This window comes from Varanus komodoensis, unplaced genomic scaffold, assembly GCF_004798865.1.
Source record: "Varanus komodoensis strain SLA01 unplaced genomic scaffold, ASM479886v1 scaffold30, whole genome shotgun sequence".
Lineage (NCBI taxonomy): Eukaryota > Metazoa > Chordata > Lepidosauria > Squamata > Varanidae > Varanus > Varanus komodoensis.
The window spans coordinates 13,035,984-13,179,742 of NW_025335762.1; the positions used below are offsets into that span (position 1 = coordinate 13,035,984).

At 45.5% G+C, this 143,759-nt stretch overlaps 2 protein-coding genes and 1 pseudogene across 16 annotated transcripts in view; 1 reads left to right on the forward strand and 2 right to left on the reverse strand.

The window, feature by feature from the left end:
* Positions 1-2,044: 2,044 nt before the first annotated feature.
* ST3GAL4 (ST3 beta-galactoside alpha-2,3-sialyltransferase 4) lies at positions 2,045-118,244 on the forward strand. Of its 15 annotated transcripts, XR_006415460.1 has the most exons (15): positions 44,536-45,873; positions 59,769-59,838; positions 67,007-67,092; positions 85,987-86,065; positions 87,924-88,005; positions 89,941-90,021; positions 90,234-90,331; positions 94,540-94,600; positions 98,384-98,479; positions 100,448-100,637; positions 101,352-101,495; positions 103,106-103,249; positions 104,781-105,015; positions 110,505-110,639; positions 110,768-112,527. XR_006415460.1 is itself a non-coding variant. In XM_044437632.1 (14 exons), the coding sequence occupies exons 4-14, from the start codon at positions 67,057-67,059 to the stop codon at positions 104,865-104,867; spliced, it is 1,098 nt and encodes a 365-aa protein (XP_044293567.1). In that variant the 5' UTR covers positions 2,045-2,270; positions 25,502-25,687; positions 59,769-59,838; positions 67,007-67,056; the 3' UTR covers positions 104,868-106,993. The 15 variants fall into 15 exon arrangements, 11 of the variants coding, with proteins under 11 accessions (XP_044293567.1, XP_044293574.1, XP_044293566.1 ...); XM_044437632.1 differs by lacking the exons at positions 44,536-45,873; positions 110,505-110,639; positions 110,768-112,527 and adding exons at positions 2,045-2,270; positions 25,502-25,687 and having other exon boundaries at positions 104,781-106,993; XR_006415457.1 differs by lacking the exons at positions 110,505-110,639; positions 110,768-112,527 and adding an exon at positions 117,021-118,244 and having other exon boundaries at positions 104,781-105,128.
* A 4,873-nt stretch (positions 118,245-123,117) lies between these two features.
* KIRREL3 (kirre like nephrin family adhesion molecule 3) overlaps positions 123,118-143,759 on the reverse strand; it is a gene marked incomplete at its 5' end in the record, with an annotated part of 170,871 nt that continues 150,229 nt past the window's right edge. The window contains 3 exons of the mRNA XM_044437402.1: positions 123,118-123,563; positions 129,595-129,681; positions 143,648-143,757. Of these exons, the coding sequence (XP_044293337.1) occupies positions 123,120-123,563; positions 129,595-129,681; positions 143,648-143,757 (641 nt within the window). The remainder of the gene's footprint in view (positions 123,564-129,594; positions 129,682-143,647; positions 143,758-143,759) is intronic.
* On the reverse strand, positions 139,985-140,083 carry LOC123027190 (annotated as a pseudogene).

Below are 143,759 nucleotides of genomic sequence, written 5' to 3' on the forward strand. Positions count from 1 at the left end.
TGACAAAAGCCCTCATCTGGAAGTTGGTGGGCAGCCAGACTGTGTGAGTGAGCCTGTTCAGGTCATTCTGTGTCGAGAGCAGCAGAGCAAGGGCAGGTCACACCCCTCCCTGATCCAAACCAGCAAGCAAGGGCTGAGCGGCCTTCACCTGCTCAGGCCCCTGATGGTTTATAGTCAATATCCTGGACTGTGAGATTGGTATGGGACGAGGGAGGAGAGGATTCCTGAGGTTTCGCCCTTCCTTTCGACAGGATTGGCTCCATCTCCATCCCTTCCAATATCGATAATCAAATACTCAGGTCTGGGCATGGGAGATTTTTCATGTGTTACCACTGCACCAATTCGTGCACACACATGTACATGCACACACACACTGGGGGGATCATTTTTTCGTCCCTCCCTCACCCGAAATCCATCCCTGCTGCTCCAGGACAGGTGCAAAGAGGGGTTCTCTTCTAGGCATGCACTGTCGCAAACCCAGTTTTCACCTTACTCTGTTTCTAACTCATAAGGATGGGCAGAACAAGCAGAAATCGGACTCCATTAGTTCTAGCAACTTGTCTGCAAATTCAGAAAAGAGGAAACCCCTTTGGGATCTGGATGGGGGGGGGGGGCATTCTCAGGCCAAGGCAGCCACCCACTTCCCTAGGAGAAACTGCCACTGAACACAGTGGGGCTTCCTTTCGCATAAATGCAGGTTGGGGTGTGCTGAAAACCACAAAGGCAGGTCCTGATTTCGGCTGTGCTGCGTGAGCTGCTCTAGACTGCAGTGATCAAACCAGGACAAGAGAGAGATGACATTAATTTTAAACGAAAGAGAGAACGCAAGTCCGCCGGGGGTGTACAATCAAAATAAAATTGCAGTTTATTCAGACGTGCAGTGGGTGCATATGGCCAGGACATCTCCAGTTACATTGTATTGTTTTATATTGTTATTTATTTATTGTTGTAAGCCGCCCCGAGGCTTCGGCAAATGGGGCTGCATAGAAGCTTTCTAAATAAATAGATAAATAATAATAGCCCAGACAGGGAATACAAAGACGGGGTCTGCACTGGATGCTCGCCTAAGCTAGTAGTTACCTAGGTGGTTTGGAGGAGGGTTCAGGCAGGCCCTTAAAAGAGGCAGGTGAGCGTGGAAACGGAAGCGTTGGATGGATGAAGACAAGGGGCGAAAGCAACCCAGAATTTCACATCAGCACATCTAAACCTGAGGGAATCGACGGACAACAGGAGCTTCCTGGCCAGGTGAGGATGCCCATCTTGGCCGTTCTTGTCCATTTCAGGCTTTCTGTGGCCATTTAGTTCTGACACGTGAAACTCCTACCGAAGAAAGAGCGAGCTTCTAGATAAGCTTATATTCATCGGCATGCCCTGAAATATTCACGTGCATGCAAATTTCCTTTTCCTCGATTTTACTGTGTTGGCATATCACAAAAGAAATGACCACGATTGAAGGAGCAGCAGCACGAAGGAGGCTGCTCTCGGGACCGGGTCACGCTAGCCCTTGTCGCTCCAGCAACCGGCCTCCTTTGTCTCCGTGCAGCGCCCAATCAGCCCTCGCCACAGGGCGGTCGTGTGAATGCGCATGGAGACACGCGTTGCAGACCCGCGCCTGGCCAGCAGAAGCAGACGCAGGGGCGGAAGAGACGGCGCGCCGGAGCCGGGCCGGGGGGCGTGGGGAGCAGGGGGCCGGCTGCGCAGCGCCCCTGCCCCGATTCCGCCCGCACCGCAGGAGGGCCAGCTGACCGACCCGCCGCCTGTGCGCGTGCGCGAGCGCGGCCGAGCAGGGGCGGGCCGCCTCCGCCCGCCCGCCGCCCGCCCACCGGGTCGCCCCGTCCTCCCGCTCGCCTCCTCCGCCAGCCCGTGCGAACTTCAGCCCGCCAGCCAGGCAGCCCGCCCGCCCGCCAGGCAGCCCGCCCGCCCGCCGGCGCGGCGCACTTCTGCGGCCGCCCCTCGCCGATGCGCCGCCGCTGCAGAAGCCCGCCCGGGCCATTCCGGCTGGGCGCTCGCCGAGGCTGCCCTTCCCCTCCGCGGCAGGACGGGGGCGAGCGAGCCGCCTAGCCCTCGCGCTGCCCCTGCCTCCCGCCGGCTCCCGCGGGGTCCCCGTCGCTCGCCGCCGCCGCCGGCATCCCCAGGCGCCCCCGCTTCGCGCCGCGCCGCGCCAGCAGCCCGGCTCGGATCTTGCTTATGCCGCTCACTGCGCTCGGCCGTGCGAGGTCGGCGGCACGAGCGCACGGCGTCCTCCCCGACACGCAGATGGCCGGCTGATGGTGAGTGATTTGGCGCCCCCCCGCCCGCCGGCCGGCCGTTCCCACGCACCCCCTCCCCCTCGGCTCAGCCTGGAGGCTCCTGGCTTGGGGGATGATGCGTGTCTCGGGATGGCTTCGCACCGAGCCGTCTGGATGGATCCCTTCTCCGGGGCTGGCCGGTTCTGCAAGGGAAGGTGTGTGTGTGTGCCCGTGTGCGTGGGCCGGGCTGGCGGGATGGGGCACACACGCGCGCGCGCACACACACACACCTCTCGATCGGGTATTAAGTTGCCTGCCTTGCTTTTCTCCCACCCGCTTAGCTGGCAAGCAGCTGCAGAATTGTTCTCTGTGTGTGGAACTGGTTGCTTTCTATTTTGGTTTCATCCTTTGCTCACCACCGGGCTAATAATAATAGCAATAATGAAGCACCCAAGTGGATGTTGAGGCTGCAAAAAGCGTGGGGAGCTTGGCTCCTCTCTGGGTCCCTCCATTCTCCTCTTGCCGAGCACATCTGTACCCAGCAGCCTGTTGTGTGTCAAATGTGTTTCGACTTGCAGCTCTGCCCGCCTTTCTCTGGCGTTCTGCTCTGGGTCCATCTGCCTGACTGCACTCAGGCTTTACAGTCTCGATTAGAAATAGACCTGGTGAGAGGAGCTTTCTGATGCCACCCGATAGGGCAGGTGGTACGTTCTTGCTGTTCGCTCTCTCCTTCTCAAGGCAAACCAGCTCAGCAGAAGGAAAATAGGGAACAAAAAGCTTCGCGCTTGGCATCGCTTTGAGACAGAGAGGAGGCGGCGGCTGCATCCTCGTAATTTCCACGTGTGCGGCATAACTTGTTTTTTGGGTTGGGATGGGGAATGCCAGAAGCTGCCTTTTGTCAGATCCAACCACTGGACACGGAAAACTGTCTTGTGCTGAACCAGACCGTGGGCCCATCTAACCTGCTGCTGTCGGCACGGACTGGCAGCTGTGGCTCTCCAGAGTTTTGGGCAGGAATCATTTCAACCCTGGTTGGAGATTCCAGGCATCGAGGCTGGGACATTGTGCCTGGAAAGCATAAACTCAGTCACTGTGCCGTAGCCCCTCCAGACGGATCTACTGGGTCCGTCTAGACTGGGTCCAGGCATCAACTTACCAGGGCTTTGGATGAGAGCCTTTCCCAACACAATTTTCTCAACACAAGGATTAACTTGAGCTGCACAGCCTGTATGCCTGCCTGCCACAGATAAAAGAACTTCAAGCAATCACGAAGTGAGAGCTGAAGTACCCTGGATTACCTGAAGTGCTTGCAGCGACTATAGCTTGTTGGCTTTTGAATTGCAAGGATGGGTTTCAGTATAAATATGTTCAAACAAATGTATTTATGTGTAAAAATATATGGATATAGTAATTTGCAAAACAGAACAAAATTGTGGTGCTTTGACCAAGGGTCACTGGGAGTCAACAGGTTAAAATTGCTGAAGCCGCCCTGGTTTGTTCAAATACATCAAAAGATTTTTGTGCATTTGTTTTCAAAGTAGGTCACCTTCTGGTAAATTAAAAGGATTAATAAACCAGCTCCAATAATTAGCTGGGAGACAAGTTATGGTGCATGTTTCTTACTGGAGCTTGGAGGAAGAAGCCTTCCCTTCTGATTGGTGCCTTGAGGCTTTTGACAAGGAAGGGCTTAAGGATCCATGCAAAGGGGATGCCGGTTGAACACCCCACAACTCCAGGCAGGCGTCCATGCCCAAAACCCTAAAGAGTAAGTTCAGACGGCACAATAGCCCACACTCAAGGGTTGAGTATGGGTTGGGTATGGATTTTTGTTGAACTCTGGGCTGCCTTGGAAGTAGGCAAGTTGCCTTGCCTTTTACTGTGGTCTGAACCCAGATCGGAGAACAGACCTCGGTGAGCAACCCACCGTTCACAACACAGTAATAAACCATGGGCTTTCTTCATGGGTTTTGCATGGTTAACAGTGCAGACAAAAATGACAGTTCGTAGTCCAGTGACAACCCACACTCAGCCCTCAGGGGTGAGATATTGCATTGTCTGAATCCAGTCAGTCTGGACAATACAGAGCTAGATGGAGCCATGATGCAGCTCCATGAAAGGGAGCTTCCTACCATGTCAGGTGTTTCTTGTTATCAGGTCCTGGCTGGGAATTGCCCTTCAGCTTCTTCGCTGTTCTCCCAGTTGGCACTCCCGTCATGCCGCACATGCCTGATCCCTGAGCGCTCTGAGTTGGCTTTGGGATGGTGTGCTTACAGGCTACCCTCATGCGCTGAAGCCGGAGCCGTGGCCATTGTTTCCCACAGCGGACAAATCGGCCCCAGTGCAGAAACCTTTTCTGCATGTCGGCAGCGTGGTGTGTCGTCATTTCCTTGCTGAGCCAAGACTGTATGATCCTGGAAAATGTGTGTATTTCTCTTTTCCCTTTCATACACAGTATTAATATTTTCAGTTGTATTTATGCAAGGAAGGGAAATGATGTCTACACAGGCTGAACATGGAGGGGAATTCAGTGGAGAGGAGGAATCCCTAATACAGTAGCACATATATCCCTGTCATCTGGGGGCTGAGATGGGTTATGCGCTCATGGGAGGAATCCATTGTTACCATTCTTCCCTAATGCATACCTCAGGCACCTTAGAGTTGTTTCCATCCCTTCTCTTGGGACTGGAGCTTACATTCCCGTTTCCCTGGACTGAAGCCTTCTTTTCCCAGAAGTTTTATGGTCCGTCTTGTCTGTGTTAAGGAGAATGAAGGGATGGCATTGGATTAGGATTGCGGTGGGCATGCATATGGCTATAGCGATCGTGCAATGGAGACTTGGGAAGGACCTGGCCTGCTTGGTGGCTCCTGGAACCCATTTTTACTGTCAATGCTGAGCTGTGAAGCCTCTGAAGGTGCCTTGCAGCCTCTAACGAGTGTATTGTGCTCACCTGCAGCTAACCACAGCCTTCACTTCACAAATGAGGGCCACACTAAACTTTATGTTAAGTGCATGATCCCACTGAAGGGGTCTGATTGCTGTGTGGGGAAGACAATCAGATGAGGAACCATAGCAAGCAAGAGTCGATGCCACCTTTCTTCCTGATCGCGCATCCCAAAGCAAATCTTCCATGTCCCCTTGCTTGAATCTGGTTGTGGCTGCAGGGGGGAAGATGCTTTTACAGGCTTTGCATGGTGACGGAAGTGGCTTTTCAGATGGTTTTCTTCAAACCGTCCTCTTTTCCTGTCAAAATAAATGCATAACATCAACCAGAGGAGCAATAGTGGCTTAATTATATGGGGTAGTTAGTCTTATGCGTTGGAATCACTGCTTTAGAAAAATCAGGAGAGAAACAGATGGGCAGTCCTTTGTTTTTCTTATACCTTGGGTAGAGCAACTTAAAAAAAAAACGGTCCAGATGGCAACAGATAGTTGAACACCATTTTAACATGTTCTAATTTGCTTTTTGAATTGGCAAAATAATAGTAAGTTAAATGGGCATGTTAGGGGAAGGGAAAGGAGGACGCCTTGAGGGCCAGCATCCTTTCTCGGTCTGGCACTTCAGGCTGATCTGCACCATTACAACTCTCGCTTTCTTCTAACTTCTCTTCTGTCGGGTGGTGACAGTTTCAGGGGTGCAGGGAGAACTTCATGTGAAGTGTACAGATGGATAAGAATAGCAGGGCTCAGCAAGGGTAGCCACGTGTTCTGCTTTACAGAGCTGGCCCTTCACTTGAGTGCTCTGTTTTAAAGGTATCCTCTGTTTGAAGGGCTGTCCAGTGCATGTACATTTTAAAGATAAAGACTCATGAGGGACTCCGCAGCAGGGATCCTGATGTTGCCATTCAGTATTTGGCACCTGGACGGCAGGCTGAGCGGTTCACCTGGCCACAGTTTCCCCTGTTCTGGTGGGACAAATTCTGTTAGACTATAGCTATAATTTCATATTTGGATGTATTATATTTTAATTTTATGTTGTGAGCTGCCCCGAGGCTTCGGCGAATGGGGCGGCATAGAAATGTTTTAAATAAATAAATAAATAAATAAATAAAATAATTTCTAAATGGGCACCTGTCTGTGTAAATTAGCACATGCACTTATGTGTTGTCTTTCTCTTCCTTGTTTGGGAAAGCCTGAATGGGCATCCTAGCTTCGGGGTGGGGGGCACGACTTAATGCAAAATGTCCCAGGTTTGATTTCTGGCCGGTGTTAGAACCAGAGAGTTCCCCAGTGGAGAACCCAGGAAGCAGGATGGTGCAGATCCCCAGCCAGGTGCCCTCTAGATGTTTTGGTCTTCAGCTCCCACTAGCCTCAGCCGGGAGTGCTGGGAGTTACAGTCCAGAACACTTGAGGGGAACCAGGTGGGGGGACTAGGGGTTGGGGTGGCTTGAGGCCACCTGCATCCAGGCACTGGCCTCAGCTGTACCACATATTACCCAGAACGCTGAATTCCAAGCCATGGGCAAGTCGTCCCAGAGAATCAAAGACAAGATGTACAGGTTGCAGAGATCATGGAGCAGGGTGGCAACATTCTGTGTTAGGGGTTGAAGTGAGCGGTAGCAGCCTGGCTTTGCATTCAGATGGTCCCAGGTAGGGCAAAAGTTACCTGTCTGAATGCCTGGAGAACCAACACCCCCAGTCGTGGGCTTGCTAGACCAAAATTCTGACTCAGCATCAAGTGGATTCCTATGTTCCTGTGATATGCTATTTCCTGAGCTCAAGTCCCCAACTTTGGTGGACTTACTGTGCACCACAAGACATTCCTCTCTCCTACTCTGCCTTCCAAGGTGGTGCAGTCCAACATTCTCTGCTCATTCCATGCCCAGCATAGATTTTAATTTGGCACATGCCTTTTGGAGAGGCAAATGGGAGAACCTGTGATTCATCTAGGGCTGGCGAGGGCAATGTTTTTTTTGTATTTGATTAATTGTTGTGAACTTCTCAGAAAGATTCATCTATTGGTGGTAGGTAAATGAAATGAAATGAAATAAATAAATAAATAAATGAAGGCTACGCTGGTGGCTTTTGGGTGGTTAGGGTCATGAAAGAAAATGAATGTACGAGCAAGGGAGCTGATGTCTTGGTGGCTTTGTTTAGCTGGTGATAAGGATAGGATTTATGTCTCGTTAACAGATCTGTGCTCTGGGCAGCTCGTTGCAAGAAGTGATTTATCGCATGCTTTTCGCATTCCATGTGCCTAGCGAGTGTTTTTAGGAACAGTGTCCAAGATGACCTTCATCCCGGATGGCCACATACATCCTCTTTTAGAAAGGACTCTCCACTATTTGAAGGTCCTCTGCTCAACAGTGGACACTCACTGCTCGAAAGGCTGTCCTGTGCAATCGCAGTTTGAAGATGACCCAAAGAACTGTGGCTTGTCGCCAGTTGACATCCAGGCAGCAGACGGAACAGTGGCCTGTATCTTTCCAGATGGGTTATTTGGGACAGAAACTGACACGGAGTTTCACTTACCTAGATTATTTCTCTTTGACTTGTATTATGGGCATCCACGAGTCTAGATTATCCATTTGCTATGTTCCATTATCATCCATGATTTTATACATTCAGGTGACCTTTACTGATGATGCGCCATTGATCCTTCCATGTTAGGAAATTATCTGGTAATGGGAGCCAAGCTGGGAGGCGATAACCGTATCGCAGCCTGATTGCACTGCAGCCATAAATTGGTCTATCACAGGGATGGCTTTGAGGAGATCTTTGGAGAGAAGAGCTACCCTCGCTTCACTGTAATCAAGTCCAGGATTCAAACTTGGCAGATGGAATTAAACAAGCCATTTTTGTTGCTTGTTTCAATATTGAGTCCTTGGCTCACTTAAAAATAAGGGCAGTCTTTTTCCTCTGGAGTTAGTATTCCCATTACCAGCACAGGTAATCAGCCTATCACAAACTGGGTATCTCATCGCAGATTCACTCCTGTTTTGGGGGTAATTGCCCAATATACTTTACATGAGTTTGGCCCAATGTGTCATCAAGTGTGCCTGTACCACCCCTTGCCAGTTTTTTACTCTTTCAGACCTTGAAAGAAAAAAGCACTTTCTCCAAAGCTGTGGAATGAAACTCAGGTGCCTATGAGCACCCTTCAGATAAGACAGGAATGTGACACAGCCTTTCTGCTCATGTTACAGGCAACTGTTATTTAGAGACACATTCAGAGAACCTGCTAAGCCACCTTCAAGAGTTCAGTATTGGTTAAGTGTGGACTGTTGTTGAAGTATGGGTTATTGGGTTGTCTGAACCCAGCTACACTAACAACCCATGGCTTAAGAGAACTCATGGTTTGTTGCTGGGTTGAGAACTGGATTGTTCACCATGTTTTGTTATTTCAGCTGGGTTCAGATGACAAAATGACCCGCATCTCAATAACTAGCCATGGCTCAAGAGCTACCCATCCCCTTCAACTCTTGGGTTGTCTAAACCCAGTCTCTGCCACTCATACTGGAGGTAATATATAGCCATCATGACTAGTAGCCCTTGGTAGCCCTAGCCTTCATTCGGCATCCTCAGAACAGGAATGCAGGAAGCTGAGCACTGTTCACACTGACTGGCAGCAGTGGCTTTCTGGGGTTTAAGCCAACATTCTTTCCCAGCCTACCTGGAGATTGACCCTGCCACCTTCTCCATGCAAAACATAGAAACAGAGCAAGTCAGAAGGGGCCTCCCGGGCCATCTAGTCTGACCCCCGGCTCCAGCCGGCTCCGCTCATGACATGCCCACCATGTGCATGTCCAGGCTATCCTGCTGCTGTGCTGCATTTGGCAGTCAAGATATTTTGGGAAGGATGATCAGGGTAGGCAAGCAATGATGATTTGGATCTTCCTTCCAACAACCGGTATTGCACCTGATCCGATCTGTTCTGATCATGCTTTCTTGAGTTGGCTCATTGGACTTTTAGTGCCAGTACACTGACATCATTATTCTTCCATGCTGTGCCTTCTTTATATTTGGCTGAGACATGTGCAAATGTTGCCATATTGCAACCTCTTTGTAGATGTGGGGCCTCAAATAGAGGATATGATTCATCACCTGTTCTCCTCTGAATTGTACTTCAGTCCCAGAAAAAGATCTCATGCAGCTTTGTTGCAAGAACCGTTAGATAAAACATTGGCTGAGCTAACTGTGTAAGCTGTCGGCTGATGCAGAACTTCATGCACCAACCGAGTAGCTTTATTCACTGTGAGTGCTAAAAATGTTAGTACAAATGCAATAATTGTAAGTTGTGTACAAAAGGAATCGAACCGATGTTTCTTGTTGAACTGAATTGTTTCTTCTTTTGTAGCTGTTTCTTTCCAGTAAAATGGGAAGAATCTGTGATTATAGGCAATAAAATTGACCAGTTGATGAATGCCTAGTGACATCCACATTTAACAAGTTTCAAAGCTTATTTATGTGAATTGACAGGGTTTATTAATAACACAAGCTATCTGAGGTGGTTAGGCTTCTGTCCATCAGCCTAAAAAGGCTTAGTTAAAACAGAAGCAGCTCAAAATGCAAGAGAGGAGGTTGGAGAGCCTAGAAAAGCCTCTGTTGTTCTCCCATCCCAGTTCTTGCCAAGGGCTTAGGACAAATGTATAAGGAACACACATTTTAAAATGCATTTGCATACTGAAAAATGAGCTGAAAACTGTATCAGAGCATTCAAGAAATGTGGAAGCCAGTGACTGACTAAATTCCACTCGGCACTTTAGTTTTGGTGATATAAACCAGACCAATTTGTTGTTAGAACTTGAAAGACTGGGAAGGAGCAGAGCTTCAGAAGGCCCCAGGTTTGATCTCTGGACTTGACACCCTGGAGAGCTGCTGCTGCCATTCAGTATCGACAATACTGGGCTAGATGGACCCAGGGGCCAATTCAGTAAATGGCAACTCTCCATCTTACCAAAACTATGTTCCTTGGTCATTCCTATACCTGACCCACTGCTAATATAGGTCCTGCAAATTTGCAATCAGGTAGAGTAGCCTTCTCCAATCTGGTGCCCTCCACTAACTGTAGACTTCAAGCCCTAGGATTCCTGATGGTTAGCCCTGCAGCGTTGGCAGGGGCTAATGGGAACTGAAGTCCAAAACATCTGGAAGGCCCAGGTTGGGAAAGCTGGCTTAGGCTCCATAGTGCACCAAGAATTCCAGTGCAGGATGTTCAAACATTCGTACTTTGACAAGCCCTTCCTGCAGACAAAGTAATGCAACATCTTTGCTTCCTTCCTGTGTGCAGTATGTACTTCCTTTTCAGAAGTAACTATCCATTTTATAGACAAGCAAATGATCTGATAAAGAAACAATGCTCTAAGTTGAGTCAGCTAGAAACTCAAGTTGTTCACAAGGGCTACCCCCCACCTTCCCTCTCACAGAAATAAATTATTCCTTTTCCCCACCAGCCATAATGTACAATAAGTATTCTCTCTCTTCAAAGTTTCATGTAGGTTACCATGTCATAAATTCAAAGCAAGAAAGAGCACCACTAAAACCCAGTAGAGAAAAGCTCTCTCACTCCTTATCTAAGCACCCAAAGCATAATTTCTCACTTTTTCCTATCCAATAAAATGCACACAAAAACACACCCACATCCCCTCAGCACGTCCAAGAAACCAGGAAGCATGCTCACCCTTACCACATTCAGAAAGGTTGAAATGCCTTTCTGAAGACTTCATGACTGTTTTAAGCAAAAATAAGCTGGCATTTGGGGTATTTTGGCCCTCTTCCTTTTGCCTTCTGTCCTATCCACCATGAAAGTGTGGCTCCCAGGTACTGCACCAAAATGGTATTTGTCATTGGGCTGAACGAGTTCTCTCCCATAAGGGGGGTTTATCTTGAGCCAGGCTTCTCTGCAGGCTGAGCGCCAGAACAGACCTGACAGGTACAAAAAAAAGCTACTCCCAAGGTAAGCCTTAGGATTTCCATGATCAGTGACTGACCAGTCCAATTCCAGTAATACTGAATTGTTGTTGTTAGTTGCGAAGCCGCATCTGACCCATTGTGGCCCCATGACAACATTCCTCCAGGCCTTCCTGTCCTCCATCATCCCCTGGAGCCCACTTAATTAGGGAATAAGATTTCCCAGTCACAAGGGTATGAATTCTACCAAGCATGTAATAGGTTCTTTAACTTGTTGATTTTATCCCAGTGTTGTGTTCCTTTGTCCCCCCCCCCCCCCCCCGGTTTATTCTCTCTGTGATGGGAAATGTGTTTTATTTTGTCATGATAACACTTTTCCTGCTAGCCTGGTAAATTTTACAATATTCAACATGGCCAAAGGTTTAGGAACTGAGTGGCTCTTTCAGCTTTTAGGCTGGGCACTGATTATTTGCAAGGATGTTTAGAAAAGTTCCTGACCTGGGACATTTCCAGGAATTGATTGCAGTGGTTCCTGCTTAAAAATAATTCCAAGCATCCACTCCCATTCTCTGGAAGTGCAGAGCACAATGGACATGTGTCGGGCTTATTTCTATGCACAGTTCAGTAACCATGTTCTGATAAAGACTGCAGATGAATGGACTGCTTCTGGTTCCTTTTCCTCACCCATTCTCTCGGCAGGCTTCACTTCCCCAGGAAGTATTTCTTTCAGTGAGAACGTGAACTGCTCTCAGCAGCATTCCTCAAGTTTTGCTCAATGAAGAAGTGGCATGACGGATGGTAGCAGGCAGGTTCCCATGGCATGCCGAGCCATGAGCTCGCGCTGCATGGATGCGCCACAACAGGCGCAAGCAAAGTGTCTGGCTTGCCACACTCCCCCCTTTGCTCTCCTCCCACATGGCTAGGAGAAGCACTTCAACAGAGTTTAGTTTCACTTTCAGCAAAAGCTGACTTTTCATTATGTGCAAACCAGAGTTCTACATATTGCTAAACTGGTTATGTGCAAGCCAACCAGGCATTTGCAAAAAAGTATATTTTCCATTTTATTTAAATTCCTATGGAAAATACTCATTCCTACAGGATGTGGTGGATTGCATAGCGGCCCTCCCTGGTTCAGTACTACGTTTGGGTGATGGGCAAACTAATTTTCTGGAGCGCTTTTCAGTGGCTCGCAGCCTAGGCATTTGAAAATCTTTTGTCATTAGTGGGGAAATAAATTGTAGTTTTTCTTTGGCTTGAGAGAGTTTGAGAGGCTTCTGGTTGAATGATCCCAAAACCACAAACCCAATAATAATAACAACCTACAGCTTTTATATTATTTTTGAATCTCAGAATTTCCAAATTCATATGTGATTCAAAAATTATATTTCACGATTCTGTAGTAATGCAGAATCCAGCAAGTGGCTGGAATGTACTGTGGTGTGAAATGGAAACCTTTTCTAACAGGATGGGAATTTCTTCAAGAAAATAAATTTATTTAAAGTTTTTATTTAAAATTTTTCTATGCCGTCCCATTACTAAAAATACCTCTGGGTGGTTTAAATAAATGCCAATTATTACATATGGTGGCCTCTTCCAGATTGCTGGAAAGGTAAAAATGCTTCATTCATACCCATCTAACTGCATTTTGCTCCTTTTGACTGCTGAAACATATCAGCTGGGCAACAATACATACAATGGTTAACCATAACTGCACACTTCTGCACTTCCATCACCAGCAACAATGTTAACAGAAAGATAATTGCGTACATTTCTGTGGCCTGATAACAAGTATTATTATGATAAAGAAAATAGCTACATTTTTGAGGCTCTCAAAGAAAGCCGGTAACAAAAGTAAAGGGAAAACTGGTAACAAAAGTAAAGGCTTAGCAACTGAAGTGGGAAGAGGGAGACAAGATGGGTTCTGTTGTGAAGGACATTGGGGTACTGGTTGGAGGACAGAGGGGAAAGGAGAGTAAGAACAACACGTTGTGAGCCTTATCATCTGTAGGTGCACCGTGGGTTGTTCAACAAATAACCAACGCTCACAGAATGGCTTAGCATGTTGTGCGAACCCACCCACCCAGGAAGGAGGAAAAGGAGCTCCAGCTCTGAAGCAGTCACCTTGTAAAAATCAGAAAGTTTTAAGCAAGAGTTTGGTTAACTAAATGGTATGTTGTTCATCTACTCAGATGCTTTGCACACCTTCCAGAAACTGATCAGCAAAAATCAAACCAAACTAGACCAAACCAAACCAAGATGTAGGACAAAATTCAACAAGGAAATTATACATTTCAAGATACTTTTCATCTACAGTGTCAGCCCAGCACCCTTTATGGGTAATGCAAAACAGGCACTTTTTTAAATGAGCAGAGCTGGCCATAAGCTTGGAAAGGAGTCAGTTTGGTCAGGTTAGCCAGTCGCTGGAAAATTTGTCCTATATGGAGTCAAGCCATCAGTCCTTCCAGCATGCTGCTGTTCAAAGATGGGTAGCAATTTTCTAGGGTTTCAGAAAGGAGTCCTTCCCAGCCTTGCCTGGAGGTTCCAGGGACCAAAGCTAGGACTGCTTTATAGTTCTAGTAGCTCTTCTTCTTGTATTCATGTCTTGGCAGGGCAGAAAAATATCCTATTCCTCAAGGTTGCGTGTAGTCTCCATGATGCTGCTGTGTTTGGGGAGATTGAAAATCTTTTGCTGTCCACAACAAAGATAGTCAGAGCAACTATTAAAGTATAAACCTATGCACCTTTGCTTCCTTAGCATGAATGGAATACATGGCAAATAACGTTTTATAATATTGGTACATAGAGTGCTATCCATGGGTTATTTCTTATGGGTACCTGAGTGATTCCTTGAATCTGTGGTCTTGATGCATTTTTAGAGCCGGTGCTAAAATCTAAAAACTCTGCTGGTACTGTGAAAACAGCAGCTAAGGAAGGGGAAAGATCTTAACACAGTATTGTAAACAGAAGGTTCTAATGGGAAAGATCAGTGATTAGACAACACATCACTTGCATTCTGCAGCTAGTTCTGGACTTTCCTGCAATGAGCAACTTAGGAGGGGTCCTTACAAGGCATATTCTCAAACAGTTTGAACTATCAAATGGGCTAAACCTGTCTCCAAATCCTTTGCAATGCGCAGTTCAGCAGGGTTCTTCCGCAGATAACTCAGTACCCAGCCTTCAGTGTCAAAACATGTTTCCAGGAAATTATGCCCAGACATAACTGCCTCTTCTTTTGTATGCTGTAATGGAAAATGTTTGAGGCTTATTCAATCATCATTTCCCATTATATCAGAACTGGGAAGCTGCTGTTTGATACATGAATCACTGACTGCAAGCCAGGATATCTGTCATGCTTGGTTCAGGCTGAGTCCAGGACTTCTCTGCAGAGATGTTATCTGGCATTGCTGAGAGTGAGGATCCCCTTGATGCTAGTGCATCCTTAGGCTGATCCAGCGATGGTCGAGACATTATACTGGGCCCTGCAAGAGTGGTGGACCCTGAGGGACCCATGGCCCGGAGCCTCGAGGCATGTGGCTCACCCATGGTGTTGGAGGAGGAAACTGAGCAGCACCCCAGCCTGAGAGAGTGTCAGAGCCAGAGGGGCAGGCACAGGCTGTTCCTGGGAGGCAAAGCACATGCCTCCAGGCCAAAACAACCAGGTTCCTCTTGAGCAAAGGTCTCCTTAGAAGAAGGAAGGCTCTGAAGCCTAACTGACAACTTGCAGCTGGGTATGGGCTAGGAGACCTGACTATATAGGCACTCCGTTTAGCTCTTTCAGCTGCTGGTACAACATCTTGCTTCAGCTCCTCTTACTTTGCCCTTTTGCTTCTTCAGCTGATCTCTTACCTAGCTGACCACTGGTCCCCAAGAGGGGCCTCCTTTTCGACTGGTAATACTGTGCTCCTAACCTTTGGTCTGCCTGCTGACTTTGTGAAATGGATTTGCTGCATCCTTGGCCCCAGAGCTGAGCCTGGCCCAGCCATAGCCAGATGGTATCAGAGAATAGTTTTGGCCCTAGTTTGTAGCTGGAAATGAAATCATGCATATAATGGGAATTTGGGTTGATAATGAAGGTTTTCTCCCTGCCTCCCACCCCATTACAGTGTGTGAGAGAAGGGAGCAGGAAGTGTGTAGACACAATGTTCATTCCCAGACCAAGAAACTATGGTTTGTGGAACCAGGTTAATTTAATTTGATCTGGGCCAATGTGGGAAGGAATTTCTGAAAGTAGAAAACTGGGGGCGGTGGGGTTCATTTACAGATTCTTTGCCTTTCTTGTAGAAGGGAACTGGGAGTTTGGAAATGTTTTGCAAACCTTCTCTCACTAGGCTTGGTAGGCATGTCATGAATGGAGCTGGCTGGAGCCGGGGGTCAGACTAGATGGCCCAGGAGGACCCTTCTGACTTGCTCTGTTTCTGTGTTTCTGTGGGCGTGTACCTGTCTAAATCGGGAGCAGACTACTTGTGTCCCCCCAGATGTATTGTCTGACATCTCCCATCATCTCACTGGCCCTGCTGGAGGCTTCTCCCACAGCTCATCCTTCCTCCCTTTTCACCACCTCTCCTTTTCCATGTCATGTCTTTTAGCTCATAAGCCAGTGGGCAGGGACTGTCTTTTCTCATTGATTATGTATAGGCTGCCTTGGGAGCCTTTTGGCAGGAGAGTGGGACAAGCATGTCCCTAGAGGGCTGGTGGGGATTGCCAGTTAAAACATGCTGAGAACCACAAGTCACCCACCCCTGGTGTAACTAGTATCAGATTGTCCTGCTGTTTCCAGTCCTGTAAGATTTATCTGCCACCTGGGGCTTATGAGGCTTGCAATGCATTTGAAGTACTTAGACAGAAAGTGCTGTTTGAAGAACAAATGACTGAGTTGCCCAGATTCCCAGGAGGCCAAGCCTGGGAAGTGTTTCCTGTCTAATACTCCTGACCACAAAGTACTCTTCATCAAAGTGACCTCATCCAAGATTGCTTTTAGATGACCTGGTCATCAACAGCATTGTTTGTTTGTTTGTTTGAGGGCTTTTGGGCCATTTGAGCTTTAACTGCTTCTATCTTGCAGTTAGTTCTGAAATGGAATGCACATTGATTCATCAATGTGCCCAGTCTTGGTGTCTGAAAACTCTTCACTTGTCTTGGTGTACTTTTGCTGTACTTTTAAAAGTGCAGCTGTACTTTTGCTCCCCCGACCCATGATAATTGTGATATTTAAAACTGTGCCTGTTCCTCTTTCTCTCTCTCTCTTCCATGCAGGGGGTGGGGAGGCTGGGAAAGCTGAATAAACCTACTTTTACCTGCAATTCTGACATTTGTGTTGGCAAATATGCTTACTTTTCTACTGGTGGAGTATGAACTATTTTGCCCAGTTGGCAGAGGCTGCTTAGCAAACTAACAACTGATGTGTTGTTGATGCTGATCAGCTCGCAGGGCAGTTTTGTGCTGTCCAGGCGACACCTCGGAGCGCCAGGAACACCACCTATCAGCTATTACATCTGCTGTGAGCTTGGTAGCCTGGGCAGCCGCTCAGAGGCAAAATGAGGGTGATGAGCATGGAGAGAAGAGAGGAACAGCACTGGGGGAAAAGTGAGCAGCAGGCTCAAGCTGGTTCTCAACAGACGCGATTCATGACAGTGCAGCCTGACCTGTTTTGGTCAGCAGCCTTCCATGGGCACAATCTCAGGTGTCCCGTTCTTCTGCATCAGTTAAAAGCAACTCACCCAGAAACACAGACTGTATCTTCATATAATAAATTACTGCTATTAAGTACCAGCTTGAAGTCTGCATCTCCCAGCCCACTCCTGATAACAATTATGACCTGCAGGCATATCCTGCCAACTTATACCCAGGCCTTGATGATGTCTGAAGATCTTGCTGTATGATGATGGGGATCACCACTGTTTCGTATTCTGGCTGAGGCTGCTTTCGGCACTTGTATCGTAAGAGTGCCCCCGATGAAGGTACTTTTCATCTTTGAAATTTCTTTTGCATCAAAGAAAGATGTTTCCCTGTGACATCTTTCACAACACATTCTCCTGTTGAATGTTGCTTGCTTGGGTGCCTCCCCTCTGGTGTTTGCTTGGTTGTGCTCAGTTGTGGTCACTGTTGATGGCTGCTTTGGAGAACTGTGGGGCCCCTGTTCCCATGGTGGGTGGGGCTACAGGAAAGGGACAAGCTGAAGGCAGAAGGCAGGACCAAAATACTAACATATGTATTGCAGCTTAATGCTCTTGCTGGCAGTTTAATCGTTGGGAGAAACACTGCAGCCTTTTGGAATGGGGAAAACTGTACAGAGGATGAGTGCAAATGATGGGAAGCTGGAGAAAGGGCATGAGAGCAAGGGGAGTGGAGTAGTTTTCCGGGAATCCCAGAGCTGGAGATAGTTGTATAGCCTGAGGCTCTGAATTCCTGGCTTAGAGCATTGGTTCATCCGCACAGTGCTGCAGCTTCTATTGGATGGTGTTCTCCAAGGTCTAAAGTGCTGTGAACCACCCAGAGAGCTTCTGCTATTGGGCAGTACAGAAATTCATAATACCTTTGTTGGAATTGTCCTAATAAAAGTTATAGTTTTATATTTTGAATTAAGGAAATATTTGCCTCCTTTCCTACACCCTTCAAATGTCCAGGATATTTTTCCCCCATCCAGGCTCTGTCTGTTCAAATGAAGACAGAGCCTCAGAATATGTGAATGTGTCACAAGCCCTGGCTAATCAATTCTTCAGTTGATTAGCTGGTGGGGGAAGTTACAGTGTAATCCGTTCAGATCCACAAAATACTTAGTATGCCCAACTGCCTGGTATGTGGCATACAGCAATGCATCCTGTTGCAACCATAATCATGCCACAGCGTCATCAATAGCTGCCAGCTGCTTGCTATCTAAATACTAAACTGGTTTACTCTTTGTCTTTATGGAAGGACTGCCTGTACTCATATTTGCTTGCCCAAGCGTTAATATTGGCATGTGAGGGCCTGCTGGCTTGACCATCAGCAAGGACTTCTCCTTGGTGACCTCGTATCCATTCAATACCCTCTGCAAGGAAATACATTCTGCTTCCTCTTGTTGGCCCTCAAGATAATTTTATTCCTGCTGGTTTGGTTTCTGAAGGACTGAACCCCGCATGATAGGCATGCTAAGTGCACGCTGCCCTGTGGCGCTCCATTGGGAGGGTCCCATCATGACCAACATCATGGGTAGGCATGGCTGGGTACCTGCCCAGCAGGAGTCCAATGGCAGGACTTGTTTCTCCTCCCATCATGGCAACCTCCATGTCCAACTGCTTCTTACTGGCTCTGGTGGGGAGGAAGAGGAGGATGAGCAGCAGATGCCGCCATCAACGGGCTTACTGGCTCTGTGCCTGCTGAGCAAGCAAGTGGTGCTGAGGATGAGGGGCAAGAGCCAGCTGGTGACAGTGGGGTGAGCAGGTCGGATCTTGGTGAGAGAGGGCCCACTGTCTTGTCCAAGGGCCCTCGAAAGCCCGGGACTCGCCCGGCATTGGTTCCTGGGACCCAGCCTGAGATCGGCTGACTTAACAGCACTGTCATTGCATAGGCTTTGGATGTGGTCAGAAGGGGCTGGATAAGGGGCATAAAAGGGGGCAGCTTCTGCATGCCAACTGTCTTGGGCCAGGAGGGAGGGTCTCGTGTGGGATTCAGGCTGGGCCTGTCAGGCTTGGAGGAGTTGTGCTCCCACTCGAAATGCATGTGCTTCAGAGAACACCAGTGAGGTGACACAGCTGTGTGCAAAGAGGCCCTTCTTGGGGAGGGCCTCTTCTTTCTGTTAAAGAGGAAGAGGCCCATTTCCTTTGCCATCAGCTGAACTTCGGTGCAGCTGCTCAAAGAGTTCTGGGAGAGTGTTTGCCCAGTCCCTCGAGTGCTATCTCACAGGAATATCTTCCTGCTCTGTTCCCTCTCAAGACATAAGAACATAAGGAAAGCCGATGTTCCATCCCATCCAGCACTCCATTCCCATGCTGGCAAACCAGCTGCCCTTAGGCTCCCTCAAGCAGGATGGATGCAAGAACTCTGCCAACCCAAGCTCCTCAGAAGTAGTGTGTGGAATGCAGCATCTGGGAAGGAGGTTCCTCATAGTCATCAAGGCCAGTGATCCCTGATTGCCGCCGCCTTCGTGAAGTCCTGCTGCTTCCACTGATCAGTATCCAGTCACAGGCATTCTTGCCTTCGGAGGGAAATGAGAGCGGCGTAGCTTCTGGCACCATCAGAGACTTGCCTGCCTTGTGCGGGAAGAACAGAACGTTAGATATCTGGCTAGGAATTCATGGTGGTCTGCCATGGTGGTCTCCCATCACAGATGGGAAGGTTCTGCACTATTTGTTTTAACTGCCCAGTGAGGAGGAATCTTGGCAAAAGCCCATGGCAAGTTTTGGCCGTGTTCATTTGCTGTAGGTTGAAGCAGTCATACAGAGTTGATACTACAAGCTCAGATTTTGTATAGTTGGAATCACCATTCCAGTGACTGCCGTTGTGGAACAGTGGTTAAAATGTTGGAGTGGGACTCAGGAGTTCTGGGTTCTAGTCCCCACTCAGCCATGAAATTCACTGAGTGACTCTGGGCCAGTCACAAACTTTCGGCCCGACAGGATGGTGGTGGTTTTGAAGTTAAAAATTTGTAAGCTGCCTTGGATTCCTTGCAAGAGAAAGAAAGGCAGGGTGGAAAGGTAATGGAATCATAATACGGGTATGACCAGAAAATCCATTCTGTTTCAGATGCTGGTTTCCCCATCATCCCTCTTTTGCAGAAATGTTGATCTCAGTAGGTGAAACGATACCTGCTGTTCAAAGAGCCCTTTTCCTTGAGGGGTTGTGTGTTTGTGATTGTTTTACACCACAAAAGTCTAAGGCCCACTGGTTGGAAACTCATATTTAATGGAGTGCTGTTGCCATTACTGTCTGTTTCTGAGGTTCGACTGATTACAAGAAACTATTAGTATTCTGTATGGGAGACTGGATTGAGACAATGGGACAAGCAGCTGTGACATCTTCCAAGTGGTAGCTTCCCCGTTCGGCAGTATTTCCAACCAGTGAGGCTGAACAGTTGTGTTGCTGCTAATAAGGTTAGTTTTGATACTGACACAATGAGGTCATCCATTATGTACCCTCGAGAGAGAGATTCAATAAGGTGGCTGCATCCAGACTTCGAACTGAAAGAATGTGGATTTTTAGGAAACTGCTTTCTCAAGGAACTGGGGAGGATACACATATTTTGGCACGCCTGTCCTCAGCATGTTCAGAATCTGAAAAGGTCACCTTGTAAGTTTTATAGACAGGTGGGGATTGGAATCTGGATTTCCCAAGTCCTAGTTCACTGGTCAGACTGCTGTACCGCACTTGAATTTGTTACTTTTCTGACACGTACGGCAGTTCGGCCTCTTGGGGCAGGAATCAGTGGGTGGAATGGTCCTTAAATGATTCACCTGCTCTGATGCTGGAATGTAGTGAATGTCAGGTGCAATGCAGCTAAGTCTGCATGCAGCACCCCTTCAACATTTGTCATTGAGGGATTTTTGAAAGGTTAAGAGTCCCTCTTTCCAGCCAAGACATGCATGGAGGGTCCAAACTCATTTTGTATGAAAAGCAAGATGAGTTCAGGGCGGTTCTAGTGGACATGGAAAGGATCAGCATCCTGGATTTTCTGGAGCCCAGGGGACAAATCTTTGTTTCTTGCTTGCAGCAGCTAATTTTTAATCTTTCATTATGAGTTTACTATTTCAATGTCAAGGGGAGGGGTGGGTATAGTAACGAAAGCCCACAGGGGGTGCCAATGTAGAGGCAGTCTGGAATTCAAGTTTTCAGAGGTTGCCAGTCCAGTACACAGACTTAGCTGCAGTCTCTATTACAAAGGGAAAGCTTTGGAGAAGAGGCTGAAAGCAGCTATTCAGTGGTGCTCCACGGAATTGCTCCTAATATGACCACGGAATTGCTCTTAGGGTACTGGACTAGAACCCAGGATCATCTCAACACTTAGCCAGGCACGGAAGTCACTGGTGACTCTGAGGCAGAGCTCAGCCTAGCCTCCCACATCAGAAAACATCTATAGTATGGGTTAGGTACAAGAAGATTCTATCCTGTCCTGATTTCCATGGGGGTATAAATGAACTGAATATACATATAATATACCCCCCGCCTTTTCCTTGTTTCAGTGTAACTGCATGTGTGTGGCAAATTTGCAAACCCAATTTGGCAATCTTGGTCTAGTGCTTCCCTTAATAGTGGGAAGTATCTTGCCAACCCTGTTCGGTCATTATTTGGCCAGAGATGCAAAATACTATAAATTTAGCTCCAAAGCAAAATAAATCTGAGTTCATATTGCAGCAGTTAACCCCTTTTCTTTTCTTTTCTTTTCTTTTCTTTTCTTTTCTTTTCTTTTCTTTTCTTTTCCTAAAGTCACATTATGGGTAAGCTTCTTAGAATTTTGAATTTTATACCAAATTTTTCAGTTTATCTGGAAGGATTGCCCCCGATCCCCACCCCAGCTTCTAAATCTTCTAAAGTCTTATTCTCTTCTCTCTAAAACTGTCATTTTAACCTGAGCTCATCATATTGGAATTCTCCTCCCTGGATGGGTGAGGCTCTTATGCCGTAATTATTAACATCTGTAACTTTTGCTTAGATGTTCCTCTTGTGAAAAGGCTCCCCCTCACACACCTCCCTCATCAGCTTTTCTGTTTGGAGGCATCATTGCCTCCTTTACATGCCAAACACTTCAGCCATTCAAAGTACGCTTGCTTTGTTGTTAGAACCGATCACATCTCTTGGGGCTGGGTGAGTAAGTGAGTGAGATAAAGTAGCTTGCTAGTCTTACTTGGTATCGGGGCATGTAGCTGCTCTCTTTTTTCTTCTCCCTTATGGATCGCCCAGGATACAGAACATGTTATCCAGATGTTGGATTGCAGCTCGCGTTGTCCCTCACCATTGGCTACGCTGGCTGACGCAAATTGCATCCAGTGACATCTGGAATTCCACACTCCCCTACTTCTGATAGAACCAAATGCATTTAAAGCAACAGGGCCACTGAGTTAGCAGCTAGGAAGGGAAGTAGCCTTGTTCCTTGTCCGACTGCCCAGTACTGCCTGCGCTGCAGGGTCCCAGAAATGGGTCTTCATCCTCCACTTGCCACCACAGCTCAGGCTGATCTACGTCCTGGGTCTGGTGTCCCTTGCGGGCATTGCAGAGACTGGAATCTTCAGGCCACAACTGCTCTTGCGGGTCTTTTGATTTTGAACTCAGCTGCCTTGGGGGCTGGAGGGTTTATCTTCTGGTCTGTGCACCAGGAGCAGGAAGAAGGCAGATCTCCAGGTATTTTGGACTTCAGCTCCTGGAAGCCGCTGCCAGCATGGCCGATGGTCAGGAACGCAGGGAGTTTCTGCCCAGCCCTGCTTGAATGCCTCACTTAACCTCACTTTCATCTAAAGTTACAGTTCTCAGAAAAAGCAGGAGAGTGGCTCATGAAAGCAAGTTCCGTCTCCTCCATCCGCGCACCTCCCTCAGCAGATGGAATCGCTGTGGCGGCCTTGATGTAATGTCTGGAATACCCTGTTATTTCCTCATGGGCTCACGCGTCCCTTTTTAAACAGGCTCATGGAGAAAATCAGTGGGACTGTGATGTGTGAGCTGGCCTGGGGCTGCAGGGGCAGGTAGAATGAGTGGGTGGCTAGTCCAAAGCTCACCTATTGGTTGGGCGAGAGCGGAAAGGCAAAGAGACGGGGGAGTAGGCATGTCAACCGAATCAGTCTGGCTGGGCTAGCCTGCACGGTGCGACTGAGGGGGAAATAAAAGGCTGTCTGTCCAGGTTACTTTGACCAATTGCTGGGATCTTTTTGCCTTGCTACATGTATGCTGAGGCGTCCCTGGCTGCCCAGTCCCTTTCTGCACTGATGCCCAGAGTATCCTAATGCAACCTCCATTGCAAAAAGACCTAAGTGTTGCAGAATTTGTGTGCATGCATGTGAAGGCCCCGGGGAAACAGTGAAGCCGTAATGGCACCAAGCCACTCCTTTGCACAGCCTCTCAGCCCTCAGGCTTACAATGTCTTAATAGTGCTTACTGGCCGCAGGCTAATCCCACTCTTTGAGAGGCAGCAGAGAGCATTAGACACCCTCCATGGGATCCAGTGGAAGCCTTCATGACTGGAACGTGTGTGCATGCAAGGACATTTTGGGGGCAGTTTTGCCATTTGCTATCTCCTAGCAGGTGGAATTGGATGGAGGTGGTTCGAGAAAAATCCAAGCCTAAGAGCAAGGTTTACCCAAGCAGGTTTCCTTGCCTCTTTGCTGGGGACTGTGGTGAGGAGAAAAGGCATGAGGGCCTGTTTTTGTGGCTGCACAGTTACCCCTCTAGCACCAACAGAGTGTTTGGTGACTCGTGGCCTAAAAAGCCCCAGCTGCCCAGAGGATGCACCAGAAAAGTGCAAGTACAACAGACCTCTCCTGCCCAAGTTCTCCAGCGACTGGTGTGCATGGACAGCACATAGCCATCTAGGCTAGTGACCACTGAGAACCCTCTCCTCCATGAATTTGCCTTAAAGCCCTCCAAAAAGTGGCTGTATGATGGAGCATACAGAAAGGCAGAGGAAGAAAGCCCATGGAAAAACCCATGTTGAGGCACTGAGCTTAATTCTAGAAAGAATCTGGAAGGAGAAGCCTCGGTAAAGTGGTGAGCTGAATGCCTCCGAGGAAGGATGTCGATCAGCCCCAAGGCTACTTTTCAAATTGAGTCTTCCCAACCTCAGAGCCTTGACGGAGGCCTTGGCTGTCCACAGCCCTTTGTGGCCTTGGAACTAGCCAGACTTCTCTCTGCTAGCCAATGCCTGTTTAGGGGAAAAGGTTAAATCCTCAAGGCAGAAAAGAATGAATAACTGGAGGCCGTCCAGATTGGGGGCCAGGGCCATGCTGAGGACAAGGCAGGCTGGAAAAGACAAAGCAGCCCTTTTTGTGTTGTCCAGCAGGCAAGGCAGCCTTTCCTTCTCTGCTGGCTGTGGGGAATGGTGCCGCGTGCTGCGGGAGATGGGCAGGGCACTGCCCCAGTGCAAAGGAAAATACGGAGTCATGCTGGGTGGCAGGAAGGATCTCTGAGGCATGCCATGTCACGGTCTCGGCTGGAGAGGGATTGCAAAGCGATTGCTGCTCAGGCACATAATTCTGCAAGTCTTTCTCCACCTGGTGCACTTCAGATGTGTTAGACTACAATCCCCATCATTTCTAGCCATGAGCATCTCTGCATCATGGTTGTAGCCAGCTGCGAAATGGTCCAAAAAATGGAGGGCACTCGGTCAGGGAAGGATGGCCTGGATCAACCCTTCCCAATTTGGTGCCTTCCAGACGTGTCTGCTAGACTTGATGGCACTTGTAGTTCAATGTACCTGGACATTTGGGTTTTGACACTAAGTTTTTTCCCCTCTGCCCATCTCAGTGATATTTATGGGGACAGTGTCTTTCTTTTTCATTTCCTTGTAGCTCAATCACTGATTGCCTTCCTTGGACTTGAGACTTTCCCATTAAACACAGCTGGTACACCTGCTGTTTAAACCCCAAGCAGCTTTAAACCCCTGGGCTTCGTGCTATTTTGGGATTTGCAAAAAATCCCTTCTGAAGCAAGGCATAAGCATACACACAACTTCACCGGGTGGGCTTTTTTCTTTGCTCTGAGCTAAAGTCAGCCTTCCATTTAAAAGGCAGATTTTTAAAAATGAGATGATCTGTTTAAGATTTCTAAAAGTACCATGTGGCAAAGGGGAAGACTGAACACTTCAAGGGCTTTTCAGGTTCATTTTCTCTCATTCCACAGTGAACGAGAAGGGTAGGAGCAGCACGAAATACAGAAAAATGTGCCAGAATGCGAAGAATGATTCTGAGTGAGTCAGCAGGAGTCCTTTTGGGGAAATGGGGCTGACTCGCAGAGGGGCTCTCTGTTTGCCATGCTCAACTTTCTTCACTGTGCTGCAAACTCCATTGTATTGACAGCTGCTGGCCTTGAATGGAACAGAGACTGGGCAGCAGATGGGGAAGGTCTGAGAGCAACAGACTTGGACTGGTGATGGGGCACAATTCCGTAGTAGAGCACCAGTTTCAAAGTCAGTGTATGCTCTGGCCAGTCTAGAGCCATCAGCCGTGAAGCTGGTGGCTGTTCTTGCTTGTGCATTAGCAACTTTTTTGAAGTGCTTGCTCCAGGAGATTAACTTTCTAAAAAAATATATATCATTTTTTCCTCTTGCAAAGAACCAAGGCAGTTTCCCATCATCATCCTCTCTATTTTTATGCTTGGTGTTGTTAAACAATTGGGAGACAGAAACCTTTGCCAAACTATTACGAATCACCCCGAGATGCCCCGGCCCCTGCGCATCTGCCTTCAGCCTGCTTCTGCCCTGGCTGCATGTATAAATCACAAATCCCCCTTCTTTTCCATGTCTCTGCAGTTTGTGGCTCTCCATGGTACGGAGGCAGGGTTTGAATGTCACTTGCTCCCTCTTGAGCTGGAGATGCTGGGGATTATACCTGAGACCTTCCGCATGCAACGTGGGCACTTCTGCTGCTGAGCTGTCTGGAGCAATCAAGGCGCCTCTGGTGAGGAGCTGGGCCAGCGTGTTCGCAGCACATAGCTGGTGAGCACTAATGCCACTGAGTCCCTGCAGAGCTGAGCCCAAGCAGAGTATTAAAGGATTTAGATTTTGACTAGATACTTTAACATGCTGGGGAAGAAGGCAGAGCCAGAACAAATCAAGGGAGGCTGGTGCTCGCTCATCTGCAGGGCAAACAGACTCGGAGGCGTAGCTGGGAAGAGAAACAGGAAGTGAAATGGCCCCAGGGGTGGGATCACACCTGATCGAGGAAAAGCACATCTTGTAGGATAGGATCAGACTGGGGAGCAGAGTGTGTTTGAGCCCGAAGGCCAAATTCCATTTCAGGGGGGCTTCTGAAAGCGGGGGTGGAGTAGCAGAAAGACAAGGACAGAAAGGGGCATGGCTGAATGTCATAGTGAGAGCCTATTTTAGCCTGGAGCTCTTAACTGGCAGAGAGGAAGCCTTTGGAGAGACTGTTCAGCCTTTCAGAAAGGGCAGGGGGACTGCACAGAAGCCCAGAAACCATCCGACGTGGGGCAAGGCCCTGCCCGACCTTTGCAGCCTACAATATGTTTGGGTCCTTCAGTCCAGTGCAGAGGTGGTAGTGATATGTGCAAGGGAAAAGCAGGGAATGTTTGGGGGAGCTTACTTGTGCCCCTGCCCATTCCGCTTGCTCTTTGGTCTCTCATGCCCCCTTTACTGGTGTGTTGCTGCCAGCCCGAGCTTGGAGCCTGGTGCCTCCTGAGGGTGGTACAGAGGAAGAATGTGGGCAGGGAGAAGGGTCAGGAATGTGAACTGTTTCTGTCCAGCTTCCTAGGAACAGCCTTTCTTCCTCCCTTATTTTGCACCTGGGAGACAGGAATACAATTGCCGTGATACATACACTGTTTAGATATGGGGGGAACGGAGGAGGCTTAGTGAGAGTTGGTTTTGTGCAGGGAGTTGACAGAAGAGAGTGAAGGGACTTTATGTAGGAGTTCCAGGAAGTTAATTCTAGGCAAAAAGGCCTGCAAGGCAGATGGCAGGAGCAATACGCAAAACACGCGAGGTAACAAACTTAACTTCGCAGAAGGTTGAGGCTTCTTTGTTCTTTGGCATTTGAGGCTCTAAACTTGTGGCTTCCAGTGTTGGGTCCTCAAGAATCCAGTGGTCAAAGGTGACAGGAGTTGTATCCAACAGCATCTGGGGTGTCGTGCTTTTATTATTTATTATTTTGTTTCTGAGCTGCCCAATAGCCAAAAGGTTGGGCCTGCCTGCAATTGAGCAGCTCCTCTGAACTCTGCAGAGCTTTGCTAGTGCGGTACTTGGTGCTAGAGGTCATCCTTGCTCTTGGAAAGGGGAAGTGTGGAGAAATAAGCAGGTGTCATCCTTGAGCAGATTGCCTGTTCCATTCGACTTACCTTTCAGAGTGAAATCCAGTCAAGCTGATCTCCATCCCTCATCCTCAAAGTGCAAAGTAATTTCATCTTTAGAAAAATGTCTGGAATTCTTAAGAGATTATACAAGTTGATGCTGTGAAGTATAAATCATTAGGATTTCTTTATAATATTTGCAGCATTAGATATGTTTAATGGTTGCAAAACTGATCTTTTGCCTTCTTGTTAGTACCATCATAGGATTTCACAGGTTTTCCGTATCCAGCAGTAATTTATCTACCAAAGATAGCTTGCTCTCTCCTTCCTGGGAATGTTGGTGTTAGATTAACCCTGTAGCATTTGCAAATTCTGAGATAGATGATTTCCTGTTGTTTTATCACAAGTGCTTGAGAAAATCCATTTTATGTCTTCCTAATGCAGGGGTGGGCAGAAGGTTGCATGGGATCTCCTGGTAGATCCCTGCAAAGGAGGATGGATTTTAGGGCATGGGTGGGCAACATACATCCCTTGGGATCCAGCATGGTATAGCGATTAGAGTGTTGGAAGGGGCCTTGAGATGTGTCGACTCGGGTCGCCACTTAGTTGTGAAGTTTACTGGATGATTCGGGGCCAGTCCATGACTCTCAGACTAGCCTACCTTACTGGGTTGTTGTGAAGATAAAATGGAGAGGGATCACTGAGTCAATGTCCAGCCGAGACTCAGTGAACTCCATGGCCAGGTGGAGACTGCATAGAACTGGGTTCTGTCTGTCTGCCCACAATGGTGCATATCATGACAGAGGACCAAGGGCACAAAGGCCAAATTCAGCCCCCACCCCTGGGGGGTTGCAGTGCAGATGGCCATGCCGCCCCCTCCAGGCACTACTGCCTCTCCCAGCCGCCAGTGTGATGGTGTCCCAGCTCGTCCCTTGCAAATGCTAAGCTGTTCCGCAGGCTTTCTTGCTGGCAGTAAGAGCTTGACGTTGCAATATGCAGCTATTTTCTTTGGTCTGGCTCCACCCCTTCACTTCTGGCCCAGCCCCTTTTGAATGCAACTTCCCAAGAGTCACTTAAATGGAATTTTGTCCCTGAAACTAAAAGAGGTCCGTTACTCTGGGTACACTGTTTGTCTTTCCAGCCTCCGACTGGGGAAAACCTCTCCTTTTGTAGGTACTCCCAGTTTATGAGAGGGATGCAGGAGAGGAAGGTTGAGGAAACAGAGCGCTAAAACGGGAGATTAGGAAAGATCTGGAGAGACAAGAATAAAAGTTAATACAACTCCCTGCCTGAAGGGATGTTTTGGTCTGCAGGAAAGACACTCAGAGTTTTGTCACTGAGAAAGTCTGGAAATGCCGGGCAGCAAAACAAGCTGAAGGTGCTGCAGAGGAACAAAAGAGGGTCGATTCATCAGCAGCGTGTCTGGACGGAGCCTTGCGGCTTCTTCTCCTGCCCAGCTCAAGCTCGGCATCTCTGCTCCTGCCGGGCAGCAGCAGCCGCGGGTGTCTGCCCGCCTCCTCTTCTAAACTCCCTGCAGAGCCCCCTCCGTAACTCTGCAGGGACAGTGCATCTTCTTAATTAACAGTGGCCAGGATGAGTTTGGCCAGGCTGGTCAGTGGAAGCACTCGTTTTCTTTTAGAAGTGCCCCCACCCCTGCAGTCTTTGACCTCCGGAGATGGACAGGCGGCTCCTTAAGAAGAAACAAATGAAATAAAATAAAAGCCAACCGCAAAGCGACCCACTATCTGCTAGAGCCGGGAGCAGGCTGTAACGGGAGGACGTTAGCGCTCCTAGGTGCCCTTCGTTTCTTTGTAAAGCAGTTGGTGGTGCTATTTTAGCTTTGTCTGTACAGACGCAGGCCCGAGGAAGATAATGTTCAGCGACAATGGCGATGTCACCCCGATCTGGCGCTTTTCTGAATTGCTGCATAACAAAAGCCTATCTTCTGGCCTCGGTGCAGGGCTGAGGCAGCACCAGCTGGAAAGCAGCAGGAGGACAAGCGACAGAGACCCCTTCCCACTCCGGCTGCTCGGACCAGTGAAGGATTTTTATAAAGCTTTGGGAAGAATCGCCGGGTCTGGGCTTTCCCTGAGCCTTTTGTTTTGGGTTCGCTTGCAGACTGTGGTTCCTTTCCTTGATCTGGACCAGACAGGGGTGTGCAGGGACCTACTCGACCCTTTCATCCGTGGCTGAAGATTTGTCCAAAAGCTGAACCCTTTGGTCACTCCATTTTATTTTACTTTTATATATATTACATTCCAGGGCCACCAGGTCACCAATGCTTTTTGGGCAACAGCCAACAATGAAAGCCATGAAATACAGCATGAGAAAATATAACCTGGGGGGAAAAAAAAAAAGCCAGTGGCTTGGCTGATCCCACCTGGGAAGGAGACATCCGACTGCAGGCTTGGTTTTAGCTCCTTTCTGTCACTTGTCTCTGTGCAACCAGCACCACCACTTTCCTGCTGCCCCCCTGCTGTGGCATCTCTCCAGAGGGACAATCTGCCAGGTATGCCACACCTTTGAGCTGGAACTGAAGCTGGGGCAAGGAAGCCCTCCGCTCATTCTGCAAGCCAGCTCCCATCCTCCATGCAACCGCAAGTGCACAGAAACTGCGGGCTCCAACCTGTAGGGGGCAGTACAATGCTGATGTCTCGGGTGGCTCGAGCTGGCTGGCGCGCTCTTCGCCAAACCTGTTTGCCCAGTCGTTTTATTTACAGCACGAGTGCTTTAATCCACTCAGTGGATATCCACAAAATCTTGACTGAGGAGAGATGCCAGAAAGGCTGCCCACGCTTAGCTTTTGGGCAAACATTTTTTCCCCGCTTTCCCCTGTGGTAGAAGCCAAAATTTGAAAGCTTGAAGCGCCCTCTGGCAAGGACAGCTCCGATGATAATGAATCAGTCGTTAATTGTGGTGGCACTTGGCAGGGGAATGCGCTGACTTGGCTCTCTGTTTTCTGCAGGCAAATTGGATTTCATGGACTTGTACGCCTTCTTGTTTAGTTGGGCCCAGCCTTCTTCTGAAGACTCTTGCCTAAAAGAGCTTTGAGTGAGCATCAGTTGTATATAGCAATTGATGCATCAATATAGCATCAATTGTTAAAGCTGCAGGGTTTTTTTTAAAGTAGCTGGTGAATTAAAACCAAGACACTCTGGGGAAAACAGTGATACATATGTTAGGTTAGAGCCAGTGTGGTGGGGAGGTTAGAGTGTAGAACTGGAGACCTAGGAGCTCTTGGTTCTAATCCCCACTTGGGATGTAAATGTAAAAAACAATAATTTAGATTATTATTCGATTTCTGGCACAGCTGGGCCCAAATAGGTTGACAAATGGCAAACTCTGCTGCTATCAAACTGATCCTCATAACAACAACCCTGTGAGGTAGGCTAGACTGAGAGTGCCTGCCTGGCCCAAAGGCACCCAACGAGCTCCATGGTGTGGATCTCCCAGGTTCCCAGGCCAACCCTTGAACCCCCACACCAACCTGGCTCTCAAAATATCATCTCAGTTTGATAATTGGTCAACAGGTCAGTTTGTGCTTCAAAGACAGAAATAACAGTATTTATTCATTCATTCAAGATTGTGATTTGCTACTCGGGAGCAATCTCTAGTCTCTACTGGCTCCTCTCAATGAGAAACCTGCTGTGTAGAGTTTGCCTATATCAAGAAGAGCTGTGGTTCTGTTCTTCGTTGTGGAGAACCTAGTACTGCGTGCCAGAATACGGATTTAGGAGAATTAGAGCTTTAGTTTTAAAAATGTTTTAGTCTTTTCCTTTCTCCCCTCTCTCTGCATGAATGCACATGATACATTGTCTTCTGCATTCATGGTTTTCAGATTTCAGATGTCTCCCGGTCCGGGGTTTTTTTTTTTTTTTTGCCAGAAGTATGCTTAATTGAACCTTGAAAGACTGGTTTTTCTGCAGGTAAACCAGCAAATGTTTACAGCAACCCAGTGTGAATGCGGACTGAAAAAATGGCTTGCCTTGTTCTTTGTGCTGCCGCTTCCTCAGAAGGATGCCGGATTCCATTTTGCTCTGAGCATTCCTGAATGCCTTCGTTTGAGCCCATGGGTTTAGGAGAAAGATTAGAAATGCAGTCAGGTGGCTTTGCCTGACGTAAGCCAGTGTTGCGCCAGACTGGCAGCCTTCTGGAATGCAAGTAGACAAAGCACCTCTTGTAACAGGTACAGCAGGCATTTGGTATCCGCCAGGTAAGCTCCTTCATCCTCCCTTGTGAATTTTTGCAGCGGTGAGAGGTGAGGGTGAGAACCGAGTCTTCCCTGCTCGGCTACTGCTTCCTGCTTCTCTTTGCACGCTGCGGGAAAAGGGAGACATCTATGCTGCGCCACCACTCCCTGTGCTTGGCTTTCTCAGAAATCAAAGCAAAATCCAACTGCTTTTAGACATGACATCAGTTTCAGAAGGCCTCCCTTGGTATTTGATTTGCAGAATTTTCACTTCATGGGAACACTTCTGCATACTTTTAAGCAGGCTTGTGAGCCAATTGGCCAAGAAACTTGCAGCTTCTACAGTTTCCCACAAAAGTGTACCACCAAAAGCAACTGACACAACACTTCATACATGCACCTAAACATGTCATGTATGAAGACAGCGATCTTGTTAGTATAGTATAGCCCTGAGTGCTGGCATTCACGCATTAGCTAAAAGTGGACCTCTTGTCAAACTCGGAAAGTGTTATTCATCATTTGGGATGTAGTAATGCAAGGGACACCAAATGCTTCGAATGCATTTTCTCTTGGGCCCACCCTGTGTTGAGACAGGAAGCTTTTGAGTTATACTGAACATTTATTCAGGTTAAAAAACGGGGAGGAAGAAATTCTGCAACTCTGTATTTATTCACACCCGTTTGAGGAGTGGAACTTGGGCAAATACAGGAGGAAAAGTTGAACAATACCTGGAAAGGTTGAAAGGTATGATGACAAAATGTTTAAAGGTGAGAATGACCAAGCAATTAACTCTTCCCTCACACACACATTTTATTTATTTATTTATTTTATTAAAACATTTTTATGCCGCCCCATTCGCCGAAGCCTCGGGGCGGCTTACAACAAAAAATTTAAAATAACATTTTAAAATATATACAATAAAATACAAATATACACTATAAAACAAGCCGCCCTGGCCAAATAAAATTCAATAATATTAACATTTAAAATACTGCTTAAATAAAAAGGTCTTCGCCTGGCGCCGAAAAACAAATAACGACGGCGCCAGGCGGACCTCTCTGGGGAGCGCATTCCATAACTTAGGCGCCACCGCTGAGAAAGCCCTCCTCCGAGTAACCACCCTCCTAACTTCTTCCATGGAGGGCTCCCGGAGAAGGGCCTCTCCCGCCGATCTCAGGGGGCGGCTGGGCATATAAGGATGTAAGCGCTCCTTCAGGTAACCAGGACCCAAGCCGTTTAGGGCTTTATAGGTCATAACCAACACCTTGAATTGGGCCCGGACTTCAATGGGAAGCCAGTGAAGCTGACGGAGAACTGGAGTCATGTGAACATAACGTCCAGTCCCCGTCAGCAGCCTGGCAGCTCTATTTTGGACCAATTGAAGTATCCGGACCGTCTTCAAGGGTAGCCCCACGTAGAGCGCGTTGCAGAAGTCCAAACGGGAAGTCACCAACGCATGTGTCACTGTCGCAAGGCAGTCATTCTCCAGATAGGGGCGCAGCTGATGAATTAGCCGAAGCTGGAGGAAAGCACTCCTCGCCACTGCTGTTACCTGAGCTTCCAGTGAAAGCTCTGGGTCGAGGAGCACTCCCAAGCTGCGGACCTTGTCCCTAAGAGGGAGTGCAACCCCATTCAGGACAAGGTTCAATTCACCCTCTCCGAAGCCCGATCCACCAACCAACAGGACCTCCGTCTTGTCTGGATTGAGCTTCAGTTTATTGGCCCTCATCCAGCCCATTACCTCGGCCAGGCACCGGTTCAGCACAGCCACTGCCTCACCTGGATTGGTGGAAAATGAGAGGTAGAGCTGGGTATCATCAGCGTACTGATGGTTCCGCAGCCCACACCTCCTGATGACCTCTCCCAGCGGTTTCATGTATATGTTGAACAGCAAAGGGGACAAAATGGACCCCTGCGGTACTCCATGGCATAGCTGCCATGGCGCAGAGCCATAGTCCCCCAGCACCACCTTCTGGAACCGGCCATTGAGATAGGAGCGGAACCACTGCAAAGCAGTGCCTCCAACCCCCAATCCCGCAAGCCTATCCAGAAGGATACCATGGTCGATGGTATCGAAAGCTGCTGAGAGGTCCAGCAGAACCAACAGGGACGCACTCCCCCTGTCCTTCTCCCTGCACAGGTCATCATACAGGGCGACCAAGGCAGATTCAGTACCGTACCCGGGTCTGAAGCCGGACTGCAATGGGTCCAGATAATCAGTTTCATCCAAGAGTGCTTGGAGTTGTCCCGCCACCACTCGTTCTAACACCTTGCCCAGAAACGGGATGTTGGCCACTGGTCTATAATTAGTGGCCATCTCTGGATCCAGTGACGCCTTCTTCAGGACCGGTCGGACTACCGCCTCCTTCAAAGGGGCCGGCACCCGACCCTCCCTCAGAGAAGCGTTAACCACTTCCAAGATCCAGGTTCCAATCCCGTGCTTGGAATCATTTATTAACCAAGACGGGCAAGGGTCCAAAAGGCAAGTGGTTGGACGTACTCGCCCAAGCACCTTGTCCACATCATCGGGCCGCAATAACTGAAATTCATCCAATAAATCTGGACCAGACGGCAGCATTGGTGTCTCCTTTGAAACCTCTGAATCAATAGTGGTGTCCAGCTCGTGACGAATCTGAGCGATTTTCTCCCTGAAATGCCTGGCAAAGTCGTCACAGCGGGTCTTTGAGGGTGGAATCAGGTCTTCCTTTGGACCTGGACGGACCAGGCCTTGCACCACTCGAAAGAGCTCCGCCGGACGGCATTGTGAGGAGGCAATGGAAGCGGAAAAGAATCTCTTTTTTGCCGCCCTCACCGCCACAGCATAGGCCCGATAGTGGGCTCTTAAGTGTGTTCGGTCAGATTCATCTCGTGATTTCCTCCACCTACGCTCTAGTCGTCTCCCAACCTGCTTCATCGCCCTCAATTCAGGAGTATACCAAGGGGAAGAGCGGGCTCTGCCCGGTGGGAGAGGACGCTTAGGAGCGATCGTGTCTACAGCCCTGGTCATCTCCCCATTCCACAGTTCGACCAGAGCCTCGACAGGAGCACCCGTCTTGTCAGCCGGAAACTCCCCCAGGGCCTTCAGGAATCCTTCTGGATCCATCCGGCTCCGGGGGCGGACCCACATAATCGGGTCCGCACCCTTACAGAGGGAGAAGTCGCTCTCGAGCATAAACCTCACCAGGAAGTGATCTGACCATGACAGGGGAGTCAAGCATAAATTACTCACCCTCAGACCACCCTCTTCCTGCCCCGTCGAGAAAACCAGGTCCAGAGTGTGTCCCCGTTCATGGGTGGGGCCGGTGACATGTTGAGACAGCCCCATGGCCGTCATGGAGGCCATGAAGTCCTGAGCCGCCCCGGTCAGACTAGCCTCGGCATGGAGATTGAAGTCCCCCAGGACCAACATCCTGGGGGTCCTCAACACCAGGTCCGAGACAGTCTCCGTCAGCTCAGGCAGGGAGACTGTTGGGCAGAAGGGTGCGCGGTACACCAACAGAATCCCCAGTCTGTCTCGGTCGCCCAACACCAAATAGAGACACTCCAGCCCTGGTCTCGAAGGGACCGGAAGTCCCGTGAGGGAGATGGAGGCTCGGTATACCAAAGCGACCCCCCCCTCCCCTCCCCTCCAGCCGTGAGCAGTGCTGGACCAGATACCCGGGCGGGCACACTTGGGAGAGGGCAACATCCCCCCCCCTCCCGCCCAGGTCTCCGTTATGCAGACCAGGTCGGCCCCCTCATCCACAATCAGGTCCTGGATGAGGGCAGATTTGTTATTGACCGACCTGGCATTAAGCAACAGCACCGTCAGGCTGGAGGGGCGACTGACGAGACTCCCTGGCACCCTCTGGCTGGGAGCAAAACCAGAAGTAGGGACAGGTGTCAGCCATCTGTCCCTCCTTCTTCTATGCGGACACGTTAAGCTCCCAACGCTGTTACGTCCCCTGCCCATAACCACCTCAATGGCGGCACCCGTGCGCTCCCCAGGAAACATAAGCGGCAGCATGGCCAGGGACGACTCCATAAAAAGATTTAAAATACTACTAAAAACACACACACACACACACACACACTCACCCCTCACTCACAGCCCAGCAGGAGGGCCTACCATCGCCAAGTGCAAGCCCCTGGCCAGCCCCGCCCCCTGCTCGGCCACCCGAACGGTGGCGACCGTCCTTTGGCCGACGCCCTTTGTAGCCGCCGGCCCTGCGTCCCCCGCCTCGTCCGAAGCACGCCTGCCACACGTGCTGGGGCGTGGCGGAGCAGCCAAGTGGGCGGTGGATGGCGGCGCGGTCTTACGCGGCCAGGCAGCGGCTCCCCTCCGGCGCGGCGCGGTCTTACACAGCGAGGAGGCGGCCCTCCTCCGGCGTAGGCTGCCGGGCGCAGTTGGTGTTGCTGGTGGCGCGCTCCTCCCGCGGGCTTTGTAGCCGCCGGCCCTGCGTCCCCCGCCTCGTCCGAAGCACGCCTGCCACACGTGCTGGGGCGTGGCGGAGCAGCCAAGTGGGCGGTGGATGGCGGCGCGGTCTTACGCGGCCAGGCAGCGGCTCCCCTCCGGCGCGGCGCGGTCTTACACAGCGAGGAGGCGGCCCTCCTCCGGCGTAGGCTGCCGGGCGCAGTAGGTGTTGCACATGCACCTTTCTAGCTTCTCTGTCCATTCAAGCGTTCCTACCTTTTGTCATTACCTCTCAACCCTGAATATTCTGCTTCTGCGTTAATGTTCTATGTACAGTAAAGTCATCTTACTGTAAAAGTATGTCCATCTCAATATATACATATATGCTGTTGTATTTTGTATTTATTCCTGCTCTGGAATTTCCTTTTTAATGGCTTTTGAGAAATATTATTATCTACCATTTTTCTTTAGATTGTAATCCTGTGTTGCCTGGCTGGCTCTTTGTTTTACAGATCTTATAGTTTGACACCAGGGGAGATCAGCAGCCTGAGGGCCAGAGCTGGATACCTATTTCCCCCACCCTGCTGTGGGGCAGCTCTTCCCACAGGTGATGGAGTGGACAGACCCCCCAGCAAGGACTTGCAGGGGTCTCCTATGGTAGAGACACCACTGGGTTTGGCTTCAGTTAGATGAAGGGCGGGGGCTGCTGTGTGTCTAACTTTGCAAGTTTTCTTGAAGGATTCACTGCAGGCTATTTGAAGTGGGATAAATATATGGAATCCTCCAATTTATTTAGTGTGTTTGCAGAATTCATAGAGCTTAACAAGCATTATCTCTTTTCCTTATGCTTGTTTATTTTGTACAATAGAAACAACATTTTGCAAGGTGGCATCATGCAAAGTTGCCAAGATAGCACAACCATAAAAAAAAACTAATAAAAGCATGTTCTCAAAGTTTAAATTATCACCCAGAGGAACTCTATGGAAATTAGCACTGAGGAGGAAGTGCAAACTGAAAATGCCTGGGAATATAGCAAGGCTGTCTCTTGGTGCCAATCCCAACCATTTTATAAGGTTTGCTTTGCCTAAGGTCATGTAACGAGGGTGTCTTCTGAGGTGTTTCTAAGCACTTAAAAGATTTTGGTCCTGTGCCTGTAGGATATGAGTTCTGCATATATGCTAATGTAATATTTGTATATGCATTTTTTTCTGGCCAGACTGTGTTTTTTTCATCCAAATATCTCAGTGAAATGCATCCTTCAATTAATTTGCATCACACCCCAGATCATGTCAAACTAGTTTTCTAAACTTTATTGCCTTGCAGGGGGAGATGCTTTTCAGAGGTGTTGCCGAATCCTGGGAGAGGAGTATTAACCTTTCTCTCATTAGGTGCTATCCCTTATGAAAATGGTCCCCTGTGCAGCAATAAAACTTAAACTTCTTTTCCTTGGGCACCAACCGCCCGTCAGAGCACTAGCAAATAGACAGGCAGAGCTCTTGCTGGAAAAGCAAGGTGTTTACATCAATGGTGGCAGTTGATTCAGGAAAGTGTTGGCTGCTGAAAGACATCTAAAGCTCAAAGGTGGATAAAGCCATGGAAAGCAGTCCTCGTTCTGGGTGGAATGGAAAAACCTAGCAGTGTCCCACTTTCCTGTCTCCTAAGTTTACTTCAAGTCAGGAGTGGCTCCGAGAGAACACTTAAGGGATGGGTCATTTACAGCCTGAGGGGAATTCTCCTCTTCTGCTGCTCAGGTAGGTCTTTTTCTGCAGTGGAAGCGAAAGTCGCACCGCACTGGACAGCGAGGCGAGTATTTACTATTTGTTGGAGAAATCTGCCTTGAAGAGCTGAAACAAATGTGGGCAGTCGTGGGGAGGCAGGTAACAACGATCCCCAGGAGGGATCTTTTCCACCTTCAGATTTCTGTGCACGAATGAGCGGTTGTTTGTTTGGATGTCTCCCCTGCCCCGTGTGAAATCTAGCCCACGTAAAAATCTTGCTGTGGGACCTTCCTCTCCCCTCTAGTCGGGAGATTTCACAGCCTGGAGTGCCTCACGGGGTGATGGAACACCTGTGAATCAGCTCTTTTGGAGTCTTGTGTGCACCATCAATGGTTCTCCTGAGCTGCAGACCCCTTCCCCTTCCCCATACTTAAAAGCTTGCTACCATAGCATCCCACCAGGTGCATGTAGGATCTTACCTGGGCCATGTTTTTTCCTCGGCCCAAAGCATGTTCTGCCCGCAGTGGGAGTAGGGAGGGCTGCACCAGCAGCTGCCTCTCGTCCCTGCTGATGCCTGTCCCCTTGCTTCCCACCCATTCGCTCCACCTCTCTTCCTCCCATGCTATTTCTGCTGCTTGTGTTTTAGTGGTATGGCTTTGGAGGCATTAGCAGAACCTCTGTGTGAATTTCCCTAAAGACACTTGGATTCTATTGTCACGGCAGGCTGATATTGGCAGCCAGTATAAACTGTTCCATTTCATCCCTGGTGGTATGGATTGGTATTCATGGAGTAGCTTAGATAGATCACTTGGATTTCAATTAACTCAGATTGTCAATCTGCAGAGCTAATGGATGCCTTGGCGCAGAAACGGCTCTTGGTGCCTACAAATATTAAACAGTAGTGATCATCTCCAAGTATCTGTTAGCAGAATGAGAGTATCCGGTACATGTGCGAGCATATTAAGCAGTGCGGGATATGCCTGGCCTCCCACTGTTGCCTTGGCATCACACAATCTGCCGTATGCGTGTTCAGCCGTGGGTAGCCAGCCCTACATCTGTAGCTTTCTGTGGCGTCATTTCTCTTCCCCATTCATGGGAGTTTGTGCTGTGGGTCTTCATTGTCTTCAACTCGCAACCTTCCTGTGTTTTTCCACAGCTTCTTCCATCTTTTCACTTATCCAAGAAAATCTCTTAAGGAATAAAAGAGGGAATAGCTTATGCAGTGTCTGCTCACTGGTAGCACGGGGAGCCCTCAGTCTGGAAAGGCTCTGCATCAGCCTGCCAGAATTTCCCTTCATTTGCCCGTATACGTTGGAAGCCAGTTGACGCAGCGCAATGAGCAATTACCCTCTTGAACTTAAATGCGTAGTCAGCATATCTTCAGCAAACGGTCAGGTTATTTCTGAATGTAAGCAGATCGCTTTTGCTGTTTTTAGCAAAGTTTTTCACCCTCACTGAATGCTAGGCTGAGTAATTGGTTTCCGGGTTACATACACTGTCACTTGCTGTTCCGAGGGGGCTGGATAGGTGTCCTATTCGCCTCTGTTTCCTTTTGTCTTTTTACTGTGGAAACAAGGTGGCTGCCTTCCAAAAGGTAGCTGAAGTGAGCACTTTACACTTCTCACACAGTTTAATCGTGGCATTGTGTTCGCACCTGGACATGCTAGTTAATCCTGAGCAGGTCTCAGCCAAAACATTTGTGAGTGTGTATTTTCATGAGCATCTTTGGTACTGCAAAAAAGGAGGAGGGTCCCTTCCTGGGGGGGGGAGGGGACCCCACTTTCTAGTAGAATGGCCAGATGAGTCCCCTAAAAGAGGAAATACCTCTCTAAACAAAAGAAAAATGAGGGCACCCATTTTTATGTATGTGTGTGCACATACGCACGGCTGTGTGTGGGTCCGTGCTACTTCATATGTAAAAATACACATTTAGATGACATGATTACAACTTAACTAGAAATATAGTTTATCCCTTCAAAGCATGCATGATTTTGACCTGTGTGCCTTGCTCAGTCTCCTTTCCAGGAGCAGCTGCTAGACAACTTCAAGATCGTTTTTCCTTCCTTCTGGTGGCTCATTATCTTTAAACCAGACATGGGCTGGACAGCCATAGAGACCGAGGATGCCTTCAAAACAGAGGGCAGACTTTTGATATCCTTCGGAGGATCACCTTCTGTAAAAGGGGACAGGCAGCCACTTCGCGTCCTCATTCAAGGGGACACGTTATCGCTTTGTGTGATCTCCTGTAGGCAAATGAGGAGCAGAGGAGCAGAGAAACGCCTCTGTGATGAGGAAGGGCTGCTTCCTTCCCCTCCCCTTTCAAGTGCATCTTCCTTCCTGGCTGAGAGGGGCTGCTGAAGCCACCTGGCTGGGAAGCATCGCCCCCTCTCAAAAGCCCTGCTCAAATGACCCCCATCACTGAACGTATTTCAAGGGATGCAAAATGTTGCCCGATGGTCTGGCTCCAACATCTCTGCACTGAGTAGGGATCCTTCATGCACACAGCTGTGTGTATCCTGAATGCCCTTTTTCACAAGACCTCTGAGTGTCCAAAGGTTGGGAGTGGAGGCCAGTAGGCTCAGCCCTGCTTCTGTGCCTGTTAGTTCAGTGTATCAACGAGAGAGCATGGCCTAACTTGTACACAAGTGTGCATTTGCACCTGCTACAGGATCCCTCGTTGGTGGGGGTGGAGGAGGGAGGAATTTGTTTAATTGTTTGGTTTTTGGGAGAGGAGGGTGCCTCCCACCTATGAAGCTCCCCTGACCCTCGCCTGTGGGCAAAACTTGAGCCCAGCTTGCTCCTTATTTGAGCCCTGACCTTAAACCCAGTTCTGCCCCCTTTAAACCTGTTGGACTGCCTCCAGTGTTAACTTTCCCGAGGCGATGGCCTCTTCCATGTGCTTGGAAAAGTAGCTGCAGGTTTTCTTCCCTGCCGTGTAGCACAAAGCATTTTCCAAAGTTGCCAGTGGGATGCAGTGGCCAGCTGAGGAAAGCTTTTTCTGTGTCTCAACACGTGCAGGATCGTACGCCCAAGATTCCTTTCTTGTACGCTTGTTTATTTATTTGCCTGAAAGATTTACAAGCTGTCTTTATGGTAGCTGCCCTCCCAAGACAGCTTCCATCTGTATTTTTTATAAGTCCCAAACAGCCTCATAAAAACAACATGTCATAACAGCAAGAAACCAAAGCCATCAAAACAGCTCCACTAACAAGTATGACATCATTTCAACCAGAATAGCTGTTACACCACAAAATGCCATTTAAATGGGTGAGATCTGTAGGATCACTGGAGAATTCCAGAGAGGTGGGGCCACTACCCAAAAGGCCTCCCTTTCATGCCTGCTAGCTTAAATATGTAATGTTGCTAGCTAATTGCAAAGGCCGGTGCGGGTGGAAGCAGTCCCTCAGATAACATGGTCCCAGACAGTTTGGGGTTTAAACTGGTCAACATCCCTATCTTACATATCAGCTATACGAGCACAGCGAATGTGACCCATGGGCCCAAAGCTTTGCCCCACTGGTAACTGGACAGACACATTTCACATCTATGAACACATCAGAATCACCTTCAAGAATCACCTAGACTTCCCTGCCTAGAACGCATTCCAGCGGTCCATTCTGGAAGGCACCAGCGCATGGATAGCTGAGATTAGGTTGGAATTACGCTGTAGGGGGGTCCTTGCATGGCTGGGTCTCCTCTCTTAGGGCATGCTTCCCGGAATGCTTTATCTAGTCCTCCCTCAGTTGTTGAGTTTGCTTCTCAGGCATGTGAACGAACTTTCGACATGTTACGCAAAGGCATTGAATGCCCTGCCTTATTTCCACTTTGAACATTGTCAGTGCATTGGAAAAGATGCGGTTACTCCCATCTGCCTGCAAGGGGCTGAGAACAAAGCTTGTCTTTTGCATCAGGGCACTGGCCAGCATCACATGTGAGACATGTGCATTTCACAGCCTGCCCAGTAGCTCAATTTCTTCAAGCCAGGTCTGCACGCGGCAGGGAAATTCTGTGCTACCTAATGAGGAATGCAGGTTCCAATAGGCTTCCCTTGAGGTTCCCCCAGATTTAGTGACCTGGATGGGGTAGGCAAAGTGGATGTTTCCTTTGGCTGTTCTCCCAAATCCCTTTGTCATTAAATTAATACGTGAACTATCGGCCAAGAACTGGCTGGTGGCAACTACGCTCCTTGGTGCCTATACAACCACGGAGCCCTTTTTACAACCCGGCTTGGCTCCTTTCCATAAGTATTTAGTATCTGAATGCCTGTCTAATGTGTTGGTTATTTATATGAATTCCTTTTAATACTCTCTGGTGGTTCATCATCGGCTTCCAGTGCTGTTGTGTGAGGCTGGTTTAGCATGGCAGAACTCTACCAGCAACAACAAGGTTTCTGCTTCTGTTGGTGATGCTCAGTCATGGGTAGACGGCCCCAGCGATCTGCAAGGGCCACGCACCACACCTGGATCGGATGTTGCTGACGCGTGTGCAGAACCACTTAGTAGCATCATCAGTAACTGGGGCAATTTTCCTTTTTGCAAATATGCCACCAGTCAGATCAAAGAAATGGGACTGTGTTAATCTCCATTCTGAGGCAGAGAGCACGGGCAACGCACAGAGCTCAGCTGACCTGATACTGGAGCAGTCAGCCAGCTGCTTAGAGCAGGGGACTGTGAGATTCTGGAGAAAAGAAAATAGATCCCAAAAGCCTATAGCCTGCCCCACTTGTAATAATGTAATATATAATAATTATACTATAATTATATAATAATACAATGGTGATGGAGATTCAAGGTGCTGGAAACCGGCTGGTGGAGACCCCGACTCAACCGTGCATTCACCCCGTCGCACTGCTTGAATGCTGCTGTTTCTCACGAGGGGAGGGGAAGGATCCCGTGGCTGCCTGGGCTAACTGAGCGGTGCCAGCAGAAACCGACAGTTGCCTGTTGTCAATATCCCCGTTGTCAATAGTTTCTGTTGCCACTAGCACAACAGAAAGGGTGCTAATGGCAAGACACAATTGGATCCTGGTTTGGACGGCAAGGCAATGCAGCATGGCTGAATAAACCCTTGGTGAACCGTGGCATGTGCTCTCCATTCTGAATAGGTAAGCCCCAGCTTGTTTTGTTTACCCAGCACCTAGATTTGGGCAAAGCGAGAAGCCGTGGCTTGCATATTCATGATGATAGCCACCCTGTGCTGCAACTTCTCATGGGTAAATTAACATTGATAGCTCTCATAATTTGTTCATGTGAAGAGAGCGACCGCTGGGTCACAGCCTAGGCCTAAGCAGTGGGTCATTGCACATGCCGAAAATATCCAGTACTCTGTCCTGAAGAAAAATAGAGTGGTCAGAATATAAGCTTATCGTGTGTCTTGGACAGAGGGACTGGAGGCAGAGATTGATGGTTGTATACAAAGGAAAACAATTGACCTTATTACCTCAGCAAAAAGCACTTGCTGCTAAGTCACATCTCCTGGCTTCTGTGGGCTACTTCTGAAGCACTAATGAACAACAATTCATTATTACAAGTGGGGGTAGGCTATAGGCTTTCGGATCTATTTTCTTTTCTCCGGAATCCCAAAGCTCACTAATGCCAGGAACAAACCAGTGGATCAGGATGGTGGATGCCTAATCACTGAACAAGGGACCTTTAATTCCATGCTCAGCCCAGAATTTGCTCTCTGTAACACAAGTGGTTTGCCACACACATCCTTTAACACAAAATTCTGCTCCAAAGCTTTCTTGATTTCAGTAGCTTAATTTAGGAGGGGTGTGTGGTCTTTTGTTGTTGCTATTGCTAAAAGATTTGGAAGCCATTCCTGATCTCCCCAAAACCACCTGGTATGAGAGCCAGTGCAGTGGTTAAAAGTTGGCCTGGTGCCAGCGGTGCAACTCTGCTACAGCGATCATATGGGGAAACTTGCATTTTGCACCCCTGCTGGGAAGCCCACCCACTCTCTGGCTTGCAGCACTCGGGGGAATTATATGGACTGATCCGGGCCAGCCGCTGGTCATAGCAGTATCAAACCGGCTGGCCAACTTGAATCTGAGTGTGCAGTTGGTGGTCTGTTCGGGATTTAGCCAGGATCAACATGTTATGTTAAAAGTTCTCCTTTTCTTTCATGAGGCCCCTGTTACTTGCTCCTCACACTTTCTGCTCCTGTTATCATGCACTTCCTTGAAGAGAAGCCCTCCAAGGCCTCTTCCTTGGGTGGTTGTCTGGCAATTCTCAGAAACTTGCTTATAAGTAAGCAGCTTATCGAGTTAACAACTGGCTTTGAGTCAGTCATTGTTTGGTAGCATGGACTGTCCAACATTTGTAGTTATGAACTGCAATGAAGCAACCTTTGCCAGACCACAGATGAAAAAGCCATCCTTTTTAAAAGGTGCTTTCCCAAGATGATGTCAGCGCTGCATGGTCCTAATGGTTGAATTGCCCTCTGATGTCTGGAACATGGATTTTTAAATGTGACTGTTGTCTATAATGAGCATTTCCCATAAATTTCTGAGGATAATAAGTGCAGAACCAAAGAGCAATATTTTCTTTTCTCCTTCTTAAGAGGCTCTTAACAGTGACCAAGCTTTTAAGAAGTGTTTTGAAAGCTACTGTTAGCAGTATTTGTAACACCATTTTTATTCCAAGTCATTCATCTAGAGATTCTGGCATGTTTGCATGGTGAGCAACCAGACAGTAAATTTACACACACACACACTTTTAGTACAAAACTATTAAAAAGTGAAAATAATTTTAGAAGTACATGCCATAGATTAGTTTGGGGTTGAATTGGCGAGCCACACATTAATGGATTGTTTATTATTGTTGTTTCTCTTAAAGAAAAACGTTTTGTGTTAAACATTTTAAACATAGTATGAGATGTCAGATAAACATGCAAGTATGTTTTGAGGATAGTTCTGTTCCCAGTTCTTATTGGTACTAATAAAACTGAACTAAAATTAGATTCCTTCCAAAGTACTCCCATGACAAGCTCCTTCATTCCAAGCACAGGTAGATTATTTTTCTTTTTTTCTCTTTTTTTAAGGTCAGGGGAAGTTTGTTTTGCCAAGGTACTATGTGGGCAATTTCAAAGTTCAAATTCAAAATAATAGTTCAAAGTGAAATTTCAGTTTTATTTCCCTTGTTTTGCCCCACAGAAGCTGTTTCATAAGGGAGCAAACAGGCTGGATTCAGAAGGGGAGCGGAGCAGGGAGGGATGAAAGAATCAGGCAGATTTCCCTCAGACTGAGCCTCCTTACATGGTTAATACTGATTGTGCAGACAGATGCTTGCTGTGCTGAGGACTGTCTCGGAAGCGGGGGCAGTGTTCAGTTCTCAATCCCATTGGCACTTTTGCTCTTCTCCTTAATTCTGTGGAAAGGACAGGTTGCTACTCGCTTGGTGGCCAGGAAGGGTGTCGTACGCTCAGCGCTGCATTTTGTATTCATATGCTGGCTGCCAGGAATGATTTTTTGGCTACTAAGCCCAAACATACTTCATGGATCTCTGAGGATGGCATCCAGCGGCAGTGGCTACTCTTGATAGCAAGAAGCATGGTTTTTCCTTATTTATTTACGCTCCACCCTGTTTTTGACGCTCCACCCTGTCTTTCATCCACATGGCCCCCAAGGAGAGTTGGGCCACGGACAACCAGATCAGTGTGGAAGGATACTGGAGCAGCCTGTGCCGATGGACAGAAGTCACGTGTTCTGACCTTGGCAGTGGGGACTTGCGTGGGGCCTGCCGCGCCGGCAGCTGTACGCATGTGGTTGCGTTGCTGCTGCTCCTTGCGTTCCTTCCCTTCCCCCAGGATGACGATGGCTGATTGACTGCATGGTGCTTTAAAATTTCCCTGACCCGAGCAACATGTAGCGTGAAGCCAGACACAGGAGGAACAACCAAGGAAAGTGAAGGAAGTTGAGGAATGTGCAAACTTTCTGTTTCTTCAGTTACATGCACTTGCGCTTAATTAAAGGAGGGCACTGGAACTAGGAGTTTGAGCGGCTAGCTTCACAGAAAGAGGAGGTTTTGAAAAGGAGCTTCGCCTCGTTCTCAGGAGGGCCAGGCGTTCTTGCTCTGTGTCCTTGGGTTGCTTTTCTTTGAATTTATAAAGTCATCCTGGAAGATACACAGGGAATTCCAATGCTGCAGGCATATGGTTCCGGCTGTTGGTGAACTCTTTTGCTGTGTGCTTAACAACTGCGGCCTGGAGCTGAACTCCTTGTGTGAGTGAACTGTGGGCTCATAGGGCCTTCCTATCCTTAGTCATTTCCGTGAAGTCTCTGGGTTAGCAGCAGCAGCATAAGAAAGACTGGCAGTCAGCAGAAGCCCCCTTGTGCAAGACAGTGGCAGGTTTTTCAAGCGCTGAAGCTGGACAAGTTTGAGCCGTTGCTGTTTCCCCGTTGCCAGAATCTGTGGTCAGAAAGTGCGAGGACTTCAGTACTGCAACATCTGGGGAGCTTCAGCGTTGTTGCGTTGGGTCTGTCAGACGTGCCCATACTAGTTAATGAGAAGTAGCTACTTTGGGCTTACGGAAGATTGTGTGAGGCCTTGGAAAGCACATGCTAACTGGAGAAGTTGGTAAGAAGATTCTTTTGCTCTGCTCTGCGATAGTTTGATAGGCTTAGTTTTCCTCTGCTTTCAATCCCCCCCCCCCCCGTTTACTCTTTTGGAACACGAACCGATAAATCTATACATAGCCGAATATGTCACTTTCAGTTCTGTTTCATCTGCAACTTTTTCCCAATGCACAAAATCTTGTGTCAAAATCATATAAAATATCTTTTTGATTTTTTAAAAAGAAAACATGCTTTTTTTTGGAGAAAAAATCCACACTATAAAAAGCTAATTTTATATGTTTTTTGAATCTGCATTTCTCCTATTAGGGGTATTTTTATGTGAATTTGCTTTTATATGTTTTCATACCATATTTTATCTAACCTAGGCATTTTTATGCCTGCTTTTTGCAAATATATGCATTTTTAACGTTTTTCTAAATTGGATAACTGCATTGCCTTCTTGCTGGCTTTCCCTCAGATTTAGAACTCCCCTTCAGAAGAGGACATGTTGGTTCTTTCCATGTTGTCCTTTTACTGGTAGGAAACAATATGTCTTTTCAAGCACATCTTTGGCATGTAAACTGATGTGTTGGCTTGGATGTGTTTTCTAATTGCACTTTTAATGTTTTTGATTTATGATTATAGTAATCATATTTTTAAAGGGCTGATGCTTGTTGCTTTTGAGCACCATTTCCTGGTAGGAAGGAACAGGATAAAATAAATAAATGGCAAAAGTTGGGAAAGTGCAATTCAGTGCCTTTCAGTTTGGGGATGTGTGAAATAGGAGAGTTTGCACTGAGATGTAAACTAAATCTCCCACATCTCTGCCAGCATATCAGAAACGGGTGTCTTGTGGCCTTCAATGCTTTGGCATACAACTCCCATTGGCCCTAGTCAGCATAGCTAGTGGTGAGGTTCATGGGAGGTGTGGGCCAAAAGGTTTCAGGGCTGATTTGTCTCTTGCATACCAATAGCAATCTCAGATCCCTGTGTGTCCAAAGCAAAAACAGAACCATTTGTGCGTCAGATGATAGTCTTTAGGAGATAAAGCATAAAATGGGAGGAAATCGGTATAGATTGTGCACGCTTAGTGAGCATTACATGCTGAACATTGTGGAAAGAGAATGACGAGATAAAGCCAGCATTTGCTGGAGATGAAGCAGAGTGTTTGGAATCTTGGCATTCTATACTGCAACATTTTATTGCACCCTGGCCTTCTTCTAGCACACCTCTTCCTTGAAAGGTGTGGAGGGAAGTTGAGCATGAGAGTTGGGGGCTTTGCCTGGGGTGTATGCTGCTTGTTCAGCTTTAGCGGCCCTTTCCTTTTTCCCTACATAATTTTTGAAATGGTGTCCGCCAAGGCAGTGCTTCTCCGCTGATCTCGGTTGCATCTGGGGGTCTTTTCCCGCCAAGCAGTGCTGGAGTCATGCAATCTTGCAAGGTCCACTTGTGCATTTCTGCCCCGAAGTGGCTCTTTTTCTGCTGGGTACATCAGCATCCCATTATGTGTTCACTCCGGGGAGAATTTTAGCCTCATTAAGGAATTCTATCATTCATGGTTTCTACTTTTTATTTTTTAAAGGGTTTAGCCTCATTAAGGAATTCTATAATTCATGGTTTCTACTTTTTATTTTTTAAAGGGTTCCTTTGTTGCCGATGACTTTGATCTCACTGATCCTGCATTTTCAGAGGATTAACTTAGCCACATCCGGGTTCGGTTGAGCTTTGGGGGAATGACCTAATGTTCTTGTCTCTTGTTCTGTGGACCTGCTGATGGGCTACACACCAAATGGCCTTATTTGTCCATTCCCTCTTTAGCTTTACATCTCGCTTAATGCTAAGGCCTGTCTTGAACTCACCAGCAGACATAAAAGTGCGGGTCTTTTTGCACTGCGATCTTGCCTTTAATTACTGTAATAAATGTGATGGCCCTTTAGCTGCATGCGGTTTGCCTGTGTGTGCACGTCCGTGACCCATAATATTTATTTAATTATAAACCCACCCCAGTCATTTAAGGCTCATGGCAGGTTGCAATGCAAAAAGGATGCAATAAAAAGTTAATTCAGGGGAACGATTTATATGGTGTGAAGTGAGAATTCACCTTTCAGCCATTGCTTGTCCTAGTTCTGCTCACAGTATAAATACTGCGGGTTTGACTTTTGTGGATCTGATTATTTGTGAGACTGCCATCGGTAATTAAATGGGAGGCTTTTTCGAGTTCTGTGGCCTACTGTGGAAAATTGCCATCACTATAGAGAGAGAAGAAGCAAAGGGTGAGAGAGGGGGACCTCTGAAGCATGCGTCTTTGCCCTGCATCCCAAGAGGGAAATCCTCCGGCATTTCCTTGGTGCAAAGAGGAGACCCTCGTGAGTGAAAGGGGTGGTCAGGGAATAAGAACATAAGAAAACAAAGAAGCGATAAATGACGAAGAGGAGCCCTGTTGGTTTTTCTACTTTTGCGAGGGTCTGTGCTCCTAACTCCCCTGAATGTGGAGGGCTGACATTTAACAATATCAAGGACTCTCACCTGGCAGCTCTTTTTGCTTTTGATATAGCAGGACAGCCTTCTAAAAGTGTTTGGTTTAAGGAGAAAATTAATATATGCTATAGATCATTGTAGTGCAGCATTCTCCAATCTGTACTCCAGTGTTTTTAATGTATAGTAAACTGTGATCTTGAAAGTGCCAAATCAGAAGGGAAATGCGTTAATTGAAAGTGGAACTACATGCTATATTGTAGCAAAGAGCCCATCACTATGAAGGGTGGTATTTAAACCTCCCCATTCTTTTGACCTCTCTTGTTCAACCTATGAGCTCCTGCCCGGCTCTCTTCTGTTTATATCACTGGATGACCTCCTCCAATATCACAGTGGACCTCTGCAAGCCAGAAACAGCCGTGTCCCGCCAGCCTCTCTGCCCTGGGACAAGTAAGCCGCTTTAAATTCTTAAAAAAAGAAAAAAAAAGGTTGGACATAAATCTAGCATATAAATAAAGTAGGAGGCGGCATGCTAGGAATCACAAAATATTTAAAATATTCGGTGGGTGAGAAGGCGGTATGGTAGTGAGCCATGCTTAGAACAAGAAGATGAAGACGCACCTTACAAGTTTAGGAAAGCACACCAGTTACAGTCTTCTGCTCGTAGGTGTGAGTCCACGCAATACTTTTAATTTTTATGTAGTGTGATGGTAACCTTTCATTTTTTCCCCTTAACTCATATTACCCCTGTGTCACTTGTTACCCCTTCCTCACAACGACCTGTGTCCATACCATGACGATGGCAGTGTGCTTGTGTGTGCTACTCTTAACCACAAAATGACACATCTTGTACTGCCACAGCCCTTCCTGATATTTGCTGACTTTGTGCACCTCTGTGCTGGTTGCTCCCTCCCTCTTTCTGTGCCTTGTGTTCTGTTTCCCCTTTTTAAGCAACTCGCTTTTACTTCAGGCTCGAGGCTTTTTGTTTATAAAGGCCCCTGACTCTTGTCAAGCTGGGCTTAGATAAATGCGAATCTGTTTTCTAATATGTAAGATCACACCGGACACATGCTTTTTGAAGCTAACGCAGGTATACCTAGATACCATGCACTTTCAAATGGCATCTGCAGAGTTCTGTAGGTAAAGACCCTAAACTGAAGGTGGGGAGATGAGTGGACAAGTTACAACTGCTCCAGTGGAACCTGATCTGGGACCACCACAGAGAATGGAGGCCCTCTCCATCCCACCACAACCCAAAACTGGCCTGTTTGAAGGCCGTGTCTATTTATAACCACTCCGTTGGAGCTCTCTGCAGGCATAGCAAGGGGCCTGCTCCAGCCAATGGATCTGGGGGTTAGAATTACACTGTAGGATGCTAGGGGGACGCATTGACAATGGCATTCTTTACATGTCTGCTGATAATTCCCACTGGGACTTAGTGGGAATTTAAATTGGGCATAGTCGCAGGAAGGTGGATATAAGATCGCATTCTGAATATCTGCATAAGAATGTAAGAAGAGCCATGCTGGGTCAGACCGACCTCTATCTAGTCAAGCATTCTGCTCAGGCAGTGGCCAGCCGGATATTTAAAAAAAAAAAAACATGAAAGCTACACTAACAGAACATGGGACCTTTTGCAGATGTTTCATGTCGTATCTTAGCACATGTCGTTGTTACTGTCTTTGCTCTAGAACCCCTTTCTATTGCAGTGCAAATGCTGTCCCAGATGTTGTGCACAAAACCTGGTGTCACATGGCAACCAGCTCTGGCAACAGCTTTAGGACTGCTTAATATTAATACACGTGCCCTTTATGGTCCACTCTTTATGTATGCTGATCCATAAAGGACAAATGGGTTACTTATATAGGGCATGTTTGCTTGTGCAGCTGCCTAGAAAATTAGAAGCAATTATGTATAATCAATTGCAGTGTTGTTCCATGGAGGGGATTTGATACAAGGAACTTCTGCGCTTTTTAATGCTATAATCAGTGGCATAGGCAGAAGATTTGGGTGTTTCTCCTGTCGGACTAGAAGTAGCTACAGAGACAGATGTCTGTGACGTTACTTCCCAAGATAGGTTGCGGTGACGACCATAGTGCCGTGATGACCCATGGTTTGAAACAGCAAACATTCCTCAAAGGAAGGCTCTGTTTGTGGATATTAAAAGGACAATGCTAGGTCCCAGAAGAGATGGGCTGCCCTAAGAGAGCCCTCTGCTGGCACTGTCCCTACGTCTCCTCATGTGGCAGAGGGTAGGTCTCTGTGTGAACAGCTGGAAAGCCCTTGAGAAATGGGCATTTGACTTGGGAAGAGGTTTTTGCATGAACGGACCTGCCAGGGAAGAACGTAATTGTTCCGGTAAGGCATTAGTTTTGGCAAGGCAGTTAGTCAATTGTTATTTTCTTCCCTTGGAAGCTATTGTTTTATCCTCTTTGCATACAAAGCTAGGCGAGTTCATTTTGGGGAATGAAATTGGTCAGAGTCAACACCGTATATGTTCCATAGTGATCAACGCCTTCATATTTAAGAAACGTTTAACATATAGCCCGTGAAAAGTGCTCTCAGGTTATTTCAATGAAAGAAATAGAAATGGCTTCTTTAAGAAATTAACCTGTAATCTTCCGAAAATAGCATACCTAATTACAACACGGAAATGGAGTCATGTTGAACCACTGGCAGAGAGGGATTGGATATGAAAAGAATAGGTCACTGCTGGTCACTGACAAGCATAATGCAGCCAGTTTGAACCCAGCCGAGCAGACATAATGTAGAGCGGTTCATGCAATATTTATTTATTATTATTTAAATGCCCTTTGGGCAGAGAAGCAGAGCAAATAGAAAATGATATGTTTATATAAGGATTTGTAAGGGTGTAGCCTCCTTGGCTCCCAGAAGCAAAGACTTATGATGAGGCTCTGCAGGATGGGATAAGCGGCAAGTGCAACCTTTGCCCTCGTGTCTTCTCAACCCAGCGTCTTTCACAAGGCAAGCTTCTTGCCCATCTAGCAAAGGTGCTTTGGAAGGGCAGAACAGGTGCCTGAAGGAGGCTAAAGAGAGCTCATATCCTGGCCACTCTGGTCTTCTACACTCCCCACCCACAGAATCAGCCTCTTTTCACCTTCTTTAATGTGGAGTTCTTGACCTCACAGGGTGGCTGGGGCAATTCATTCTGGCTGCAAGGACATGTGGGTGGGAGGGAGGTTGGATCTCCCACTTCCCCTTTCAAGGTCAGAGCTCTGTCTTTAAGGGTACAGGGTTACTTTCTCCATGCACTTGTGTATATGCATTAATTTAGCCTTTAAAGCAGGGGTGGGCAAGGTTGGATGTTGGTGTCTGGAGCAGTCACAGAGTGCCAAAAGAAGCAATTTTTTAAAAAATGGAGGAGGATAGTGGGGGATAGTGAGGGCCACATGTGGCTCCCTTGAGCTCTATAATATCCTTTTGAAATGCATTGACCCAAACTGTTGTTCACATAGCCAGGTGGAGGTGGGAACTCTGGGGATAAAGGCGTGCTTTGCTTAGGGCCTTTCATGGCACTGGTGAGAGTCCAACTGTGAACTTCCTTCCTTACAGCTCAATCTTTATCTCGCTGCCCTTCAGTAGCTCTAGAATTGCTCACAGGATCAGGTGGACTCCCATTTGTGGTGTGTTAATTGAGATGGGAAACCCAGTAAAGTTGAGTTGTGTCACCTTTTGGTTTGCATGGACTCTTCCTTGTTGCTACCTGGAATTAATTGTTCCCGTTCGAGCCCAAAATTCAAGGTGCCAGGTCTCTGAGCTGTGCCCCCCCCCTTTGATGTCGATGAGATTTGGCCATGTATGCACATAGATTGATATGTATGTATAAATTTATATGTATAGATTTATATAGCAATGTGTGCTATAAATGTCACTAGCAGATTCATGCCCCGCCTTTAGCTTATTCTTCAGTAAACCAAGCTGGGGTGGGGAAAATTTGATCTTGGCCAGTGGTCAGAATTCCTGAGAGCTATAGTCCAGAATATTTGGAAGACTTCATGTTGGCTTTGCACATGAAATGCTCCAGGATCACTCATTGGCATCTTCAGGTTAGAGCTGGGAAAGAACCTGGAGAACCGCTTCCAGACAGACTAGAAAATGCTTGCTGGATGGACCAACAATTTGACACAGTACAAGCACTGATACGGGTTAGGGTTAGTGTTAGGATTCTAAATGCTTCATTTCCCCACCAAAATTTTTCCAGGGCTTTATTTTTTCACAGAAGTGTTCTGCTTCTTAAGATCATTAATAACAATTAATCTATGCTCGTCTCAAGGATAAGAGACAAGTTTAGCAGGTTCAAAGTTTAATTAATGTTTTTCATAGACATTTGGAAAATCTTTACCCCGCCTGTGGAAAAAATACAGCTATTTTATTGAAATTCATATATCTTTGAAAGTGAATGGACCTAATACAGAGAGACAGATAACAAACAAACAGAGAAGTGCAAGGTCTTGCACTTGGGAATCAGGAATGTGCCATAGGTACAGGATGGGGGACAAGTGGCTGGAGAGCGGCACTTGTGAAGGGATTGCAGGGTACTTGTCGATAGCAGGCTGAACATGAGCCAGCAGTGGATGCAGCAGTTAGAGGGCAAATGCCACCCTTGGATGTATAGCCAGAGGAGTGGCTGGCAGATTGAGAGAGGTGCTGGTGCCGCTCTATCTGGTGCACCCACAACTGGAATACTGCGTCCAGTTCTGGGCTCCACATTACAAGAGGGAAATGGCAAGGTTAGAATCAGTTCAGCACAGGGTCACAAGGGCGGTAGCCAGACTGGGGAGGGTGCCATGTGTGATGGGATTGAGGGAGCTGGGATTTTTCAGCCTGGAGGAGACTGTGGAGATCTTAAAACGACTTACAGGTATGTGAAGGTGTGTCACCAGGTAGAGGGTCATGACCTGTTCTTCCCTGTGGACACGATCCAATAGGGCAAAGTTCAAGGAACAGGGCATTAGATTGGATGTCAAGAAGTACTTCCTGACAGTTAGAACTGGTAGGATATGGAATGGGCTTCCAAGGGACATGGTGGAGGCCCAGTCAGTGAAGGTGTTCAAGGAAAGGTTGGTCAAACACAGGTTGAGAATTACATGAGTGGGGCTGACTTGTGCCAGGGGTCAGACCAGATGATCAGGAGACCCATTGAACAGAAGAAATGTCCAGTGAAGTTGTGTGCAGGCATAGCCAGAAGCTGCCCTGCCGCTTCTCATAAAGCCCGAGGACGATCCTCCAGATCTGCTTTCGGTTCTAATTCTGAAACCGGCGGCACATCTGCTGAAAACCTCTCTGCTGCAGGTGAGCAGCACCTGCACAGCTGTCGTCACTGTAGGGGTACAGTCATCAGTCTTTTCAGCCCTGGGACCGCTCTTTAGTCTGAACAATAATATTATTATATTATTACTTTCATGGCCCAGCCTTTTTCCCCACAAGGAGCCCAAGGCGGCTTGTGCAATGTCCTTTCTTCTCTATTTTATCCTCACAACAACTCTGTGAGGTAGGTTAGGCTGAGAGTCAGTGCCTGGCCAGTGAGCTCCATGGCTGAGTGGGGACTAGGAGCCCAGTGTCCTGAGTCACACCACTACACCACATGGGCCTTGATTAGGCAGACAGAGCTGGTGGTGGGGGGGGGTTGGCTAGTTCAGAGCACAGTATGGTGCTCACAGGGGTTGGCTAGTTCAGTGCACCTAGATGAGTAATTTGTTTTGCTATACAGCAGTGCCTCGTAGTTCAAATGACTCTACCTTTGAACTATCCAGATCAAATGTTGAGATATAATCACTCCAGTTTGAACGATGCTTCTAAGTTCAAATGGTGAGCAAAATGGGAAAAATGTGGTCCAGGGAAAATGTCTTTGGCTGTGCACCTAAGTCGAAAAAACAATATTATAGTAAAAGACACATTGCCCTGATCTCCTGAATCGATTTGTCTTGTCTTGAATCCACTCATCTGGAATCGATTCAGGACATCAAGGCAGTCACAACGGTGCAGCTGAAGACACTCAAGTGGGGTAAGAGTGTTCAAAGATGGGGGAGGATTTGGAGGAGGATTAATGGCAATGTGTCCTTTACTGTAATTTTTTTTAATTAAACATCCACCATATTTTTGATCACACCTCATATATAATCTCAAACTTAATTCATTTCAGAAGGCAGTATTTGTTGTTTAAATTTATTGAAATGGGTATTGTTTCGGGGCTGGGAATGGATTAATTCATTTCCCCATTATTTCTAATAGGGAAAATTGATTCAGACTTCGAACAACTCAGAGTTCAAACAGCCTCCTGAAATGAATTGAGTTCAAATATGAGGCAGCACTGTAGCACTTCTCTGTGTGTAAGATTATTTCTTTGATTACTTTATGTGTGTGAGGCAGTGGAGCAGCCTGATTTGGCTTTTCTTTTGTTGGAGGTGCTTTAACTAGGGGCTGGATGGCCATTTTGCAGGGGTATTGTAGTTGCAATTCTGTCTTGTAGATCCTACATTAGGAGAGGACTAGAGCAGATGGTGCCTTTCCGACTGTATGGTTCTGTGTAGGCCATTAGTTCCACATCCTGGGATTAGTCTGAAGTGTAGAGCAGTCCTTTTGAAACAAAACAGATTTGGGTCAGTCCCTGGAAAAGGGAGCCACCTGGGACTCCTGAATACCCTGACTTGACGTTCATGGAGGAAAGATGGAGTGTAAATATAACAAATGCATATAAATAATACTTTGCAATTGTTTTAAGTAATACTAAGCACTTTCTGGGGCCATCTCTCCAGAGCTTTTGACCTTTTATGCTTACTCACTGTATGAATTGGCAAGGGGGTTTCCATCTTTAATCCTCAAACCCTTCAAGATTTATGTAGCCTCAATCAACATAACTTGCACCTTTGTCTGGAGCTGTGTTCTGTCCTAGTCCACCAGTGTTTATAGTTTTTGTCTAAATCAGCCATATAAGCAGTTAACGGCAGTTGCCAATTCAGGAACATAGTAACTTCTTGTTTTTGTAAGGTGGGGTTTGTTTCCGTATCAGTTGCAACATTTAACTGATGGATCAGGTGGATCAGGTTGCCCTTTTGAAAAGCCAGCATTGAAATGAATTTTCTGTTTCTGGTGTGCTTGTGGCAGAACAGCCTCCCTTGCGGAATCACTCTTAGAACAGCTTTTGCTCCATTCAGTTTCACTTCTTCCCAGCCACCGTCTGTGCTTGGCAGTGTGCTGGTTGTGTGCAGGATTACATTTTTGGGAAGTAGACTGCCAGAAGGACGAGGAAGGTCAGCAGCGCTGAGTGTTCTTCCCACGCTGCTACTTTCCTGCAAAATGTTTGTTTGTTTTTTTAAAATGAGCAGAACAGCTTTATCTGTGAAGGTTAACTTGTTATCAGTTAGACAAAACAAGACAGTGGCAAGCGAAGTATAGCAAGGCCTATATCCAGAATTGGAGCAAAAATAGCTGCGCTTTATGCATCTTGTTATACGCAGCGGTGGCCTCTCCTGGGGAAGGGCAGAACACGGCCTGTCTTGGTGCTGCCCCTCCTCTTAAGTGTATCTTTTCTCTTATTTGCTCATGGTTGGTGCTACCTAATTGGCCTCAGTGGCATGTCCATGGCCTCAGTGGGCCGAGGAGTGTGGCTGTCCCAGACCCTCAGTGGTCAGCACAAGGGAATTAATGAAACCTTGAAGAACCAATGAAGGCCACTGGGTTGCGCCTTACAAGGAAAACATCATGGCTGGATGGCTGTAGGACCCAGGCAGGACGAGTGGCTTGATCATCATTGCTTGTTCTGCAAGCAACCCAGGGAAGAAGATGGATCTCTGAAAGCTGTGCCCTGCAGGCACGTAGCTCCATTATCCCCAGCTAGCCGAGCTGTCCATGGCTCCCTAACGGTGAGACACAAGCCGAGCTGCTGTTGCAGAATAGACAGGCAGGTGGCTTCGGCCTGTGGCGATGAGTCTGCATGTGAACCCTCCAGGTGTGGCCTGGAGTCTCCAGGATTATCGGGAGCTGGCCAGCTGATCTGACAAGCCACTTCTGCTGCCATGCTAGTCAGGCAAACTTACTGAGCCCTCCTGCGTGGCCATCGCTACTGGGCTGAGTCTTCTAAGACTCGGGGTTGTTGACTGCCCCAGCTCTGGGCCAGGGCCGGAGAGAAGCAGGCCCAAGTGAAGGGCTCACATGTGAGTCCAGGGGCCTGAGCTGGAAGGGTTTTGTGGAAAGAGCAGGGGAAATGTTGAAACTAGAGTATGGATGCAAGGATGACCCGGAGAAGCAGGCGCAGACTTCTGGTTTTAGGGAGATGTAGCTCAGAAGATGTGGTTGTGTGATTTCCCCCCCCCCGCCCCCCATGCATAAGGTTTCATACCTTGTCAGGTTTAATTGTCAGCTGTTTTAGAATGCTGATCTGTATGGACCTGTCTAGGCTGTTTAAGTTGCTAAAATGTGGTTTAACATTTTTAATGAAATGCTATAATGTTTTTACTGCTTTAGATGGTGTTTTATTAATTGAGTGGAATACAAATAATAATAATAGTAATACAATTAGACATATGCTTATAAGTTTTGTAAAACATAGTGTTGCAATTATATTTTATTGCACGTTAAAACTGCTTCTATGAATAAAAGTGTCCATGTGTAAAGGCAGTATGTAACAGGGAGGTGGAGTAGGAACAGAATCTGGGCTTATGTGTAAAAAACAAGTTCATTGTTAAAGGTGAGAGGTTTCTGCTTTTCCAGCTGTGGCAGCCAAGTGGGCTGTTTCCACTATTTTATGTATTTAATTTATTCTATGTATTTTATTTTATTTTATTTTATTTTATTTTATTTTATTTTATTTGTGTTTATATGCAGGATTTTAATGATTGTAAGCCGCCCCGAGGCTTATGTGAAGGGGGTGGCATATAAGCTGTCTAAATAAAATAAATAACAAAAAAGAAGGTGATTTTTGAAAGGCCGTATTCCACCTCACATGCTGACCTCCCTCTCGTTTCACAGTGGGCCCAATCTGGTTGGCACTCAACACTTGAATTTGCAGTTAAAGGAACTGATCAACCCGCTTCATTTCCCCATGTCATGCAGTTACTCAGGGTGCCAGAGCAGGGCTAGTTCAAAAGGGTGGCAACTCTGGCTGCCACCTTTCTACTTACACTGAGTTGAACTTTTTTTCCACTTACACTAGGTGGCAAAGGTGCTCTAAGTTTGGGCTTTGTTGAACAGCTGATTGCCAAAGGAAGCCATTGTAAATGTGGTCTGATTAGGTTAAAATACGGCTTCTTCCAAATGAATTTAATGACAGCTTTATGTTGCTCATGCTAATGCAGCCTTGCAGCCTTCTTTGAAGTTCATAATTTTGTTAATACTGGTGGGAAAGGCACAGAGTACCAAATAATCTTGCCCAGAACTTCTCACTAGCCCAGCTGGAGGGAGACATTGGGAACCCTGCAGCAAGTCACCTTGCTGTATAGTTTGCAAGGAGTGGTCAGTGGAATGTGTCGTTCAGGGATTAAAGCAGCACCTGCCTCCTTCCTGAGACAATGAGATGCTGCTTATCCGGTCTGCTTAATCAAATAGCCTGCCTGCATGTGGCAACCAGAGGTTGTTTGCTGTGGGGCTGGCAGGAAACCTCGTGGAAATGAGGAAGTGAAGAGAGGTTTGATGCTGCCTCTAAGAGTAGGGTGTGATAGCAATGGATGGGAAATGCATGTGAGGCAGGGAGTTGGGAGGCCTCAGGGAGGCAGGAGAAGCAGCCGTGCGCATCTCAGCGAGCATTGCACTGTTCGGTGTCAGTCTTAATTCAGTTTGTCCGTTGTAGAGGATATGCAGGTAAGAGAGCAGGCGATGTCAAAGACTTCTTGCTAGCTGCTGGTCAGAACATTACAGCTAGGTGGTCAAATCATTTGGCCTGGGAAAGGGAAGTTCCCTCATATTCCTGAAGCACTCAAAGAAATAAATGCACCCGCTTTGCTTCTGCCCTTGGGGTAAACCATGCAAGCTTATTTTGGGTGCAAAATGCACACTGGAAGAAGGGAAGAGCAAGGTGAGGGAAACAGGAACGGGAGGTCCTGTGAGAAACTGGGGAGGAATGCTAGAGCCCTAGAGTCATCCAGTTCATTTAGAAAAAAAACTGTTTTCATACAACCTCCCCTCCTCCGCACTGCAAGACATGCAGCCTAAAAATATAACCAAATCTGGGATTCTTTGATAAAACCACCAGCTTTCTTGTTCCAGAAGCAGGTTGCATGATGGCTGTTGCAATTACAGATGTGTGGAGTTTTAAACCCTTATCAGGGCAGAAATGTGCCTGCTTGCTGGACAAAGGAGTCATTTATGCTGCGCCAGCAGGTAACTGCACAATGAAACCGTGATAAAAGCTGGGAGAAGAGATGGTCATCAAATGACAGACTTCAAATTGTAATATGTACATAATTGCAGAACTGTGGATTCTTTTTTTTTAATTCAGGTGACTCTTGGGAGGGGGAATTCATTTTTAATAATTACTTTTGGTGTATATTTAGTAGAAGCAGAAAGAAAAAGGAACAGGAAATCCTGGATTGGCCAGTTTGCAATATTTTCAGAAATACACATCCAGAACAATGATAGATTCTGATTTTTTTTTGTCTATTTACATTTTTATTGCATTAGCATTCCATATTGTGTGCTACTCTGTGTACACACTCAATACGGTGAAACCTGTGTTGGAACTTGGCTTTTGCTTATGCCACAAGTACCCTGCGTTTTGCACCTTTCTGAGAAGATTTCTGTTGCACAGTGGAACTAGTTGACATGAATCTTTCAATATGCTGGGACATAGGTTGTCTCTAAATTATATTGTACCAAACTGCATTATGGTGAAGCAGTTTGCTCTGTGTTCTGACCTCTCTATGAACTAAGACCGGTGAGGTGTTGTGATAAAGAGTACAGGAGTGGGACTCAGGAGATCTGGGTGCTGACTGTTGGCACCTTGCAGAAATCTGGGGCAGTTGCAGCAGAAAGAAACAAGAGTGGTTTGCTGCCAAAATTTGGCAACACACTGCCGTGGAGCAGTATATGTAGGTGAATTCAGCTGCAGAGCAATCAGTAAGTTTTGTTTTGTTTTGTGTTTCTTTTCTTTTTTTGTTTTTGTGTTTTGTTTTGTTTTGACATTACCAATTTCAGGGGGAAAAAGGGGGCAGTGAGGACCATACTACAGTGCATGTGCTATGTCACTCAGCCCTGGTTGAAATGAATGAAGCAGGAAGCAGAGTCCCCTGGCACTTCTTGCCTTCTTGCTTGCCCAGGGCAAGAACTGCAAGAACCTTGTATCTGGCTACAACCCTGAGGAAGCCATTGAATGCCATGACCCTCTCCAAGGGTTGTGTGAATTTAGCCTGAACCAGAATGTGAGCTTGCCTTCTATTTGTTAATTACTCCCCAACTAATCTGCTTGCAATTTATTTATATCTTCTGCAGAAGACCTGTGGGATTGTAGGTTCCCGTCCGTGGGAGGTGCTACTGTCTTGGTTGTGGACACAAAAGAGAGGTAAGTAACCTTTTGGGTTGCATTATTAGAAATTACAATGGCTGGGACCATGTACTGGTTTGAATGGGTGGTGGAATGGAACTGGGGAATAAAGGGAGATGAAGCATTCTCTCCCACACTGCTTTTTTTCTACAACGAGGCTTTGTTATGTTGTGCAAGCAAATCTTGCCTCTCTGTGACTTATTTTGCTGCACCAACGAAGTACTCAAGCATGTCTCCATTGCAAATGTACACTGAGATTGAGGACTAGATGATAATATGCTACTGTCATTGCAGTAAAGGGGTGTCTTCTTTTCAGTTCCAAAGTGGATATTTTTATAAGAAACCTTTTCAGATTCTTACAAATATGTGGCAATCAGACATATTTTAGACTTGGTCATTCATTTGCTAAACAATTGCTTTTAATGGCCATTACCACCCCCAAGGGATGATACAGAAGCATGTTGAATACATCCACTCATAGAAATAAATCCAGTTTTAAAAGTCTTTTTGTCCTCTAATATCCTCTGATAATGGTTTTGTCAAGGAAGCAATGTTTGCTTTATAAAGATAGATCAGTTAATAGTATTACTTCCCAATTGCAGCAGAAAACAGCAATGGATCCCCCCCCCCCCCGATTGTTGATGCCTCTTTACAAAGGGAAAGTGAGGAAGATGAAATATGTGTGGGAGACCTGGAGGAAATTTTATTAGATGGCACCATGAATTCTGAAGAAAGAAATAATTGCCAAGAATGAATATGAGTGAGAGAGCTAGATGAAGTGGTTCCTTGAAAAGTAAGAAAAACGGGCAGTTTCAGTCCTCAGAACCAGAGAATGGAGCTCAGGTATTTAAAGGTCTGGTTGAGATTAGCCAGATGTTTTTCAAGGACCAGTGATTTGGGCTTGCAAACCTGGTGAGAAAATTTTAAAGAAATTATACAACTGCAAAAAGCAGTTACTATTAGCCAAGCTGCAGTTTCTTTGCTATGTGCTTTAGTAGAATTTAGCATTTCAACGGTTGCTTCTCCCCAGAAAATCTTGGAAGAAAACTATAAATATGCTGATTATTCTTTTCCACACATCGAAAGCCAAAATTGCCCTGCTAAGGAGTGGAATAGTTTATTACCTGTTTTTGGTATTCTATGAGACATATTCACAGTATATGTAGATCTCTGGTTGGTAACACATCTAGCCAACTGTTAAGGCAATCTATGAGGAATATAGATGAGTACAGGGAGAGCCTTAACAGACTTATGAAGCTGAATTAACCGTTCTTCAGCATGACAAAAGTAACTTGAATGGAATTCATTAATGAATCAAAACTCATTGGTGCAACTAGAAAAATGATTTGAAATCATATCCATTCATAATTGAAGAACAAAGGCTTTGCAGGGCTGCTTCTCTAGGAAAAAGGCATTACTACAGGTCTTTCAGACTCTATCAGACACTCATCTGAAGTGGGAAAAATTGGACAGAGTTCAACTACCTATTCCACATTGCCCTATACACAGCAAGAGTAGGCAGACCCTTTGCTGGCTTCTTTTTCCATGATAACTCAGAGATCCACCAACCAGAGCCCGGTGCAGAAGACATAGGCCCGGTTTGCACAAAAGGGTCCCAACTCTAAGCTTTCTGTAGAGTGACAAGCCAGAGTTCCTAGTTTGTATGGCACATTAGCTAAGCTTTGGACAGTGTCCCTGGCTGTCCCACTGTTAGGGAAATCCCAGTGAGAGTGATTGAGCTGTATGAGCTAGCATCCCACTTGGCTCAGGGCAGTCCAGAATTATAGAAGCATAGAAACAAAGCAAGTCAGAAGGAATCTCACAGACCATCTAGTCTGACCCCAGGGTCCAGCTGGCTCTGTTTATGGAATTCCCAACATGTGGCTGTCCAATCTTTCCGTGAACACCCTCACTGATGGGGCCTCCACATGACATCCCCTCACATACCTATAAGTCGTTAAAAGATCCCCTTGGAATCTCCCTTTCTCCAGGCTGAAAGGACCCAGTTCCCCCAAATCTCGCCTCGTATGTCATCCCTCCCAACATGGCTACCATTCTTGTGACCCTGCACTGAACCAGTTCTGACCTAGCTATGTCTCTCCTGTAATGTGGAGCCCAGAACTAGAAAGAGTACTCCAGCTGTGGGTGCACCAGAGTCATGTAGAGCAGTATCAACACCTCCCTAGATCTGGAACCCATGCTTCTGGCTATGCATGCAAGGGTGACGGTTGCCTTCTTAACCCCCACGCCACACTGCTGGCTCATGTTCAGCCTGCTGTTGACAAGTACCCCGAGATCTCTTCCACAAGTGCTGTTCTCCAGCCACTTACCCTGCATCCTGTACCTGTGACACCTATGCCAACCATGCCTTAATCCATTGGACAGTGCATTGATCTATCCCAATCTCAACAACTTCTCAACCAGGATATCATGTGGCACTTTGTCAAAGGCCTTGCTGAAATTCAGGTAGACCACATGCACTGTGTCCCCTCCGTCTAGCCACCTTGAGACCTGTTTTTACGTGCTGTTTTGCTGTGTGGCTGCCAACCTCCTTTCCCTATCTAGGGTTTCTAGAGCTGCCCCTCTCATGAGCCTTTCTGTTGTCTTTCCCAGAATGGACATAAGGCTAACTAGCCTGTAATTCCCCATATCCCCTCTGCGAACCTTTTTGAAGATGCCATCTCCAGAACTCCTCCCCTTTTCCATGAGGCCTCAAAAATGAAGGCCAACAGCTGCAAGAGAACCCCTGCCAATTCCTAGAGTACCATCAGGTGTAGCCCATCAGAGCCTGGTGCCTTTAACATCCAGGGCCCTGAGGAATTCCTCGACTTCTAGGCAGGTGACTCCAGTCTGTGCTCCCATAACCCCAACTTCATCTAGGCCCCCAGGTAGATCCCCCCAACCCGCTCTGGGGAGAACACAGAGGCAAAATAATTTAACATCTGTGCCTGTTCCCTTACATCAGTTACCAGATCCCCTCCCTCCCCTTTAAGTGGTCCCATTGCCTGTCTCCCCATCCTCATGAAGAAATCCTAGTTTTCTCAGCAGAAGCTTAGACTCTGGATCATCCTATCAAAGTTGCTATGCTATATTGGCTCAGTGAATACTGGCACCCATTGCTGACACTTGATGATCAGTGAGAATTCTTTTTACCAGGGAGGAAATTCTCTTGGAGAAGCGGGTCCTCTCTGCTCCCATCACCTTTGATGTACTGTGAAAGCCCTTCCTCCTCTTGTCCTCAGCTGCCCAAGATCCTCTTTCATCCTCTCAGGGAAATCCTGTTGCATCCAGGGAAGGAGCTTTCCACACTTCCAACTGTAGTCATCAGAAATTATGGCAGTTGAAGACACCATACCATCTTGGGAGCTTTCTGGAACCATCAGCTTGGCTGCTGTGAGGTTAATAGTGCTGCTGATCAGATGGATTTTAGGTGTACACAAGCAAGGGAGGCAATTCTGATGTTACATAAGGATTCCTTTGTCTGAGGGAATTAAAAGTGGAGGGTGTTTGCAGGGGAGTGGCTTTAAAATGCCAAGAGGAGATGGCCAAAGGCATTTCTACATCTTTGTCAGCTAAAGGAGTTTTACGGCAGAAATTGGTCTTACTGTGTTAGAAGGCTTTTTTTATTTTTGTGTTTACCATAGTCACCTTTCTTGATCTTGGTTCATTGTGCATGTTCTGGAAAGTTACCTGTTGCAAAATACAGCCAGCCTCAAGCTTTCAACAAGAGTGCCTCACAGGTGTCTGCACTCCCATTTTCTTGCAAATAATATTCTTGCAAAGTGAATGGCAAAAGGCTCTTACAGAATGAGAGGAAAGGCAGCACTGTAGATGTCTTGTCAAAGAAAGTCAAGTAGAAGGAGTGGTTTAGGAATCTAGGGACTGCATACAGTGGTGCCTTGTAGTTCGAATGACTCTTAACTTCGAACGATCCAGAGTTCAAATGTTAGAGTCGAGATAAAATTGCTCCGCAGTTCGAATAATGCTTCTAAGTTCAAACGGCAAGCGAACTGGAAAAAATGTGGCCGCAGTGAAACTGCCATTAGTTGTACACCCAAGTTAAAAAAAAAAAGCCGCGATGTCCTGAATCGATTTGTCTTGACTTGAATTGACTCCTCTTGAATCAGTTTGGCTCATCTTGACTTGCATCGGTTTGTCTTGCATTGATCCAGGACATCGAGGCAGCCACGACAGCACAACTCATGGGGTGAGTCTGTTCGAAGCGAGGGGGAGTATTTAGAGGGGGATTAATGACAATGAGTCTTCTGTGTAATATATATTTTAATTTAAACATTCACTGTATTTTTTGATCATACCTCTTATATAAGCTCGAACTTAATTTGTTTCAGGAGGCCGTATTTGCAGTTTCAGTTTACCAGAATGGGCACTGTTTAGGGTCTGAGAATGGATTGATTCACTTTTCATTATTTCTAATGGAGAAAATTGATTTGGACTTTGAATGATTCAGAGTTCAAATGACCTCCTGAAATGAATTATGTTCGAAGTATGAGGCGCCACTGTACTTTCTTTTCCTTGATTATCAAGCAACGTTGTTGCTTGCTGTGACTTTGTACATTCATACATACTACGGCATTTTCAGGTAGTTCATATTTTAGTGTTGGTGACTGAGATGAAAGGAAAATTTAGGAGGGGGTAAATGGGGAATACCTACCAATTTTTTTTCATAACTCAAGCTTACTTGTCAGAGTTTGCATCTATAGATTCTTAATTTAAAGTATGCTCAGGCGTCTAATCCCTGCCCCGACAGGGCTTGGATGGGCCTCTCCTGGCCCCCTCTTGAACGGATTACCAGCGTGAAGTACGGAGCCCCGTTCTTCACAGCCTTCCTGCCATGGTGTCAACCAGAAGTCCCCTAATTTCATCACTTTTTGAAATGAGAATTCTAAGTGTCTTCTCATTTTAAACTGTTATTAACTCTTCTCATTTTAAAAACATGGGATATAAATATATAAAATATATACATCCTAAATGACCAGCACTCTGCTGCCCTTCCTTACATACTAGAAGGAAAAGCTGCTGTAAAATCCATCAAGTTTGGTAAAACAGGAGAGAGATGGTTCTTCCGTGATCCTGAAACTCACCAGGTACAATGCCTAATTGTACCTGAAACTCCTGCACTCTTGGCTTATGGCCAATGCCCTTAATTTATCTCAGGGAACATTTTAATCTGTGATTTAGAGCTTCCGCTATGTAACTACACCAGTTAATCAGTTAAAGGGTTTCAGCTCATGGTTTATTCCATTCCCAGATCACAGGCAAGATACCACCAGCTCTAGCATACCTTTTGGCCATTTAAATAAGTCGACTGCACCACTTCTGAAAGCAGCATTTGCAGTGCTGCTGTGAATCTGTGTGTGCCAGCGTGTGTGCGCGTTGTGTATGAATCCCTCAGCTGTGACATTTTCCCAGGTTGATGACTCCCTGTACAAAGTGTGCAGCTGTAAACAGGGCAACGCTGATAAACACAGTGAGAGGTTATTCAGCAAAGCTGTGAGGCTACAAGTGTAGCCGGACAGGCTGATAGAGGCACCAGCGCAGAGTTCAGTTCAGCAAAGACACTTCAGGTAAGGCAGAGCCGTTTCCTGGCTGTAATTCCGTAGCCCTCTCAGAGCTTTAGAAGGAGTCAGATTAGGAAAGTGATTGTGATTTTTTGCAAGTCTAGGCAGGAGCTCTGTAAGTCAGAAAGTCATGGCAGATGTAAGATCTTTTGTTGCTTTTAGGAGCAGGGCCAACAGGTAGTCTCAAGAGGGGTCGTGGGGACCAATATGGGGAACTCTTTATCCTCCAAAAGATGGTCCATGGGTGCACCATTCCACACAAGATTTGACACACTCCCTTCTGTGAGTGATCAAACCCTGTGATAACACTTTACTTTCTCATATTGGTTAAAGCATCACAGCTTTGTAACATGTGTGCAGGGACATACCAGGTGTGGAACATTTTGGTGGCTTGCAGCTTGAAGATATTTCCATTTTCCTTGCTATTCTTTCCTCCCATTTGGATTATACTATGGTAAGACTTCCAGAGGCCAGAAAAAATGTTTTATGGTGCTGGTGGGTGGGGAGAAGATACCATTCCCTGCTATTGAAGAAAGTAGGTTCTGCTGGCCTTGAGACTTCCAAGGCATTCCTTAGAATGGCTCTTGCCCTGGGAAAGGAGCAATCCTGGAAATGCCTCTTTTCTTTATTTCTTTTCTTATACAAGGAAAAGTGTCCTGCATGTCTGGTTGGAATATCGTGCATTTGACTTTGTGTGCAAGAGAGGCAGCGTTGTCCTGTCTGAATATGTTTTAGATTGGTGAAGGTTCAAGTCACAAACTTTTACAGTTGGCCCCAAAGGAGCTCTTTTCGTTGTTGCAGAATTAGAGCCATTCCTACTACACACCAAAAGCAATTTCTGAACCCTGTGCAGGTCTTCCCTGGGAAATTCACATGGGCTGTAGTTTTGCAGGAGTATTGAAAATCCTGCTAGGATCACAGAACTACATAGAGGAATCACTAGAAGAAGTAAACCAGTCTAGGCTTGTAACATACATTTATTCTGATGATCACACAGAGGTCCTGTTAATATGAATGCTAGGATAGCTAGGGCCACGTTAAATAGTCACAATGGAATTAACCTTTTTTTTCCAAATAACTAGGAAGTGCAAGGAACCTGAGTCAATCCAGGCTTGGGAGCCAGTAGGGACCCCTTTGCCCCTGCGCTGAAGGAATCTGGATTGTTTTCCCCACTTCTGCTATTTGAAAGGAAGGAAAGCTTCCTTTGGCATGAATGGGGTGGTGGGGGGCGGGGAGTCACCTGTTCCTACTATTTACTATTTTGAAAACATCCACATTCTTGTTAATACTGCCATATTTAGTTTGCCCCACATTTTTATACTCGAGGAAGCAATTCCAAAATCTACATCCAGAGGAAGGCACCTGCTATTTCTTAAAAATGGAAAAATACATATTTTTATGTATACAACAATACATAAATTGGTTACAATCAAAATACGTTGATCTTGGCTTGACTCTGGAGAAAAGACAGTGACCCATTCCAAATAATGCTAGCCTAACAAAGTCCAATTCTGGTTTGCAAGACTAATTATGGTGGTGGGTAACTTTGGTCGATGTTTTATTTTTCTAAATTAAAAAAATATTAAAAAGCCTAATTAATCAAACAGGAGCTGCCACCTTGACAAACTGCTGATATAATTTAGAATCCAAGGAAAGCATGGAAGAGGCAGAAGAAAACCACATTGGTCTGGAGGTAAGAAGCTGTACAGTTTTTCAGGTGGTGTTCAGAAGAGGCAGCTGAGCACCATTTTCTATTCAGGCATGGCTGCCCCCATTCAGGTCTTGTTTGGTGGGAAGGGCTGGCAAATCCTGCTGCTGCATGTGCCGTGACTTCAGATATAAGTCCCAGGCTGGCTAAATGCTTCTGGGAAAAGCTGATGTCATTCCTCTGGCTTGGGGTGAGTGATGCCCACTTTGAGAAGTCATGTAGGTCTGGATCCTCAATGTTAGGCTTGCCCTGCCTTAATTTAAGAGATCAACTCCTCCCACAGGTTCATTCCCTTTAAGATAAAGTTGCAGAATGACTCCCTCCCTCCCCCCCTCCCTTCCTTCCTTCCTCGGAAGTGCTAAGGTGGTCTTCACTGGGCAGGATGGGTCAGCATCCAGCTTGAAACTGACTGTCCTCATTTCTCTGAACATGCTCTCTTCACTGAATGAATGGCAGTGCCAACTAACACTTGCATGGAAAGGGCAAGTGAGAGCCTTCCTAACTGATCAACACGATTCTAATTCTCTCCACTCACGCCTCGCCCTCTGTCTCAGTCCCAGGGTCAGTGGGGCAGGATATCCACTCTGGGTTTTAAGGTGGTATCCATGGTGTGAGCCTTGCCCCCCAAAAGCTTCTTTAAAGTTCAGAGTAGATGCACAGCCTTTCTGACCCTGGAGCCATCAGCTACTGCTGTCCCTTTCTTCTGTGTGACATTTCTAAGTACAACGTGCAACCAGCAGCCCCTGATGTTCCAAAAGGGCCAGGTTGTCAAGCAGGAAATAATTAGTGATTGAGCGATGAGAAAACGTCTGTTCGATATTTCATCTGTTTCCAAAATAACCAATGTCTCTGCCCCCTCTACAAGTTTGGAGTGGATTTTGGCTATTATCTCTGGCTGAGAACAACGGCAAAGGAGACTGAAGGGAGAGAAAGAGCACAGGGAAATCAGTGAAAAGCATTGATGGACATTACAAGCTGGCCCTGCCTCCCCTGGCTCTGTGTCAGGAGGCGCTGTCCATATCAGCCATGCTTTCTCCCATTTCTTTTTAGGATATTGCTGTCTGCAATAGATTCTGAGCTTGTGCACTTGTGCAAAATGGCTTTGCATATGGACACTTGTATTTCTTTCCAGCCACGGAGAAGGCGCATTCATATGAACAGGCCTGAAAAATTGGGTCTGCCAATATTGCAAAGCATCTCTGGTTATCTAACATGTCCTAGAAACTGGCCCTATAGGCCAGCCCAGCAGCCCTACCTGTTCAATCAAATGCTCAAGTATCTTGGCGTGGAAAGCTAGAGTGGATGGCTTGCCTGTCTGCCAAACATTACAAAGTTCCCTCATGTTGGCTGCGCTTAATACCTCATGGGAACAAAAGACCCGGGCAGTTCTCTGTTCTCTATTGAATCAGTGCCAGTTTCAAGTTAGGTCAAAGCAGCTTCAGATCCCATCTATCAATGTGCTTTAGACAAGAGATGAATTAGTACTTGCCTGCAATGGATTCATTCTGTGTACCTTCAGAAGTGTGCGTCTTTATGAAAGTGCTCCAGAGCACCGAGGAAAAAGAAGAAGGAAAAGAAGAGGAAACAAAGAACATATTATTTAATGCATGCAGTAAATCAAGCAAACTGAGTGATCTGTAAAAACAGATTGTATTCAGGAGTTGAGTGATACCACCCTGTGCTGTGATTTTTCTTAGGAGAACGTGTTTTGTAAAAAGGTTCCAGGATATATTTTCTGCCATTCTGGCAATGATGCAGTCTTATGGAAAATGCTATTTGTGAAGCTTACTTGCTTGATTACTCAAATCTCTTCCCCTGCAATCATGCGCTGATGTGACAGTTCAAATAAAGGAGTGACGCCCTGTATGTAGTTATATGCAGCACTGAAACTGGCGGAGCAGTCATCCTGAAATTTGGTAGAACTCTGTATTTCTGAATCTCTCTTCAAATACTCTCTTGAGATTTACCTGCACAAATGAACAAGTTTTTCAATCATCCTGTATTAGCTGCATCTGCCAAAGAGCAATCCAAGCGGCAGAAATGACGTGCACAACCACGTATAATTTCAGGACCTGCCTTCAATATTTTGCATTGTTAGAACAAATCCAACCCATGCTAAGAGCGTTTGCACATTTCTTCTTGAAGTAGTCAAAGTGGACACCCCACTCAGTGCGAGCAGAGAGCCATGCGCTAAAGGAGTCAATGCACATGTCCAGCTTTTAAAAACTCCACACACTTTTTGGTAAGTTCATGGAACTGAGCAGCCACAGATTTAATAGGTTCCAGTACCTCCCTGTAACGGAGTTCTCGGCAGAACTATGACTAAGGTTTAAACATCAAAACCTTCAACTGGGGAATCTTTCTGGTGGTGGCATCTCACCCCTGGAATGTCTGGCAGCCCCTTGCTTGTTATTTCAATGTCAGGCAGTTACCTTGTTAGTTTTTCAGGTTTTTGAGAATTTGCTGACTTTTTCAGCTGCATGTTATTATTGATTGGCATGTTAGCTTGTGATGTGTAGTTTTGTTGTTATTTTAGAATGTAATCTTTGTATTTTTTTAAAGTGTCACTACCCTAGGAATGCAGATTGGCTACTGAAGAGCTGGGACACAAATATTGGAAATAAATAATTAGTAGGATAGTGTACACTAATCTATAGAAGAATTTGGTCACAAAAGAGGGGAGATAATATTGGAAAATAATGAAGGGGCTGGGATTGAACTCAAGAGTACAGGGGCAGGGTTTTGTAGGCTGACCAATGCTGCTTCCCTTTAGGAGAAAATGCCTTCATCATTAAATTGATCTTTGCAACAAGCAGGGAGATTAAGCCTGTCTCCCCATTAAGGTGGCGCAGTGGTTTAAACCGCTGTGCTGCTGGGCTGGTAGATTGAAAGGTCGCTGGTTTGAATCTGCACAATGGGGTGCGTTCCTGTTGCTCCGTCCCAGCTCCTGCCAGCCGTGCAGTTCGAAAGCATGCAAATGCAAGTAGATAAAAAGGTACCACTTCGGTGGGCAGGTAGCAGCGTTCCGTGCACTTCGGTGTTTGGTCATGTCGGCCACATGACCACGGAGGCTGTTTGCAGACAAACGCTGGCAACCTCGGCTAGGAAACGGAGATGAGCACCATCCCCTAGAGTCAGGCATGACTGGACATAACGTCAAGGGGAAACCTTTACCTTTACCCCATTAAAAGGAAGCAAAAATGCTTTAATTAATTAATTAATTAATTAATTTTTCTACTGTCCTAAAGCCAAAATTCTCAGAACTGTGCACAATAGCAATAAATGCACTAAAATACAAAACAGAATAAATTTTTAAAAATCATAGCATTAACTTTAAAAATTTAAATCACATTTTTACAACTAAAAGCTAAAACCAGTCGATATTGTACACATAAGTCCTACTGAATGACAGCCACTTCCCCCTTCCCTTATGCTATTTGGAGTTGGTAAATGCTGCTACAAAGAAGGTGGTCTTAACTGGGCTTCCAAGAGGTTCCGAGTAGGGAACTAGGTTTCTTGGGATCTGTTGGACGGCTGAAAATGTGCTGAAAGCCAGTGTTTCTGAACTATAGGGCAATTGCATTCGGTTTAGGAATGAGTCACCTTCTTTCCCCCTCTACAGCAGCACACATTTATTGCCAAGATTATGACATGTATCTGGAGATGCAACTGCTCACTGAATGGATACTTCAAGCAAGGATGTCTTATTAGAGAGTAATGGTCCCCTGTTCGGTGATGTGTCCCAGATACGCTATTTAGAATGAGCTCTGATTCAGCAGAACAGTTTACTGGCAGGGTACTCAAACCACATTGGTAGGTATGATGGCTATTATTTGCCTACATCCAGTAAAAGTTATGTTTGTTAATCTTGGGGCACAGCAACCAGGAAAAGAAAAGAGAAGAAACATAATGGTAGGGTAATGTTAGGTAAGGTGGTTTATAGCACAATTGGGACTGTCAGATCTTAAAATAAATTGACTTGTGCAGTGAGAAAAAATGTATCTTGTTTGTACTAGCCACTGCCCTAGGTAACTCTAGAAGCAACCTCCTGATGCACACTTCATTCTGTAACAAAATAAAATGTTCCAGTATTTGAAGCCTATTGAGGTGATGGTGAGTGATGAGTGAATTAGCATTATGAAGGCAGAGGATTCAGAAATTAGTGCTGATCATCAGAATTGTCTCATTACTGTAAGTGATCCATTTCTAATATAGGCAAGTTATGTAGGGAAGGGAAAAGGCAACGGAAATGATCAAGGAGCAGCTTCTGCTACCAGAAAGCATCACGGAGTTTTCTAGTTTAGAAAATGACGGCAGTGCATAAAATTGCACATGGTGTGGACAAAGTGGATGTCTCTTAGTTAGGCATCCAGTGAAGCTATTAGTGGGAGAGTCAGGACAGGCTAAAGGAAGAACTTACTCAGGCACTGCATAGTTAAATATCTAGTATGTTGTACATTCTGATAGACAAGTCTTTCCAGGATTTAAGGCAGGGAAGGATCTTTCCCTACAATTTGTACCTGATTTTTTTTGAGTGGAGCGGCTGGAGACTGAACTCTGGAACATCTGTGTGCAAAGTATATGCTCTACCATTAGGATATGGGTTCTCTGATATATCAGTGGAATTTTTCTCAATGTCTGCATCTGAACCAGATCTATTTACTAGTTTGTGCAGTGAGTCAGAATCAATATCCCTCAGTCTCTCTCCATTTCCCTTCCCAGCTGATCAAAACCAGAGGCTTCTAATTACTGTCTTCTATTATGTTGGCCAGCTAGGACTGACTTTGTGATACAGAGTGAGTGATATACATTTGCTAGCATCAAATTAACGAGCCCTCTAATGGTGGATTTAGTTCAGTCCATGCCAAGAGTTGATTCCAAATTGAATCCCTTCCTCTCTTCCTTTCCAAACAGAGGTGGATCCACCCCAAGGGAAGTTCATACGCTTGTAGGCCAGATGGTGGGGATGCTGGATGTTACTTAATTGGTTTGCTCATTTGACCTGGATGCAGAAAACTGGACTGATCAAGTGACACCTTTCCACCTCAGACCTTCCCTGCTCCATACTGTCTTCTGCTGAGCCAGAGGTAGTCACTCAACAGCCACTTGCCTTATCTGACATCTTGTTGGCCTTGGCAATTCAGCTATGCATTCCGACCCTACTTTTTCTTCCAGTTCAGATTCTGAGTCTGAAGTTATCCACTTTGGAATGCTGTATTTGGGGAGAAGCAGCCCCAGTCCCTTCAGTTAGTGTAATTAATTGGTATAATTTTAAAAAGGAAATGAGGGGAGAAGGGAGTTGCCTACATATCTCCTGCACACAGAATGTTCTGGGTGCGTAATTATAAACATTTGCCTTGGTGCTTTGTGTTTGGAGGATGCAACTATCTTTCTCCCCTCTAATTCTGCAGGAAATCCTCATATCTCATGCAAACAAATCCTAATCAAAGAAAGTGCTGTTTTAAAGATAAAAAGATCTTTTATCTTTGTATAAAAGGGACATATTTGCATAAGGGACATATTGTTTGCTGTACTTTTAATATATAACTTGTGCCAGTGCATGACAATGAAACTCTAGCTTACTCAGTTCTTATTTAAACTTCAGTGATTGTTGTTATTTCTGGCTGAAAGGTAACCAGTTTTGATTGAAGTGTTTTCAGGTGCCTATTAAAGAGACGAGTCCATATGTGTTAAAGAATTAAAGAATTTCAGAATTGGACAGTACCTGGCGGTTCTCTAATCTGTCCCCCTGATTAAGGCAGGGTCTACAGTGCAGGATGCAACCTCGCCATCAGTCAATATAAAACCAGCCCAGGTTTCAGCAAAGACGTAGGACTGTACCTTTTTCATCCTGTGCTACTTTTTCAGTTGTGCATGTTCTCTTCAGCTTTAAGAGCATTAAAAATTCTGAGCAGCACACCAAAGTAATTGACTCACTAGCACAAAAATGAACACAGGATAGAAAATAGGAATGTGGGAAGCGAATGTACATTGAGGCAGACCATTCTCTGCCCAACTCAGTATTAGCTGCAGGTCTCGAGGGCTTCAGACGGGTCTTGTCCAGCACTACTTTAGAAATTCCAAGGATTGTGCTTTGGGGGCCTTTTGCATGCTTGAATCCTAAAAAAGTGTATGGAACAAATGTAGGAAACTGTCCAGGGCAAGGGGAAGCTAATTCTGAATGCAGTGGTGAGGGAATTGAAGTAGGTAGGGAAAGCAGCAGGGTGAAAAGACAGAGAGGTCCCGTAAATGTATTAAATTGGTGAGGGATGAGTAGCCCTCTGTTTATCTCACAGCTGCTCTTCTGGATCCATGGAGCAATTTGGAGGCTAGAATGGCAAATGTTGATGCTTGGCTTACAAGCCTTTCCTCTATTTCACCATGTAGCTCATGCCTTTTAAAGTTCCTTCCTCCAATTTTCTTCTGAAAATTCTTTAATTTGGCTTCCAGTCTTATATTTGCTTTCAATCTACTGTGAATTCACCTGTCAGAATATACTGGTGGTGATTGTGCATCCCTCAGTCCCTGCTGCATTTTGCTGTCCAGACACCTGTTGTCCTCCATTTCAGCCCAGTATTTTCACTGGTTCATTTTCCTCTGTGGCTTTCCTGAATTCAGCCTTGTGGGGTGCACAAAGAGATATGGGAACTCACAGAGATCACTTAAATTGGCTGCCAGTATCTGTCAGAGTTGAGAAATATATTCAAGCTTGCACTGGTTGGAAAGACTCATGCTGTTCTTGAGGGCAAACTGAAGTTAATCTTTTCTCTGGCGGAGAAGCTGCAATGTAAAAACAAAGCAAAAGCCCTACCACTCCCCTACATCCAACAGTTATACATACCCGTGCTTTCTCTTCCACATACACTTGCTGCGTGTCAGTGTTATGCGCAGAAACCTGCTGTTTTCAGCAGCTTTTTGACAGATGAAGATTTTGGCTAACACCCTTACATTTCTTTTCTCCAATTTCTAGCAGCATGGGTTCCTCTCCGCCATTGCTCCAAAGCAATCTTTAAAAACAGAGACAAAACCCAGCAGTAAACAATCTTACAAGTTGTATGGATTCTCATCAGCACAGACGTCTCCCCTGCCTCACCCCACATGCACACTGAATGGTTCCCATTTTGAACACAGCGGTCCATGTTTTGTCAAAAACGTGGCTTTGGGAGACATTGTGGACTTCTTTTGGCTTTTCCTCTTGGCTGATCTGTGGATGCATCTGTTGGTAAACATGCAGATTTTATAGAAACTCAAACTCAAACTGGAGCTTTTCAATTGGTTTGGATCAGCCTATCAACCTTGTGGATTGAGATACCAAAATGCTGTGTGCATATTCAGAACACAAATGGTTTTATCAGCTTTTTACCCATGTTTTTTTCTCATCTCTGAATGGACCTTTCATGCAATCATGTATCACCTTTTTGTCTTTTTTTTTTTTTTTTTTTTGGCTCTATGTAGGTGTTCTCACTATTCACCTTGTTATCACTAGAAAAGGGAGATAAACATTTGGACTAGAAAGTAGCTTCCTTTACTGGGTGTCTTTGAAATGATATGTTTTGCATCTCAAAAGTGACTCTCTTCTACCCAAACAGACTTGTGTAATTACAAGTAAAATTGATTGATTGCAGTGCTCCCTGTATTTTGGAAGTTTCTGCACCATTAAACACTGGTGGCAGCTGGTTCTTTATGGTAAACTGGCAGATTGCCTCTTGGGAAAATTCCCAAGGGAATCTGTACAAAGAATTCTAACTTATAGCAGCTGGACTGCTGTAAAGGTGACAAGATAATGTACGTTAAGCTTTGGACACCCAAGAAAGCATTTTAGCAATGTGAATTATCCTGATCATCCACCGAGGCCTTGCTCTTGCTTTGGAAGTTGAGTGGGTGAATTTCCTCTGTTGTGCTGGCTGGACTATAGATTTCTTTCCCCAGACATACCTTTCTGGTGTGAGGTGAATTGCTGTTTCAGCATATACAAACAGGTTCAGTAAATAACAAGTTTTTTGGTAGAAATTAAGTCTAGGAAGTTTTATAATAATTCTTTGGGGGGCGGGGAGGTATTTTGCTTTGCCTTAGGGCATATTCATCCAAAAAGGGTATACAATTTCAGCAAGTTCCAGCTGAAATTGACTGGGGCATGCTGGGAATTGTAGCCTTTTTTTCTGTCTAAGCATGCATAGGATTGGGCCTTCAGTTATTTTAACAGTATTGGTAGAAACTGAGCCAAGAACAGATCTTGCTTTCATCCCATCAAGGCCATTTCTTACATTTCTGTGCCATTCATCCGAGTAAGACCCAAGGACTGGGTGTTGGTGCAGAAAGGTATGTCTAGATCATACAATTAAATGGTACAGGCATACCAGTTGGAGGTCACCTGGCAGCATTTCCTACCCACACCCTGTGCAGATCACCTGAAAAAGCAGACCTTGCCCAAAAGTTGAACAATATATTCATTTCTATTATGCGGTGCACTTCTGAAATCTGGCATGCAGTTGTACAAATTAATCATTTTTTATTGTCTTATAAGACAGGTTTTAACAAAAGGAATGTTAGACTCCTCCCTTGTTTGGACTGTCTTATCCGCATGTTCTTATCACCATTCAGAGATGAGCCTCTACATAATGGAAGAGTTAATTGCTGGGATACTAGGTTAGAAGCAATAAAAAGATAACTCTCATAAAGAAAAGTGGCTTCTGGGCAAAACTACTGTGGCAAAACTGTCTGCCAGCTATGTCAGATGGTTTGCTTGTTTCTGGAGAGGTCGAGACTGAATGAGACTTGAGACTGTTCTTACCTGGCCAACATTTTTCAAGCACCTGGTGATTTACTAAATCCCAGCCCAAAGCAGCATAAATTTCTCTTTTGTGTCCAGTTAGCTCCATTTAAAAGATGACTAAAGAAAATGGTTGTGCTTTCATGTTCTTACATTCGTCTGTTTCATTGATTTGAAACTGACTTTCAAGTATCCAGCACAGCCTTATTGGTCACAGATGAGCTTGTTGTTGTTGTTTAGTTGCAAAGTCGTGCCCGACCCATCACGACATATGAGCTTACCTCTCAGTAAATATTCAAGATTTTACTGCGGGGTTGTGCATTTTTCATTCCTGCATTGTATTCGTGATCTTAAATCTTTGGGATATATTGGACAAGAAATGTCTGTCAAACAGAAAGTACAGGCGTAACATTATGGGTTTTCTTGTGCTTCTGTCTTGAAAAAGAAGGCATGCGATATAGGAATGGATACTCATAGTTCAGTTGCTCAAGTCCATTTGTTCTTTAGCTTGAATTGGTGAAACACAGCCAACATTTCTGGTCAAATCCCATCTGTGAAGAATAAAGCGGTTAATACCTCTTTGGTCTACATATGTATGAGCTTATGCTACTTCTCTCTGTAAAATATTACCCCTTTGGTTCGGTTGCTCAAACCTTTGGGGTCAGTGAGTTTGCTCAGAATTTGAAGAATGTTTTTTATGCTCTTGCAAAATGGCTGTATTGGCAGGGCTTGCCCATTCATGGTTGTTGTGTTGTGCAAGAGAGATCCCAAACACTGATTTTCCAGAAGGCAAGCAGAGACACTGAAACAAAAGTAGAGAAGTGGTTGAGGCCCCATCAGTGAGAGTGTTCAAGGAAAGATTGGACAACCACATGTTGGGGATTACATGAAGGGACCTGGCTGGAGCTGGCGGTCAGACTAGATGGCCCAGGAAGCCCCCTCTGATTTGCTTTGTTTCTGTGTTTCTCAAAGTAACTTGCCTGAGAACCCAAGGGCCAGGCAGAAGTGGTCTGGACTTTGAAACACAAAACCACTTTTTGGCACACAGAGATGCTGCTGGAAGGTAACTGTTCACTTTGCAGCAGACTCGCCCCCAGGTTTTATTTTCCTCAAAATGATAACTTTAAAAGGAGAGGGAGGAAGTCTGGTAGTGCCAAGAAAGCTCTCCAGAAGTAGGCTGGTGCACATGCAATGTGTAAATTGGCCGTTGCGTCTCAGCTCAGCTTTCCGCCTAACTCTTTATTTCCTTATCGCTGTGGTATATACTGGTAGGTGCAATTTTCTAGTTCATTTCATATGAAGAAATCTACAGGCATCGACAACATTTCTTCGCACACTTAAAATTGAGAGGCCACGGCCCAGGAAGGCTGATAGCACCACTGTCTCTTCAGCCTTGAATCAAACTGCTTCTGTGTGAATTTTGCAAGTCACAAATGAGGAAGGAACTGTCAAAAGAAAGAATGGTGTACTCTGCGGCAGTTGACTCAAGATGCTCACAACAGCAGTATTGTTTCCTTAATAATGCCTGTGTTTTGAGTTGCCTGTGAATCCAGCCAGACTAGACCAGCTCCATCCAAACCAGATGGCATAATGTTTATATGTTTCTATCCCATCCTTCCCCAGTATTTGTTAGAACTGGAATGTTCCTTCAACCAGTGCTTGGTGTGTTGGACTGGGCCATTGGAGATCTAGGTTCAGGCCTCTAGTCACCCATGAAGCTTCCTGGGATACTTGGACCTGTCTCTGACTCAAACAATCCTGACAGGGTTGTGGTGAGGAGGGGGACCATGTAAGCTGCCTTGGGTTCCTTTGAAAGTTGGGGAAAAGGGTGCGGTAAGAAAGACCAACTAAATCGATAGGTGTATCATGCAATGCTTCATCATCTGCCCCCTTCTTTATCAGAATTTGGAAATGGTTGGATTTGCACCCCATTATTTTACCCAGTACTGTTAATACAGCCTGAATTATGTCCAATACGTGCATCCAAGCCCAAGGGTTTAAAGGGCACACATGTACCTGCTAGGTCTTTACTACAACTCCCTATAGCTACCTTCAGCCAAGCTCACCAACACCACCTGCGTCCTCCTCAGACTTTTGTTAGCAGCAAACAAAGAGTGTTTTAAACAAAAGCCTGTGTCTGTTTTGATTGGGTGTGAGTTCCCCAGACTTGAGGCTGTAAAGGTGGTGCACCCTGCTTTATGCATTTATTCATTTGATTGGTGGTTTGCCATACTGCCAGGAAAAATGAAATTCGGTGTGGTTTACAAATAAACCTTGATTAAAATAGTTATTCAACAAATGCATTAAAACAAAATGAAAAACACCGCCGACAAGAATAAAAACAGCATCCAACGCAGCAGAGCTGCTTATACACCGAAGGTCCATGTGAATAAAATCTGCTAGTTGGCAGAAGGACAGCAGAGGGGAAGAGAGCCTAGTTTCCTTTGGGTGGGAGCCTGGGAGTAGTTAGCGAGATGGCACAGCGTCATGTCACCACTGAACACACCTCTGAAGGTGGCAGCCTTGAAGGAAGAGCCTCTTGCAAAGATCTGAAGTCTAGGAAATGGTTGTCTTTCATATGGGAAAAGGTTGTCTTTCAGGGAGCCTGGTCTTAAGTCATGAGTGGTTGTATAAGTCACAACGAGCACATAGAATGCTGTTCAGAAGCAGACTGGTGGGCAGTGAAGCAACTGTAGCAAGGAAGTCATGTGCCTCTCCGATCAGGCTGCAGCCTTCTGTACCAGCCAAAGTTTCTGAACGGTTTTCAAAGGGTCTCCATGTACAGTCCAATCGTAGTCCAAGCAGGATGTAAATAAGGCATGCATGGCCACGGCCAGATCCTGGTCTTGATATCTTCTAGATGTCTGGAAGGTAGCATTTATGCACTGGAGAATGGTGACTGGGGAACAGTGGCTTGCTGAATCCTGTGCTTATAAAGGTGCTTCAATTGCAGTGCAGCAGACATTTCCACATGGAAGTGAATAAGAATTTGCAAACATGTAGGATTTGGGGTTGGGGGCAGGTGTACAGAGTTGATGCATCTACCTGTGGTTCAGCACAGATCAGTCAGTGGGATCTTGCATAGGCTGAATGTTTCCCCCTCAGCATACCAGAGCTCCAGGTTACAGTGGGAACCACTGAGGAATTAGATACCTTCCTGTTTAGCCAAGCAGAACGGGCTTGAGTGCCAGCCCATTTGCCTGCTCCCATGGGCTCAGAAGCAGCCCATGGGGTGCTAAGTCCCATGATTAATCCATGATTTCCTAGTGCATTGGTATCCTTTCTTGTTCAGTTATGGTAACGCTTAAGTCTTGCAACTTGGAATTCTATTTTGACAGATAACTATATATGTTAATATGCTTGTTTTTATAGTTGGATGAAGCAGTGCAAGCAGGATGAAAAACACAGCTGGGAGAACTTTTTGAAGTGTTAATGTTATGATACGATAACGCTTGCCAGGCAATGAGTGTCATTAACCCCCACCTGATCTGTGAATTATTCTGCATTGTGAGACGTGGAGCTCTTCTCTTGCTCGGAGAGATGGTGGATTGTGCTGCATCTAGCGATTGAGTGAGGCAAACGTATTTTGCTTCTGTCAGCTTCCCTTAAACTCTTCCACCAAAACTGGGGGTGGATGGCCGAACTGTTTTGTGAAAGCTGTACCCTCTCCATTTCAGCACAGCCTCAATCCTCTTCTCTGCCTAACAGCACTACCACAAACAAGAGAAAGAAACAAAACCCATGCTATATAGCTTTAAGTTTTAGTATTCTTTGCCATTCTTGTAATTGCTCCCTTTCTCCGAGAAAGTTCAGATGCATGGAAGGTCAAATGGGAGGCAACTACTTGCTAAGAGCATCCTGACAAGTCTGGATAATTAAGGACTTGTGTACCATATGGGTTAGTCAAGAGACTGGTCTACCTGGCTGAATTCTGGGAGGGTAGACAGCTGCTGCTGCTTTATCTGGTTTGACTGGTGTGCCTATGGCAAAGAAAGTCACCTGTGCATTCCATTACAGGTGCAATCTAGGATTCTGCATGTCAAGACAATAAATCATAAACCTGGTTGGCCAGCAGCTTGAAAGATCACAACTTGCACTTGTAAGCTCAAAATATGCTATGAATCCAGGTATAGAAGAAGCAGCCCAAAACTATTCAAAGCTTGCATGGTTCACCAACCAACAGTGTGACACAACGCCACGGAAGTTTCTGGTTTGAAAAATCCTTTACCTCTTTGAAAAAGGGCAAGTGATGCTGTTCACTTGCAATAGCAGGCTGAAATTTGGGTCCAGCCAATTGGCCCTTCTGTTTTCCTCTCCCCGTGCTCTTTTTCATGGTCATCCTTGAATGGGGCAAATATTGGTGCATGTTTTCAAATCGGTTTTGCAATATGCAGCAGGAGCTTGTGCAAACCCACTTCTGTGGTGAGATAGCAGTGCAGAATTCTACATTGTTGCGAGTTTAATAAAGATTAAAAACAAAAGAATGGCAGACCAGAAACATGGCTACCAGATTTGGGGCAAACAAGGCAAGTTCATTAACTTGAAAAAGAGCCAGGTATCCAGATAACCTGTTGCCTAAATGCAGGGCTCACATCTGACTTGAAGGTAGTTTAAAAAAACTAAAATGAAAAAGCTAACAGCTAAAAGCCAGGGAGTTGTACTTTGTGTGAGCTGGTACTTCTAAGCAGTAGCCTGCAGTGTTTTCAGGACCTGGCATCCAGTAAATAATTGAAATGAATATGTTTGCTTCAAGAACCAGAGTTGTTTCTGCACTTGGGTCAATAAATGAGGCTTCCATGGTGGAGCTAGGAATCTGATTCACTGATAGCAAAAGTGTAAGATATTTTGGATGTACAGAAATCCAAGATTAGTACCCTAAAGCCAGGTACAGAGGTTGGGTTGTTCTTGTGTCTCACCTTTTATTTTTGCATTTTAACTATTGAGTCTGATGCAATGGAAAAAATAAATACCAAATTGTACTTGCGAATACATTCACCCCCGTCCACAGCTGCTGCTTGTTAAGCTAATCAACATCTTGTTGCTTATTAAATTCCAGTTAGAACAAGCAGGCAATTACTATGTGTGAATCTTTCATGTTCTTTGTGTTCGAAGAGTCTGTGTGCGGATAATTGTTTGGATTCTGGGACTTTGATCCCTGATATCAGCTGCTTCAGTTCGCAAACTCTGTTGGTTGCCATCCTGGAAGTCTGAATGTATGTGTTTGATTTGGGTTTGTTTTGTTTTAAGAGCCAACCCTCTTCCCGAGGTTCTGCTTCTACACTTGGCATGATTTCCTATAGGGATGAAAACCTCCCGTATTGTCCCATGATGTAGTTTGCTGAAGGAGCTGGGAACAACTCAGGTCTCCCCTTCCCTCCCCTCTTTCAGAAGAGGTTCTTACAAGTCTGCTTCCGCTTTGCTTATGCCTGTGTGATCCTCACGTCCACCGGTTGCATTGCGATTTGCACAAGCGTGTTTTTGCACGTTTTGAAATTTCATTGTGGACATTTTCTCTTGTTGAAACCAAGACTCCAACTTGATCTGTTCAGCAGAGAAGGGCTGTGTCCTTAACATTCAGTTTTAAAAGGAATGTATGTGAACAAAAGGACTGATAGGAGCTTCATGTGATCGACTTGTATACTCAGCTCTGAGTGCAGACAAAGAGCAACCGTGGTTAAAAGACACGAAAAGGGAGAAATCATCTGTGAGGTCTGCTTGGCTCAGGGAGGTGGTCCAGCCTGAACTCCTGGGTCTAAGTCTTCAGCCAAGCCAAGAAGGAGATGCCAGTGTAGTGGTCAGACTGCCATTTGAAGGCCTTCAATGCACAGGACGTGTTATTCCCACATTAACCTGCCTGCGTATTTAAAGATCAGTATCCAAAGCCTGACTTTGTGTGCCTGACTAAAGATGCAGTGGGTATCCGTTTTGGTGGCGACATCTCAGCTGTGTAACACACTCCCCTTATCAGCTCTCCTGCCAGTAAAGTAGATCTCTCTTAGGCACTGGGTTAAAACACCTTTATTTCCCCAACTGTATCATTTTTCATGGATTCCAGTTATTCTTGAAGTGATACTGCTTTCAATTAATGTTAATTGATAGGGCTTTTAAAATGTTGATTTGAAAAGTATGTTGTAAGATGGAATGCAGAAGTTTTAAATAGAGGAATAAAAGAGATGCTTCACAGGCATGACAATGATGCAAGGGGATTTCATGGAATGGATTTTACATATCCTGAGGGACTGTCACTGGAATTGCAGTATCTCCCACATTACATGACAAATTAATCCTATTTAGAAGACCAAACAACAAAAGAAAAGAGGGAGCATGTGAGGCCTGCCTGTCAGACCTGTCTATTCACTTTCTGGCAAATTTGTGGGGCTATTCCCAAGCTCCCTCAGTTGTTTCTTCCTCTTCTAGTACGCCCTGAGAAGATCAGGTGCTCCCGCTTGCCCCAAGCTTCTGCTGCTCGCAACACATTTATCTGTAATGTTAGATTTTTCTGCTTGCAGACAGAAATCCACCCTTGACTGTCAGCCTCATCCAAAGATAACAGTGTAAGAGGGAAACAAGCTGTCTTCATAATCAATCCTTTTGCTTATCTAAACAGTGTTAGGTGAAGCGGTATGATGAGATTCATTGAGATATGACAGCTATTGAGATACGTCATGCTATGACTCATGGAAAGCTATAGCTCCACTTTAGCAAAACCAGCCGTGTAACTGATATTGATATGCAATGGGGACACACGCAAGCAAAAAGGAAGAGCCCAAGGCACAACAAAACTGATGTGGTTGTAGGCCTCTTTGCTTGACCAGTAGCATACCTAACCTATCTAAGTAACACATCTGTAGTCTCTGTTTGTGAGTACTGGACACCTCTGAGTATAGACTGGCTCCTTTTTAGGAGTTAAGCATGTGTCCTTCCTCCCCTACCCCTAAATATAAACCTTTTCATTGTTCATGAAGTTTCTGCTGTGCTATGAACACCCTCAAATATGAGGTGGTAGCTGGTATCCAACTGTGTTTTCTGATAGAGTTATCCAGCTGTGCATTCACTTAGGAAAAGCATGTGGAGGATCAGAATGTGATCTTACATTTACCAGCTGGACCATAGTACAATTCACATTCTTTCTCCACAGGTGCTGGCCACCAGTTTGGAAGGCTTTAAAAGGGGATTGGATAAATGCACAGAGGTGAAGGCTCTTGCTGGCTACTAGTCCTGTTGGCCGCATGCTTCCGCCAGTGTCAGAGGCAATATGCCTCTGTGTACCAGTCAGTGGGGAACGTGGGTCTGCAGATGCTGCAAGCCCTCATGTCCTGCTTGTGTGTTTCTCCAGGGCAGCTGCTTGGCCACTGTGGGAACAAATCACAGAAGATGGACTAGAGGGACCCCATATTTCATTCTTTCTTGAGACTGCTGTGCTGTTTTTAGCAGAGCATGCTCCAGATTGCTTGTCTTCCAAATTCTCTTCATAGGACTAAAAAATAAAACAGCACCAGCTGTCTGCCACTTTTTGTCATCCCTTTATTCATTTGCTCCTGTTGCCATCCAGTTGCAAATTCTGTGTTCTGCATACTTTGGTACTGAGACTGCTTCTTTAAACTGAAGTAGGGAAAAGCTGGTGATGCGGACTGTGGTGCCAGTCATAGGGAGACCATCCCATTTATCCTGTGAAGGCCTCAAATGTTTGTATAGTGGGATGCCCTGAGCTCCACTGGAGACAAAAAAGTAGAAGAGGTGAAAAATGAATTTATTCCCGGGAACATGCTTGCCTTTGGTTAGCTTATGAAAGGAACACCAGATGGGGCTCCCATGAGACGCACCTTGCGTTCTCGCACAGAAAGGTGGGATGTACACAGGTGAAGTAAGCTAACAGCACAAGCCTTGCTTTTAGATTCTGATTTCGTGCACCTAAGTAAATGGATAAGTACTGCAACACCGAACAACTCACAATAGTTATTGTTAGAAGTTATGACTAGTCCTTTCAGTCTGAAGTTCTGTGTAAATAGCAAGGTGCTAGTTGTTTAAATGAATGTGGTTCACCTAAGATGTTTCATAACTTCTTCTTGATGGCATAATTCTTGTGTAAATAGGCTCAGTACTTTATAGATTGTGGATTAGATCTAAACGATGTTAGTCACGCTTAAGTCTGAAACATGCTCAGGTTCAGCTATTTGGCATGCAGGCTAGGAAAGGAAAGTTGTTTTAATGCAATTCAGCTGGATGTCACCATGTTGGGAAGGGCTAGAAAACTAGACTCAAGCATGACCAGAACCTGACCCATGAAAAAAGACCCTGGCATTTCCAAAACTGCTGTAGAAAGAATTGGCCAAATGACCTGAGATTAAGGCAGCATGCAATGCTTTTCTTCTGTGTAAATGCTTAGCTATTTGAGAATAGAGCATTTTCCTTCTGTTGTAGAAAACAGTTCTTGGTTATCACATTTTCATTTATTATACTTTTCCCAGCATGTGTAAGCACTGTTTTGAGAAACAATGGCAGATTTTTTAACAGAGCCCTCTCAGGTTATTCATTGACCTATGAATAAATAAATATGTATTTTTCCTCTTTACTATATATATTTTATATAACAATTTTGAAAGCTTGGCTCCAAGTTTTCCTCTTTTCAGGATTAAAATCTTTTAAAGATCCCAGGCTTTACAGAGTAGTGTTTTTAACTTGGATATTAGCTTTGTCATAGTTCTTGTGACTTTTTAAAAACATATTGTTCTTTTATATCTATCTAGGAAGTTCATTAAATGATGATGTGAGAAATCTGTGTCTTTGTTATAGAGCAGGATGTACCTTTTAAAATGAAAGTACCTACTGATCTGAGCTGTTTTCCTAAATGTTAAGACTTAAAATGTTGACCTTGACACCTAAAGTTCATTTGGGGAAGGACTAAAACTTAATTGCTTATGCAGAAACATAGAAACAGAGCGAGTCAGAAGGGGCCTCCCGGGCCATCTAGTCTGACCTCCGGCACCAGCCGGCTCTGCTCACGACATGCCCACCATGTGGACGTCCAGCCTATCCTTGAACATCCGCACCGATGGGGCCTCAGCGACCTCTCATGGAAGCGCATTCCACACTCATGTTTACCCAGCAGTGATACAGACAGAAAAACATGATCTTTATAAGATTGTGCAAATCTGCCATTAGATAAATAAAGGGCTATACAAATAAAACAGAATAGAAATTAATAATGTTTTGATTAAAGTGTAACTGAAATACGTTATTTAAAGGCTGGGTGTCTATTTGATCATTCAGTTCTTGATAAGCTAAATTCCTAGTTCTTGATAAGCTAAATTCCTAGTTCAATTGACACAAATTTCAGTGAACCTGCATCAATGTCTATCTGATTTTACATGAATGTTGATGGAATGCATATTTATTTTTATCCTTAACTAAGGCACAATTCAGAAAAAGCTAAACACATCTAGGAGTCATTGAAATCACAGTGATTAACTTTTTTCTTTTAAATGAAATGTGCTGCTGCTTTTAATTCTGCATTACAAATGGAAATAAGAAGAGTCTGTCCCATCTGTAGTACCGATGTAGGATAAGAACCAGCAGCAGCAGCGGCAAAACACCTGAAGCCCTGGGAAACAACTGCATTAATTTAGTGTGCTTTTTTGTTATTGGTATTGGATTGTGGAATGCGCTCCCCAGAGAGGCTCACCTGGTGCCGAGTTTATACTATTTTCGGCACCAGGTCAAAACCTTTTTATTGAACCGTTATTTTTTAAAAAAATTAGTATTTTAATGCAACAGTCGCATTTTATTGGTTATTTATTGTTTAGATTGTTTTTAATGTATTGAATTTACTGATTGTGAGCTATCCCAAGATGCCATGCATAAGGGACAGCATATAGAAGTTTTAAATAAAATAAAACAAAACAAAACACTGTTTCAGGTTGATACAACCTTTAAAATAGGCCCCTTTGAACATGGTCCCATTTTGTACATTCAGAGATTTTTCCTGGCATCTGCAATGGACTGCTGCTGTCCATTTGTTCCCTTGTAACCTACCTGTTGCAAGTGAAGAAGCAGTCCTGATGTGTTCCAACCCAGGTTTTGCCTGCAATAGCACCTCCTTTCTTTTCTAGGTAACCAATAGCAGTCGCCATGAGAGCAAAAGCCACCGGATGGGTCTTCACCTGCTGATAAAAATGATCAACAAGTCTCGTAAGTCCAGCCAATGTTCTTCTTCCCTTCCCATGTTTATCTTCCTAATGATCTGAAAATAGGGAGCCATGTGCTGCCTGGAGGACGAGATGCAAAAGAATTAGATTAATACAGTTACTAATAAGTAAGTCCCACAGAATCACTCTGGAATTTCCTGCCGAGTAATTATGCATAGCATTTCATTGTGCGTTTGCATGAGGTGGATGCAAACACATGCAAAGTGGGGTGGATTGTAAAATCTCAAGGAAAACATGCTGATTTTTTTTTAAATGAAGGTTCCCATTATTTTCTGATGCATATGCATTGGGGCTACAATATTTATTTATTTAGCCAATGGGAGAATATCACCTAAGCTTGGGCAGGGGAACACTGGGATTCTGGAAACAACCAACATAAGTTACTTTTTAGTAGGGTACAATTTAAACTATTTTCCTGGGTTGAAATGGTCATTTCAGGTGCTTTTTGTAACAGCAGAAATCTTTCTTATGAGGAATATGGGTTAGTTCTGGTCCCCTGTAGACCGTGAAACTAACCCACTGGGTGACTTGGGCCATTCACTCTCAGCCTAATCTACTTTACAGGCGGATGTGTTGCGAGGATAAAAATTACTGTGTAGGAGAACCCTGTAAGCTGCCTTTTGGGTTGCAAGAGGAAAAAAGGTGGAATGTACACGCAGTGTAATGAATCCACATCTGCATCTTCCAGCCGCTCCATAAAAGCAATTCCTCCTGTTAACCATCAAATGCATTTTCCAGCCAGAGCTGAATCCCCGTAGTGCCACAAAGATGAGAGGACACGTTTGTGTCACGGATGGAGTTCATCTACCCTTCCATGTCCACAGCAGTTCACTCACATTTCTCCATTGTTAGAAAAGGGCATTGCCTCTCCCACCAAATGAGGAACAAAGGAGAAGAGAGTCGCTGCCACATGTCCGTTGTGTGCACAGTTGAGTGGATTAATTGGTGGTGGCAAAATTTACTTCACAGGGCTGAGTATTAAGGGCATTTATCTTTTGAGGCTAGTTTGATTCTGAAGTGTTTCTGTGAGAGTGGATGAGAGCGGGAGAGGTGTCTTTAGGCCCTGAGCGAAGCTTCCTGAAAGCATCTGATCGGTTGTGGTCAAGGTGCCGGACTAGATGGATGCTTGGATTATTTAGAAAGAAAATCTTATAGGCATTCTAACAATGGCCTGGTAGCTTTCATTAAAGCATTATGAACTTGGAAGCTACATGATGTACCTTCAGGATCTTTAGGACACCAATATAATGCTGAGGGTTTTGACTTAGATGTGCCTAGACAGAAAGAATTCTGCTGATTCCCAAAATTCTTTGGCTTGCACCATGATCCTGCCTGGGTTGGTTTGCTTGCTTGCTTGCTTTCCTGAAGTCACTGAAGCAGTCGGCGTGAGCTTAAGTGGACTCCGGGGGATGGTGGAGGACAAGAAGGCCTGGAGGAATGTTGTCCATGGGGTCATGATGGGTTGGACATGACTTAGCAACTAACAACAACAATTCGATTGAAATTTATGGGAGTGTTCATTCATTTGAGTGTTACTGTAAATCACGCACACAAACACACTTACATGCACATATATGCATGTCCTTTTATTCCTATATTCGTAAGTTTCACTGGGGTACATGATTTTTCCATTCAGTACCTGCTCAGTCAGAGGTAAGTTAAGTCATTACATCAGATGTGCAAAAGAATTAAATTAAGGTTGCTATTAAAGAGGCCCCAGAGCTGAGTTCTAGTAAGGCTTAGCTCATATTGAACATAGTTCCCTGCCTATTTGCATTCCAGTATATTTCTTTCTTTTGCAGATACATCTGAATAGCTTAACCTCTCCTCTCTTTCCTCAGGATGGAAAATACTTGGGCTACTGGCTATATTTTTTGTCATGGTGTGGTATACAGTATCCAGAGAAGAAAGGTACATGCAGCTGTGAGTGTATTTCTTTAAAAGAAAATTAAGTGGGCATAAGAAGGTCATTGATTTTTCCCGATTCTAAGGCTGTTTTGTTATCTGAATCAGGTAGACATTATTTAATTCCAAGTAACTCAAAATTCCAATTAATTCAAAATACATTTCCAAAACTTTTGACCAGGATCTGTGGGAGGGAACATGTCTTACTTGCTTCCTAAGTTCAAAGTGCTTATGTTTGACGCTGTGTGTGGCTTGGAACTTTTGGACCTCTGGATGCCACATGAGAATCAGGTGGTGATGGCTATACACTCATAAGCAGAAGTGAAGCAGGTAATAACAGGGGACACGACCTGCTTAATGGTGGTGGCCCCTTTTCTCCATAGGAAGGCCTTCCTGATGCCTACTTTGTTACCTTTTCAGAGCCAATCACAAAACTTCCCAGGATAAATGGTGATGATTTTATTGCTTCCAGTTCTTTGATATCCATGGTTTTATGATTTTTTAAAAAATGTTTGTTTATCTTTATTTTGACAAAGGGAAAAAAGAAAATGGAAAAAAGATCTAAGTCTCAACAAGTGCTTGCAATAATGACAGAGATTCTGATGCTGTAAAAGCAACAAAGCCTGAACTCATTACTAAAAAAAAAATCTGAAATTACAAGTATTGCTTTTATCTGTAGCTGGCCGATCACATTTAGCATGCAAAACAGAGAATGACAAAAACTCTGACCCACCAGGTGATCCAAGACAAATATGTGCCACCAAAATAATAATACTAGTATTAATGTTAGAAATACAAAGAAGGAGGAGGAGGAGGAGGCAGTGGCGGAGGCGCATAGAAAAAATGAGAAGAAAAGCCAATGTTTAAATATGGATGTCCCCTCAATGTCAATTTAGCATTAGAACTGGATTGAAATCTACTTTGCCTGACATGCAGCACCCAGCTCAAATGGTAGAAACTGTGGGGAGAGCCCATTTGAGTATGCTAAGAGCCCAATGCCTTACATGAAGGGAAAGATTGCCTAGACAAGACGATTCTGAAACTGACCTTAGTGGAAAACTTGATCTAATCAGAAAAGAGCAAAATTTATCCCAGTGCTATGAAGCAAGATCCAGAAAACCAAGCCTACCATTTTTAATTGGAAGTTGCATGGTTTTCAAAGATAATTGTGATGGATAGAAAGCCCTGAACAATTATTAAAGAGAGAATTAAGATTTTTAAAGTATTTGCCAGATATAGAGGAATGTATGAGAAAAGCAATATAAGGTACAGTATTCATCTTGAAGCTGAACCGTGCCCCATAAGGTCCGCTTTAAGGATACTCATCTGTCTAAATCCTGAGTGAGCTCTTTAATCAGTTTATTTAGATTAAGCTTGATGGTTTGAATATGTCTTTGGAACAAATTTTCCCAGATAGCTAATAACAGGGGGGCTCTGGCTCTCTGGTCATTGTGTGGGTTTTCCACTGGGAGATATGAGTTCCTTCCATGTCACAGTACTGGATCTCTGTGTCACCCAAAGAGCAAAAGATTCAATTGATTTATTTCTTTCTCTGAGTCCTCCAGTGACCATTTCTGGGCTAATTTACAACAGTAAAGAAAACATAGCTAAAAATTACTTAGGGGAGAGGCTGTCAGATGCTTGTCCTGCATGAGGTCCCAGGTCTGCTCTCCAGCATCTCCATACAGGGGAGGAAAAATTCCTGCCTGAAACCCTGGAGAGCAATTCAAAGAAAAAGAAAGCAAAACAATCCCTCTTCTGCCAGAAAACATTAGAAGGAGGCAAATATCTCTGCTCTGATGCTCAGGATGTCCTTCCACTGAGCATCTGCTCAGAGTATCCAGGGCTGTCTGACTTGGCCACAGCTGAAGATAAAACACTAGAGTGTTGCAACATGGGTTAGGAATCAACAACAACCACACTTTCCCTCCCCCTTTGCCATTTGTCTTACAGTTTTGCTTTCCATTTTCAAAATGACAAGATGACTTGTCCTCTGGGAGATGTGGAAAGGAAAGCTGCACAGCTCATAGCAAAGTAAGTATCCGGGTTATCTGAGGCTGAGGGAATGCAACCTTTGTGGATCCTTTCTGTTCAGTTGCCCTGGGCCTGGGGACAGCCAGAATGGGGTGGTCAAAAGAGCACTGCTTTCCCAAAATGGGAAGGCAGGGTTGATCGGAAGCTGGCTGTGATCTGTGAATATGTAGAATGCCAGATTTAAATTATTGTCTCCTGTGACTTCCTTGCAGTTACACCAGGGATCATCCACTCTTTTTACAACTAAAGGATTACTTCTGGGTGAAGACCCCCTCGATCTATGAGCTGCCATACGGTACTAAGGGAACAGGTAAGCAGCCGGCTGTTTCTTCTTTCACATGCAGCTTCTCTCTTCTTTGTTCATATGTTCTCCCCTGTCCTCTCCCTTTTCTTGGTTTCAGTGTTGTTGGAGAATTTTCACTTTGTTTTATTAGCTCTCCTTCGGATTATTTTGTAACATGATAAATACCTTATGTCATACAAAAGTGAGCTTGGTGTGCATTTTGTTTTCAGTTAAACCTCACTCCTCACTCTGAGGAGCCCTGAGCATCTTGTATGTTTTTCAGATGGCCACAGTGCCCTGGCGCCTAATTGTGTGGTTTCCACATGAGAACTGCATCCATGTGCTCAGATATTTGAGAATACATTTACCAAATTGGTTAGTGCTGGCTGTTTATCCTATCCATGCCACTTACCCCAACCGCGGAGTCCCAGTGGCAAAGAGCCAACGTAGGCAAATTGTGGCTTGCTTAGCATCTATCCAAATAAGGACTGGGAAATGTACAGAATGACCACAGGCAAAAGAATAACAGAATGCATAATAGAACTGTAGCTGTGAGCTCCTTTCTTCCTCTTCCTCCTCCTCCTCCTCCTCTTCTACATCGTCATCTTCGTCTTCTTCATTGTCTTCTTCTTCATCGTCGTCTTCTTCTACAGCGTTGTTGTCTTCTACGTCTTCTTCTTCTACGTCGTCGTCTTGTTGTTTTTTGGTTGTGCTTGGGATATGTGTGTGTGCTTTAAAGAGTGCAAATGTCTAGCCTTGATAGAAGTTTGAAATAGTGTAGACATTAATATGCTCCTTTTTATTGTATGGATTTGATCTGATCTTTCATCAGTTTCTGGAGTGCTTTGATGGATAAGTTACTTTTTATTTAATCAGCCTACATGAAAAGCTTTGATTGCTTCTCCCACTCTGTGCCTCTTTTTTTCTCACTTGCCCTATACCCAATTCAGTTGATTTCAGCAACTTTTAAAAATAATTCACAAACACACCACCAAAGCAGTTAAATCATTAAAGAAAACCATCATAAAATAGGGATATGGTTGCTGTTGTTTTTAAGGGCTTTTTCAGGGTTATCTTAATATATCAAGAATGCACAAGATTATAACTGCAACATGAGGCAACATCAGATCCCCTGTCCCTTCTACACAAAGGATTTAGTTCAACAGCAGAATTCACAAAATTCACCAACAGCAAACACATCAGTCCTAGAGATTAGACATTCAGGATGCCTCTTATCACATGGCAATAGTTATTATTCTTAGCAAGCATAAAGCCCAATTGTTCCATAAGGATTCCATCATATTGATTAATGATTTCAGCTGTTTGACTGCACCAGTTAACCTTGACATAATTTTAACCTGATTGTGTTTGCTCCAGTAGGCAAACACATAAATTGACACATATCTGCTGGGCATGTGTTCAGCCTTGCGTTAATGGGTTTTGCATAATCAATAATTGCTATTGGTTAGAAATTAACCAGTTTTAATAACACAAATAATACAAATTCTGTTTGCCTTCCCCAGTGGGAGTGATTGGCTAAGCCATTGTTTCTGTTACCAGTAGCCAGTCAGATTCAGAACAATGCTTCTTATTTTTCCAGGGAATTTAACAAGAAAATCTCCAAAATAGTTGTAATTCAAGGGCATTAAATGCAAAATTGGAACAGTTCATGCATCTTTCCCTTTTTACCTTGTTTAAGAAAGAAGCATCATTTTGGTACAGTATGGTTCAGGCTATTAACTAATGGAGTCTTATCTGCTTCCTTCTACGGATTGATCTAACACAGCCTTTCATTTTCTAATCCACTAATACATGCCAGGGCAAAAGTAGTACCAAGTGTGAGTTTTGTTCTCTACGTTACATCAGAACTTTAACTACTTTAATAGATTATTGGTGGAATATAATAGTTGTGAACATGTTTTTAAATTTGTTAAATCCCAGTTTTTTTAGAAAACTTGTTAAGAATGAAAGGTCTAATATATTCCTGACATGCCTCACTGACATTGTTGTCTTCCAGAAGATGGAAGAAAAAGTGAGGACATTAACGTTCTTAAACTGTGCGCGATCCCGGTTATACGCAAGAAAAAGAGAGTTCAAGATGGGTGGAAATTTCATAAAACAAGATATTGAAAGAAAATTCTACTGAGCAAGGCAAATCAAAAGCATTTAAAGAAACCAGGGCAGCTTAGGCTTGGCAAAGATGTTTTTTGCTGTATGCAGAGTAAGAACAAGTAAGATTAAGAAACGTTAGTGAGAATTCAGCTAATTACTAGCTTTTGGATTCTAAGATGCATTTGGATGTTTAGTAGAAAACACACCACATGAGGAAAGTTATCTTCTCCCCTATTCAGATTCAGCAGAAATATTGTCCCCATCCATCCATTCCAGAAAGTGTAGATTGACTTTCATGGTAAAACCCCACAAAGATGCTTATCATTTGATAGATAATCTGATCTATCAATTGGCTTTTCTCTCCCCCATACAAGAGCAGTTTTTGAATATGAAATATTGATTCTATTTTACTTAAGAATGGAAGTGTTTTAAAAATCAGAAGGAAAAATTCAGGCAGATTTTTGAAAGATGGTGGGACTGGCAAGATTGTTCACTATTTGAATCATTGACCAGGAGACCTGTCAAATGTTTTGTGAAAGTAGAGAAAAAAAAAGCACACACAAAAGGTCCTGATTTGTATGCATGACTATATGTAGTTGAAACCTCTTTAGTTATTACATTTCCATAAAATCCAATTGCTAAAGCTGCCAGCAATTAATGCCACGTGATAGAACATGACAAAATGCACTATAAAACATTTACATGTCAAAGTTTAAACCACAAGTTTAAAAACTATGGAATAAAACCAAAGAAAAGCCAGTGTCAATATTATGATTTCTTTAAAAACTCTGAAAATACCACTATACAGGCATCAGGCAAGTCTTGCTAGGGAGGATATTCCATAATCAGGGTGCCACGACTGAGAAGGCCCTTCCACATAGTAGTCACCAACCTCACTTCATTTGTCCAACCAGTTTAGAAACTTTATTGCTTCTTGCATGATAGAACCTGTGTTTTGGCCTGCTATCAAATTTGTGTATGTCCAGAAGTCAGGTCTTTGCACAACAACTGTTTCACAGTGAGGTGCCACAACAGAGAAGCACCTGCTATATGTATTTGTGTGTACAGAATTTCTATTCAAATCAGAATTACATGATCTAAATTTCTAATTTATCTCCTGACAAGTCATTAAATCACATGCTCTGTCTAGTGTGGGTCATATTGGCTGTGCAGGCTGTTCCCTTGTTCAATGTGTCTGTGCCTAATCACAGTGTCCAAAGAGGCCTCCAAAACCAAGTCCCATCACTCCCTCCGCTCTTTATTCACTGCAGCCTTCCATAACCAAATGTTCTGTTCTGAACTCCAGCTTTTATTGGCCCCAGTAAGCATGGCCAATGCTTCGGAGTACCAGGAGGTATAGCACAAAACCTCTGGGGTGTATCAGATCGGGGATTTCATAATGTTGGGTGTCCCCACCTTCATGCTGGAGAGCGGATATCAGAGGGCTGCAAGTGTTCCCTTGAGATGAGCCACTCATTGGATGCCCGTTTGGGCAGCACAGGGTGCTGCTTGCTGGATGTCCTTTGCATAGCTGTTTAGCAAGGTGCGGTGAACTGTCCTCCCTTGCTTTTGCTCAGGCAGCTTTGCTACGCCCTGAGGTTGTATGTTCTGAACTGGTGTGCCCTGGAATGCCAAGTCCGAGGAAGGGAGCTGGCTTCTCTACTTCTTCATTTGACTTGTATGCTGCCCTGTTAGTCATAAGGCTCTCTAGGCGGCAAACACGTATTTCAGCAACAATTAAAGCGGTACATAATACATAATTTGCAAAATACATTTAGACACTATACAGTGTAAAAACAACAGTAAACATAAAATCAATAATAAAAATAGCCATAACATTAAATAATAGGTTAAACCATTTAAAACAATCTTAGTAAATTCTAGCAAAATTAAATAAAAGATACAGAATAAAGTATGTTGCAGGCAACAGCCAATTAGCCACATTGTGTTAATGGAACCCTAGTTGTGGGGATCCTGGAGGCATCTGGAAAACTGGACCAGAGGGACCTTCAGCCTGATCTGATTAAACGTTTCTCATGCTTTAACATTGTAACATTTGGAATTGTCTGAACTGAGCTAATGGAGACCAGCCTGCTTGACTGACTGCCTTTGTTCCTTTGCAGAGGAAATTCTCCTTCGAGTCCTGGCAATCACAAGTTACTCTCTTCCTGAGAGTTTACAAAGGTAATACCAGGTTCACATGCAGCTTTCCTCCTTAAGATGTAAGATTTGTAGATGTTGCCTGTGCTGCTCTCAACTTGGGGACATTTGGAAGGGAATCGGTCCAGCCATGTTGGCCTGGTTGTCTCCTTCTTATGTAATTGGAAGCTGGAGAACATGGACCATCACATTTCCTACTCTTGTTCTTCAGGATGAATTCATGATCAGGTGGTGCTTGCCAGATAGATGTAGGTACTCAAGCATACATGTAGCAGCAAAAGGATCCAGAGAATCTGACCACCAGCAATCAGAGGGGCTGGTTGGACGAGGGTACAGCACGGCAGAAAACTAAGAGTTGGCATATGGGCAATAACATTGTGGTGAAACTCATGGGTGCAGAAGGTCCCAGACTTCGTCCCCAGTAATTTCACTTCAAAGGACCATGTGTGCCGGGGACTCTTGAAGGCTGCCATTCATCTTGAGGTAACAGTTCTGAACTGGACAAGTCTAAGTCATCTTTATCCTTTCTGAGGTTCAGACTTTGGGTGCTGTTACTGCTGTAATTTCAGCACCACCACCCAGGAAATTATTCACTTTGGTGGTTATTCATTTTGGAGTTCAAAAGAGTTGGATAAATCTCACTGGACTAAAAGTAGTTCAGATTTTAAGACCCTCCTCCACAGATTCTGCGTTGGACCAGCTTTCGCTGAGTCATGTGCAGACTTACGGACATTTGCTTAAATTTAGTCATATAAAAATGCATATTTTCTCCATAGGCTAAAGCATGAAAGTATGCATTGTGGAGGGAGCCGGGATTTTTGCAATTTTGAGATTGCGAATTTGCACAACTCTGAATTTGTGCAAAGGTATACAAATGCATTTCTGCAAAACCCAATTTTGCTAGTGAATGGGTGATGGAACAAAAGGCACCTGACAATTTACAAAGTGTAGGAAGAGCACATTTTGCTCCATCTGTATGCTATTGAAGAGAGAATTCCCTGAGCTCTAACACAAAATCCACTGAGGATTAAACATGCTCAGTGGCTGTAGAAAACAGCCTGACCTTTCAGCTTGCTGAGCGGAAAACTTTTGTGCAAAGAATTAAATGTTGCATGTTGAAAGAGGGCATGGCTGACTGCCTGGAATACTGAGCAGGAGCACTCTACCCCACAGTATTTTAGTTTTTGGGTAGTGTGCATTGGTATCCTTCGAAGCAGAGGAAGGTCTCAGAAGCTGCCCACTGTTAGTCCTGAAGGCAGCCAGTTGGTGGCAAGTCCTTCAATGCTGCTGCTCTTCTGAACTCTAACACCAAAGTGCTGCAGGGGTTTGCGGGCAAGCAAGCATGAAGGTAGCATGCCTCTCTCTAGCACAGGGCTTGCCAGTGTGGTGCTTGTGGCCCCTGCGATGGTGCCCACGAAGCTTTCCCTCCCTGCCCCTTAAAAAATATTTAATGAATGCTTTGCTAGTCTTCTTTCTCACCGCCTGTAGCGTTGCTCTTTTTCTTCCCTTGCCCTTTGCTATCCTAGCCCTCCTGCTTCTATAATGCACTGTTTTTCATATCCTCCAAGCTCTCTCTCTCCTCATCACTCTCTTGCCTTTTCAGTTTTTATTTATTTTATTTATTAAAACATTTTAATGCCTCCTCCAAGCCTCACTTCTCTCCTTCCCTACCCATTTAAGTCACTTTTGACTTGCTAGCCCCCATGGTAGCCACTTATGCTGCTTGCCGCTTGCCACATCTTCCATGTGGGGGGCATTTTGTAGTGGTGCCCACAGCAGTTCCTGAAATTCCCAAATGTGCCCACAGGTTCAAAAGGCTGGGGACTCCCAAAAGGCTATGAAACTGGAAAAAATGTTTAAGAGTACTGGAAGTAGCAGACTTCTCATCCTTTGGGAGTTAATTTGCTTATCTTGGCATCTGTTTCAGGTTTTGTTTGTGTGTGTTTCTGCCCCTAGCCACTTGCATAACGTTTTACCTGTGTGCATGCCACAAACGGTGATCCTTTTTTCAAAATGTATTGCAAAAAGCTTGGAGGAGCAATTTTTTTTGTGCATCAAGCCCTCTGCAATGTCTGTTTTGATGAACATCTCCAGAATTTCAGATAGAAAAGAGTCTCATCATCCACAATCCCTCTGATTTGAGAATAAATCTGAGACCTTCTCCACGCAGTTCACAAGCTCCATCACTGAGCTGGGTGCTTCCAGATGAGGCATTTATTCTGCCATCTTTCACTGAATTTAGAGAGGGTCTTGATGACATTGTCTTTCATACCTCAGTTCCTTCCAGCTCATTTTTGCACCACAAAAATGGATTAAGGAGGAAAAAACAGAGAAGCTGCACAATGCCTTTGGATTGGTGGGACTAGGAGCCCTCCATCTGGAAGCACCCACTGTCCCTCTGTGTCTCTAAGTATCTGTAGGAAAAAGGCAACCCTTGGAAAAAAACAAAAATTCTCTGGTCACTTTGTTAACCTGCATACAAGCCCCTAAAAGTGCCCCTCAGTGTCAACCTGCCAGTGTATTCGTGTCCACACCTAGGCTAGCTGCACTCTCTGCTTTGGTTCTTTGACCACTTCTGCATGTCCCATGGCCAATCTTTGCTCGCCTGTTAGTTTCCTGCAGTGCACAGACTTCCTGCAGGAGACTTGGGCAGATGGAAGGGCACAGCAGCTCCTGCCATTTTGTGTTCCTGGCTGTTGGCTTTTGATCAAGTATGTGACACACTCTAGATGCTTCTTGCTTTGGGACATGAAGTCCTGGCACCAAGATCAAGCCAGACATACACCTGTGTGAAAATGAAGTCAGTTTTCTGGAAGCCAATAATGACACTTAGAGGGAGAAAGTAAATGTTTAAAATCCATAAGAAAATAGCAAGTGTTGGTTTTGGACCTAAGAATTTATGCTGTCAGTCATCCATGGCTTGAGTTAAATGACATAAGTGGGAGTGAGCCAAGGTGAGGTTTGTTTGCAAGCTAGTAGCCTGCTAGACGCGAGTTAAATCCCCATTTTGGTGCTAGAAACAGTGGTGTGATGGTTTAAGTGTTGGACTGGGGTTCAGGGGATCTGGGATCTAATCCCCACTCAGCCACAGAGCTCAGTGGGTGAGTAAGGGCCAGTCACTGACTCGCCACCTCACCTATCTCACAGGGTTGTTGTGAGGATCCAGTGGAGAAAATGTCTGTCTATGCTGCCTTGGGTTCCTTGCCAGAAGAAGGTGGAACACAAATACACTAAATTAAAAAATAGTCCAGTATTGTCTAGTCCAACTGGATGCAGATTTCCAAAACCTCAGACAAAGAAAGCTGCTTCACCGCACCACTGCTACCTGGCTCCTGTTCGTGGGAGCTGATGAAGATGGAACCGAGGCCTCCTGCATGCCAAGCATGCTCCCTGCATTGGGTTGGACCCTTGGCCAGAGGCATAGCCAGCCAGCCCCAGCTGGAGCAGAGCTTATCTGAGGAAAGGAACTAGTTATCTGTGTAGTGAACATTGCCAAATGAGAAACTTTAAGGAGCTTTTCCTATCCAAAACAGATTATCAGATAATTACAGCTTTCGGGTTTATTTAGTTTAGTTTATGTATATTCCACCGTATTTCCTCCTAAGGGGGCCTGTATGAGCCTCCTCCCATTTTGATCTTCACAACAATCCTGTGAGGTTAAACTGAGAGTCAGTGATTGCGCCAAAGTCACCCTCTGAGTGTCGTAGCTGAGTGGGCACCAGGACTCAAGTCTAACACTAACTGCCATGCCACACTGGCTCTCAGCTTGTTGTGCGTGTGTGTAATTGAGTTTTCCCTCTTTTGCAGGTTGAAATGCCGGAGATGTGCTGTAGTAGGGAATGGACACCGGCTCAGAAATAGTTCTATGGGACAAACAATTAATAAATATGATATTGTGATCAGGTACGGGGATGCAGAAGTTTGGTGTTTTAACTTGCAGAGTAACTGATTCTCTTGTATGAAATGGATTTCTTTGCACATGACTCTCTTAGGGGAGCACTTGGTTCCAGTCCCAGGCAGGTTCAGCCTATGAAACTGTGTCTTAGTCAGAGGAAGGAGCTGTAGAATAAGGCCCCATCACAGGAAGGCAGAGTTTCTGCTGTGCCTTTCACTGGTTGACAAGCTGGGGTGGGGCGAGCCCACCTCCTGCTGCTGGGAGACCTGACCTTGATGAAGGCCCCTGCTGCTTGGCCATGAAGGCCATCCATTGGAGCAGGGCAGCAGAAGGGGGTCTCCTTTGGTGGGCTGTCAACTAAAGTGGGATGGGCAAGGGCATTTGGAAAGCCACAGCAACTGCCTGAGAGCCATGTTTGCCTCCAGGATTGTACATCTTTAGGGTCACTCCTCTAAAGCTAGTGTGACCTGCTGTGGACTTTGTGTGTCCCAAGACATCACAGTGTGTGCCCCCCAGGGCATTGCAGACCGTAGCCCAGCTTTCAGCCCTCCAGAATAGGAAGCCCTGCAGCTTGTTGGAAGGGCTGGAGCTCTGTGACTTGGCCTCTTTGCTGTGGGCAACTCTAGAGTCCATTGGCAGTTCCTCCTTCTGGAGGGAAAGTACTGTGGAATCTGGAATATGGGAACCACTGTTTGAGGGATTGCCTAAATGAGTAGAAGGGGCAGAGTTTAGGTTGTGAGTCCCTAGGGATTTTGTGGAAGCAAGAGAGTTGGTAATGTTGAAGGCTTCCTACTTCATCTGGAGCAGTGAATTCTTTGGGACTTGGAAGTTTGAAGCCCATGAACCAATTCTTGGGAAGGAACTACCTTGTAATCCGTTAACTGTAATTCAGTATTAGGACTGTAAAAGTGCATAGCTAATTACTGAAATGGCTGCATTAAAAAGTTTCCTTGAGATTTTTGCCTCCGCTCTGGAATGTGAGGTCACAGCAGCTTGGAAGTCATGTGAGAAATAAGGGGTTGCCTGCAATCTTCATACAAAATCTCCCACCTTCAAATGATGTGCTTGTATCCTGAGACCATTATGCTGTGCGTTTTTTCTTTTTTGCCCATGCCTGTGGCAGTAACTGACGTGGAGCAGAGGAGAAAGAGATGCACAATGGAATGCTATTAGGATACATGGCATGTGTTTTACTATTTATAGAGAAGACCATAGCTCAAGGGAAGGTCCATTGCTCAGTAGGCAGAGGGTCTCCTTTGCATGGTGGAGTCCTGCTCCAAGTATCGCCATGCCCTGCCTGAAATGCTGGACAGCATCTCTCCGTCAGTGCGGACAATATTGGGCAAGTTGGCTCCTGGTCTATATTCCTATTATGTTACAGAATGGAGAGAATGTGATGCCATTTTAAATCACATTCCAGTTGTCCGTGTAACAAGTAATAAGACTTGGAGAAAGACCTACGATTGTGCCTGCATGATGGCTTTCCTCTTGCTTGAAGAACCAAGAAAGAGACTAACGCCTCTGTTTGACTATAAGTTGTTCTAAGCTTCCATTGAAAGAACGTCTAGAGATAATTCACAAAGAAGGGTAGCGAAGACTACCTGTCCTGTAGTGCATGGTCAGAGAACCTGGTGACAGTTTTCAACAACAACTTTTATTAGCCTCAGCCAGCATAGTCAGTACAAGGAGATTTATAGGGGTTTGAAACATCTGGAGTGTACAAAGTCTGCTCTACTGCTCTGTGATAACATTTGTCACTGTCAGTCGGTGAATCTCTGATTCTGAGTGACATCACCATAAAATAGAAACATAGAAACAGAGCAAGTCAGTAGGGGTCTCCTGGGCTGTCTAGTCAGACCCATGGCTCCAGCCGGCTCCTCTTATGACATGCCTGCCACATGCGTGTCCAAAATGGTGAGGTGTTGTGTCTATAAAGCTCTGGCTTGATTGTATAATTCTCTCTTCCTGCTTGCCAGATTGAACAATGCACCAGTCCATGGTTACGAAAAAGACGTGGGCTCTAAGACCACTATGCGTCTCTTCTACCCGGAGTCAGCACACTTCAACCCCAAAACCGAAAATGACCCCAACACACTGCTGGTATTGGTGGCATTCAAACCCATGGATTTCCAGTGGGTAGAGACAATTCTTCATGACAAGAAGAGAGTAAGTTTTGGGGATGGGTTGAAGTATCAGGAAAAACAAATATGGCAGTACCCTCTTGCTAGTGCTTAGCTTGTAGAGGGAGGGGGTGAGGGGAGCTCCAGGGTTCCAGTGCGTGAGAAAATGAAGTCCTCTGCTCCACAAGCTCTCCCTTCTGAACTGAGAAACATGGCCACATGATACGAAAACATGGTTCTGTTAACCACTGACTGGCTTAACCATTCACAAACCACACTAGCTGGATTCAAATGCAGACGTGACAAACCACCATGGTTTATTGTGTTTTGTTAGCCTAGTCATTGTGTTGGTCTTGGATCTGGGGGGGCCAATAATGGAGATGCATTTTTGCCATGGTCGAAGTGAGAGCTACGAACAAGTAGTTCTCTCTCCCACTTCTAGAATAAGAATAGTAATGACAAATCTTGCAGGGTGGGCGTATGGGTGAAAATAATAGTAGTTTCAGGGGAGAAAGAATGCTTGGCATTCTCTTAGGGGCACTGCCCTCCCCAGGCACATGCAAAGAAAGAGAATGAGGGAGAGAAAGTGAGGCTCAGCTGAAATGCAGTCCGTCAGAACTCCCGCTGAAGCTCATTTCGCCTTTTCAGTTTCAGTTTTCTCACTTTCTCCTCATTTAACCCAGCTTGTTTATCATGCTTCATTATGGTCCTTATGAGTAAAGAGCACATGACTGACCCCCTGTTTTTCTCCTCTTTCCAGCTTCGAAAGGGCTTCTGGAAACAGCCTCCCTTAATTTGGGATGCAAAACCTGAACAAGTGCGGATTCTTAACCCATATTTTATGGAAATCACCGCTGCTAAACTGCTTCACCTTCCTGTGAAGCAGCTGGGGAGGTTAAAACAGGTAAGAGGGGCAAGCAAGTGAAAGAGCAAAAGCAAGGAAGGGGTAAAGGTTTGCATAGGAGATTGAAAGCTTACTCTGAAAGAAAGCAAATAGTTTTGTTCTCTTTTAGTTGTCAAATGAAGTTGGGCTTAGTCTTTGGGCAATCAAATTGTAATCATTTCCATGATTAATCACCTGATTAATTAGCAAAAGCACATGTGGCACAGGCAATCTCCAGGCCTCTTCCTTTATATCTTAAAGTCAGTGGAAGCGGTAGGAGGTAGCTTGGCTTAAGGCAGTGTGCGCGCTGAAGATGCATAATTTCATTTTTGCTCACAAAATATGACCAATTATATCCTGCCTCAAACCAGATAGAGCTTACTACTCCAGAGAGAACTAGGACTTAGTTCATCTCCTTTCAGAACATTTGTCTTCCTTTTGTTCTCCAGCTCCTAAATTCTGGACTGAACAGGTTTCAGCTCTGCCCATGTTTGCCAAGTTTTGAGTCTTTGAGGTACCACTTCCTTGAAAAAGTTCCTGTTCTTATCTTTGTGAGGCTGCTTGCCAAAGTTGTAAAATTCTCTTATTCTCTTCCCTTCTCTTAAAAGGGAAACTTTCCAAAGTTCTGCAGTAACGTTGTGCAAACCAAATATTTGAGCATCCAGTTATTAAGTCCGTTTGTTTTACTTTTAGAGTGAATCCATAGTCCTTAGGACTGTGACTTGAGACAGGGCATTTCCTGGTTGAAAATGAAATCTTCCAAAGATAAAGTGGGGCTTGAGTGAAATGGTTTAAATGTCTTTCATGCCTGGACAATGCCCTTCCGCATAAGTCAGGCCAGCAAACTTAATTCAAACACTTATGATGGGCTGGGCAGACTTGTCTTACCATGACACAGAAAAGCCAGTGCAGTGTAATGACTGGAATGTGGGGCGTAAACCACAAAGCTCACAGATTTCTACTAACCATGAGGTTGTGTCAGTCACCATCTTTCTAGGTAGTCCTAACCTACCTCACAACTTCATTGTGATAATAAAAGGCAGGATGTTCCTTCCAGAAAGGAGGGATAATTGTTATTTCCTGAAAGCCAATAAACATGTCTTTAATTAGAATCATATTGCTAGAGTTCAGTTTATGTTAAGAGCTCATGGATGGAAGTCAGGGCAGAGACCCATATGAAGGAAAAGGAAGGAAACCAAATATTTTTTCTGCTGAGACTTGCCAATGATTTCTGGAAATTTTGGAAGGCTCCAGGTTTTCTTTTCAAATACAAGGCAAAAAATGCACACAGACTTTCTTAAATCATGGCAAGAGTATGTGTGTGTTCTGTTTCCCCAGTGTTACTCTTATTTCCTGTAGGAAAACAGTGACATGAGGTTTCGCCACATCTGGGCCTAAGTTTCTGAGACACTTAGGGTGCAATCCTATACAAGTTTAGATAAAAGTGTAAAGTTTTGGCTGGGGGGATTCTGCAAACTCTAGATCTTCCTTTCAGAACTCAAGAAGGCAATAATTCAGAGTAAAATCTTAGGCCGTGTGGACCTAACCTCATTATTTTCTCCAAATGCTGAACAAAGCAGGACTTCACTATAGGAAAGCTGTAAACTGACACTTGTTCTGTCTTCCTCTAGAAACCAACTACGGGATTAGTTGCCATCACTTTAGCATTGCACTTTTGTGACGTGGTACACATTGCAGGCTTTGGATACCCTGATTCTGCCAACAAGAAGCAGACCATACATTACTATGAGCAAATTACAGTGAAGTCGATGGCTGTGAGTAATCGCTTCCTCCCTTGTCAGGAGAATAAGCAAAGCTGCTTTTTCAAAGAAGAGTTTGGATGATCATACCTTGGCTTAATAAGCTGAGTGTAACAAGCTTTTGCCTTAGCACCTGTCTCTTAAGAAGACTTTGGAGTATGCCATCCCATCTCATCCAAACAGGGAGGCTATGCTTAGGGATATGTAAGAAATTGGTGGATTTTTTCAAATGGGGTAAATGGATTCCATTCCATCAGTGCTGCACTGGCACCGTCTCATTCTGGTGGGCCTCACGCCAGCACAGAGACCTTTTGTTTTTAAAGCAGGTTGTGATTGTGACAATCTTTTTTCTTTCTTTTGCTTTTTCTTTTCTTTTCTGGTCAGGGAAGTTTCTGAAATTAGCTGCCAGAAAATTCAAGGTGGCGTGTGTGCATAAGCAATGAGAGGAGGATGCTTCTGTACATTCCATGTGAAATATCACAACATGATTTGAATCTAACCTGTCAGATTTCACAACTTACACTAGAAATATGCAGTTCTCAGCTCCAAGTTTGCCCTTGAAACAGTTTAAGTGGTTTCAGAGATGCCAGCTCCTGGTCCCCCAATTCAGCCTGCTTTTGGCCATAAGTTTGGGAATGTGTCAAAAGTCGTCTAAGCTCAAACAGAATGAATTTCCCAGTGCTGCATATCCATCACTATGTTTAGTGGGTTGGAACATGTGTCCCTTCCCATGTGTGTCTTGTTTTTGCTTGTCAGCCTGATGGCATGGCCTGTCTCTTCTAACTGTCTCTCTCTTTATTTGGTTGATACAAGCCACATTAGGAAAAAGGATGACCTGAAAAGGATGCAAATAAACAAACCATGAGCATAGCAGACTTTGAATCATGGTTAAATAACCTAGCTTGTTACAAAGCCATTAACCATAGTTTATTGATTTAGATGTACTTGGAAATTTATGGTTAATTGAAGTCATCCTGGTTTGTTTAATAGTTTGCAAATAAGATAGGGTGGTTCCAATTAAGCATAGATTTCCCATTCATTCAAAGGAGGAGTAAGTGAGCTGCATCCACAGGCAAAAGGTTTGTTTATATTTCAGCTTATTAAGCCAGCATATGATTCTCCAATGATGGCCATAGAGTCAGAGAAGAACATTCAACTGAGCATGAATTTCATGTATTGATTGATTTTTCAGTAATACTTGTGTACAGCCTAGTAAGTTCTTTCAAGACAGGTGTCATGGGAGCACTCCTAGGTGTTCCAGTGGGCTGCTGAGCTGCTGCATTCTGTCCTATAGGGGCTGTTTAGCCATGAAACTGACTGTCTTGGGGGTGGGAGTCATTTATCAGAGACTGACAGATGCTGTAGCTTCATCGTATAGTGTAGATTTTGCACTGAGCAGAAGGTTGGACTGGATAACCTCCAGGATCCCTTCCAGTTCTATAATACAGTGCCTTATGGATAGCTCCATCTCTTTTAGGTTCTATTTAGAGCTCAAGAGCCAGCATGTTGAATGGCCTAATGGGTTTTCTGTTGTCTTCTTTTACAGTCTTCAGGGCACAATGTTTCACAAGAGGCTTTAGCAATAAAAAAGATGCTTGAACTGGGACTCATCAAGAACCTTACTTACTTCTGATGGAATAAGGACTGCAGACCACCCGCCTCCTTCAGCCGGCTGCTGGACCAACCAGAATGTGTTGTGGCTGGTAGCATCTCCCACATAGCTGTCCCTTCCCACTGGTGCAGAGGCCCTGCAACTTTGCTCGAATGACGTGCAGGCCCAGGTAGAGATGAGTTCTTCTTAGATGCACCGCCAGTTAAGAGAAGAGATAGTCTGGGAAGAGGCTGGATGGCCGTGACTGCCATTGGAGGCAGATGGACACTGTCCTCTGCAGAGGTGACTTGATTTGGACAGTCCATTAGTTCCTTGGCTTCACAGTGGGACGCTTAGAAACTTCATCAGGAGCAGCAGAGATGCGCCTTGTGTGGGGCCAGTGCCAGTGCCGATGGTGGGCCTTCCCACAAACATTCCCACGGGGGTCAGGTGATCCCTCCCTGGCATGTTGCTACAGTTACCACTTTTGCCTTCTCAGTCCACGAGATACAGTGGTGGCTGTTTACTTTTCTATTTAAGTTACAACCAGCTCAGGTGACAGCGTATGGAGCAGGAGGCAGTTCAATGAAGGATTGTTAGCTGTTTGCCACCTTTTCCCTTTCTGTTAACATGAAGATGAGGCAAAAAGACTAGTTCAAGTCTCCCTGTCCAGCAGAAGAGTTTAGGTTGCCCAAGAGAACCATTCTTACATATGGAGGGAGCTGATAACAATGTTGCTTTCTCATCCCACTGTTGTGTCATTTTGGGGGATATTGTGGCATGAGGAAGAATACCCTACAGTATTGTTTGCAGTCTAAATACTAAAAACAGTGGAGTGGAACCAAACATTTGGTTTTTCTGGACATGTGGTTGAAAGTCTATCTTCCTTCTGTGAAGGGGATCTGTGTGTGCCAGCCCCCTGTCCAGTATCCCAAGGCTGTAGGCATCTTTCCTCCAGTATGTGGGAATTAGTTCCCAGCAGGTATAGGACAACAGGACAAATGACCTCTCCTGGCAAAACTGAGCCTAGAAGGAATGGGGAGAAGACGGCATAGTGAGACAGCATGTGTCCATTTATCGAGAGAAGTAGCAAATGTTGTGTTATTCCCCACTGGCGGAACAGACGTTGTATAGCACTTTCCCCCATTCTTTCCACGGTTAGCAGACAAGTGTTCGGAATGCTGGCTCTTCTCAGGGGGCTGCACATGGGGTGAATGTCGAAGAGGCAGGGAAGGGTGGTGGTCCAGGCATTTCAGGAACAGGCCCCAGCTCAGAGGTGCTTGCCTGCTCTGGGACATCAGATCAGTGCTTGGAAGATCCCAACACTGAGATTAAAAGAATGAAGAAGTGGGGCTACCATAGTACAAAATGGAGCTATGTGTTTTAAAGGAGCACAGGAGTGTCCAGTTAGTTAAGGCGAGTCGCAAAAAGGAAAAACAGAAATGCTCTGCCATTACATGCCTCAAAATCCTGCTTCTTATAAATGCGAAACCTGTAGAGCTAATAGCCCGAAACGCGGCATCCATCTACGTAATGACCTCTTTGGTCATGCAAAATTTCTAACTGAGGCATATCATTTATTTCTGCCATATCTGGGAAAACTGTGCAGGAATCAGTCCCCACCCCCAATTTTTTTTAATGTCAGCGTTGGGATTAAAATTAGTTGCTATTCCACCAGTGAAGTGTGCTTATTGCTGGTTAAAGGGTCTGGATTGTTTCCTGTTAGGTCTGGAGCCTTTTGTTTCATCCATTGGGGGAGAATTCAGGGTGAGTTAAATTACTGGATGAGTCCCCCGTACACTGCCACCACACCTTGTATGCACAGCCAACGTGCCTTAGCCATTACTGCAAGTGCCCAGCTTCCAGGGCTCTGCTGGGAATGACAACCCCCAATGGCTTGGGCCATTGCATCCATTGTTCAGAAGTGGTTGAGTAGGCTGGGTTGCCTGGGTCGTGGCCCATGGGATGCCCGGGGTCCTGACCCGGGGCTGGTTTGTCACCTAAATCCAGACTGTCCCTCATGGGTGACAGGATAAGAGAGACCTTTCTCCCAAAGCTTATGATTCCAGAAGGGTTCGAATCCCTCAGAGAATGTTGGAAGTATCTTTCCTGACTAAATGATACTGCAGTTCAGTGTTAAATAATTTAATAAATTTAATTTAAAGCCACCTTTTGTGGAGCATAATGTATCGTTTGTAAAATTAGTTTCACACTTATTTCCAGGGAACTCTGTCTTGGAGTTTAGGGCAATTTTGTTCAATGTGGTGGTAAAGTGGGACCATCAGTTGGAATGGGAAGGGTATACTTCACTAATTGCTTTCAGAATCATACAAGGTGGACACAGTAATGGGTCTTCCTATGTGACATCTGTAGAAGAAGGTGTGCATCTGTACATTGTTAGGACAATCCATGCCATTGGGACTGGATAGAGAAGAATGGCAAGAACATCATTTGAGGGGAACTCAAAGAACTCGCCAGAAAGACTGACCTCTCTGTTGTTCAGAGGAAAACTCAGCTTCATAGGCCTTAGCTATCTTGCAGGCAGTTTATTTATTTACTTATTCAACTTATATTTGGCATAACTAGTCTGAAGAGTCTCTAAGTGTATTACAACCTTTCACATAAAACAACATCAGTTGTTAAAATGTCTAGAGAAGACGACACTTCAGCTGGCACCAAAAAGATTGTAAACATGGCGCAAGATGAACTACTTTAAGAAGGCCATTCCGTGAATGGATCACAACTACTGAGAAGGCCCCTCTTCTATTTGCAATCCGCTATACCTCCTTGAAGGATGGCTCTTTCAGGAGGGCCTCCTCATCTGATCTTATGGATCAGGTAGGTACATATGGGACCAGGTGGTCCTTCAGGTATCCTGGTTCCAAGCTCTTTAGGGCTTTATATGTCAACACAAGCACCTTAAATTGAATCCAATGATTCAGAATGGAAACCGCCTCATCTGGTTTACATGAAAACAAGATGTGGAACTGTGTGCCCAGAGAGTTAGAAAAATGAGGTTCCTGGCATGCTTTTGATGGTTGAAATGTGTTTAGAATGGGCAGAAATGATGAGCTCTGCAGAAAAAGCTGCTCAAGGAAGGGTTTTTCAAAATTGTCCTATTTTCACTGGAACTTTAGCCCTGTATTAGGTCTAGGGCAGGGGTCAGCAACCTTTAACACTCAAAGAGCCATTTGGACCCCTTTCCCACACAAAAGAAAACACCGGGAGCCACAAAACCCTTTTGACATCTAAAATGAAGATACTGCATATATCGTTTTTTACCTTAATATTATACATATCTTCATTATGATTGAGCTGCAGCTCTTGTTCATTCACTAAAAACTGTTGTTTTTAATCTTACATTATAAACTATTATGACTCCTTTCATATATTTTGAATAGGAGAACAGCTTCCTGAAGAGTCAAAGTCAGTGCTAAAGGGCTGCATGCATTAAACAGCAAACCCCATAAGTTCGTCAGCAGTAAAAGCAAATGAATCTGCCCAAGTATCATTAAACATTTGGTTTTCTTCAGAAATTTTTCTTGGATTTATCCAAGCGCTGCGCCGGCACGGGCCGTGGATTGGCGGCGGCTGTGATGTGAGCAATGGAGCCGCGGGTTACCGACCCCTGGTCTAGGGGAGTGCACCAGGGTAGGATTAGGGCAGTGGTGGTGAACCTATGGCACCCTTGCCACAGCGGGCACACAGAACCCCCTCGGCACGTGAGCCAAGTCGAGCCAGCATTGCCCCAGCAGCCAAGCATTGTATAATAGCGCACATAGGGGCATGTGCTTGCTCGGAAAGGAGTAGCGGCGCCAGGCGATGACGTCACGAGCCACGACTCATTAGACGCAACTCATCTGAGCTTTCGCACGGCCGGTCAGTCTGTTGCCAAGGAGATAGATAGATATTTGGTTGGACTGGCTGTAAGTTGTTTTTTTCTAAACTAAAACTGCAGTTTTCAGGTTTTACTGTAGTGTTGGTATTTTGTGATAAATAAGTGGGTTTTGGGTTGCAGTTTGGGCACTTGGTCTCTAAAAGGTTTGCCATCACTGATCTAGATAATCTGTTTCATCCAAGAGTGCCTGGACTTGCTTGGCCACCACCTGCTCAGGTTCCTTGCCCAAAAATGGGATGTTGGCAACCAGTTTGCAATTTACAATGGCCCCTGGGCTCAGGTGTGGTTTTCAAAGGAGTGGTCTTTTATCACAGCTTCCTTCAGAGAGCCTGGGATCACTCCCTTTCTTAGCAAGGTGTTGATAACCTCCTGGACCCAGGTACAAATGTCTTCATCAGAGGAAGAGTTGACGGTGTGGTTCTGTGGAAATTAATCAGAACCAAACCCTCCTGTGTTCAAAGGGGCTTGCTGCCAGGAAAGCATAAAGCGAATCCGCAAAGTAAATCAGATGGATTTCACAGAATTTCATGTCATTTTTCTTGGCATCTCTATCTCATGACTGATCCGTCCTTAAATAATGGACACACATGGAATTGGATTGGGTTCAAAATACTACAACCTCTTCCTCTCCTTCTCATGGCATGAGATTGTACACAAATGAGTGGCAGTTTCTCCAGGTAGGTAATGCACTGAAGATTTCAACCTCTATCAGGCCTGGTGATTGATCAAGTCCTTGATCCTCAGAGGGCTTGCTTTTGGTGCCTGTTCTCCTCAAGTATTTAGAAATACTTGAGATGCTGCATTAGAAGTTCACCATATTTCAAACCCATCAGGAATGTTCACATCATGCCTTGCAAATACAGCAGATCTGTTTAATCTTTTGATTACAGGTGTCATATTTCAATTCATTGGTACTTTTGACCCACCGAGGCAAGATTATTTCATGGTTTCACTATAGTCTTGCTTAGTTTGCCAATATCATTTCAGAAAGGATTTACGGAAATTTGGTTTCTAATTGATTTGTTTCCCCCCATCCTTCTGCATTTACTCCTAGTCTTTCTTAAGGGCTCTACTGTCTCCATTTTAAGGAAATTTAAGCTAAGCCCATGAAGGAGGAAATCAATGAAAACCAAGGAAGTCACTGCAGCTTGTATTTGAAAGCAAAACTTCAGGCCAGAAGAGGCACAGTACTTAAACCTATCATCATCCTTTTAAGGCGTTTAGGCAGTATTAAAATGTGTGCATCAGCTTTTCTCAGCTTGTTTCCTCTGCTCGTAAACAGGGTGATTCAGTTGAGCTCAAAAGTGGGTCTTTATTGGAACTAGGCAGATGTGGCAAGTGTTTTAATTACTTTTATGATATTGCTGCCCTTTTAAAAAAAACAGGAACCAAAGAACATTCCAGTTAGCTGTTTTATAGGGCAATGATGAGGCAGCATCCCCTAATTAAAGACCTCTCTGCTTTATGCTAGCTGATAAATACAGCAGACCCAGTCTATCCTGTAATGCCATCTAAACAGCGCTTTCTCGGTGGTGTTATTTAGCACACCAGTTCAGCTTCTTTTAAAGCCACAGTGATAAAGCCCAGGAGCATAGTGTGAGGCTGATCTGCCAACGGGGAAGTCAAAAGTGGGTCAGATCCTGCATCAGTGCTAATCTCCTTATCAGATGGCCTTTTTGCAAGGAATTTTCACTCAGCCACCCACTTTGCCTTCTGCAAGAGAGATGCAGCTAATTTTGGACAGGATTCTAACTGGCTATTGCCTATTGTGTCACACTTAGTTCTCCAAAGCAGGGATGAAGAAACTCTGGCCTGCAGGACCTAATCTGGTCTTCAAAGGTTCCCAATTCAATCTGCAGAGGGCCGGGTAGCCTCTGTGCCTGCCCACTCCTGATCTGTCCAGGGGAATCTCACAGGTAAGAATCAGCATGGGTGATCCCTCCGAGAGGCTGTGCTTCAGCTTGCACATGCCAGTTGAGCAAACCGCTCCCGCTTCTCCTTCCTTTGCATGCCACTCATGACCCCCGTCCCTTTCTCTTTGCAGAGGGAGGCATGGCTCTCTTCCTAAACTGAGAAGAGAGTGAGCAGGGCAGTGGCACTGAAGGGGAACAGGTGGTCCCACTCCTTTGACATCATCCAGCTTGCTGACTTGGTCCTGTGGGAAGTCCCTGGACTGAAACAGGTTGCCCATTGCAGCTTAAGAACCACAAGCAGGTAACACTGCTCCTGTTGCTAGGAAATAATGCTAAAAAAGAAATATTTTCTGGCATCTTGAGATGTGTTCTTTCATTGAAGAGGAATGCAAATTAAGACAGTACGCTTAAGACGTACTCCTTCTCAGGTAAACAGGTAGAGATGACACATGCTTCGCTGAAAACAAGCTCCTGCAAAAGCTCCCTCCAGCACAGCAGGTCTTGAGGAGCATCGGCAAATGCCAGTGCAGCCAGAGCAAGCACAAATGTTATATAAAGAGCGAATGCTCAGTTGGTAAGACAGGATCAGGCCCAGGTGGCCCTGCATGTCTTAGAGTGTGATCTTGGGCATGTTTAGATAGAAGGAAGACCCACCACTCTCAGCATGGCTAGGGCTGTGCTTTTAGGGGTTAAGGAGAAAGGCATTGCTACTGCAGAGGAGAAAGGTGTCTGCGCCCCAGAGCCACTGCAGGGTCCTCCTTTTGCATGAGACCCAGACAGGTGAGGGGCAATAATTTAGGGTTTATGTACATCAATAAGTAACTTCAATATATTGTGGTTATTTTAAGTCGAAAATGTTTCTGAGTTAGTTTTTGGCCGCAGAAGAGTCATAAGGATACAATAAAGAGGAGGAGGAGAATGTAAGCCACCTTCAGTTCCTTGGCAGGAAAAAAGGTGGGATATAAATATAAATTAATAAATAAAACACATAAAATTCCTTGAAAGCTGTGATTTCATGACCAAAAAGATTCAAATTGGATTAAGGGACTGTTACTAGTTTTTAATTGTTTTAACCTCCAAATTGCTCATACATGTGTTCTGCAACACCATTTATCATCACGCTTTGAGTAGGTTGACCTTATAGTGACTGGTTCAAACTAAGCTAGTGATCTTCTCAGCTGGGATTTGAACCCAGGTCTCTCTGGCCCTAACCTAACACCCACATCACTAATATTTCACTGGCTCTTACTGTTTTCCTCAGCAAGTTCCCTAGTTATGCTGAGATTGGTCTTTCTTTGGAAGCAATGCAAAAATTTCTTTTTGGTATTCAGAACTTCTGGAAGCTTATCTTTGCTTGCAAAGAACATTTTGTTTCCAGAACAAGTTTATATTTTGTGGGTGCAAGGTCTGTGGAATTTGGTGGCAAAATTCCAGTTTTGGGTTTAATTCTAATATAACCAACCTGTCCACCTGTTATGACTCCTAGTGGATTTTTTTTTAAAAAATGCACACATTATTTATTCCCCTTTCTTGCTCAGCATATGAAGAAAATGCATCCTGAGAAACGCCACCCTGTGGCTGATTGGATGGGAAATTAACAGCATCTCAAATCAAACTAGCAAGCAAGAGTAGCATCCTGGGGGGAGAATTCAAAGAAACATACAACAGACAACCCGAAGGCAGCTCCATAGGACTGAACAGTGTGTTCTGGGCGCAGGATCAGTTCTTGGACTGATTGCAATGAATGTATGGTGCATCTGTCATTCCTCCCTAAAAGGAACTGGGATCAGGGCCTGCTTTCGACCATGGAATGTAAAACTGTGTCCTAACCGCACATACAAAGCTCTGTGCCCATTTCTCTGTACTAAATTAAATTATATGGGGTTCTGAACGACCCGCACCTGTTATGTTTAAACCAAAGCTTCATATTGTTGATGTGAGTCTGCGAGCCCAATTACAGCTCCATTTTGTCCAAGGGATGTCTGTATTTTCACTGGCACACACTTCCCAGAGCCAGCATTGGTTGTAGAATCATAGAATCATATGGTTTGGAAGAGGTCTAGAAAGCCATCAGGTCCAACCCCCTGCTCAGTGCAGAACTGAAGTTTCCCATCCAGATTCTAACCAGACCTGACCCTGCTTAGCTTCCAAGATTAGGCAGGATCAGGCACTTCAGGCTATTTAGAAGCTGCCCTATAGATCCAGTGGCAAAGCTGCCCGTCTTATGGTTCAATGGGTAGATAATGGTTCTTATTAAGACTGGCCTGGCAAACCTCTTTTTTGAAACACTGGTCTTTAGACACATAACCAGAAATGGTGGAATATAGGTGCGCCCAAGAGAACAAGGGATCATTGCCAGGAGTCAGTTACTACTTAGGAAGCCACAGCATTGAATACTACCCTCACCCAATGGTGAACAGACATGGGGCTGTTACACCCTTTGGGGGCACAGTTCATAAAAGGACCCCTGGTGCCCACGCGCTACTTCACACTAAGGCTCAGTCCTGTGCATGGATGCGTGGAAGAATCCTAGGAATTGCACTGGTCCCCAGCCAGTGTGACCTGCTGGGGGATGCTAAGGGTGTAGGACTTGTGTCTATGCAGGCATCAAACTGTACTCCATGCACATAATAAAGACCTGCTGGATTAGACCGAAGGCCTCCCCAGCCCAGGACTCTGTTCACACAGAGGCCATCCAGAGGCATGCAGGAGGCCTTCCTATTCAAGCTCTCCAATAATTTGCTTGTATCTGTAGGCAGGATGGAGTCTTGAAGAGCCTCCACTGATGGCTCGAAACCCCTTCTAATGGTCAAGCTGTTGGCTATTGTGCCATCTTGAGGGAGTGAACCCCACAGTTCAATGATGTTGTGTGAAGTATTGAGTCTCTTGCAATTCAGTTTAATTGGATAATCCACGTTCTAATATGAGAGGAAGAACCTAATATAGTGAGAGAGGGAGAGACGCTTCCCAGCCACTTCACGCCATGCATCATTTTTAAGGATGTATGAGGAATCAATTAATTTTTAATCATCTTTGGACCACACATGGATTTGGATGCAATCTGCAGACAAGTCCATACATTTCTGAGCATGTGATGCTATTCTTAAACCAAAGAAAAATGCACTGAAAAGCATATGTACAATTGAAAAATGTGCGTGAAAAATCAGTACTTCTGAAAAACTCACACAGATTTTATCAATGGCAGAAGAATGGGTGCACAGCTCATGTAGGTTTGTGCATCTATCTATCTATCTATCTATCTATCTATCTATCTATCTATCTATCTATCTGTGTGTGTGTGTGTGAGAGAGAGAGAGAGAGAGAGAGAGAGGCTCACGGTCTGATGCAGACTTGGCTTGGAATGAGCTTCACAATGGCATTCAAATCATTTTTGAACTCCAAACTAGTGACCCCAAGTTTTGCTAATTCACATGTCCCTCATATTCTTAAATATTTCTATCATGCCCCTGCTCATTCCCCACTTTTGTAAGCTAAGGAGTCCTAATGTTGGAACGTTTCCTCAAAGGGGAGTTGCTACAGCCCCTTGATTACTTAATCACCCTTTTTTCCCTTCAGCAGCTCTAAAATAGAATTTCTGAAATAAAACAACTAGAAATGTGTACGCTATTTCAATTTATGGTTGAAGCATGGCGTTGGCAAACGTGTTTACTAAAGATCCCCAACATGGAGTCTGCCTTTGTCATAGCATACAGCGCTGATGTTTTCATTGGGATATCTTCACTTACAGCCGCAATGGCTCTTTCAAGCCCAAGCACCATCCGTTCTTACTCCATTGGAGGATCCTTGGTAGGCTGTTTGTGTGCGCTTTGGTCCCAGTATGACTCTCTGCACTTGCTTAACTTGAACCAGATTTGCCGTTTTGATGCCCAGAGTTTCTTTCGAAGCTCTTTGCTCTCCCACTCACCTGTGCTGGCACCCTCAGCAAACTTTCCACCTGGCTGCTCCATCTATGGACGAGTTATAAAAGCCCTGCTCCCAAAACAGAGCCTTGTGGGTCTCCATGCTTAGCATCTCTCCATGTATTCCTGCACTTCATGGAGTGACTATGAATGGCCTCTATTGTAGCTACTTATCCAATTGGAAAGTTTGCTTTTTTCATCCAGCCTTGCTGGAGATGAGTGCCTTGAACTGAGTCCAGCCAAGAGCCTGCCTTACTCAGTATTGTCAACTCAGACCGGCAGCAGCTGTCTGGGGCTTCATGGTAGGGTCTTTCCAGCCCTGCAGAGGGATATCATGCACTGAACCCACGGCCTTTGCCTGTGACGCATATGCTCTCGAGATCAACGCCAGCTGTTGCTTTTACCCAGAAAGCGGCAGGCATCCGAATGTCTTTGACTGGAGAGGAGGATTAAAGAAAAAAGGCAGCAGCTTCAAGGAAAGGGTTTTAAGAATGGGTAATTGCTCTGCTAAAACAGGATAAGGTGCCCCCCTCACATGGATGTTGAAAACGGGAAAAGAGTATGTGACGCTAGACACCCTGCCACTTGGGAAGGCCCCCTCCTCATCTTCAGTTCCTGCCAGCAGCATCTGGCATTAAGGGCAGCCCCGGCCCAGCACTGGCTGCAGGCCCACACTCCCCAAGGGCTCGCTGATGAGCTACCTCTGGGCTTGCTCCTCTTCACCACTGCACCCTCTTCACCCTGATCCAGGCTCTGGTAGCTGGGAAGGAAGGTGCTTCCTGCCTGCCCATTTGGCAGAAGGAGGCAACGAAGAGAAAGAGGATGGCACCCAAGCACAGCTGGTAATGGCAGAGGGAAGAACGCATCACTCACTAGGAAGGCCATTCCGGTTGTATTGCCCAAGGGTCTCCCAAATCCTGGCGCCAACACATCTTGCCTGTTGCCAGAGAGCTGGTGCTAACTAGTGATGAGCAAGCAAGCGCCAAGAAAAGGGGCAGTTTGCTCGCCAGCTTCCAAAGTCCTCTGTCTCATCCTGGATGAACGTTTTCCATTTTCCCAGGTTCTGCTTTGTCTGTGCAACCTACTGCAGACGCAGCTACCTCCTCCTTGCCCACAAGCCGGCTCACCTGGCCTCCTGACCTCATTTTCTCTGAAAGGCCTTGGACGTGCTCCAAGCATGTCTCCATGTAGTGAATTTCCTTCCCATTTCTGGTTAGCCTCATGCAACCTCTTCTGTGACACATCCTTGCCATGGTCCCATGGCCATTATCAGCCGGGCTGAAACATAATCTGCAGACAGCCGCACAGGCTACTAGCATGAATTGAAATATTCTAATGTATGTGGGTGCTCTAGGGCACAATACCATGCATGTTAAGACAGAAGGAAGGCCACCAACTCCCAGCTTTCCCCACCAGCCATAGACTGTGCCCTTAGGAAAATGGCGAACAAAAGCCAAGGGAAGCGAAGCAAAGGATTGCTCCCGTGGACAAACTGTGATGCTTGTACAGTGTAGTGTGGCTGTATTTAGAGAAAGCATCTCAGCCCAGCAAGTGATTCCTGGAGTGGCCATCCCGGGCTGCATTGCATGGGCAGTCCAGGAAGTTTAGATGATCATAAACTGAATTTATGAATCAACTGAGTCATAAGATCAGTCTAGCTGAATCGTGAAGTTCACTGAATAGTGGTTGAAATTCAGGAGATAGGCAAGCACAACAAGCATTGCAGATGTGACTTGCATGTGGCCTCCTTCTGAGTTTCACTGGCATCACTAGTACAAACTGGCGCAGGGGCTCGCAACCTTTTTGACTCCACGGGCACATTTAGGAATAAGAGAAATGGCTGCAGGCACCACCACAAAATGCCGCTTCAGTTTCCCACCTACTGGTTGCATCTATGGACCATAGGCTGTGCTTTATTTGCAATAGAAGCAAACAAAAAGTTTGCTTCTATTGTCTCTTTTCTAAGGGATTGCCCAATTCATCTAATTGCTAGCAGTGCAATGCAGTAACTGCTTTTTAAAACTTAAACTTCAGCAAAGTTTGGTAGTTGCTTCTTTTTGCAGGGAGATGAACTTGGCACTGGAACAATCTTCAAACACTCTTTTAAATTATTTAAACACTGAATGGAAATTAACAAATAGGGTAAGTTAATTGACAGCAAAAAGACTGATTTTACAACATTGGAAGGATAAGTACCCATCTCCTAAACTGCAATGAAGGGAGGACCTTTCAGTGCTTTCATTATCTGAACTGGTGACATGGAGAAACTGTCTTCAAATGGATACTTTTAGTTTTCTTTTGCTGAGCCCTAGGTATACTTGCAAATAAGTGGTATGTACTTCGTGCACATATTTTTTAAAAAAATCTGAAAAATTGGGGTGTCTAACACTCAAATATTTCTGTAATCATACAGACCTCATGGCAATGCTTTACTGAGAGCTTGATTTGTGTTTTTCCCCCTTAGGGTAGCAGCAAATTCTCCTGAAAAAGAGAAACTGCCGGCCAACTCTGAATCGGATGCACCACATCGTGCTTCTCTGGGTTCCTGATGAATTTAAGGTTTAATGAAACAAACAAGCACTCAAAAGGCTGCTCCCCAAGCAAATTGGTTAATTTGCAGCCAGTTTAATTGCTCATCACTATTGCTTGTTACATATTAATGAACAGATGGCTGAAGACGATGCTGCTATAGACAGTAAACTACCGAGACACACACACACACACACACACACACACTGGCAGGCAGCTGGGTCTCTGAACAAATCATTAACTGCTTGCAAGGGGTGATCAGCTGCCAAGTATTTGCATATTAATCAAGCTTCATGAATTCTGTGCGAGGCAGAATTGCAGGCATTCTCAACTGAAAGGGGCTCCAGAGATCAAGCTTGTGAAAGGGAGTTGCAATTCTAGCACATGAGCAGCAGGTGGCAGCAAGAGCATGCCTTTTCCACAAGGGCAAAGCCTATCCCTCCTTTCCCCTGCACCTCCTTACCTTTTACAAAAATAATAACATGAATAATTCTCATGCTCTGTGTAGTTGAATCTAAGACTAATAATGTTTGGCTGGTGCAAACATACACTGTAAGCACCTATCAGCTCTTGCTGCCGAGGACTCGCCTTGTTTCTGTGTTCAGTTGGTAAAATTAGAAGCAAAGCTGGCAAGGCGAATAATTAAAAACACAGTCTGTTACCCAGGGATTTCCAGGCATATCGACCTAAATAGCTCACCCGGTTCTTAGTTACAAACAGGAGAGCAGCTGTGAGGTTGATGCCTGGTTCCCTGGCTCTGAGAAAAGGGAGATCCTTGCCCCGATGGCCTGGCGGCTGCATTGAGGATCATCTCTGTCTGCCCTGGACCACGGAGGTCAGTCCATGCATCTCTGGTGTTGCAAACAGCCCAGGCCGAGCTAAAGGGGCAATCCTAGGTCTCTGCATGACCTCAGAGCGGGGATTCTGGAGGCCAGGCCCTGGCATTTCCCACCAGATCTGAAGTGGAAAAACTGCCAGCTGCCTCCCGTGAAGGCGTAACTGGGCCTCTGAAGAAGAGAAATGAGAGGCACATGGGGCCACACAGTCATGCCATTTACACTTGGCCACTGGCCACCCTCCCTACCCCTCCCCTGCACGAAAACTAGATGGCTGGAAATGGAAGACGCAGGAACCAAGGTCTGGCAGCAAACACCACTGTTGCTGTGCTGATTTCTGAGATCGGCCACTTGTACACCTATAGGCTTATGCACTTCAGCTGCAGGGATGGTTGGATTGTGTCCCAACGGTGTTAACATGCTTAGGATTTGATGACGAAATTCCATCCCATCCCAGGTTTTCATGAAAGTTTATGAGGGTGATGAGTCTTGTGGAAGGGCTGAAGTTGAGTGCTAAAAGCACATATGCTTTTGCAGAGCCCGAGTACACAAGGTCCCAGCTCCCATCCCCAGCATCTCTGGTAGGGCTAGGAAAGACAGAAACCCGGAGAACTTCTTTCCCAACCTGCCATCCTCCAGATGTTTTGAGCTATAACTCCTGTTCTCCCATGGAGGAGACGACTGGAGCCCTAGTTCAACGCTAGGATTCGCGTATCAACTCCCTCTATCGCCCAATAGACCAAGCCTTCTGGGTGGCCACCATCTAAAGACCACCATGTTGAGGAAGGCCCATGCATGGTACTGGATTGGTGGTCAGGCTCGGTATAAGGCATCCTTATGCTAACTTCTTACATAAGGCCAGTGACAGCTCTGATTCTCTTTCCCTCCTGCCTTTTTCTCTTTATCTCACAAAGAAGGCTATAAACTTTGGATCCCCGATGGCAACTGGAATATTGATCTGTGGCAGGCCAGTAGAAGAGAGGGTGGTAGCTTTTCTTGCATTTCCCTGTTCTGGGGAAGCTGGGAAAGTCACAGCAAAAGCATGAATGGAAAAGTAGAGCCTCATAAACCAACTCAAAGGCTACGAACCAGAGGAGAAACAAGCCCTTGCAGGAAACTTCTGGTGCAACTGCACCATGTACAGTTCTGGCTGTTGCGGCACATGCAGATATACGAGCCCTGTGCAGCTGCTCAAGTGAACATGTGAAGGGTTAATGCAGGGATGCACAACTTCAGGCCAAGGGGCCAAAGATGGCCCTTCAGGGTCTCCTCCATGGCTGTGCTCTTTCACACCAGCCTCTGATGGTTTGGCATTGCCTGGATTGAGTGCAGTCCTTTCCCCATTCTAAAAGATTGAACGGCCTCTCCAAGGGTTAGTTGCTGCTTATAAGAGGTCCAAGCTACAATATACTTTGGCCTTTTGGCTTTGTTTCTTTTGCATTTGGTCACCTACAACGTCAATGAGTGCATCTTCAAAATAGAATTTGGAAAGAGGTTCAAGCAACCCTGTGGAGGCGAACGAGGGCATGTCCGTACAGCCTGCCTTCAGCATCCTGCCTGCTTTCCTAGATTTTTAGTAATAGCACAGTGGGAGTTAAAATAACACAAAAGCCACATTGGATCTTGCACACACTGCAAACCGAACAAGAAACATTGCTACGCTGTGCAACTTTGTGGTTTCAGCAAAGGACTGCTCCTTCTGTAGAAGTTTATATTCTGTTCTTGTCTACCTGGAATGGCCCAGACCTTATTATGACCTAAGCTCGAGGACAGTAACAGGCCCAGTGTTCCCAAAGGGGATGGAATGCATGCGCACTGGGCGCAGAGGAAGCTTCACCAATTCAGGCTGCAAGTGGGAGTTCGCAGCATGGAATGTCTCTGTGCGCACGCTGCCTGTTTATATGTTTGTACATAATTTTTTAAATACTCGTGTAATGCGTTTTTAATGGCTTTTAATCTTTGTAAACCACCCAGAGAGCCTTGGCTGTTGGGAGGTACAGAACTGCAATGAAGGAAACAAAAACAGAATGTGCCTCCATTACAAAGAGAACACCTGGAAGCAGGAAAACTGTAGCGCACCAGGGAGAACGGGTCTAGCCTAGCCATCTCCTTGACATACTAGCTTTCTACGTGCAGGACCCTTTTTTAAAGGGAAGGGGGGGAGGAATCACGGGAGCCCCCCTGCAGTCCCAACTGCTTTCCCCCAGAAGCAGGTCCGTGACTTGGGTAGAGGGAACCCGGCCATAGTAAGTTAGCAGCACATCTGTGTCAGCCTTGTGCATCTCACGGGTGGAGGCTCAGACCGGGTCCTCGAAGGCCAGCTTTCCCAGGCCGGGGGCCTCAAATATATTGCACTACTGTTCCAGCATCCCCCCACACTCCCTATCCAACTCACCTGGGGGCATCATATTGACAAGACTGCTTTAGGCAGGCCCAGCTCTGCTCTTAGGCGGAGAGAGTCAGCTGTGCCAGACACCAGGCTGCCTCTCGCCTCTTCCTCCTGGACGCCCCGGTCATTCCACTCCATCGAGGGCAAGAGGGACACCATCCTCCTGTTGTGCATGGAATGAGGAAGAAGAGCCATTTTGTTCTTCATCACAGGCAGCAAAAGTGTCCCAGCCTGTCTGTGACTGTAGAGGGCAGTAAATCCCCTTCTAAGACAGAAGAGACAAGGAATAAGCAGCCTGGGCCATGTTGTTTGGCAGGCGGCATGACACTTTGGGATCAGCATCACCCAAGGGGCCTTCTGCCTTCTGTTTAAGTCACCTCCCAGCTCATGCCACTGACCTCAGGGACAGTGAAGTGGGGAATGTGTGCCAGGGAATAAACATGCACAGTCCTGGGCTCCCTCTCACAGACTGCACGTGTGCTACAATGACATTTCCTGTAAGTGTTTAAGGTCCAAATGTGGCAGGGCAGAATCTTCCAGAAATAGGCAGGCCTCCAAAGATTTTCTGTTGTGGTCCACAAGAGTTTCCCACATTGCTGCACAGGCCACAACACAGCACATTATGGGTAACAGGGAAACACAGCAGGATGCGATCTATGTCAAAGAGGGCCTGGTTTTCACCAGAATGCAGCCAGATGCTTGGCAAGACCTCCTGTTCCCCTGCCCCAACCCACCAGAATAATTTGGTCCACTCAGTTTGGATGTGTATGGAAATCCATGCTGCGTGCTTGGCTCGTTCCAGCCCCATCTCATGGTCCGCCTTCTGTTTCAGAAAGTTGATTTTGTCATCTTTCTTAGACTCATCACAATGAAGCATCATAATGAGTGATTCCTAGATCTAGAGAAAGCTAGATCTTCTCAGCTAGTGCTCATTACGTGGGAAAGTAGCCTTGTGCCCAGATGCAGAAACAGCCAAACCCCCCCTGCAAATGGCAATTAAGGAGGTCAGAGCTGCATCCAATGTGCATCCGATCGGCACAGTTTGTCCTGGTCACCCACTTGCTACATCGCAGATGGAAGTCATTGAGCGACCAACAACAAGGGTGCAGTTCCTACAGCTGGTTGGCTAGTCAGGCTAGGAAGACCAGCTCTCCTACTTTTTCTTGCTGCTTCCTGAGGGTTCACTTAATCCTACGCACTGACCCGTTGGAAGACACCCCATGGAGGCACTTTCCCCCTGCAAGTTTTGCATGGTTTCTCTTTTGGAAGGGAGACCCTTTGTTCTATAAGCTTTCCAATAACCCACTGCAAAGGCACTTGGAACAATTCTTGTATTAATTTTCCAGTTGTGCTATTGAAGGGCTGGGGGTGGTGGTAAAAGGAGGGGGCAGGGTATCCACAAGTAGCCATAAGAAAATGCCCCGTGGCCATTCGCAGTAGCCCCCTTTGGGAAGCTCTTCTCTGTGATTGTCACATCTCACGGGGACGAGGGGTTCAGACTCCATCCACCAAGTGCTCCTCTGCAACGGATCCTGAAAGTATTCCTGGTGTGTGTGTGTGTGTGTGTGTGTGTGTGTGTGTGTGTGTGAACGGTGCGGAGAAGCGACTCTGAAAAGTTCTCAACTCCAGGGTTTGGGTTCTTTTTTTCTTTTTTGTCCAAAGACACACTGTAATATTATGAACACTCAACACCAAACAAAAGAAAGAAAGGAAAAAACCCAAAAAACAGAAATAGTAGTCAGTGTACATTGAGTTACACCAATGGCTGTTCCCCTCCCCACTCACACTGAACTTCCTTAAATGAAGCCACAATCTTTGAGGTTGCTCAAAAAGCACATTTTGGGAGTACAATTTGGAAATGGGATGAAGCAGCAGGAAGGCAAACTGAACAGCACTGAAGGTGCACCATCTTCAAAAAGTTCACAATCATGGAGTGGCATCAGAAAGGAAGAGGGGAAGGAGGAAAGATGCTCGGAGCATCGGCTGTCCTTTCTTCTGAAGTGACCGACGACAAGAGGATTTGACAGTGATCTCACGAGGAAGATAGCGCGTCTGTCTCTCCCAACCAGTATAACTGGAGAAGCTACTCTCTGGAGGATCTGGGAAATACAAAATGGCTGGTCAACGGGAAGGACACGTACTGTCTCAGAAACATCCTGTGGCCAGGCAGGTCATCTTATTGGGAATGAACAAGGGAAGGAATGCTTCCTTAATGTTCCCCTGATGACTGTGGGTTTTTGGAACCTTGGCCTTCCCGTGGAAGCAGAGGCAATAGATTACACATTTGGAAAAGTGAGCTTGTGGGTTTTGTTTCAACCTATAGTTCCCCAAATAAGCTGTTTTGGCTTTTGCCTTTCTTTGTTCCCATTCCCCTAAGCCCAGTCTGCTGCAGGAAGGAAACAAACATTGTGCTTAAGATTGGTTTGGCTTCAGCTGCCGTAGAATCTCCCCCAACCACTAAATGTGGAGACCAGGTCTAGGGAGGGAGGGAGGGAAGTAGAAGGAAGGAAGGTAGGTAGGTAGGTGTACGTCTGCAACACAGCCTTATTCTAGCCCCATTCACCTTGTGGGCTGCAGCTTTGACTCGGGAGCAAGGAGAAAGTGCTTTGAGGAATTAAAAGTCCCTAGAAGGCAAAGGAAAGCACAGAGCTGCCTCCACCCTGCCTAGAACCCGCTGGCGTCAGCACAGCCCCAGCTGCTGGCCGGGCCAGGCTTCGGCCTGCTTGGGGCCGTGCCCCCTCGGTTGGTTGGCCAGTCCCCTCCTGCTTCCTGTCCCCGTCTTCGTGGTTTCCAGTCCTGCCTCGCCCCTTCACACGTGGGTCTGCATTCTCCTCTGCAGGGGCCGGCTGGGGTCTGAGTTTTGAGACGAGGACTGTGAGTGGTGGGAAGAGGAGGCTGAGGCCTTGCTGGCCTTGTCGAACTGTACGTAGCCGTCCTGCTTGCCACTGCTGCTGACGCTGCTGTCGCACTGCGTGTCCAGGAAGGAGCTGCTGTCGCTCATGGAGCCCCGCTGGAATTCCCGCTCGCACAGCTCGATGGAGCTGCTGCCCATGCCCAGGACGAAGCGCTGGCTGTAGTCATAGAGGCGGTTCTGCCCACTCAGGGTTGTGTAGATGTTGGTGAAGGACATGCCGGTTGGCACACGCTGCTTGTTGGCCGGTCTCAGGTCCGGCTGGCAGCCCGAAAGGGAGATGGTGGGTGTGGAGTGGTGATCTTTGAAGGTGTTCACGCTGTAATAGCCATTGGTGGGGTCCTGGAAGGAATGGTGAGAGGGTGAATCCATGGAGGTTGTGGCAGTCTTCTCAAGTTACATGGGAGACCAGGCTGCACCACAGCAGCAAAACAACCCAGACCTGTGAATTGTTCCAACCAGACCAAGGAAGTGTTTCAAATGATCTCTGTTTTGTTTGGACCAGGAAGGATTCCCATGAGACTAGAGACTTCCTTAGCTATTTCTTGCAGAGATGCAGCCAGGTTCATCCCTGGCTTTGCTAATATAAAGATTGTAATAATCCTCAGAATATTTTGCTAAAGGTTAGAGAGTTTTAAGGAAACACATTTGTGGGAGGGAATCCGGTGGATTCCCAGGGCTTGGCTCCAGGGACCCCATTTGGCCTCCCTGCCACTGTGAGTGCATTTTCTGGTGAGCAACATTGGTCTCCCATACACGGGACTTGTGGCTCTTGTTTGTGGAAGAGGGTTGCTGGTTGTGCAACCAGAATCCCCCAAACTTGGTTTACTTGCTATGAGAGATGGATTCCGGGGAGCTTTATCACAACACTACTTAAGACTGATTGTGTTACATGTGTGATTCTCTTATCTATACCTGGTGAATATGCTCAGATAAACAGTGCATGGTTTGTGATTTGCATGCGTATGTGGAGGGGATGGTTTGTCAGGATCAGCTCTGAAAAGGATGCAACCTCCAATTAAAGACGCTGGCATTGATGTTCTGGATCTTGTATGATGGGTGATCTGCTGAGGCGTTCTGGCCTTTCCTACCTGCCTCAAAGCTCCTGCCTTGGACAGTTTTGAAGTTGTCTTGTTTGACTCCTGTCTCTAAACTGAGGGCATGCTAGCCTTGTAAGAACTAACTTGGTTTCTTCCATTGTTTCTGCAGCAAGAAATGTCATGTTAGTCATGTCATGTCAGTTATACTTTGATCTATTTTCTCAAACTAAATTGACTTTACGGGACAAACGAGATCTAAACAGTAGTGAGAAAATGTTTTTGTAGAGACCACTTTGGATCAACGGGCAGGTGCTGATGACGAGTTTTGTCATTTTCTGTTTTGCATGCCAAATTTCGCCTGCTTTGGCTAACTGGCAATACTTGTTGGCATTTGTTGGAACCTAAGCCTGGCTTGGCTGGCTTCTAGAGCTCCAGCCATGACTTATGGAAGATGGTGAGGCAACACAACTCATGACTCATGCCTATCAATTCCAACTTTTGGTGAGCAAATAGGATATATGGGGTTTTGAGCAGGTCAGAATAATTGGTCAGAGGGTCATTCTTGCTTAATCAGTAAGTTACTGTGTTGCTATCCATGCCTATAGCATCTCTAGTTCTTACACATCATCTGATACAGGAAAAAATTTGTCTTTTAGACCCTGCAACCTCTCTTTAATTAGAAATTATCCAGTCTGGCCAATTTGGCTGGCAGTTCAGTGCAGTTAACTCTTCTTCTAAGCCTATGCTTAAAAGAAGTATTTGCTTCTTTTGGGGAGGAATTTATTAGACAGATAATATTTGTACCAGAAGAGTGCTTAATATTTGCTCTTTTAAACGATTTACCTGCTTCATGGAAATCAATGAATGGTCAGTGTAAATATTTTCTCTACGCCCTCTTGACAGCTAAAAGTAAAAAAAAACACTGAGCACTTATCACCTCATAATACCATGGATCAAGGGACTTACAATGTTTTCAATATTTGAATGAGCAGCATATAGACATTACCTTCAAGGATATCAGATATTTGGCCTCCCTGAAACCTACGTATGATTGCTAGTAAGCTACATTGTCATATAGGTGAAATCTGTATGTGTTCATGATTGCACAAATGCACATATGTCTATTAAAACATTAAATAAAAGGGGGAAAATCTGCATTTCTTCTCTGGGTTGACTCAGGTCTTGCATTTCACCCAAAACAAGAGACAGATTAGAGTCTGCCTGTCTTTGCTTTGAGAAACGGTTGTTTTTCTATTCCAGAATGTATTGCTGGTTGCAATCTGGTACCTGAGCATCTATCACAACTCATTTACTCAGTCTGAAAACCACCATTTTGAAATGCAGACCTCATGGCCACAACACCTGGGCTGATTTGTGGACTCTTTGTTTCTTTCCATCCTCCCCTGCTCTTTGTACCACCAAGGCTAATGAAGAATTCTGGAATCTTGAATGCTTGTGCATTTTCTGTGAAATGTTGGTTGATTCTAATAAAAGTGTTGTCTAACTGTGAATCACAGGTGTGTGCTTTTCCACTGAAAATTTAACAGTCCCTTTTCTTTGGGTGCATTCTTCTGCCCAGAATGGTTTGAAACCAAGAGCTCTGTGGCAACAGGGTTCTGAAAAATTGCAGGTAAAATGTAAATCCAAATTATTGTCACCCTGTTGATCTGATCCACTGATGTTTCTTTTGTGAAACATGAGGCTGTTTTTACTTCCAGACGGCAGAGGATGAGGAGGCTAGATGGAGTCACTGAAGCAGTTGGTGTGAGCTTAGGTGGACTCCGAGGGATGGTGGAGGACAGGAAGACCTGAAGGAGTGTTGTCCATGGGGTCGCAATGGGTCGGACATGACTTTGCAACTAACAACAACAACAACAAATTAAAATAGGGAATGTTCTATATTCTTGCAATATCTTCTGTGAGTTCCAGGCAATCTCAAGACTACAAACCCTATGATGTTGGGCATGTGTGGGTGTGGGCATTTGTATCTGCACATACATTTGGTGCTTGGAAGTGATATGGGAAATAGACAATATATCGAAAGTACAAATGGAAGCAGCTGAAATATGAAACAGCAAACTGATTTTCTGTGAAAAGTTATCCTTTCATTACTTAAAAGGTTTCTAGCTTGTCACTTGAAGAACATGGCATGATCTACCACCGATGAGGTCCATTCCTTGGAAAATGGAATGGACAATAACATTCCACTTGGGAGCACACTGGTCTATTTTTTCTGTGATTATATAGTTTGTCATGAATGTTTGTTAGAGGTGGGAGTCTTACACAAGAACAAAAAAACTACCTAAGTCTTCTGGAGGTTTTGCAGTTTTTGGCAAAATGTCCCTGTTTCATTTTAAAAGTGCTTCACGGCCTTGCCTTTAGCGACTTTCCCAGGAGAATGATGATTCTATGCAGATATCGAATCTTAAATTAGCTCAACTGCCTCTCACATTCCCATGCCCTGTTCCATGTGGCAGACAATACCACAGTGTCAAACACTTGGGGTCAGATGAAATATGTGGAAGGTGTGATCTATTTTTCTTTTCATAGCAGCTGCCTCTCCCAACTCACCACCTCAGCACGGGAAAGAGGGGTTTAACATCTGCCCCATTTTATTAAGCCCATCTGTTCTATGAAGTAAGATTCTCCTAAGAACTTGCATTTCTGCTTTGCTCATCTTTTTAATGAATTACTCTTTACTTTCAGTTTCCAAAGGGGGAGCTGAGTGAGTTTATTACAGCAAAAATAACCGAGAATCTTGTGGCACCCTAAAGCAGGGATGAGCACCAGTCTTGTCAGCCGGGAACTCCTCCAGGGTCTTCCGGAATCCATCCGGATCCATCTGGCTCCGGGGGCAGACCCACACAATCAGGTCCGCACCCTTACAGAGGGAAAGGCCGCTCATGTTTTGTGTCCTGCAGAGAGAAGGCTACTAGGACAACCCTAACACGCAGCCACCTTCTTGCCCCCTCTTTTGAAATGCTGCAGCTGGCAAAAATGGCTGCCAAGTGAAAATGCAGGTGTGGATGAGCAGGGAAGTGAAGGTAGCGCCTCTTCCTCCTCCTGCTCTGCATTGGATGACTGTGATCCTCCACATCTGGGGCTCATGCTCACTTCTGTAGGATTTCACCATTAAATGTCAAAATCTTGCTTGCTTTCGATCTTTCAGATTGTACTTACTTTCAAGAAGTGCATTTGTACTTGGTGGGCTGGTGTGTGTGTGTATTGGGCTAGCAAAAATGATTTCTGGATTTGCCTGCCCTTACCTTAAAGACTAACAAATCTGCTCTGGCATGAACTTTCATGGGGATTAGCTTATGTTAGAATATATTAGTCTTCAAGTGCTGCAACTCCTTGTTCCTTCATTTCAGTGGACAGATCTTTAACCCAGCTGGGATTCAGCCCGGACAGCTCCCACCTTGCACCAAAGAGATGCAGATGGTGTCTCTATTGCCATGGAAACCATTCAGATTAATGAATAGTGTCACATCCTATTAATTAATCAATTAATCGTGCCCCCCACCACTTTCCCCTCCCCATCTCTCTCCAGAAAGGAATGGAAGGAGAGAGGCAAACCTCCTTTGAAAACCCACTTTGTTGCAACCCATTTGAGAAAGCTGCTGTGATTGACCTGGGATTTGTTTCATGTCAGCAGATGCTACACGGCAAAGATCTCAGCCAGAAGATAAAGGCCTTGATGTTTCAAAGGAAAGCGCCCGCTTTGGGAAATGTGGCTTCCTCATGTGTATGTGAAAAAGAGATTGTTCAACTGAAATCGTCATTAAGGAAGAGGAAAAGTCAATGTTAAATTATTTTGGTTGGTGCAACGATCCAGAGGAAATGGAGGAGACGCACACACATGGGGGAACTGGCTCAGAGTTGGTTGGGAAGGAAGAATCCTGCCCAAAGAACAGGGCTAGCTGGACAGAGATGAACTGAGTGCCCTTGAACTTTGGCCACCAGGAGGTTACCCACTGGATGAATGTGGGGAAGAGCGTGAGCCAGCATGCCAAGTTCCCATTATGGTCACACTGGGACGGAAGGACTTCTCACTGAAATCCAGGGAACCTGCCGCCTAATAGCATTGAAGAGGTGCTCCACTCATGGCACAGGAGCTGCACACCTTTTTGGCCTTTTGAAGGCCCCCAACACTGTGGCAGAAGCCACATTTCCTTTGTAAAACAATGTGCATGGCAAATGTGTGCCTTGTTTAATATCTAAATAGTTCTCCCATAGCTACGAAGGAATGCAAATTTCATTCAAGTTGGTCATATGCTTCTTGTGTTCCTTGCTAAACAAAAGCCAATGTTTTCCAGTGGACAGAGGACGATTTTGAAAAAGCCTTCCGTGAGTTGCTTCTTCTGTACAGCTCATCATTTCTGCCCATTCTAAACACATTCCAACCATTAAAACCATGACAGGACACCTCATTTTTCTAACCCTCACCCTACCCTGGTGCACACTTCTAACCCTAATGCGATTGAAAAGAGGACAATTTTGAAAAGGCCTTCCTTGAATAGCTTTTTCTGTGCAGCTCATCATTTCTGAGGTTTTAGTTTAGAAAAAACACCTCACAGCCAGTCCAACCAAATATATATATATATCTCCTTGGCAGCACACTGACCGGCCATGCGAATGAGTCACAGCTCGTGACATCATCCCCTGGCACCACTCCTCCTTTCCAAGCATCCGCATGGCCCCTGTGTGAGCTGTTTTCCTATGCTCGGCTGCTGGGGCGATGCCGGGGTGACTTGGCTCAAGTGCTGACAGAGAGGGCTCTGCGTGCCCGCTGTGGCACGTGTGCCATAGGTTTGCCACCGGTGTCCTGGGTTCTTATGTGCTACATGCCCTTCCATAGTCTCAGTGTGCTTGAGTTTAGGTGTGTGAATTAGCCCATGTTTCATGGGACTGTAATTCCTTTGAAAAAAACAACAAAGGCAGTGCATGAATCCACCCTCTGCACGTCATTGTGCCTTTCATATAGTGGAGGGGCATTTTAATGATACTTTAATGACTTTAATCTTGAATGTTCTGGCTTAACTTCTTTTGTATGGCAGCAAACTTCTCTCTGCTTGGATTTTGGCAGTTACAGACATGATTGACCAAGTTACCTCTGGGAAAGCGAATCCCCAGGATGCTCAGTCGTCTGCACAGGGAAAGCTCAATCCTGGGTATGAGATGGCTTGACTTCCCAAAGGAAGCTGCAGCCTTGAATTTGGAAGAGCGGAGCAGAGCTGTCATGGATGTTCTGCAGGGCATTCATTCATCAGGCTGCATAAGTTGGAGAAGGCACAACACAGCAACAAAGAAAGTTCAGTCCTGTAATCAACTACCTTCAGGTTCTGGAATTCCTTCTCTTCCTCCTTGAGTACCTCCAGCTGCTTAAGAACTGAATCTTGCTGGAACTCACTTCTGTCCATCTGCAAGTGCAAGAAACAGATGGTGAGCATGGGGTTTAAGTCAAGTCTTGGGAGTCCGGATCAAAGTATTAACAAGTTGTGTCGAAAAGTGCAGGGCGTGTCTGAGTCGTTGGGTTCCACTTCTCTAAGGGAGCACAGCTGCTCCATGGAAATGTGTACCACCCAACTGGCAACTGCTTTCTGAGTGCTCTGCAATCAAAAGAACAACACAAAGCAACAAAAAATACAACGGAGTATCAAAATAATGTAATATTAAACATTAACCACACTTTGAAGATATGGGAAACACAGAGGAGCCATAACATTAATACTCAGGGCAACTGATTAATGATTAAAGCATCTGTTAGAAGAAGGTCTTACCCAGGCATTCAAGGATATACAGTGGAGATGCCCTGTGGAATTTCCTGACGAGGGCTTTCCCTAGATGGAGGCCACCACAGAAAAGGATCTTTCCTGGTAGCCACCAGACTCTGAAAACAAGTTGGGCAGGAACACCTGCTTTTTCTTCACTGCCCACCTGGCCAATGAACAACTTTGGACCAGGAGCAGGAGGAGAAAATGGGATGAATGGCTTGCAGTAAACCAAGCCATCTTCATGTTGGATGCGTGTTGCAGTGGAAGTGAAGTATGGAGGGGGGGGGGTGTTAAACACTGTGCCATTTCTGTCCCAAAAGTTGTCTTCTCACAGCAATTCTTTCCCTTGCTGGTGCAGCTATTGGAATTTAAATACATATGTCTGCGGATCATGTGCGATTTGCCTCTGATTCCAAGCAAGAGGCCATCGAGACTCATCTGTCCCAGGTGTGGGCTCTGGCATCTTTTGTACCCAGCTATTGAGAGGGCTTTTCTTGCTTTCAAAAAGGCTTCTTATTAGAGGTTGCTTTCCTTTTACTCAGACAAATCTACAAGGAAGAGCCTATTCTCCCAGCTTCATTAGTTTTTCCTGCGAAGGATGCTTCTGATTGGGGGCAAAGTACATGTTAATTAGAATATGGCTTTAATTACCCTTTTCAGGAAGGTGGGTCTGCACGAGATCTGAATAGTTATCAAGCAATTTCTCTATTGCCTTTTATCTCCTCCAGATATTGATTTACTCTCTCCAGCATTCACATTTTCTCTTTGCTGCAGCAAACTGAAGCTTCTGGTGGAGTTACCACTTCTGAATGCGGAGGCTAATCACAATTTTAAATCTACAATTCAACACTGATTGTTCCTTGACTTTTAGCTTTTCTTTCATTCGTTCTTGGCAAATGTTTGTGGAAATCCTCCCTTACAGCAGTTTCTGCTGATGTGGTGGAAAACTGTTGATAGAGCTAGCTAATACCACAAATTAAGCTACCTGGTTTTGAGGGGCTTGTTTTTCCTGGGGAAAATTGGTGACATCAGTTAATTTACCAGGGCAAATGTATATGTTACGAAGCATTAAATCTAGGGCTGGGTAGGGGAAACCCACACCAAAATGAGGCATGCTGCCTTTTAGAGGGCAGAATGTCTGTTGTATTGCTGCTGTACAGTGGAATTTTATACATATTTACTCAGAAACAAATACGATTGGATTCAATAAGGCTTGCTCTCAGGTAAGTGGGTACAGGCTTGGAACACAATGGCAGATGTCTGGGAGAGATCTGGGGGGCAGCCTGTGGGCTGTCATTTGTAGGGTGTTGAACATATGACTTGGGGTGTAATAAGCTACACGGAAATCTCAGCCTTGGATGCTTCTGGATGTGCCTTGCCGGCTGCTCCTGGTACTTTCTAGGCCTCCCCACCCTCCCTTTGACCTCTTCCCCTGTCCCAGGCAGGCCTTTAGGGGGACATCCATCCATAGGGCTGGAAAGGTTTTGAGACAACTTGATGGCACATAGCAGCTGCAGCAGCTACGAGCTACCGGGGGGGGGGGGGGTCAGGCACCTGGGATGTTTCACCTCCAGGTCGCTTATCTCTGTGTGCACTGGAATGTTACTTCTGCACCTCCAGAAGGTCCCTCAAAGTCACTTTTGTGACCTCAAAGGCAGGTGATTCTGTCTACAGCAGCTTGGAGGGAAGGATGGGACGGGACAGGAAATGAAGGGACAGGAAAGGAAGGGACAGGATGGGAGTGGGGGAAATCTGAAACATATTATGGTGCTTCTAATGTTTAGAAGACTATCAAATTACTCTGCCATGTCGTTAAACTTTCACAAAGGGCCTGCTTTTGGAGGGAAAGGACTCCTAGGGCTGGCCCTACCATGAGATGGAGTGAAGCATCTTCGTTAGGAAATGGATTCTGACTGTCATGAAATAGCAGTAAATTGTTAGTTTCTAAATGAGTTATTTATGTACTATATTTTAAAAAGAAATGCTGTATAAATATACTATATTTTTGCTTCCAGGGAGAGATCAGTTGTGGGATTTTCTCTTTTAGAACAACATGGAAGCTTTACCCAGGTCGGGTAGGGGAAGAAGTGCAGATAACCGTCTTTCCCAAAACAACTCAGCCTTGAACGGTCTGCTTCTTGACTTGAGCAAGACCATGCAGTGCATTTGCACCTCCAACTTAAGCCAAAATCACCCATATATAGGATGATGTGTATATATACACACACAGAAATATACCCTTCCCCATCAGGAATGTAGCCCTTATGCACTGGGAGATGCTTTAGTATGAGCCACTGTGATGTTGGCCAAAGTTTTTGTTTCTCTGCCTGCACTTTCTTATTTGCAAAATATCAGTAATAATATTGCTCCATCTTGCAGGGTTGCTCTCAGGATAATGTGGGCAAAGCACTACAAATACTTGAAATATGCTTTTTCTCCCTTTCCGTATGTTGATTTTTTTTTAATTTAAAACTTTTCTAGACCGTCCCATTACCGAGGTCTCAGGACAGTTTAACAATACAAAATATAAAATATAACACAGTGATGGAATGCACAAGGTTTTGAAAACTGCACTGAAGCCCAGAGCCACAGAAAACATGGAGTCGCAGGAAACAGCCACACTTGGATTCCCCTCCCCACACTTGACAGAGCGCACATGTGTGCAGTAGTCTCCCGTTTCCAGCAGGGTTATTTGTGCTATGAGAACAAGTTTTCTTGGCGGAGCCGTCCCAAGATGCAAGCATTGCCATGAATCAGTAGGTGGCAGTGTCACCATATAAATGCAACCTTGCAATCTCTCCTTGCGGGTGCCTGCATTTGTTAGCGAGAGGGTTAGATCCAGAAAAGCACAGTTGTTCACAAAGCAAAAACCACATGAGTTAATTTATAATTCTAGAATTAAGCCATTCATTAGTGTGACCTTTAATAAAGTTTACACGGCGGCTTAGTTCAATACGTTCTCACTTCATCAACTAACAGTTGGAGATTCATTTAATTTTTGTTCTTTGTCATGTCCTCCATCTCTATGCCCTCCCCAGATTTCCTCCTTAAATTCCTGCCATAAATAGATGGTTTTGTGGGTTTTTAAAACCACCCTCACCCCTGCTGGGTATAAAAGCGGGTTTTCCTCTCAACTTACACACCTCAGCAACCAAGGACCCTTCGGGGATTCTAGTTCTGCAATTAAAAGATGAATAGATAAAATTGATGAACTAAAGGATATAATGAAACCGTGCCTCTCCTCACATCCTTTTGTGCTATGGAGCTTCTGGGTTTTGAAATAAGTACAATCCATTATCTCAGAATTAATAAAAACTTGTTCTTTGAGGGAATCCTTCTGCAGCGAACACAGCAGTGTATATTTAAAATACAGAGGTCTACATTTCAGCTGGCACATTGTCAATATGGAGAAGGGGGACAAAAACTAAACTAAAGCACAATCCTATGCATGTCTGGACAGAAGAAAATACAGGCAGATCTTGGCATGCCGCAGGCAGAATCCCCTTTGTTGCTATGCTGTTATCTGCCATCAAGTTGTCTTTGACCTATGGTGCCCCTATGCATGAAAGAAAGCCCTCCACCATGTCTGGTCCAGGGCAGCTCCATTCAGCTCTTCCAAGTTCTAGGCTGTGGCTTCCTTTATGAATTCCATCCACCTCACATTTGGTCTTTCTTTTCTTCTTCTGCCTTCAACTTTTCTTAGCATGATTGTCTTCTTCAGGCAGTCCTGCCTGCCAGGATGTGTCTGAAGTATGACAGGCTCGGTTTTGTCATTTTTTGCTTCTAGGGAAAGCTCTGGCTTGATTTGATCTAGGACCCTCTTGTTTGTCTTTCTGTTGGCCTGGGGTATTCACAAAGCTCTCCTCCAGTCCCAGTGAGCCTTTTTTCTGCCCAGACATGCAAAGGATTACATCTTATCCGCTGTGACAAATCAGACTTTTGAATGCACGGGAAGGAAGAGAGTCTCATGTGTGTATGTCTGTGTGATGCAGTCATAATTACTATCCAGGGCCCAAATTATGCATGTGGCTGTAAGTGAGTGGAAGGCAAATCGAGCCCGTTCATGGCAGTCTTCCTGTATGTCGTTTTCTTAAAACAACAGTGGAAGGAATTGCAGAATCAAAGGGTTTGGGCCTTTATGGACCTCCTGAAATTCCAGCACCGCTTCTACTCCTTTTCTTTACCACTGTGTGCAGGGAAGAGGAAGGGCAGAATGGAACAAAAGGGAATGCTGAAGACCCATCTACACTCAGGGGCGGCCACTTCTGCATTACCAAAGTTACACTGATTAACAGTAACCGTGAATGTACTAATAGGCATGCATAGAGAAAGGCTTGGAGATAATTGCTTTGATGGAAACAGAAATGCAATATGCATCTCATCCTGGTGGGGAATACTGTGACTAGGGCCCCTGTCTGCTTGCCTGTCGCCAGGTAGCAACACTCAATGGGCACCTTCAAGCCTGCCACCCACCCCATTGCACCATCCTTAGATCTACTTGGCCTTGGACTGGAGTGTATTCAAATGGCATGTTCAGAGAGAGGACTGTCCTCTGTAGAGCAGAGAACATGGCCATCTCACTTCTGTGCCTCAGCAGGCCTCTGTGCTTGCAGTATCTGGTAGGGTTAGCTCTCAGCTTCAGAGCTCAGCTTTGGATTCTTTAGAGCCAGATTCTACATTTCCTCTCAAGCATTGGGAATTTACTTTATGGCTTCCTCCCTGCATACAACAAGCAGCAGTCTAGCCTGTGCATAGCCAGTCTAGCAAAAGTCCAGGGTGGGCTACCTGTGCTGGGCACAGGGCATTCTGCAATCTTGCCTTGGATTCCTGGGGTGTCCCTTTCTCAGCTGGTAGGTGAGGATGTGTCTGGCTCCTTTGGAACTGGCTTTGCATGTCATGGAAATGCTTCTGGCTGCCTTTGGCTCTCCCATCCTGGCCACCATATGGCTGGAGATTCCAATATACAGTTGCACTTTGCTCATGCTGCTGTCGACACAGATGGCCGGCGATAAAATTACCCATAACCCTGTTAAAAATGTGTGGCTGCCATTAACTTTTTGCCAATGCTCTTGAATTCAAGGGCATGTCCAGATTTTGTGAGGATGTGGACATGGTGGCAGGGTGGGGGAAGAAGAAAGGGCTTCTAATGTCCTTCTGGCACAAGTACTGGCCAGCAGATGTCATCTGCTGAACTGGGGTCATGCCAGAGGGATCACCCTCTCAGACTCCACAGCCAAGTGGGGATTGTTTTCTCTTTTATATTCCTTCCTCCTAAATGTGCTGCTCTTCTGGTCTCCGAAGCTCAAAGGATCCTCTGCTAACAACTGTTGCCAGCCTCTCTGTAGCTAGATGCAGAACTGCACAAGCTGGCCTTGCGGAGCAGAATGGCCACAAAGGCTTCGGCCAGTGGATGGCAGCAGCTGGCCAGGTGCTCAGATGGCCCATTGCAGCCAGCCACCTTCGCCACAATCGCAGCAATTGGCATGTTGTGAGTGCTTTGCTCCTGCATACATTAGACCAGTAAACTTACAATAGCTCGGTCAGATACACGTGCGGGAACATTATTACTCCTCTCGCTCCCCATGACATATGCGCACAGGGGAACACGCAGGTACCACTGTAAGCAAAGCAGGGAGGAAAATAAGAAAAGTCTCCTTGACGTCCCTTTTATCTCTACTGAGTGGCTGGGAAAAGCCCTCCACGGGGTCTCAGCGAGGGGCCATTGTGGTCAAGCACGAGGCCTGAGTGTAGCTGACCCCACGATCTGTTGCATCTCTGGGTCAAAGCAACCGTGAGGAAGCATGGCAAGGAAGCACCCCTGCTTGAGGCTTGAAATGCCACCCCTGGGCTAAATGCGCCAGTCACCACCCATAAGTTCTGGGCTACAACAGCCATCATTGTCTGTGGGTGACTGGGTTGCATCCCGATCCTTCTGGAGGCCACTTGGCAGGGGAAGGCCAGACTAGAACATGTTGGGCGAGATGGCATTTTCCTATGTTCAGAGGCGTTTCAGAGAATAACTGGGGCCTGTTGCTTCGCTCTAGGAACAAGACCAAGGGCTTGGGTGCATCACGACAAGAGCCATAGGCTGCAGCATCCTGAAGCGAAGTGAGTCATGCCCGCACAAGCATTAGTGCTGAGCAGGTGTGCCTGACAGAGTTCAGGTATCTCTGCAGCTATTTCATTCTAGCAAGGCCCTTAAGACGTTCCCCACTCAAAACACTGATCTCACACCATTGTTCCCGGAGTGGCCCTCCGGCTCATCATGCTTCTGCACTCAAGGACAGAACACTTCGCTTTCGCACATTCTTTTCTGTGCAATTCAAGTAACTGTGAAGTATTTTGTGCAACAACCCATGGCCCTTTTTCTCGTCTCATTCCATCCTTTCCCCATCTCAAAAAATCTGCCATGGCTATTTGGCAACTTCTTGCAATATGGGACACCCTTTCCACAAAAGGAAAATATTCAGTTTTTGCCCCTTGGACAAAAGTCATGGGCTTCCCAATTGCAACATTAAAAATTCTGCTGTAAGTATTCAGAAACTTGTTACAATATTTGGGTTATATTACAGAATTGCAAATATGCCAGTTTTGCTCCTGGAATCAAAAATTAAGGATTCCCCATGGCTACCTTAAAAGGAATGCTTTGGGGCATGTGTGATGAAATGAAGGCTTTGAAATAGATTCATGTGATGAATGGGATTAGCAGCATTTGGCTTTTCCCCAAAACATGGACTCCCAGGGTGGGAGAGCCTGTTCCAAGGTGATTTCAAGATCTGGAACCCATCAGTGAAAAAAGAACAGAGAGGCAAGCAATTCCAAAAAGGAAAACAAATTGGAGACGATCTACTTTAACTACTCAATGATACTAAAGAGAGAGAGTGTGTAAGCTCATTGACAAAAGCAGCAAAGGATGAAATTAATTACAGCTCTAAAATCAATGAGGTCTTGAACTGAGTATTTTTTAAAGACTTTGATGAGGGAAATGAAAGAAAAAAATATGGTAAAAAGGAGGTAGCAAAGCCTTAGCATGCATGCACGGGTGTTTTGCAAGTGTGTGTACACACACACACACACACACACACACAAAACGCAACAAGATTTTTCAAAAGTTAAAGAAGAAAGTGATCCAAGTCTGACACAGCTCTTTTTAAAGGCTTGGAACTTTCAGTTGTGCTGACTGTATGCATGTTTTCTGGTTCAAACATTACAGATGTGATCACTTATGTGCATGACATAATGCATTAGACAACTAGCACATTCTGTAATAATTATGAGTGCCGGTGCTGTGTGAAGAGAAGCTTGCACTTATGCAACAACAGCTTGGGGAAACACACCATACTGCTTTTACAACAAGAAGGACTAGAAACATGGCCTTCAAATATAAGGAAGCTGGCACTCCTTTCCGAGCTGCACCTGAGTTTGCATTCCACAGTTTTACAGAACTGCAAAATATAAACTGCAGAGGGCTAGTTACTCTGGTAACTGTTTGCTGTATATCTTTGTGTGGATGTAGATGGTAGTGATGCTTGTCATAGTTCTGCCAGGTTCCTCCTATTGCTCAGCTGGTGAAATGTGATAGCAGGGTGTTTCCCTGAGGCATTGCCTTTCTAGCAGTATAGCAGGCCGCCCCATTGTCACCATGATGTCATATTGTTATCGTTTCTATAGTGCTATCCACACATGGCACATTTTACACATTACACATTTTGTGAGGACAAACTAGAGATCAGCACAAAGGAGACTAAACGGTTGCGCCAAAGATGTGGTGGTGTTGCAGTGAACGCAGTCTGCAAAACACACACAGACACACACAGACACACACACTGATTCCTCTGGGGGTAGTTTCGTTCATGGTACCTGAGATCAGAAAAGCACGTGCGCCCATGGTTGGTTTGAGAACCGTTAAGCACTTCTTTGTGTAATTATAGGGCATTTACACGGCTTAGAAATAGAATATATAAATAAAAGAAAGAGGTGGAAGGGGAGAGAGATGTGGGGAAAAAAAGAACTATATTTCAAGTAGGCAACCTGAGGAGTGAGTGAGTTTCTAGGTGTGCTAACTATTAATTAGGAAAAACCGTGGTGAACTGTGCTGGTTGCAAAGCAGTGCCAAGGAACAAACATGTAATTGTATTCTTTCCTTTCTTTAAAGAAGGCGGGGGGGGGGGGGGAGAACAAGCGATCCTGGCAGTGTTTACCCAATAGGGCCTCAGTAGTGAAAAACATTAGAGAAGTTTCCTAGGGGACAAAGAAAACATTAGCAATGGGCAACCCATCATGTTGGCAAAGGAGCAAATTGCACGGCACAAACCCGATTTCTTTCCTGGTGGAATTGCAAAATCAGTGGTGGAAGTGAGACACGTCGCTGTAACTCCTTTAGATTTCAGCAAAGTGTTTTGATGGCATCTCACAAAACCTCCTGTAAGTAATTTGGGCAGGCTTGGAAGCAAGCCCTGTCACATGGATTGAGGAGTGTGTGTGAAGGACAAGCAGAAAGGTAATGATGCCTGGTAATGCAGGGAGCGCTGGGGAGGTGTCAGCTAACGGAGCACCGTGGCAGCCGATGTTCTGTCTGTTCTTATTTAACATCTGCATTTTATGATCTCGACGCAAGAAGACTTGGCATGCTAATCATATTCACAGCTGATATTAAATGGTGAGGTGTTGTGAACATCAGAGAGGGCACAGAGATAATTCAAAGGGACACGGAGAGGTTACGGATGTGATTGGGAAGTACATTGCAAAATGAGACTCGGCTTGAGAATGGCCAGCCGGGCAGAGGGAAGTAAAATAGGGATGGATGGATTTCACTCTCGCTCTTAGGATGAAGACTAAGTATGAGAAGAATGCTGGTGGTACTAGTGGTACGGGCTGTGTTACCTGGTACAGGTGCCCACGGTTTAGGTGTCTGAATCCCACTGGCCTAGTGAGGGAAGAAAGGTTTTGGTGACAACTTGCTGAAACCTACATAATGAAGAGGAAGCTTCTGGGTTGGCCAGGCCTGGTATAGGCTCCCGGGAGCCTGGCCTTTTGTCTTTACCAGATGTGGCAGGTTTCTCTCTCTCTTCACTTCTGGCCCCAGCCAAAGTGTCCCCTTCCTCACTCCAGCAATGAGCAAGAGGCACATTGTCTTGGAAAAGCCCTAGATTCAGGTATGGCTACCCATGGCCCTAGCAGAGTTACACAACCTGTGGTCCAGGGGCCATATGCAGCAGTAAGTCCTCAACTGCCACCCTAAGCGTGTCTAAACCCCACTATTGAATTCCGTGGTGCCTGCGTTCTCTACTATCTACCCCAGACCTCCTCAGGCAGACCCCAGGGATTGCTAGGTGGGTATTTCCGGGAGTGTGCATGCCAAGGAATGTGCTTTGGTCACCCCACCATTGCAAATGGAGCGGGTTCATCTCCTTTATTTGTATCTCCTATGCTCGTTGGCCAATGCCAAGAAAGTATGCTATACAGGAAGGCATTGTACTTCCTATGGCAATGTCCAGAAACTAAGATGGTTTTAAAAGGCAACTGAAGCATCCACAGCGAAGGAAGCACTGCTGTCTACCAGGGTGTAGCAGAGGCAGCGCTCCAAGACTTCCCATGAGAAGGGGCGGTGATGTCACCGGCCCCCACCTGAGCTTCTTTCTTCTGAACCGTTTTTTATGGTTCCGTGTTCTCTCCAATTGTTGCAGCCCTCACAGTAGATGGGGAGGGAGGCAGTGCATCGTCCAAGCATTGTGGAGAGCTATCCCATGCAGAGTAATCTGAGGTAGCCTCGTCTTGCGCAAGAAATGGGGTGCCTGCATTTTTGTAGCAACTATTTCCTTCCTGTCCTGATTATGGGCTTCCAGCAATGGCTTAAGTTCATTCTGGGAAACAGGAAGCTGGTAGCATCTGACCGACTCACACGCTATTTGTGGGAATGGACAAGACTGTCACTCCTGGTGCGCCTTCCAAGGACAGGGTGCCATGAATTTGTGTGTCATCGTTGCGCAGGGGCCATGCTAATCTTCTCTGCATCGTTCCAATTTTTGTATAAAATATGGAACACGTCATGGACGAAGGAGAAGTGGAAGGTGAGCCCATGTCCTGCCTGGGCCATGACTCCATTGCACAGCCTTGGGTTAGAACCCAGTTAAAGTGCTACATGGATCTCGAAGGCTGCTCCTTCAAAGAGGGACCTGTCCAGAGAGGTGGGGCCCAGCATTACTGAAAAGGAGGGTTTTGGGAAGTAGTTTCTCTTTGGGATCAGCTAACAGACTTTTTGTTACTGTAGCTTGCTAGCTGTGCTTTGACAATAAAGAACTATTTTGCAAGGAGACTATCTGTGTTTTTGAACTCTTGAAACAAATCAGAGGAAACCTAGCTCCTGACGGATATCATGCTCCAAGTTTCCCTGCCTCCATAAGGGAAAACCAATAAAACAAAGCATGGAAACTCATAGCAAGGCAGCTTCCTGGATCACTGCACAGTATGGAGAGAAAGTAGGAGACACAGGGCTTCAAGTCACACATCCAACTTTGAAAAGATACAGAAGTAAATTTTAAATTTGGAATGTGGGAGATTTAGGAGTTCAGCTCAGACTGTGAAGAAAGAAATTGGGAATGCATAACTCTGAAAAGAGTACAAGAGAAGATAAATCTCTCCATTGCTAAAACATCTCTTTCACTCCCTCTTTTTAAAAATCCCACCTACTCAGCCCATACCGAATAATCTGGGTGTTCCATCTGCCAACCTCCATCTGAATCTTCCCTTTGGAATGGACAAAAAACCTGTGCTGCTTTGTATCTTCTCGAAACCTCTTGAAATAGAGCAAAACAGCACCACCAGAATAACAAGTGGCGTGAGCCCTCTGTCACTCACTCTCCTTTCAAACCCATTTCAAGGGCTCCAATTTGTACACATGTACAATCTAAAATTGATTCTGCCCACCCTATGAGGTGTTCCTATTAAAGTGGGGTTCCCACTGATCAAAAGGAAGCTGAAAAGTGTGCAGTGGTGGTAGAGTGTGTGTGTGTGTGTGTGCGTGCGCGCGCGCAGTAACACCGGACATGCTTAAACCCATCCACATCCTTTTGCCGCTGTTCTCTCCTTTATGGCTGGATGGGTTTCTTTTTTTACGGTTCAGTGTCCTTTCCATTTGTTTTGCCTGTGTTAGTCATTTATAATGTGACACTGGCAGGCAAAAAGCAGAGCTGGCGCCTGGATACAGAACACAGCAGTGGCGGGGAGCTGGTAAAGGTGTTCGTTGCAGATTTGTGTATTAGCAGCAGTGCTGATCAGGAAAATTCTCCACAGCCCTGTTGTTAACCAAGCCTTATGAAAAAGAATCCCCCACCCCTGCTACTTATGGAAACTTGTCTGACTAAACCTCCAGCGACAGCTCTCCTTGTGGAAGAATTCACAAGAACCTACCCAGAGAAATGCAGGTAGCTTTGTCTCTGTGTGAGCTCACACGCGGGCACACGTGCCCCAGCTCATAGCTTTCTGGGACGTTCTCTTCCCAGCACCCGGACAAACATTGTAACTCAGTTGTAAATGCGTTCTAGTTTTCCTTTCACTAGGAGCAGATATTTTGTAAAGTTAATGGGTCGTAACTGGCCATTCAAGACCAAGCACCCCAAAATTGCTTGTGCTGTGACAGGGAAAGCTCATAAAAATTGCTTCTGAGAACATCCACTGACGGCTCTTCCATTGCTGCTGAAATGACACTTCCAAGCACTTCCATTCTTCTTTGGGTCCCTTTAAAAATGGCCGGTGCCTCAAAAAGAGCCACTGGCATCTTATGTTTATGCTCAACCTTTTTGGCCCATGTTTTTGCTATTGCTGCTGCTGCAAAGATGATGATGATGATGATGATGATGATGATGATGATGATGATGAGCGTGTTCTTTGCAGGCAGACACTTAACACTATTTGATCGGCTGATATGGGGTGAAACTGCACTTCGGCTCTTTTCTGCAGGGACCAATCTGCCAGTGGCAAAAGCACCAGTAAACGGGCCGAGAGGGCAAAGGAAGAAGGTGCACCAAAGGGGAGTAGAGAAGCTTTCAACCCTCCGGCAATGTAGCCCTTTCTCTTCTAAGTGCTGACCTGACAGGTCTCAGTGTCACGCCCTTTTTCAGCACTCGCCCAAGGTGTGCAGCTCCTCCAGAAGGGGAGATATGAAAAGGGGACATACCCCCTTTTCCAGGGCGTTGCATCATGAGGACTGTCAGCTCCACCATTAATGCTGGGAGGGCTACACTGCTGAGTGGGCGACATCGGCCCATGCATGTGGGGCAGCTACTTTCCCTGCTTTTCTAGCATGTGCTGGTGCTTTTCAATTGACAGCTAAGCAAATGATAGCTGGCAACAGTGCACAAATTAGCCTGCCTGCAGCCTCACCTTGCCCTTCCTTTTACAAGGAAAACCGACAAGAGAATTGACCAGGCAAGACACACATATTGGATAGCTGATGCCCACGTGAATATTTGCACACAACTGGCAATAATAAGTTTAAAAATCAACCATTTTCAGGATCTGAAGAAAGAAATGCAACCCAAATTCATTCCCCCCCCCCCAGAATCTGCCATATTTGGCAGTGAATGTAAAAAGAGAGGGGTCAGAGCAGATGGGGAGAGATAAGATGGGTTCTGCCACAAAGGATGCTGGGACAGGCACTAGAGCTGCCTGGAGGACTGAGGGGGAAGGAAGGGAAGAACAACCCCCGGGGTGCCCCATTGTCTGTACGGTGCCCTATGAGCTGCAGAGCAAACAACCCACACACTGTGGATTGTTCACATGTTGGCTTGGCCTGGGGTGTGAACCTCCCCTCTGAGCACTCAGCCAACAGACTCCAAGGGGTCATCCTGGTCTACAAGGCTTTCTGAAGGAGAGGCAGAGCTTCCCTCCTGCTTGGCAGATCGAAATGAGCCATTCTGTATAGAAGATTCGAGGCAGCAAGAGATGGGGAGAGAAATGTGTCCCTTTCTTACATGTATTATGCTATTTTTACCACTGCGGGAACTGCCTTTGAGCTTGTTGGCTTCAGGCACTGAAAGTCTTGGGCCATGTCTGAGAAACAGTCTGAGATGATTGGGACTTCCAGTCACCCAAATTCCACTTGGTTGGCTGTGACAGTTTGATGGCAATGAGCCTAACAAGCACTCAGTGAAAAACTCAGTGTGTATGTACGTGTGTGTGGACACAAGCACATCTCTCTTGCAACTGTTCATCACAGAAACCTTTTTATTCTGGCCTATCAGCGCCTAATTAGATTATTATTATAATAATGTGCCGCTCAGCTTCCTTTGTCTCCATTTGCAGCCACGTCAATTTCTCCATCAAAAGGCCGCAAAACCTTTCTTTGCATCAGGGCCTACAGCTACATGCTGTGTGGTGATAATAAACCGCTCCTGAATATTTTCTCTTTGTTAGCACAGTTGCACTCTGGGAGGTTTTTCCCCATTTTGAATGGCGGTGCAATGTTAGCAGCTCAGAGCGATGTGTGAGATTTTGGAAGATCATACTTTCCCTTCAGCAAGCATTAGTGCTCTGAACTGCACGCACTCATGCTCATTACTGTAAAAGGTTAGGCAGAGGAATGGATTAAGAGAAAACAGAATGAAATCCCCACCATCAACTGCTTGATTGTTGGGTGTTCCTCAGTTTCTCTGCCAGAGGTGGACTCCTTGTGGACAATCTCGACACGGATATCATTCTTGGCTGAAACCACACCTTTCAGATCT

Excerpts from the sequence above, each read along its gene's own strand:
- ST3GAL4 (XM_044437632.1), top strand. The coding sequence starts at position 67,057 with ATGGAAGAGGCAGAAGAAAACCACATTGGTCTGGAG. Across the intron at positions 98,480-100,447 it reads AAATATGATATTGTGATCAG|ATTGAACAATGCACCAGTCC; the intron begins GTACGGGGATGC and ends CCTGCTTGCCAG. Across the intron at positions 100,638-101,351 it reads TTCTTCATGACAAGAAGAGA|CTTCGAAAGGGCTTCTGGAA; the intron begins GTAAGTTTTGGG and ends TCCTCTTTCCAG.